Raw genomic sequence first — 103,986 nt, forward strand, 5'->3', positions numbered from 1 at the left:
AAGGTTTTCCTTTGATTTTCTTTTAATGTTTTGTATTACATTTTAAATATGAGAATAAATGCTGACAAATGGAATATATTTTTTGGCGGTTACAACAGATTTACAAATGCATTTCAAAGGGTTCTGGGAAAATCTCTTTAGTTGGCAACAAAAGACTTTGAGGATTTTCGTAAATTTTCTGCCTTGGCTGACACAACTTCGATTATATTCATATATATATATCGAATTCATTTTTATTTTTGGCAAACATAATGGCAAACTACGAGTACGTCTAGTATTTATTTTTTTTTTTTTTTTTTATTGATCTTAGCTTCACCTACAAATTATATGTATAGAATATAATCTGCAATATATAGGTATATCTGTATATATATATATATTTTCATTAAGTATATTTCTTTAATATTTAAAACTCTTTGTAACATTTAATAAAGTTAAACATTGATTGCTCTTGCGTTGTGACAATAAGTTACTATATAATATAATCATATAATCAATCTGTCAGTATGTATACATATAGTTCATTTCTATAAATATATCTTTTACATCCTTGCTTTCGCCATCATAATCATAAATTTCCGCCATCTTCGGTTCAATTTTCTCCTCCTCCTCCTCCTCCATTATCGCCTCCTCTCTTCTTGATTATCTCTTCACTATGTTTAATAATAAAAAAATTCTCTAGTTTTGGTTTTTTCTTTTCTTTTTTTTTTTTTTTTTTGTTTTTCCTTCGTCGTCCAGCGACATTTTCTGAGGTCAAAATATAGAGGAAAGGTATTTAAGTTGCTTGGATTTTTTAAGATCTCTCTCTCCCCCTTTTGGTTTTGCATTAATATCGGGCATTTCATTTTCCTGGAGTGCTAAGAAGGCGCAAACTCGTTTCCGGTTTTCAGTTTCCGGTTCGAACGGAGGAACACGAATAGTAATTTAAGTATTCGAGTATTTTGTTATGTACATTCTAAATTTTATTATGACAAGGATATACCCTATGTACGCATGTATATGTGTGTGTGTAATCTATACTATATAAGCAATAACAACATCGAGACTTATATAAAAGAAAACTCCATCGACTTGAGAGCGTGCTTATCTCTTCAATTTCAAAATCCATTTTTAGTTTCGGTTAACTTTTAGTTAAGCTAAGCAATTTTTTTTAAGGGAATATGAAAGCATATCAAGGCATATATAATAAGTTGTATTTTTCGTTTAACAATGTTATTAATAAAATAAATAACTGCCATTAAATGATAAATTTAATGGAAAAAAATAAATAGTGGGAGAAAATTAAGTGCAGTGCCTAAAAGTATGCCATGACTTAACAAGACATCATTGAATACTCTTAGACAGCCTTTCGGGTGAGATTCCGTCCTGGCACCTTGGACTATTGAATTGCTTGTTGTTAACCCACAAAAGCGAAATAAAATTGAAGAAATTCTCAAATTCCCACATTTGTTCGTTATGCATGTTATATTTATATTTTGTTTTAATTGGGTTTCTTGCATTTCGGGTTTGGCTACTCGAACTAAGGGCTGGCTGACCTGCTGGGCTGGGCAAGCAGCTAGCCCAGTTCAAAAATAGTTGATTTCCATTTTGTTTTATTGCTATTTTTGGCGATAAATCGTTTGCTCTTAGCCTAAGGTTTTCATTATCATTTTCCTTTTCATTTTTAAATATTTTTTCCACTAAAGTTTAATGTTGGGTTTTCTCGCTTAGGTACATGGTACATTTGTCAACTCTCTCTTGAATTTTGATTGCACTCATCGATTGCTGAGCCAATCGAGGGTAAATGTTAAATGGCGAAACAAGCTAGATCAAAAAGCACCTGAGGATTACCATTTTCTAATTGAGTTGGCTTCGGTTCTATATAGTTAAGTAGTCTGTGGGATTGTATCTTAGTATGTTTCCTTGGTGGTTTTCATCTTCAATGCGCGGTGGTTCACAAATCTACACAACATTCAAAAAATGAGGAGTAACTAGTTCCTAAGTAAATATAATAGTTTGTTATGTTTAAGTCGCCTTTTTTCTCCACTTCTCTTTCGTTTCGCTAGTTATTCACTAATTTATCAATTCCTGAATATACAATATATTGATTTAATTTCATGTTTCATTATAGATTGATTATATAGAGTTGTATTTTGTTACTGTTAAATCGATTGATGTTGGAACCTGTTGGGGGGAGAAGAAGGTTAATATTGTCATTAGAATTTGAGGTTTTTAAGATTATATATGTGAAAGGAGTTATAAATTTGGAAAGTTAAAGAACTAAAGTTGTGTTTTAAACTGTCAAAAAATGCTTTACTTTCATAATTTTATGCATTTCCTTTGTTACTCCCAGCAAATGATAGTTTCAAGTCCTTGAATCCTTGAACTTGTTAAGTCTAAAATCTTGGAAGCAACTTTCCTGCACATATTAATCGCTTATAATTTGCAGCCATCTGTTAGGAGACCACCCAGACGCAGGACACTTGGTAATTTCAGGCCATTAATTTTGCCCTACATGATTATAGTGCTTAGCTAGAGGACAAACTAATGTTTGCCCACATTTTGCCAACCAAATGGCCGACGGCAGTCAGCTAAACGCAGTTCAGTTGGCATTCGCAATTGCATTTTGATTTTCTATAATTAGTTTCCGGGCACCGACTGAGTGGGTTGCAATCCAATGCAAACTAACACGCGTTTCAATTAAGAGCAACTCCCAAACCCCCCTTGCTGCTGCTGCTGCTGGCCACCCACATTAAATTAGCTTTATTGAGCTGCTGAGTGGGCGTGGCTAGTCGGTTGTCCAGTGGACAAGCCATTAAAAACACTACCCATCTCCTTGGTCATGGCATTGGCATTGGCATTGTCATTGGCATTGATGCAGCTGTTGCAGCAGAATATTACTCACACGCCACGTTGCCCCCGCCACAGGAGGATGCTGTTGCTGTTGCGTGGCAAGGAGTTGGAGGTTCAGGGTGCTATGGCAAACAGCCTTGCCTCGCCTCGCCTTGCCTTGCCTCGTCCTTGGCCCCCATTTATGCACACCACCCAACCATCACCCAACCACCACCCACTTGCCACGTCCTTGAGAGGCAAAGCTGCATTTCATTATGTATGTGCGGTGTGTTTTTTATGTGTAGCTAGCTGCCCGGCAGTGGGATTATTAAAAATGCACACAGCCCATTGACAAATGTCAAAAATAAAATATAAAAAGCGAAAGCGAAACTATGCCAGAATTTAGGTTTCACTCGGGCACTTTGTACCCCTGCAATTAACACGGACCCACTTCAGAAAGGGTTTTCGAATAATTTGTGCCGTAAATTACACCGAATTATGGTGGGAATTGCAGAGAAAGCGATTTTGTTTTCATTTTTACTGGTTGCTTAAGGAACTTAAGGAAAAATACTCGACTTACGAGCAGAGTTAAGGTTTTAATTTTGTTTAGCTTAAATTTATTAAATTTTTAATTCCAGCTGATTAAATAAGCAACGTTAATAAAACTATATGTTGGGGCCAAGCAGTCAGAGATAAAGATCGATGAGCAGAGGTAGGCTTAGAAGCAGCATTTTTTAGAAATTAATGAAGAGAGAACTCTTTTTTGGAAACCTAAAATATTTAGTATATATATTAATTAAAATTTTATAATTTAATTAGATATATGAGAAAAGGAATAATAGATGGATAACTATAATCAAGTGTCAAGGCTCTCAGATGCCTATTATTCGGTTAACCAACTTGAAAACGAAAAGGCTAGCAGCAGAAAACGACGTCTATAATGTTTTATAGAGCCATCTGTTGGCAGAACCAGAAACTAAGGCATGCATATCAACTGACTGCCCATGTAAAGCCTCTTAAACTTAACTTCTTACTAAATTGTGAAATAATCTTACAATTTGGGACATTTTTGGCAGATCGCTGGTTAAATATGAAAAAGGTATATTTGTTAAATTAAAGAAAAAATTTAGAAAATTGTAGTTATTATCCATAAGGTAGAAGAGAGAAAAAATGGGGGAAAAGTTTGGAAAATATCTCTTAAATTAGTTCCCTTCGTTTAATCACATACTACAGGTAAGAGTTCTAAGACTAATATATAGTTTATGTAATCAATTTCTCACTTAATATAAGATTGATTTGAGCAAGTAAGACTATCATATACCCATTACTTAGTTAATAGTTTTCAAAACGAAAAAGCTAGCAGCAGAAAACGACGTCTATAATGTTTTATAGAGCCATCTGTTGGCAGAACCAGAAACTAAGGCATGCATAGCAACTGACTGTCCATGTAAAGCCTCCTAAACTTAACTTCTTACTAAATTGTGAAATAATCTTACAATTTGAGACATTTTTGGCAGATCGCTGGTTAAATATGAAAAAAGGTATATTTGTCAAATTAAAGAAAAAATGTAGAAAATTGCAGTTATTATCTATAAGGTAGAAAAGAGATATAAAAATGGGGAAAATAGTTTGAAAAGTATTCTTAAATTAGTTTCCTTTGTTTGATCACATACTATAGGTAAGAGTTCTATGACTAATATATATTTTATGTAATAAGCTTCTCACTTAATATAAGGCAAGAAAGATTGCTTTAAGCAAGTGAGACTATCAGATACCCATTACATAGTTAATCGTTTTCATTACAAGGAATCTAGCAGCAGAAAAGGATATAATGTTTTATAGAACCATCTGTTGGCAGAACCAGAAACTAAGGCATGCATAGCAACTGACTGCCCATGTAAAGCCTCCTAAACTTAACATCTTACTAAATTGTGAAATAATCTTACAATTTGAGACAGTTTTGGCAGATCGCTTGGTTATAAATGAAAAAGGGTATATTTCTAAAATTTAAGTTAAAGTTAATATTAAGGGCGGTACAGTCATTCTCTTTTTGTAGGCCTAAGAAGAGGCTGAGATGGCATCTCTTTAGAGCCTGCTTGCTTTCTCTCAGTTTTCTAGCTCTTATAGATCTAGCTCTTATGGCTTCCATGATCACGACGCGTATTCGGAAAGTAGGACTAACCATTAGACGTGGATAAATCTATTAACTCTGATCAAGAAAATAGACAACTGATAAAATCGGAAGACCCTTCCTTATGCCCACGGCAAACCTTTCAACAAATACAATATACCCTCTCCAGTCCAGTATAGAGTAGGGGGTATTAAATTAGGTGCAAATAAGGAATAAACTGAACACAAAGCGAGGTAGAGTTCAGCGGAATACCACTTACTTTCGGTAATTGTTCCTTTTTTCGACCATTTGGGTATTATCTTTGCGTCGAGGAAGGGTTTCGAGTGTTGCGCTATCTTTGTTTTCCTTTGTCCTTCTTTTTAACACTCCAATTAAATATTATTTGCAATTATCCTTGCACAGGGTTGAGGGGGTTGTCCATTTTTAAGTCGTAATTGTAGGCGATGTGGGGGGGTGTTGGGCGGTGGGCGGTTTGGGGGACACGTGGGCAACATGGCACAGGTGTTAACCGAAATTGCTGGCAATCAAAATGGTCGTGATGCGTTTTTCTCTGTTTTCTGTTTTCCGCTTTTCCTCTTTTTCTACCAATTCTTTTCATCTTAAACTCCCCATCGCCATCTCTCTCTCTCTCTCTCTCTCTCTCACTCTCTATCTCTCTCTCTTTGTTTAACTGCAGTTTTTCATTTTCGAAGTTTTTTATTTTCTTTTTTTCTTATGAGTTTGTGTGTCTGTGTTTGTATGTGCGTTTTTCCTTTTTCCCCACCGACCATTCTTTGCCATTTTCCGTGTGATTTTTTTTCGTGTGGTTTTGCGGTTTATTTGTTTGCTTTATGCGGCAGCCGCGAAAAGCAATTTCCCGGCGGAAAATCGGGGCAAAGAATTGAAGGTTTTTGCGCGGGGTTGAGTTGGGGAAAACACGAAATGTTAATAAAGGTCCAGTTGCAGTTCGAGTGGCGGAGTAGCCAGGCGATTGTTTGCATTGCCCAGTGTCCACCCAATCCATTTGTCCATCTGTCGATCTGTCCAGCCATCATACTTCTCTCATCCCAGAAATCCCATCCATCCATCTATCCATCCATCCATCCAGCCGTCCGTCCATCCCCCAGATGTCCTGCGTATCCTTTTGGCCGCTTATGTCTGCACCGGCACATTGCTATCGGCCTCCTGCAGAACTGGCGCTGTCCACACGCCGCTGCCGCTGCGCGTCTTCCGCTGCTGAACGATACCGTCCATGATGTCCAGCTGCAAGTTGTGAACGCTGCCGCGATGGTCGGTCAAAGGCGGTCCGGCAATGACGCTGCCACGGCGACTGCCACTGTAAAAAAAACAAGGATTGATATTTAATAAATTTGTTAAGATATGAAATTATATTCTACCTTAGACTCTCATTATGAACCTTAACCGCGTTTCATTACCTTTTTTTGTTTTTGAATTTTCTTTTTACTTTCATTTACCTCATCTTCAGGTGCCTAGACTAGAACAACAACAAAGGTATGCGAAACCATTTGACATTTCAGCTTGGTCTGTTTCAATTTTTACTTTACTGCCCGTCCAATCCCCACATCCATGTGCACCGATAGTAAGTGGTTGATGGGTCTGCGGTTATCACTTTAGCATAAATTATACGCCCCGTTGCCGCGCTACTCTGCCTTGTACCCTCGTACCTCTGTCCCTGGCCACCGCTCATCTCTAGCCGCCGACTTGGGATCGTAAAGTGCGTTGGGCGTTTAATGGACACGCGACTCGAGGGAAATCGAAGGAGGAGGTAACAGGGAGCTGGCCTAGCCAGGCTGGTTGGGATGCAATTTAAATGACCACCACGGGCACACAGAGCTTGGACAAAGTCAGGAGCAAAAGCAATGTGGATGTGGTCAGAATGCCACTAGATTTTTGGACATGGAAAGTCGACGAAAAATACTCTAAGTACAGGAAATAAAATCTACAAAAAATTCTTCTCTTTCTAATGAGAAATAAATATTTGGAAAATAAAAATAAAGAAAGCTAATTTTTGGATATTATTTTTATATAAAGATTTACTTAATGCTTCCCTTTTTCAAGAATATTTTCACATTTACAATGTGTATTTCCTATCAAAAAGTTTTTACTTTCCATTGCTAAAAAAATCATCCTCAAATGAGCCCCAAAAAGTGCGCTACAAAATTTTCTGCATGCCTGAGATTTTATTGCATTTTGGCATTGATTGCTAGACTCATTATTTGGCCTCATCATATGGCAATGACCGGTCACAGTTTATGACAATCTCATTATGCCTCTGGCTATTCTCTGTGCCACAAACCCAGCCACGCCCACTTCCGTTGCCGCCTCCTTAACCATTAGGGTATCAAAATGTTGCTGTCGCAGCACAAAAGCTTGGAAACAGCCGGCGGCGCAATTCAATTAGGCCCAGTCCGGTACATAGAGTCGCAGATAGGAAAAGGGCAAGAACTAGTCTGAGTTAGAGGGATAGATGCACTGGGAGAAAGTAGAGAAAGTAAAGATCTGTACTAAAATTTACATAATTTTAGCAGGTCTACCATTACAGCTTTCTCTCAGTGTAATGATTAACAAAAGGTCCTGCGGTTGCGTGTCCAGCTGGGCGAAACCTCCGCACTTCCGCCAACTCTGATGGCTATTGTTGAATGGCAAATGGTGAATGAGGAGAGGCAGGACGAATGTTCTTACCTGAAGGATACGCCGGAAATGGACTCGCGGCGATTACGTCCGAATAGCGTTGGCGGCACCGCCGAGATGGTCACCACCGAGTGACGACGTCCGCCAGCCGAGGGATTGGCCTTCTGGGAGAGCGTGGCCAAAAACTCAACCTCCTTGGGACTAAGTCCTCCGGTCTCGCCGCCCACCTCCGACAATCGTCGCACCTGACTGGCGGTGATGCCCTCGGTGATTTGGAGCGAGGGCAGGGAATGCTTGCGCCTCTGCTGCATGTCGGGGAAGGGGCACAGCAGGTAGGGATTCACCGGTGAATCCGGCTCGGAGTCATCGCTGTTCGAGCGTCGTGTCCCAGCAGCAGTTGGATCACAGCCACCGGCCGCCCCCTCAAGGTCGTCGCCATCCTCGGCGGTGTGCGACTCCTCCACCACGATCAGCGGCTCCTGGGTGCTCAAGTTGAAGACGGGCGTGAACGAGGAGCGACGCATCCTGGCTGTCCTGGCTTCCTGGTTGATTCTGCAAAATGTTAAGAAAGTAAAATATTAATTTTAATTATTTTTATATATTTTTTTTAAGAACTTTCTAAAAAAAACTTTCTTAAACTCTGAAAATCTAGTCGAAAAATCTGAAAAATTTAAATTTAATATTTAAGAGCCAAGCTGGCTCGTATTTTTGTTTGAGTGCAGCTTAAGAGCGGACAAGTGCTGTTGACATTTTGCGGTCACTGTGCACAGGCGGCAGGCAACTTTCCAGCAATCAAATTCGGTTAGCAAAAATTTAAATCAACTGCGAAAGTTTGCCGCAGCTGAGCTTGATTTTTGTGGCCCAACTTTTGTGTTTACTTTGATTGTTGGATTTGGATTGTTGTCCCAGGAGTTGTTGTTGTTATTTTGTTGTTGTTGTAAATTCGATGCTAAAGAAGTGAAAAAAAGAGAAGAGAGATGAAACAGAAAATAATGAAAACATTGAAAAGTGTCAGATAAACATTGAATCAATTTGTCGCCCCATAAAGCTCAACTGGATTATTGAAATATTCATGGCCCTCCCCTCTCCGCCGCCGCTGCCTCTCCAGTAGTTATGAATTGTGGCTGTGGGTATTACGTTTGACATTAAAATAATAAGAGAAACACGCAGATGATCAGTGGAAATCAGCTTGTTTTTCAATATCTGCAATCTCTTTTGGTGTTTCGCTTTTAATTAAATAATAACAAGCTTTTGCAATCGTTGCCAAATTGCTTAAGCTGCCAGGGACATTGAGAGTAATGCCTTAATAATGGTTGTATCAATGTAAGACAAGGGGAAAGGTGTTATCACTCATTTTTATTACTAACTGGATATCTCTTTTGCCTGATATTGGTTCAGCATAAGTCAAGAAAGGGTTTGTATGAATAATATTTAAACTATATCCAACTTAAAGGTAGGAAAAATATGTCTCCTCACTGGAACACCACGTCCGGCATGCCTTTTCGGCTAATAACTTGGAATTGACCATCCGCTCAACTCATGCCGACTTCTGGAGAGCTTCAGGGCCCCTCATTTTCTGTCATAAAAAACCGATGGTTTAAATATAATTTCACAAGAAACCATAATGAAGTACTCTTTAAGAAATACCTTAGATTTTGTATTGAAAACTAGACTTAATTTTGTTAAATAAAAAAATAATTTTAAGAAATATTTGAGGTAAAGCAAAAAATATTCCTAAATAAATATAAAAACCGTAGTTAGCAGCTCAAGTTAAAGATATTTCTTACAATTTTAACAAATATCAGGCTGTCAAAAAAGTCTTGGGGTATAAAATTGGTTACAATAATGCGATTCAAGTCAAATATGCGCCGTTGTGTTCGATGACGCGTTCCCAACGAGATGCCAACTTCATAATGCTGCCCCTCTCATAGAAGCTCGCTTCCCCATTGGCAGACAACTCGGATCTTCGACCACCTCTACACCAGAACGAAAACGTTGATGCCATCGTTGTGCGGTGGAAATGGAAACTGTATCGGGACCATAAACTGCACAAACATTATTGGCGGCTTGAGATGCATTTTTGCCTTTATCGTAGTAGTACTGTAAAATATGCCGTATTTTCTCTTTATTTTGCTCCATGATTGCGAGGCTAAAACTAACAAACGACTTAAAAGAAAAGACAATCAATCAAATCAATCAATTAGTGCGTGAAATGAGCTTTCCAAAAAGGTATAGTATGACCTGATGCGACGAATTAAACAAGAACTGCGCCCCTTTCAGCGCCAACTAGCGAAAATACCGAAAGACTTTTTTGACAACCTAATAAGAGTATTCTGCTTCTTATAAAAGAAAATATAAAAGTTAATACTGTGAAACCACAACCTAAAGATTGTTTACCAAATGAGAAACCAAACTTAACTTTGGTAACTAACTTTCCACCTGAAACTCGGCATATAAACTCGTACATATACTCAACCATTTTTGAATCTTTTAAAGTCCATAAATTACAATTATTTATTTACGAAATGCAACTATCTAGTTAGCTGGACTCATGGAATTAGCGGAAAGCCTATTAAAATAAAGCCCATAAAAGTGGTTTGACATTAAAGGACGCCCGTGAAATGCCCGGAAAAGTTGCAATTTTGTGGCACAAAAGGCACTTGACAGGCCCTATATTGGTAATTAAGGGACACTGTATCAAAGCGAAATATATGCCATAAAGTATGGCTACCTTGTATTTTTAACGCAAATCCGAAGCCCAATACATTGTTCACCTTTATACTCGCCCCATTCGGGCCTTAATTAGCCTTTGTGCATTATAATTGCGCTGCAGTGCCGTGGAAATTGCGGGGGCCGTCCAGGACAAAGCGAAAATATCCCCAGAGTGCCAAAGGGAGAGTGGGGTGAGTGGCAGCATGGCTCTGCCTGCCAAATCCCAAAACGAAACGACAAAAAAATATGTACTCAGCGGGGAAAAAAAGCCCAAAAAAAACGAAAACGAAAACGAAAATGTCTCAATTAATTGAATTGAATTCAAAATGGAGGCTGCTGCCAGGGTGGGCTGGAAAAATCATAAAATATATATAAAGAAAAACCCTTTCTAGGTCGCAAAACAATGGGGGGAAATGAAGGGGAGGAGCAGAGTGAGGAAGTTTGCAAAGAAAATACCTTTTTAGCCCAGAGGGAGGAACATTGCGCATACGCCGCTTGGGCCAAAGCCGATGCGAAATGTGCCGAAAATGTAAATGAAATTGTTATTAAGCATTAGGAGGCCCATCAGAATCATCAGAATCACAAAAGGCAAAATGAATCCTATCCGTGTGTGGGCAACAAGACGCCAGCTTAATTCCAGGACTCAAGGACCAGAGATGAGAGCCGCCTCGCTCTTTGCAAGTTAAAAATTGCCTGCGGTTGCGTTTTTTTTTATCTCACAACTCATGGTGATGAAAGTGCTTTAAAGCTGGCCTAATTTATCAAGTTAAGTAAGCAGAGGAATAGGGATTTTTTTAGCTATTTAGCAAAGGGAAGGTGGAAAAGATTCTGTCTTTGAATAAAATAAATAAAAGTTAAAGGAGAATAAAATAAGCAAAATTTATATATTTTATAAACATTTTTGATCTTTTATGTATATTTAAAATTTGTTTATTAATTCTTTGTTAACTAAAAAATTAATGCAACTCTTAAAATAAAAGCAGGAACTTCATAAAAATTTTTAAACAATTTCTTTCTACTTTTCCAGAAAGTAAAGTTGGTTCATTAAGTTTTATAGAATGGTTAGAATATTTTTAAAAAATTTTAAAAATAATTATAAAATTAATTCTATATAAAAAGTAATAAAAAGTAAAGAATGGCTATTCTTCTGAATATTCTGTATATTTATATTTAAATATTAACCTTATGTCAAGGCTTAACAAGCCATAAAACAAATTTAGCTGCGAGCTTAATGCCTTAACTGCTAATGCTCCCAGCCCTATGTTAGCTCTTAGTTTTTCCTAAATGTTAGGCTTAGATAAATTAATAAATAAAATAAATAATAGACCATGATAGATCGCTTATAATATTCATAATTTATCATATCTAAATAAGTATTAAATATAAATAGTAAGCAAGATCTTTGTTTCTGTTCCAGACAGTTTAGCTAATCCTTATAATAATATATAATGCTTAAAATATTTAAAATAAAATTAAATTAAAATTAACAAAATCATAAATATATAATCTATTCATATAATTTATAACGTGATATAGCATTAAAAATAATTTTAATAACTAATAAAAGCTAAAAAATATTAAAATAATAAGCAAAATCTTTCAACTTTTCAACCAGGAAGCTAAGTTAGAACTTTTAGTAAGAAATATTCTTGTACTTGGTGGCCCATGTAGCCTTTGCTTTTTGAACTATTGATTATTTTGACTTTGACATTTCAAATGTCATTGTCAATGTTTTAGATATTTAGTAGAAGCTTTGAGGTTTACGCAATGGTTAAGTTTTCGCTTGAAGAAAATTGATACTTTCAAATCGAAGCGTTTTAAAACGCAAATCTTCCATGGGCCATCCTACATAATGGCTAAAATATGTTTATAAAATGAAAACGAATAACTTAATATATAATCTGTTAACTTAAATATTTTATAAGTAAACATTATATATTAAATAAAAGATAGTAAAATATTCGATTACAGCTTCATGAATAATAACAGCTAAGAAGCTATAGTTCGATTTTCAGGTTAACATGGTCAGTAATTTCAACAATATATAATGACTATATATAAACCATCTGTTTTTTTTTTTAAACAGTTGATATTTATTCAGAATTAACAGGTAAACTGCTACCTATATGGCAGCTTTAGCAGGTTTTAAATATAGTTGATAACAAAGTATTGGTATAAAGGTTACAATACAAATGCAATATTTCTATTCATTAACAGCTTAAATTACATTAAATTACAGCTAAGAAATGGGGACAATCCGGGCTCTCTGCTGCCAAAGACGTATACTTGATTTTGGGCACACAGAAAATTAGTTTTTTGGCCATATTACAGCCAAAAATGGTCCAAATGAGAAATGTAATACCTCGTAGGGCTCGTAACTTGATTTCCATGATTCCCAATTGGTTTGCATTCAAATCTGGGAAACTTCATTTTTGGCCCATTTTTGAAAATTTTGATGATGGTACCCCTTATCAAAAATGCGAAAATTGGGCCCAAATTGACTTTCCCAAAATCGAAAATCGAGTGATAGGGGTTGTTAGTATTGGTCGTTAGCGGCACGAAACAGTCGTTCTTTTGGCTGTGCCTCTTGTTTTGACCGAGCTAGAGATTAAAAACCGCAACCAATATTAAATTTTGATTTTTTAGCCATGAAATCAGCACTTGCAGCAAAAGAGCAGTACACCACTGTAAAAAGTGGGTATAGGGGCTTAAAGTGTTGGTTGTGAGCTGCATAAAACAGTCACTGCTTTAGCTGTGCGTCTTGTCTGAGCAAAGTTAGAGCTAAGCAACTGCAACAAAGTCGGGCTCTCTGCTACCAAAAGGCGTATACTTGATTTTGGGCACAAAAATTTCAGTTTTTTAGCCATAGAACAGCCAAAAACGGTCCAAATGAGGAATGTAATACCTCGTAGGGCTCGTAACTTGATTGCCATGATTCCCAATTGGTTTGCACTCAATTCTATTAAATTTCTTTTTTGGCCCATTTTTGAAAATTTTGATGATGGTACCCCTTATCAAAAATGCGAAAATTGGGCCAAAATTGACATTCCTAAAATCGAAAAACGGGTGATAGGGGTGGTAAGTGCTGATCGTTAGCAGCACAAAACAATCCTTCTTTTGGTTCTGCGTCTTGTTTTGGCTGAGCTAGAGCTAAAAAAAACCGCATAAAATATGGCATTTTGATTTTTTAGCCATTAAATCAGCACTCGCAGCAAAAGTGCAGAGCAATAATGTTAAAAGTAAGTATAGGGAAGTGAAAATTTGGTTGTTAGCTGCATAAAACTGTAACCGTTTTAGCCTTGCGTCTTGTTTTGGCAAAGTTAAAGCTAAGAGACTGCAACAAAAGCGGAATCTCTGCTGTCAGAAGACGTATACTTGATTTTGGGCGGAAAAAAATCAGTTTTTTGGCCATAGCACAGCCAAAAATGGTCCAAATGAGAAATGTAATACCTCGTAGGGCTCGTAACTTGATTGCCATGATTCCCAATTGGTTTGCATTCAAATCTGGGAAACTTCATTTTTGGCCCATTTTTGAAAATTTTGATGATGGTACCCCTTGTCAAAAATGCGAAATTTGGGTCAAAATTGACTTTCCCAAAATCGAAAAACGAGTGATAGGGGTGGTTAGTGTCGGTCGTTAGCAGCACAAAACAGTCGTTCTTTTGGCTGTGCGTCTTGTTTTGCCCGAGCTAGAGCTAAAAACCCGAAATAATATTGCAGATTTTTGTTAAAAATCGGTTTCCAGAGCTCGCACCAAAAAATCAGAAAAATAATGATAAAAGCAAGTACAGGGGTGTTAAGTTTCGGTAGTTAGCTGCACAAAACAGTCATTCTTTTGGCTATACGGCTTGTTTTGACGAAGTTAGGAGCTAAGAAAACAAAGCTGGTTGGCTGCAGCCAAAAGACGTAGTGTTGGTTTAAAGGTTACAAAACAAATACAATATTTCTATTCATTAACAGCTTAAATTACATTAAATTACATCAGACTTCGAAGGTGTTAAATATATCTTAATGGGAGATCGTGTGGTTGGTAACTTTTCAGTCTTCTCCTTCTTGGTCTCCAGACTAGCCTCTTCGCCAGGGAGTTAGGATGATTGCCAAGGCGTCTGAAGTAGCTTTCAGCATGCGTTCGACAAACATCGCCTATCATTGGGGTTTGTAGATCTCTTTCTATGTCTCTGCTTCTCATGTACCATGGGGCATTACAAATCGATCTGACAATCTTACTTTGCGCTACACGTATTTTGTTTAAGTTCGACTTAGACGCTACGCCGTAGACCTGTAGTGCATATTTCCAGATTAGACTGATAATCGATTTGTAAATTCTTACTTTGTTGAACAAAGAAAGCTTATTTCTTGCTGTGAGTAGTATATAAATATAACCAAATCAAACCATTTTAGTTCAATTTTACCCTATGCTTGCCCAACTTCTAGCTATGCCATCTTCAACGATAAGACTTAGGCTGACTGGACTGGCGCCAAAGAGCTGGCAAGAAAGGAAAAACTAGAAAAACACCCTCACACGTGTGAGTCTGACTTTGACCAATGCCAAAAATGCCAATAATGAGCCTCTATAAATAGCAAGCGACGACGATTTGCAGTGATTTGATTCGATTTGGCAACGAACTCAGAGAGGATAACCTTTGACCCTACTCTTTCCCTAATAAGCAGCACGTAATTAACAAAAGAGCTAACACACACACACACACACACACGTACGTATGCCTTTAAGCCTGGTAAACAACAAAAGGAATACACACACACACGCATACGGGAAAAAATGGCAAAGATTGCCTCATTTAAATTTCTCTTTTCGGCGCGCTCGCGATGAAAATGAAAATGAAAATTGACAGGCATCTCTCTCTCAGTGCCTCTCTTTCCGTCTCTTTCCCAGGGCCAGCGAGACGGATATAGGTTGTTAGGGGTTAAGGCTGCCAAAAATTCAAATCGCTTCTCCCTTTTCTCTTTTTTTTTTTATTATTTTTGGCCCTGCTAAGTACTCATCGTGTGAGCTGACAGATAGACCCGCCAGGGACTGATGATGAAAGTCCTGGGGAAAAGTCCGGTTGGAAATTGGTGAAAAGTTCTGCTGACTACAGGAACTACAATGGAACGGAAGGCAAGGCAATCGAGTGGCTCAATTATGATATATACCACCCACTACCCACTCTCTCTCTCTCTCTCTCTCTCTCTCTCTCTCTCTCTCTCTCTCTCTCTCTCTCTGTCTCCCTCCTTTTCGAATTGATTCGAGGGGCAGCAAGGTCATGCGAGAGGGGACTGCTCGTTCAGGAACTTTAATGCGATTAGAAAAGTTGAGGGCGGGCGTTTTATTGCTGCTCTGGAAAATCACTAATTAGGGGATGGAAAAAACCAAAGACGGCAATCCAAAGCTAAAGCTATAAAAAAGTAAAATAAATTTTAGTTTAAGGCAACAAAAAAAAGGATAAATATTTGATTTAAAAATATTATTTAGTATAAAAAAAAGGTATAAAAGTCCTCTGACTTGCTACCTAATTAGTTTTGACACATTTTAACTTTACTAAAAAGCGTAAAAAATACTTTTTAATAACCACACTAAGCCCTGTCAAAGGCACAGAAACGAGGTAAATTTCATAAAACACAAATCGCGTTGGTCTGATTTACTTCGAGCGCTGTGCTGGCCCTGAGGGAGACCAGAGGAAACGAATTTAAATATCGGATTTATTATGTATTTAAATAACATTAAAAATACGCACAAAGCACAACAGGCCTGCGAATAAAAAGAAAAACAGAGGAACACAGAGACCAATTCCAATGCGAATTCCCCGCGAGACCTTCGACATTTTTGCGCGGCTTCTGTTCGATTTTGGTTTTTCTTTTTGGTTTTATTTTTGGGTGCTGAGCTCGGGGGGTGGGGGCAGAAGCAGATCAATTTGAGTAGCACTCAAACATTTAAATTTGATTTATCGCTGGAAAGACGACAGGGCTCTCTCGCACTGCCAACGCAATCAACTTCAAAATGGTTTAATTAGAACGGAACAGACTAGAGCCGAATTGAGCCCAAATCGTGACCCTTGAATGCGACACCCTGTGGACCCCAAAAACAGAACAGAACAGAGGGCAGAATAGATAGGCGATACGGTCAATCAGACACGAACACCCAAATCAGAACCCCCCAAATCAGAACCCCCCAAATCGGAACCCCCCAAATCAGAACCCCCCAAATCCCCCAGGCGATAAAGCTGTTTCCCACTAACTTTTTGCACTGTAAGAAAAGTAAGAAAAATATTTCAATTTGGAAGAGCTATTAAGATTGTTATGTTTAAGAAGTTTTTGGTTTTTATCAATTTTCAGATTTTAAGTGACTTTTCTGAGAGATTTTTAAAGATTTTTTTAAGAGTTAAGTTTTTCCTTCTGGCAGTACTGTCATCTGTCTGCCATTTCTTCATGGAAAGAGCCCAATTCCATACAGGAATCATGCGATTTAACGCTCTTTGATTATTTTTTGTGGGATTAAGTAAAGCCTGTAGCCTTTCAAGATAACATAACACGCCTGATTCGTGGAATACAGGCAGAAATGCTGGAAAAAGTGAAGCAATATTGAACCTTCCGAACAGAGCCGCGGACAGCATTTACATGAAGTTGTTTTTAAAACGTAAATGGCAAAGGCCAATTTATAGAATCCAATTGAAATTTTAGTTCTATGATAATATTTTGAGTGCTTTATACGATTTGAAAAAACTACGCTTAAAAAATCAGCCTATATATTAGGTTGTCAAAAAAGTCTTGCGGTATTTTCGCTAGATGGCGCTGAAAGGGCGTAGTTCTTGTTTTATTCGTCGCATCAGGTCATACTATACCTTTTTGGAAAGCTCATTTCACGCACTAACACGTGTTTGATTGATTGTCTTTTCTTTTAAGTCGTTCGTGACTTATGGCGTCGCAATCATGGAGCAAAATAGAGAGAAAATAGGGAATATTTTACAGTACTACTACGATAAAGGCAAACATGCATCTCAAGCCGCCAATAAAATGTCTGCAGTTTATGGACCCAATACAGTTTCCATTTCCACCGCACAACGATGGTATCAACGTTTCCGTTCTGGTGTAGAGTTGGTCGAAGATCCTAGTTTCTTGCCAATAGGGAAGGGAGCTTCTATGAGAGGGGCATTATGAAGTTGGCATCTCGTTGGGAACGCCTCATCGAACAAAACGGCGCATATTTGACTTGAATCGCATTAATGTAACCAATTTTATACCGCAAGACTTTTTGGACAACCTAATATTTTGTGGCTTAATAACTTCATATTACCAAAGATTAAAAAATATAAATAAAATCTTGGATAATAAAAAATTTGAGTAAAAAACACTTTCTCACATTGTAATATATTTTAAGGAATTTTTTGGAATTTTTAAAAAAAGTTCCCAGTTTTGAAACGAACATAAAATCAAAATTTTATCAGAAAACCCCAAAACTCCCCTCTAAGTACATCACCCACTGAAACTTCCAACTTAAATGCTTTTTTTTCAGTGCAGCCACCCCCAAGTTTTGTCTATGTTTACATGGCTGGCTGTTTAAGTCCGTCTGCAAAAAGCGTGTTTCAATTTAAATTTATTTTTATTACATTTAAGCGGATTTCCGAAGGACCAAAGCGACCGAGCGAATGAAAAAAAAAATAAAAAATAATTACTGTGACAAATATTTACGAATTGCAGGATTTAAGAACTAAATTTAGATTAAATATAAAAAAGTTTTCCATTTAAATGTTAAAAATTAAAATTTGTAATAAAAAAAACAGAAAGTAAACTTGATGGAAATTTATTTTGAATGCCATTTGCTGATGATAATAGTCTGGCAATAATTTAGTTTTTTTTCTATAAAAAGGAAAACCCACAAAAGCTGAAATTATTATGCAAAATTAATTCGCTTACAAAGACCCAACAACAGGTTGTACAAATATTATTAAATGCATTTGTTCAGCCGTTCAGATATCGTCATTTGGCAATGCATTCAAAAATGTTTTCACCATTCGAATAAATAATAAATATTCCATTGGGCAATTATTCCAAGTCACTTGGCCACATCAATGCCAAAGGAGATAGCATTTTGGCAAGCATTTTGGCCAGCATTTTGGCCAGAAAAGTAAATATATTTATAGAGTTGACATATTCCTATTTATAGTAATATATATATATAGTTTCTGGCAAATCAAAACGATAAATGGACATATTGTTGTCCTTGATTGAGATGAATGGCCGAAAGACTTTCGGCTACCAAAAAAGGTAAATAAATGACCAAGAATGTCAACAAGAAAAATGTTTGGCTATGGCCAATATAAACAAGGCTATGAATTTCTCTCGCTGGCAGTAAATCCAAATCGAATGACATGGCCTGAGTTCAATGGTCAATGGTTCAGAGGTCAACCAGCACCTTGGAAAAACAGTTGCCATTCATTTGTTTTCAATTTAGAATGTTTGACTTGTTGCGTTGTTGGAATTTCCCTTTGGAAGCACTTGACAAAAATCTAAGAAAATTATTGCCATTCTGATCTTTAGAAAAACCTAAAAAGTAGGCAACTCCGCTTTGTTTTTCACCTTCAACTTCCATGGAATAAATCTCCTCTCTCTCTCTTCCATGGAAATAATAAATTGAGCTCTTCAAATTTCATATCTTCATCTAACGCAGACCCAGAAAACAATTTGCTGACCTAACACAAAAAGGGGTTTGAGTGGGTGTACAAATTCCTTGGCAGTGACATTGGGGATTGGACCTGCGTCAAGGCAAAGCGGAAGTGGCAACTTCATAAGACGTTTTTCCCATTTTCCGCCCTTTGTCCTGCTAATAAATGAAGGCGCAATGATTTTGCGTGATTGTCGGCACGTGATGGCAGTGCAAATGACTCCTAAAGTGTATATATGTGTGTGTGTGTGTGTTTGTGTGAAAATCATAAATGTGGAATGAAAATTCCCAGCCAAACGTCTCTCTAAAAGCCAAAGCTTTTCCTTCATATTTTTCTTGCTTCTCCTCTTGGCTGCGAGGTGCGAATGAGGCGAAAATGTGCTCGGGCCGACATTTTATTGATTTCAATTGCAGGCGGCAACAGGCAACAAAATGTCAAATGTTTTCTCAAATAAAATCAAGCAGGGAGTTCAAGTTGGCTTATATCTTAGGAGAGGGTATATAAAAAGTTTGTTTCCTTTTTCAAGTCAATGAGATCAACATCGCTGCCTCATCTTAAGGCAACTTAGAAACTTTTTTACTTTTCCAAAAACCCAAAAAAACTGCATTCGTCTAAAGTTTAACCACCTAAAAATCCCCTAAAAAACAAACTAAAAAGAAAGAAAACTTAAAGAATATTTTCCCTAAATGTATACCCTAACCAAAAAAGCAGGGTATCTAGTAGTTTATAGCTTTCTAAACTTTATAAATAATACCCAGAAATTGAATCACTCAGAGTTGCCGACATCAATTTGATACCCATCAGCAGGCGAGTATTTTGCGGCATTAAGAGGACGACTTCTGGCTGACGAGCGGAAGTGCAGGACCTTAAAAGGGTCAAAATGGGATCCTGGCCACTTCCGGGCAGGAAGCAGAGCTTATGGCGGCATGATTGAACCGCACACCCAACGAACCAACAAGAAACGAAGTAACTGGGACTGAGTATTTAATCATGGATTAGACGAAAAGTTTTTTGGCCTCCGCAGGACTCTCTTGTAATGAGTTCTGAGCCCAGGACTCTCGAGGCTTTACAACGCAGGCTTGACAGGCAGGAGACAGAAGGGACAAAAACACAAAACAAGTTTTTGAGTGGCGAAAGTTTTTCGTTTATCTCGCGCTCGTTTTCCCAATGCCTGCAGTTGGTTTGCCGCCTTCAATTATTATCCCGAAATTGGAAAACTGCAGAGACGAGTGTGTCAGCAGACGGATTTTTCTTTGTTTAATTTATATGCCACCACCCCCTTGTCAACCCTCTTTATACCCCCTGAAAACTATTTCACATCAATTTCAATTAGTCAGTTTGCCAAATGGAAATTTAATTGGGTTTTTCTGTCAATGATTTGCCGTTTCAAGGGCAAACTTCAAGGCAAATAAGCAATAAAAAGTAAAGCTAGTAAAATATTAATATTTGATTAGAATTTAAGTAGATTAAATTAAGGTGTTGGTTGTGGATTTCAGCCGCATATTCCCTTCGCTTCATTAGATTTAAAATTATTTTTTGATGATGATTGCACTTATTAGATGGGAAGGTTCCCTTTTTTCAACTCATGCGTTACGCTTCTCGTTTTCATTTTCATTTCCATTTCACTTGCCATTGCTTTTTCTTTCTCCTTCTTTGGGGTTTTTCCTTCTTTGGGGTTTCTCCTTCTTTGAGGTTTCTCCTTCTTTGGGGTTTCTCCTTCTTACTTCTTTTTTTATGGCCCATTGTCAATTTAGAATTTGGCTTTGACATTGTCCTCATTTGAGTAAATCAAATGGTTGTCGTAAATGTCTGGCATCTTCTTTATGGCCCCCACATAAATCCTATTTTGTTTATCTTAATTCAGGCGAGGCGAGTTCCTTCTTTGCTCCCGCAAATCGATAAAGTTCTGCTTTATTTGAATTTTCCATTAATTCCAGCTCATCAAAACAAATTCTGCCCAGGGTTTTCCCGAACGTTATTGATTTTCTTTTTTTTCGGGAGAGGGGGGGTGAGTTACACATAGCCCGCGGGAGACTAATCCCAGTCCATATATATAATATATTGCTGTGTATATGGATATGCTCAAAGTGAATATTAATTTCAATTTGAATTGAAAAATTCAATTGAAAGTGCGGCATGGAGGTGGAAAAGTGTTTGCTCGGATCGCCTTTTATTCGGAGTGACTTTCAAGAGCCTTCCAATTCCATTTTCATCGTTCTCTCTTCTTCTTCATCTTCATTTTTATTTTTTATTTTGGCCTGCTTAGCACATTTTAATTTCGGCCGACACCCGACGAGCACCTTTTGAAAAACAGGAAATTGCTCAAATTGAATTCTGTGATTTCCATCCACTTGCCAGCGTCCTTTTCGAGTTTTTCCGCCTGCATCCTGTGGCACTCTCAAGTGCATTTTAATGGATTTTTAGTTTTCGGCAGCGAGATATATATATACTACATATATATATTTAAATGAAAATGTCTGCTTGGAAATGGTAGGAGAAGTTCAACCTCTTCGAGTCGTGTTTGTCAGCGCAGCTCTTACCTATTTTTAAAGATTTTTAAATGAGAAAAACTTCTAGAAATTAAAAATGAATGTATTAAATAAAGTTTTAAAGTAGTTCCTTTAAATAACGTTGCCCAAACTAACACTAAAAATGAATCACAAACAATCAAAGTCAAAGAAATCTGCAATAAAGAAGCAAATTAAATCAAAAACTTCTCCTTAAGCGCCGGCATTCCATTTAAATAAAGAAAGTTATCCTAGAAAGCTTCAACAGATGTGCAGGCCATTTCCATTCGGAGCATTTCAGTGGAGAACATCGACATCGGCGAACACGGCGTATACTTAATGGCCAATTGGTCTCGGGACCCAAATAAGTCGACTACATTTTCATGACTTGGCATGGCCTGACGCACAGAGTGCTTGCTGGTGTGTGTGTGTGTGTTAGGGATGAGCAGGCATACTCTCTTAAAGGCTTTCACCCCTTTTTCACCGCCCCTGCCTAAGCCTTTGAGGCTTCTACTCGTGGCCCATGGAACATCATCCATGTAAGGCGGCAGCGGGGTGGTTAAAGATTTTCCCAGAAGCTGTTGCTGCCGCTGCCGCTGCTGCAACGACACATCGTTATCCCTAATGCCTGATGGCTTGAATAAAAGCTTAATAAATATTGCGAGCGCCCAACTTTTTTTGGAGGACAAGCCATGACGAGGACATGGAGCGAGGACATCGCCTGCTCGTGGCTGTTTCTGTTGTCCTCGTCCGCCGACAACCCCAAAAACGAAATGAGCCTATACTCTACTAGCATTGAAGCTTTAAGTGTAGTCTTTAAATTAACAGAAATATTATTTAAAAATACAAACAAGAGAAGGGATAACAAGGTACTAGCTTCTTTGTACTTTGTAAACCAAAAAGATAGACAAATTTTTTGGCAAATCCCTCAACGAAATCATGCGACCCCTTAAAAGAGTACCACAAAATTTACGTTGCCTACCAGGTTGTCATGCGAGTGTATGTGTGTGTGTTTGAATGTGTATGTATTAACCAAGACAATTTTTTGTCATTTGTCTTAAAGCCACAAAAGGTAGAACGAGACAGAGAGAGAGAGATCCTTAGACTTTGCTTACTGACAACAACAAATTTAGCAGTCGGGGTGAATAACGGTAAAGCGAAACCGAAAGGAGATGTTGACTTTTAAAGCTTTTTTTTCTCTCTATATTCACAAAAGCTCAGATGCTGCAGAATTTATGGGAAAAATCTTAAGAATTTGTAAAGTTTTTAGTTTACTTTTTAGGGAATTTAAGTGGAAAGAGAAAGTCATTTCACAGGACTAAGTTTTGTGGAAATTTAAACGGTTTTTAGGCAAACTAAATTTGAATTACAATCAATGCTAAAGCTGAAGTTTTATATTGGAATTATTACAAATAAAAATCCCTCAGAAAATGAAAAAAAGTCACTTTTATTTTCATAAACTTCCCACGAAATCTTAAAATTATTAACTTTTAATACATTTCCAAGCCATAAAACCCAAAAGTTCGTATATTTTGTAGTCAAAGTATAGTTATTCTCCAGCTGCTTATTAAATTTTCCAACCATTTCCCAGGGAAACCTCTTCTGAGGTCTAGCGTAAACCAGAGAAGCACCTTCCTGCCGAAATTCGATAATTGCCGCTTTATGAAGCCATAAATTAGATAAGCGGAAGGTGGAAAATGCGATACCCACACACACACACACACTAACACACACACATGGCCACAAAATACAGGGGAGAAATACTCGTGGCCATGGGCGAAAAGTCAGGAGAAAGTTTTCACGGCGCTTCAAAGGCAAACAGCACCTGCTAATTGCTTGGAAAATGGAAATATGCCAAAAGGAAAATTCACGAAAATTTTATAATGCTTGCTAATTAATTTCTTCACTTGACGATGCGAAACACAAATGGAATCGGAATCAAATCGCTATATATATATAGATATATATATATAGTCATAAAGGTGTATAAAGAGCGTTGGAAACTTTTGTGGTGACAATATTTTGTGTCAATTTTCATATGCAAATCGAGTGGCAAAACAATTGGCAAACTTTGTCTAAGAAAAACAACAATAAAAAAGAAAAATGATAGAATGGCGTGGGTGGGGAAGGCTGTTGGTGGAAATCAGAGGGGCGAAAGGAAAAACGCAACGAAAGGGAAGAGCGGACGAGGAAAAATCAACAAGAATATAAATATGCAAATGAAAAGGCAACGCAGATGTTCAATCAACAGTTGACTGCCGTTCTCTATGGACTCGCCGCATAAGCAAACATACACCTATGGCCAAGAGTTTAGATCCACCAAAAAGGTAAAACATAAAAGTTTTTAATTATTATATTTAAATGGCATTTTAAGGGCCAAAAGAGGTTTAAGAAGTTTACACTAAGTAAGTTTTCTAATTTGTAAGCTGAAACTTTAGCTTTTCCAGGGAAAACTTTCACTTACTATGCTGCATAAATAATCAAACTTTTATAGTAAATAATTGTATACCCAACTGATTTAGCTAATTTCAACATTTAAAACTTTTTCACTGTTTATTTTTTTTTTTCCCGGCTCACATTTTTCCAGCCCTTGGGCTAGCGAGCTAAGAGAATGGCGAGTGCGGGAAAGGTGAAAGTGAAAAACTTTCTTTCATTTCACATTCCACTCGGCTTGTTATGGCTTACCTTCGCTGCTTTTTTCACAATTTGTACTTTTCAGCCTGCTGGGCAATCGGTTTATGCTGTTGACAGTTCAATTTTCCCAACAAAAACCAAAAACCAAAAAGAAATCTGCAAAAAAAACCAAAAAAAAAACCAAATGCAAAACTTTACTCAAATAATACAGAACTATGGCCAAGAACAGTCACCTTTCACATGGCCATATTTGTGGCTATAATCGAGAAAAAGAAAGTAGGGAGCAGTAGCTCAGACACTCCTTTAATCAAAGCCAAGGAAAAGCCGTGAAAATCAAGGACAAAAAAACGCAGGATCCATGTGGTTTTTCTCACAGGAAAAAGTAATTCATATGGGCTTTATGGCAGGGAATTATGACTTAAGAAAGCGACTTAAGTTTGTTGCCTTTTCTAGGTAAGAAAAAATACTAAAAATGGGAAAAGGAAAAACTTACAGTTTATATTTTGGAAATTTGAACTTTGCTCTTGCAGCTTAAGTAAAACTTTATAAAGAGAAACAGAGATTTTCGTCATTCTTAGCCACTTCTCGGAAATCACATGGGGCAATTAATTAAATCCTTAAACAACAACAACAACAACAACAGTAGCGGATTCCATGGAAAATCAATCTGCACAGCCTGTGCCGGGTCGGGCTTTAAATTACAAGATAATGTTTTTGCATTATAATTGAAGTTTGTAATTGCTGCGAGACACAAGTTGTCAAGGCAATCAACTTTATTACCCCGCAGCGCACATATGTAGCTGTCTCTTTCTGTCTGTCATGCAACGCCAACACCCATACCCCCCTCTTGCTTGAGTTTATGTTATTGTAGTTAAGTAATGCCCATGTGTGTGTATTTTGTGACATTTCACACAGCTTCAAGGCGCTTTTTTCATTATTTTTCGCTCATTTTACACGCAAACAAGAAGGAGAAGGGCAAAGTGGCAAGGGGGAAAAACTGTTGCCACATTAAAATGCACATAAAAATCATTAACCCAAAGACGCCTGACAACGAGCTGAGGCAGCCAGCCCAGTCAGGCAATTGTGTTAATGGTTCACCAACCCAGCCACGCCCACTTGGCTGGCCCCCCTTTAGCAGAGCTTCGGCTCGTGTTTATTTCGGCATTACAGTAAACTCAATAATTTTGCCTACTTAATGTACAGTTGTCCTTTGTCTGCCCATCAACAGGTAGGAGTCGTCCTTGCAGCGCTTGAAGGCACTTGGAAAAATGTTTTTCCTTAAGAATGTTTTCTACTTTTAAGATGGTCTTTGAGATATTTAATAAGATTATGCTCAAAAAATATACTTTTTTAATTTTTTGATAATATTAAAAGAAGAATTTGAAGAATTTCTGATAAAATATCAACCCAAAGTTATTAATATTTTCCAACAGAAAAAGTTTAGCAACTTTAAGAACTTTAAAGATTTCTTTAATTAAGGTTTTCCTTAAAGAATTACCCATAAAACATAACACCAAATTCAGTTTTTAACTACAAAAATTAAATAGAAAAAATAATTTGCATAAAAAGTTAAAAAACAAGTAAAATTTCGCTCAGTCCACTGTGGGTAATGTTGCTTTTTTTGGCATTCTCAAAATGAAATTACAGTCATTTGAGTTCCCCGAGTTTGCTTCTGTTTATATGTATGTATGTGTGTGTGTATGGAGAGTGGAGAATGGAGAGTGGAGAGTGAAGAAAATCAGAAAAAGGTTAATTTGCAATTATGTTTTATGTGTTTGCCTGGTCCTTGTGTTCATGTATGTGTGTGTCTGTGTCTGTGTATGAAAACACTTGAGGCCAGGTGTCCATTTTGGGTTTACCTGTCCGATTTGCCCTACCGTTTTGCCACGGCGGCGCCTTTCACTCTGCCAGTTTCTGCTTTGATAATTTCTAAAGCATACTTTTTGGGGCAGAAACAGAAAACGAAAATGAAAACGAAAGTAAAATGGTCAGGCAAGCGGAATGAGTCGATGGGGAAAAACCAAAACTTGGCGTCTGTTGTCTGCAATAAAATAAATTTCATTTAATATTATAGTTGCTGGCACTGTTTGTTGTTCGCCTGCTTATTGTTCTTCTTTATGTTGTATCTCAATTGTTGTTTAGACATTTTGGAAACATAAAAGTGAAGAAGTTGCCGGAAAGAAAAACTTTCAAATGACTCTTATATACCCTTTCGTAAGAAGTTCGGGTATGGAGAGATTTTTAATAATTTTATATTTTCTTAGAACCTTTTTTGTTATTGAAAAGTTTTCATAAAATTATCTTAAAAAAACAGAAGTTAACTTTAAAATATAATAAATCCTGACTCTTTGGTAAGTGTATCTATTGTTGACTTGAAAAATTTATCTGCATCTCGTTTTCTTTCACTTCAATTGTTTATCTTTTGGGATGAAAATGTTGTCTCCAGGACCCCCGAACATTCCATCACGTATCCGCCTTTGACTTTGAGATGCTCTCTGGCAATGAAATAAGTTGCGTGTCCTGCGAGGATGACATTTGTTTTAGTGTGGCCAACGAAATGAATTTGACACGCGTTAATTAAGTTGCCTACGGCCAGCGAGCTCAGCCCAACGACACAACGACATCAAAAACAGTTACAGTAAAATTCAGATAATTAGGGACGAATGATGGTAAGGCAGAAAGATGATGTATTAACAGAATAACATAGATTGTTAGACTAATTTTTATGTATTTATTTTTCGAATATTATTTTTAATTATTAAATTGGTTAATAAGTAATATCTTTAGAGAATATTTCTTACGAAACAACGAAAATTTGAAATTCAATTAATTATTAAAAATTAATTTCCCAAACTAGCCCACCTGAATTATTCATAAATCAATCATAATATTTAAGTAGTTTTAAATTAACTGAAAAAATGGAAAATTTAATAGAAATTTTGTCATATTTTAGTTTCATCTTTCGACTGAGAACTGTCGAGGGTTTGGGGGACAAGGTTGGAAATCAATTTGACGCAGCTGCCGCCGAAGAAGGGAAAAGCGGAGCTGTATGCAAATGAAATAAGCGAAAAGGCAAGTGAACCCTTTTTTAATTGCACACACGCAGGTCCTGGAATACCAAAAACAGGAAGAGAAATAACCAAAAAAAGAGCCTAGTCTCTCTCTCTCTCTCACTTTCGCTTTCTGTAGAAGAAAAAGGTATCCAGGGAACCGTGAAAAACCGCAAACTGGTGGCCCAAAAAACACAAAACTCAAAAACATTTTATGATGCCAAGCACACATACACAAAGGGGCATTTAAAACGTATTCAAAATGCAAGTTTAAAGACGCCCCAAAGTATGCAAAGCACTGGCAAATAACATAAAATACGAAATACGGCTGCGGCCGCACAAAGTATTTCCCATAAAAAGCGCCGAAAAAGAAAAGCCACTGAAAACTCAACCACAAAAGGCACCCAGGATATAATCGCACACCCCCCCACGCACCCTCACACACACACACACACTCTTTGAGATCTGGCTGTCTGTCTGGTTTACAGACCCTCGAATGCAAATTAGCTTCCTTCCTTCGCGCGCTGGAAAAAACCCTTTGCCATATATGCAAATGTGCCGCAAACTGGCTTACATTTCACATTGCTCATACGCACCGGAGGCTGCCATGAGAACTAAGCCACAACAAGGACGGCAAACTACAAAAAAAAAAATGTATGCAAAATGTAGACCTCCAACGGGGGACGCTAAGGGTTTAATGAGTGTTTTTTATTAATTCATGTGTAAAAATCAGGTCGAAATAAAACAGTTTGAATATAAAACGGAAAAGTGTGTGCGATGCGAAAAGTTTTATACGAGTTTTCCGAAGGGATATGAACAGAGTGATATATGGGAAACTTTTATGCCAAAGCTGGGAAAATGGGAGCGACATTAATAGCTGGGCCGTAACACTCGGGAAAAGTCCTTTTGGCTAAGCCATGTTGAGTGGGGGAGATGTTATTTGGCTTAGAAATTCATTCGAACTGAGGAAATGTTTGTAGAAATTTGACATTTCTTTGAGCTGTAAATGTTATTGTCTTTATTTCATTCGATTTTTATTTAATTAATATCTATCTCTGTCAAAAAAAAATGATTTTAAAATTGTTCTTTTCAAGGAATTTCTCACCTAAAATGTAAAAATATTTTTCCAACATTTTCCTTAACAATTCCCACACAAAACTGCAACTTTGCCAACTTTTGCTTTCAAAATAACAACATATAAATCGAACATTTCGCTGGAGTTAACAGAAAAACCTTCGGACAAAGCATTTTTCCTGCAGGAAATTCCAATGGAATAACGCAAATATTGCACAATATTTTGTCCATAAAAAATGCAATGCCACGACATTTTCCCTTTGAGCCAAAATTTGGAAAGTTCTCCGGAGTCGAAGAGTACAGGCGATGCCCTTCATTAACAATAAGAAAAAGAACTGCAAGAGTGGGAGGAACTTCGCTTGTCGATTTATGTTGAAATCGGAACCCATAAAGACACGCCCAATTAGCCTTTAAAGTTTTGCGCCATAAAGCAAATAATAAATCCCATAAAAATGGCAAAAACGAGAAGAAGAAAAAACGAAGAAACGAAGAAACGAAGATGAAGATGAGAACTTTTGCTTGGGCAGCGAAGAAAAGAAAAGCGAAGAAGAGCAGTTTTAAAGCAGGAAGAAGATGGTAAGAAAACTGGCAGTAGATAAAGTTCGTTGCTGAGTAGCGGCAACCAATTAGGCCAAAACAACACACAACCCACCCACCCCCCGCCGCGCCCCCCTTCGATATTCCCCATCCAAAAATCTCCATTTTAGGGAGCAGAGACCGACCAGCCACCCACATTTCCCAGTGAAGTTTATGCATATTAAACAGTTATCCAAGCGGAATGGAAGAGCTGCCTGCCGGGAAATCTGGCTGGTGGTTGCTGATGGAAAAGCAGCAAGAGCAGGAAAAAGGGCGGAAAAGTCGGCGAGAGAGTGTGTGTAACAGGAAATGAGAGCCATGTGAGCGGAAATTCCACATTACAAATTATGCAAATCACATGCGCTTTGATTATTTCACATTTTATTTTCATTTCATCTTAACCTTCGACCTTAACCAACCTGTTCGCTTTTGGCCAACATTTAGTCGACCAAAATTCAATTTCCATTGTCTATTGTTTCCTTGGCAAGTTTGTGGGCGATGCACGCACACGCATTGATTGCAAATGCCAAATGTTGGTTTAAATTAAGAATCTAACTTGAATTTTATAAGAAGTATTGAGGAGTTCTTACGAATCAAATGATTTTCCATTCCATATTTAAAGACAACCAATATTAATCATTATAAAAAAATCCCTTTTTATCTCTTTAATTTTATGGATTAAATTAGTCAAGTTAAGTTCTTAAAATAAATCAAGTTAATGCTGGCCTTTAAAGCCATTCGCTTCATTAAAAGCCCAAATACTTTGGCTAAAAATAAACACGAAGCGATGGTAAATGAAACGAAACGACGGCACAAATTTAATTCCGTCATATGGATACCTCTTACTCGTAAGGGAAGAGGGTATAATAGATTGGCTAAAAAGGAATGTAACTTTCTTTAGCCATAACTATCTTGGAAAGTCAAAAAACTTGGTTAGATGGCTAAGATATAAATTTGCAAATTAAAATAGTAATTAAACAAGCTAATAGGTATCTGATAGTCTACTATTATAGAGTTCCCTCTTATTTTGAAATCGGAACGTGCCTCGTTTGACATTGGTTTCGATTTACATTTGGTTTCACGTTGCCCTTTTTTATGGCCAAGATTTGGATTCATTCCTTTGTCGTAAAGTGCGTGAGGTTCTCTCGTTTTATTGAACCCAATTTTGGCTTCTTTTTATATATATGTATATGTATATACACACACACACACACAAACACACACATATATGAACATATATCAGAGGGATAGAATATTAACCTTGGCTGGTTTTAGGCTGGATTTTTGTAAGATTTTTGTTAGATTTTTGTTAGATTTTTGTTAGATTTTTGTGCAGATTTTTTGCCAATATTTCATTATGGCCTCTGCGGCTTTTCGACAACAGCAATTTCGCTTAATTTATTCGAATATTTATGAGCATTCACAATTTTACTAAAATCCCTGTCATCGCATATTTTATTTTTTTTCGATTTTCGCTCATGAATTTTTTCCGCATCGGATGGCAAATATCATTTACATGCTTCTGAGCTCATTTTGTTTTCACATATTTTTCCATAGATTGCGTATACGCCAAAGGGGGCCAAGGTCAAGGACAAGAATCCATCTACTTGCCTCGAAGGTCTTACACACACTCTGCATTAGCAGCTTTGGGTATGTATGAGCAAAGGGACAGAGGATTTCGATAGGGTTGATTGGGCCTTGAATAAATCTATAGGCTCTATAATCCAAAGAGGATTTGCTATGGCTTTCTGCTGGATATCGAAAAGAAAACATTGGCGGTGGTTAAAGCATTTTTGGAAATATAAAAAGCTAACTACTTTCTGTAATTTTTAAATATTTTGTTTTCGAATAACTCTCCTTTTTCGTTTACATGCCAGCAACCATTTTTCGAAGTTATAAATCTGAAAACTTTGACTCTCCTTTTATTACCAAAAGAAAGTTCTTGAAAGACAAACTCCCTGTAAACTCGCTGGGTCATTACTCAAATTAACCCTTTTGCTAATTGCCAAATAAATTTTAAAGTGAAGTGTTGGCTAAAATGAACAGCTTAAAGGGTTGACACCCCAACTTCGAATTATCCAACTGGCTGGCCATTTAATCATCTTCAATGGTCGCTTCTGATGCGATTAGCAGAGGAGTTCCATTCCAGTCTTCTTTGGGTTGTCAAAATGGTTGGCACTGTCATTCGGAGCAAAACTAGATTCGTTGTCAGGTTTTGTTGCTTAAGCGATTTTCACTGTCCGAAAACGAAATGGGGGTGTGGTGACAAAAGTCTGGGGAGGTATTGAAAGATGAGCGGGAGGGTGGTGGTAAATTCACTGGGAAAAATTGCAACAACTGCGTTGACAGCAGCATTCCGAAGCTGAGATTTTCTATGGAGGCCGCTGCCAGTTCTTGTTTTCATCGCTCCTTTTCTTTTGCTGTTCCTGTTGCAACAAATCCCTACCTACCACCCACTCCCCCTCCTGCTACACTACCATTTCGCCCCAGTTTTTCTTATTTTCCTTTCCCTTGCGCAACTGTCATATTAAATACTTTTTCGAAATTGCAATTTAACTTTTATAGTAAGACAGGAAGGCGACAGAAGGCGCTGCTGGTGGGTGGGTGTAGCGGAAAGCCCTGCGAAAAACAAACACCCGGCCAAGAAAAGGAGTAAGCTCTGTTAGATAGTTACAGTGGGTAATCGTTGATGAGGGATATGGAGAATAAGATTTCATTAGGTCAACTATATTTTTAGTAAATTTTCAAGACTTTTTTAAACTAATTTTTCTATATTTTAAAATGGATTTTTCTTAAAATATTATCAGAAAATCTTTCTCATCCAAAACCTACATAAATTCCCTCATTTAATCTCTCTATAGAAGCTTCTGTTATAGCCAAGCCCCACTGTATGTCCAGTAACTTTTCTCTTGAGCAAACAAATAGTCCACCAAGTCCCCGAGTGAACAAATCTACTGGCAAATGGCGTTCAAAGCATTCGCAGCTTATCAATGGCGAACGGGTGAATTGAGGGGAGAAAGTATGTATGGAGCGATGAAGAAAGGACGGGAGAAAGGGCGAAAAAGGATATACAGAACGGATTGCTCTAACAATATAAAAAATAACTCAACAGTTGGCAGCAGTTGGCAACCGGATGTGTGGCATGTGTGCGATGCGATAGTTTATTGAAAAGTTTCCTCCACCACATTCAACCTATTTATTTTCCTCCTTTCTCTAGCCACCTCCCTCTAGCCACCCTCCTCTTGCCACCCCCCTTCTTGCCAACCATTTTCAAGCTAAAATTAAAACTTTCCCCATCGAAAAGCGGGCGAAGGAACCGGAAGGATTGTGTCGCAAAATAGTTTTCATTTTTCGTTTTACGCTCTGCTGGATTTTCCTCTAAAAGAGAGTAAAAACACACACCAAAAAAAGAAAACCAAGAAATGAACAGAAAACACGAAGAAAGATACCCTTGAAAACGTGGTAAAGGGAAAACAAATTACTTAAGAAGTAAAAAGCGAACCGAAAGCTTGTAGCTGTAGCACCGAAAATAGATAGCAAAGACAGCTAACAAGGTTTTACCGGCAGGAAAATCCGAACGCTGGATCCAAGGAAATTCAATATGGGAAATTCGTTGGCAATCGAAGGAAACCAATGGCAAGAAAAGTCCAATTGAGACACAACTTTACGGTCGATCCGAGAGAAAATTAACCTCCGTTAGGAGTCGAAAGCGGAAATTCAACGAAACTTGAGGAAATTAACTGGGAAAATAATAGAACTAAGCTATGGAGGAGTGAAAGATCTTTCAGCAGAAGGGGAAATTCATTGCTTTCATGAAATATTATTGAAGGGAAATGCATAATTAAATCAGTTTTAAGCACATTTTTTCCTTACACTTCTCTTATAAATCAAATAGGCTTAAGTTTTGTGTAGCAAAAATTTGCAGAAAACGAAATATTTGTGTTACGAAAATTTCGTATGATTATTGTGGAGAAACTTAAATAAATGTTTGTGCTCCCCTCCGTCGGTCCGCACGCCATCATAGACCGTTTTGTCCTGCTGAGCGAGATATAATGAGTTTTTTAATAAAAACTGACGCTGTATATAGCAGGTTATAATGCCCGCCCACTAAGACCGCCTTCTATACACCTCCCCGTCCACTTCCACATTCATCAACACTCCCACCGCCCCCCGCCCCATTCAAAATTCAAATATACGGCGTCACCTTTCATTTGAAAAGATGGCAACAAGGGTAACTGAAAAATATGGTAGAAAAGGACGTCGTAGCAAGCAGAGAAAGTGGGACAATAGAGAAAGCAAAAGAAAGTAACAAAAAATAAGCCAGAAAAAGGTTTGCTCAACTCAAAGTAATTGAAGCGAGACTTTTTGACTGGTCGCTCTGCAACCAAATATACAGAAACTGTACGAAAACAGTGCGTTTCATGGCTATAATATCAAAATATTATATTCAATAATATGTTTTAAGGTTTAAAAAGCAGATAGATTTGTTTTTAAGAGATTTTTAGAGCACTAGTTAAAGGAATTTTAAAGAAAAACCCATTCTAAAGATAGACTAAACAGTTTAAGAACCACATTAACAAAGCTGCCGAAAAGTAGGCAATGGTATTTAACAAAACCAAAAGTTCATCAATCTTTTTTCATAGCATACTATTTTGGGCTTCATAATGATTTTCAAGGATATTCATCTTTTGCATATAAACACCTCTTTCATGGCGCGCACTGTACGTAATTATTTGAAGATATCTATATAGGGATATGGTTATGTATATTTTGCGTTATTGCGTAGCTGACCGAGTCAGTTACCTGGGCATTTGTTGACCTTTTGCTGAATTTTAAACGCCATTCGCCCCAGGTGCGAATGTCGTGACTTGAATTCCCGGCCTTTTCTACCATTTTCCTTTTCCCAGTTTGCTTTCTTTTTTGTTATTCCCTTCTGCTGCGGTTGACCCCGCCAAAGAAACGGGGGGGGAGGGGGGACGCGGAGGTCAACAGCCGCTAGGCCTAGCAATCAAAAAATAAGAAAAAATACAAAAAGAAAGCAAAGGCCAAGAAGGGAAATTACTTGGCGAATCGTGGAGAAATTTACATTTTATTTATTGATTAAATTTTACCTGCCCAAACAATCAGCCAGCTGAATTTATTACAATTTATTTCACCGCAACGTTAGTCCAAACCAGAGGCTTAAAAACTTAATTAAACGCCATTTCTGTGTGATATATTATATGGAATGTATGAGCAATATATATGCAGAATGTGACCCTTAGCCATTGGACTAATTAATTTAAAAAGCTCTTCTCCCAGCGTTCCATCGTTCATTATGTTTAATCAAACGTTGGGAAAGATATATATATATATTCCCAAACAATGGGAAATAAGTGTGAATTAAATATGTTTCATTTAATAATACAGAAATTATTCAAGCTATTCAAATAAATAAATTGCTGTTTGTTGAAGTTTTCTGTTAATTTGTGGTAAAAGAAAAAGAAGGGGAAAGCCTTGTTGGATTTTTATTTTTAACCAGAAACCGCTTTAAAACTCAAAACTTTTATGGTAAATAAATATTTTGGCTTACAAAATCCTTTAAAATGTAAAGATATTTCCTTCCAAACAGCTTTTTGTAAGATTTTTACCTGAAATAAAAACAAAGAACAGAGTTAAATGGGAAATTATTTATTAAAATTTTATATAAATTTTAGGGCAAGTATTTTTTATATCATAAAAATTCAAAAAGAAAACCTCTCCCCTTTCGCCTTGAGACTAATTAATTGAAACAGCTATTTTTAACCAAAGATTTTCCTGGAAAATGATTAATAAAACGTTGGCGCATAAATTACGCAGTTCTCTGAAATAAAATGAAAAATATCCATGCATAAAACATTGTCCATCAATTGGAAGTGTATCGCATTACGGGGCATGTAAATGGGGATGAGGACCCTCGACTTCCTCTTTCTAAGCGGCAGGAAGTGAGCGAAAGATGAAGGTGGAAAAGGAAAGGCAGCCAGGATAAGCTTTGGCCTTCGAGTTCGTTGCCTTTGATGTCGCCCAAAATGGTTGAAAATGCATATTAAATGTGTGGACTAAGTGGGTTCATTCGACAATTAGCTAATAGGTAGACAAATATCAAACTATACAGGTTGGATAGCTTGAGAACTTAAGACTAAGAGAAGTAAGACTCTATGAAAGAGCAAGGAAAGTTTCCTTAAAATAAATAAAACAAAGCTGAGTAGTTTTTAAATAATGAAAAACTTTAAGCTTAAGCTTAAAATTAGCAAGTTGGATAAGATTTTTAAAGAAAGTAAAAAGAAACAACTTAAAGAATAATTTAACATTTAGGAAACAAAAGTAACAGCTGCAAATAATAATTTAAGCTGAAGTTTGTCCTTAAATTGTTTTTCCTTCTTTTCCCCCTTTTTCGTTTACGTTTATATATGAATTGTTGTTGCTGTTGTTATGCTTCCTTAATTTTCAACTTCAAAGTTTCCATTTCGCATTTTTATATGCATGCGTTAAGAGCCGAATGTTAAGGGGTATCTAGGGGTTACTAAGCACTGTTGCTGTTTTTATGACAATAAATTAAGGTATGGGAAGGGTGTTTAAGTTGTAAGAACTAGTTCTTGTCAAAGGGGTTTAGTTTGTCCCAGAAAGGCAAATAAAAATATTTTAAAAACTTACAAAAAGGTAAAATCCTGAAGAAATGGTTAGAGTTAGTTTTTGATTTTTTTGACTTTTCATTTATTAAGCTGACTTGTTGATTGAAGGAAAAGTTACAGCCAACTGATTTATTAAATATTTTTCAAATAATAAAATTAAAACAAATAATAAGAACATAAATAGGAAAGCCTCTTTGTATCTGATTTGGATTTTATAAGAAGCAGGAACTAGATTTTCTCAGATTGGTTTCTTTTTAGCTTACATTTTAAGGTTTAAAATTCTTTACTTAAATTTGTAAAACTTTTCTTTATTTTTTAATGCTTGTATATTTTAGTTCTAAGACTTGGGTAATGATTTTAAAATATGCAATATTTATATTAGAAAATAAAATATTTTTTAAGAAATTTCTTTATTTTTATTGATTATTCTTAACAATCCTAAAAGATCAAAAGAAAATCTGGGCTCTTCCTACTTAACTTCTCCACCTGCTTAGACAGTCTATCTCAATTTCCTCTTTTGATTTCCATTTAATGGGAATTTCCCAGCACATAAGTGTGTGTTTTTGTTTTAGAAATCTTGCTGGTTTTTTTTTTTGTATTTCCTCAAGAGGTTGAGCAAGCAGTTGCAGTCGGCTGGTGCTGAATGAATGAACAATAACGTAACGAGACTTGAGCAAGTTGCGTTAAGCAAATTAGAAAGGAAATTCGCTTTCGTACACACATGCACGCGCTTTTCACCAAGTTTTCCAAATGTGAAGGTGGGGCGTTGGGCCTGCCTGTTGATGGGCGTGGCCGGATAAAGGAGGCTGGCCAGGATGAAGTTTTGTTTTGTTTTGTTTTGTTTTTTGGGGAAGGGAGGAAGAAGGCCGTGTCGGTTGCTCTGGCTATTTCATTCTTGAAGTGCGCACTTCACTCGAGTAATTTGCCACGACACGCGCACTCACAAACACACACTTGTGCACTCACCCACACGCACGCACGCACGCACAGCTGGCAGCCATTTTAACACACACACACACACACACGCACACACGCACATGTGCTGACATTTAGATTGAAAAACGAGCCAAAAAGCAAAGGCAACATATAATCGAAAAATGCTTCGCCAAGGGGAAATGATACAAAGCAATGTTTTCATGTATCAGTCGCCAGGGGGCGTTACAGGTGTGTATTTGTGTTTACAGTTGTGGTCAAAATAATAGCAGTGGTAAAGAATTATTTGAAGGATTATAAATTCATTTTTAATCATTTTTTAACTTTATAAACAGTTTTTTTTAGTATAAATAATATTTTGTTTTTATATTTTTTTTTATTACAAAATTTTTTTTTTTAACAAAGGTTAAGTAAAAGAAATCGAAATATTAAATAAATTTATAAATTTTTAAATTTTTAAATTTTTAAGTACTATTTTTCTGACCTCCAATGTATACCTGTCTGTATGTGTGTGTGTGGCGTCTGTGCGTGTGGCAAGTGAAGTGAAGTGAAGCGTATGCTAAATTTTTATTGAAGTGCATACAAACAAACATGCCCGAAGGCAGTTCACTCAGCCGGAGGGAAAACTGTTGACACTGCCCCCGTAGACTTTCCCACCCCCACCCCCCCCTCTCCTTATACTCTTCGCCATCCCACCCTCTCCCCTCTCCCTGGCCCAAGTTCGAAGCTTGTCGCTGGTAATTTTCCTGTGTAACAACAACAAAAGCGGCAGCAGATAAAGGAGAAGTGGCAGCCAAAGTAGATAAAGCCGCTGGAGTCGAAGCCACCTTAAATACAATTTAAAACCGTAGCCAGAATGCACTGGGAGAAAAGGTTAAGGGTTTGGGGGAAAACTAGCATATTTTAGTTGATGTAGAAAGTTAAAAATTGAAGAGATTAATAGTAAAGGTTAATATAGGCTGGCCCACGGAAGATTTGCGTCTTAAAGTCGCTATAAAAATATCAATATTTAACAATTTTCTTAAACCGCAAACCTTCTACTAAGTATCTGACAGATTGACAATGGCATTCGATATGTTAAAGTCAAAATGATCGATAGTTAAGAAAGAAAACGCTACATGAGTCACCCTGTAGTAGTAAAATAATATCTAAATTTTAATGAAGACAAATATTTATATTAATATTAAGTTCATTCGTAAACTAACTAACTAATGAACTAAAAATACTAAAATCATTATAAAAGTTTACTTAAATTTAAGACATTTTTATCTAAAAACCAAAACTAAAACTTATAAATTTTACGCTTATTTAACAGAGTATATATATATCAAAAAACAATCCCAAAAAAAACCACATAAATATTGAATATTTCCTATAAAAAAACACATTTTCAAAGCTAATATCAATCAAAGACCTGAATTTAACATTTAAAACTCATATAAACTCTTAGTTACCAAGACTTTGATTCCAAAAACCAGAACAGTTAGACAAAGTAAATCATTTTTAAGCGAAAACCGGAACAGACAGCGATAGAGAAACTTAACTGATTAAGTTGTCCAACGTAATATCATTTTTTTAATTAAGTAAGTACTTGGAGATACCCAGGCATTTGCCATAAAAAGTGGGCACGAATTGTTTTCCAAATCAGTTTCAAGTGCCAACGCATTGCGAACGAAATAGCAATCAAAAATGAAATTTACCACGATTATTTTATTCGCACTTGCGGCATTCGTCTTGCCAACATTCGCCACCAATGACTACCTTTGGGGCACCATTGGGGACAATGACTACAAGCTGGCCAAGGATACCGTTTCGAAGGCATTCTTCGTTGGCCTTGTACAGACCAAGAAATACGTTTTCAAGCAGTCGGTAAGTGGTATTTACTATCTTTACTATTTACTATATACCATTTAATATTTATTTTATAATATTTATTATTAATTAGGACAATCTGAATGCTCTAACTATTACGGCCATTAAGATCACCGACAAGAAGAAGAGCCATGGCGCAACGGCTGTCCTTTCAAGCGGAGGTCCTGGCTCCAAGGGAGCCACTATTAAGTTCACTTCTGAAAGAGGCTATGGCATCAAGGATGTCGTCGAAATCTGGGGCCGTTGAAAATACATTTCCCAAACTGTGACTTTCTACAAACAATAATGAGATCCGATAAAAAGCAAAAGAAATTTGTGTGTGTGTGTTTTTTTTTTAAATGTGGCAAATTAGTGGCTAAAAAAAACTCAAAAATATATTCTTCTTAATGCGATATAAAGATCAGCAGGAAGTGACGTAAAAAGTGCTAGTTTGTTACCACTTTTCCTGATTAAATTCCCAAAATAAAAAAGCCATGATATTTATTTATAAAAAATAATTCAAGATCTTTCGCTTCAGATCAGATTGTGCCCATGAATGGTCTTCACATGCCTCAAGAACTGTCCTTAAAACGTGAGCTAGCACTTTCCAAAAATAAAATCACAGACCAAAATTGCATTTAATGAGATTGTGAAAAATTGATATTTACTAGAATTTGTCGCCGTGTGGACGGAGTTTCCATTGGCGCGGAAAGTAAAGCCGAACAAATCGAGAACACCAACGGTGATAACAACAAAGGCGATAAAATATATGTATAGGGAAAGTGAGTGGGAATCGCAGACTAAATACGCTTTAAAGGCTGCTTAGAGAGATAACAACGAATGAAAACAAACAAATCATAGTGAATAGTGAGCTATAAATATATAGTAATTGGGTTTTCAACTTAAACATGTTTCTTATCATAAGTGATAGGCGATACCTATGAGTTGATCAAAAGGTGACCTGAAAGTACAATTATAGATTATAAAGTAACATACCCCTAGCAGTTTTTAATTTAATTCTTTATTAATTACTTTTTTTTTTAGAGATAGAACATGTTTCCTGTTTGGCTTTGTTTTTGATAGGTTGGAAAAAGGTGACCCCAGAACAAATTTATGGAGCCAACAAATATCTCAATTTTGGAAAGGTATGCCTTTAGCAGTTTGTGATTGAGTTTTTAAGAATGTTTATTAGATTTCCTTAAAGATAAAACCCTTGATATCTTGACTTTGGTTTCCTTATTCTTTTAAGAATAAGCATTCCTTCCATATTCCTTTAGCAATATTACGCAAGTTTAACCAATAAATCAAAAACTAGATCATGATATTAAAATAAAAGTTTGTAATTGAATTTTTTGTAGTATTTATTACATTATTTTTTATGATAAAAAGTACATAAGTTTGAATTTATATTTCTTTGATAACATGCAAGAAAAGATGACCCCATACTATAATGATAAAACCAATAAAACTAGCAATAATCTCACAAATGTAAAATGACTTTTTGTAATGACTTTTTTAAATAATTTTTATATAATTTTTTGTAATGATAAAAAGTGTTCAAGTTTTGATTTTCTATGTTTTTGATAAATTGCTAGAAAAGGTACCAAAACTACATTGATAGAGTTATAAGATTTCAAATGTAAAATCCAAAGCCTTAAGGAGTATGTAGGAGTATGTTGATTTTTGAGTAATCTGCATCACATTTCTTTAGTTACAAAATATGAAAACTTTTTGACTGTGTTGTTGATAAATTGCCGAAAAGGTGGCCTAAAACTGCTTTAATAGAACCAAAAAATCGAATCATAAGTTCGCGAATGTAAAATCCAATTCCTTTAGCAGTATGTAGGAGTATGTTGATTTTCGAGTAATCTGCATGACTAAGTGATAAAATAAGAAAACTTTTTGGTTAGCTGTGCCAGAAAAGGTGACCCCAAACTACATTAATAGAACCAAAAAATCGAATCATATATTCGCGAATGTAAAATCCACTGCCTTTAGCAGTAAAAAGTAATTTTACGTTTGTGATCTTATAGCTAGTTTGATTGGTTTCGAGTAACAATGATTTTCAAGTAATATGCATTACATGTCTTTAGTGATAGAATATGAAAACTTTTCGGTTAGCTGTGCTTGCGATAAACTGCCAGAAAAGGTGACCCCCAAACTACATTAATAGAACCAAAAATTCGAATCATAAATTCGCGAATATAAAATCCAAAACCCTTAACAGTATGTAAGTACTACATGTTGTTTTTATACCCGTTACTCGTAGAGTAAAAGGGTATACTAGATTCGTTGAGAAGTATGTAACAGGTAGAAGGAAGTGTTTCCGACCCTATGAAGTATATATATTCTTGATCAGGATGAATAGCGAAGACGAATGAGCCATGTCCGTCTGTCTGTCCGTCTGTCCATATGCCCGTCTGTCCGAATGAACGCTGAGATCTCACGAAATATAAGACAAACAAAGTTGAAATTAATCATGAAGATTCTTGAGGTGCCGGGACAGCGCAAGTTTATTTCAACATCCTGCCACGCCCACTCTAACGCCCACAAATTGCGAAAAACTAAAATCGTTGAAATCTCGGAGCTAGAAAGTTAGGCTTAAGAATACGTATTTTACGAGTTTTCATCCGTCCATGCCCACTCTAACGCCCACAAACTGTGGCGTCTAAAATATTATTATGAATACCTTCGTTTGACCTTGAATAACTTATTTCTGTTAATATCTATTGATTTACCAAAGATTTTTCAAATCGGATCATTATTTCGCTATTTATGAAGAAATTTAGGTTATAAGGCCTCACATGGTTTATACATACTTCCTCCGACAATAGGTGGCGCTTTGGTAATGTTAACTAGCAAAATGAATATTTTAAAATTGTGTAAAACAGATACCTTTCTTTAGTAGGATACATTTCTTTAGTAATAATACATGAAACCTTTTTAAGCTGTGATTTTTTTAAAAAGTTTCAAAAAGGTGACCTCAAACTACAGTTATAAAGAAAACTGATAAGCCATTTATAACCGTATTGTAAGTGAGTTAACCCCATCAGTTTGTGATTTCATTTTGTACAAATTTAAACTACATTTTATGTCTAATTTTGGCATCATTTTTTAAAACTCCCCCAAAAAGCGGTTACCCCAAACTGCACTTCCCGAGAAACTCCACTTTAATCCTCTGCCTAAGATCACCTGAAAGGCATCTTTATTACAGTGGACTCGAGACGGTTGATTGTGTGGTGATTGGTAGGTGGTTTTGCCTCCTCCCACTCCAGCTTTCAGCCGACACTGATGACTACGTTGGCGACGACACAAAAGTTGAGTTCAAACACTCAATCATTTTTACACCCGACTATGCACACACACACACAGGCGCACACTCGCCAACACCAGCAAACATCTGTTGTGTACATACACACACACACACACACCCTGAGATGTGTTGACAGCACACAAACATACACACACACACATACACACTGACATACGAGTATACAGGTGCAGCGTAGCGTATTTGGCTATAAATAAGTTTTCAATATTTTTTCTTTACGCCACAGAAGAAAAAAAACGAAGAGGGGGCAGACATTTTGAATTTTCTATCACAATTTTTACTTCTTTTTTTTTGTAGATTTTTTGTTGTTGTTGTTGTTGTTGCTTGTGGCTGCCGCACGATAACTGAATTGCAATTGAATTTAATTATTTTTAGCGCAAACACACTGCTGGACAAAAAAAAGAAGAAAAATGCTGGCAACGCTTAGAAAATCCTGTGGGGGGGGGGGGAATTTAAAATGTTGTTCAGCTGCGCAACAAAGCGGAAATTTTGTGTAAGCCGTGTGTATCCCCCAAAAAAAAGAGGAATATATATAAAGGCAACTCAATCAATGTGCTCCAACGACTCAATTTCAAACTTAGGTGTGTCAACACTTTCGGAAAAAAGAAACAGCAGCCAGAGGAGGGGCAGAGGGAAGAGTGGGAGAGGGCAGCTTTATTTATTATTAAATATAAATAATGAAAAATCAATAGAAATTTATTTATACATATTCATCAATATGTATACGAATTGCGCCCAACCGAGGACATGGCCAACAAAATGAACAACAACCCAACAGCCCAACTGGCACACACAAAATTACAGCTAAGGACAGTCATGTAAGGGCTAGAAAATGTAAAATATATTTATATATTTTATGGGATAATGGAGTTTTACTGGTTTTAGAGAGATATTATGGTAAATCTCCCTCTAATTGGGGAGTTCCTTTAACTTCTTGGTATTTAAACTTCCATAAAATATTTTTTAAATATTTTAAGGTGGAAAAATATACTTTAAATTTGTAGTTTTTATAAATATTCTTTCACATTATTTATATTTTACTAAAAAAAAACATAGTTTTTAATAATGCTTGCTAAAATAATTTTAGCCAAACTGATTTTTATGGTTATAAGTTTGTAATTTTTCTCAGAATCTAAAAATCCTTTCTTAAAATATTTTTAAATTATTTTTTTCAACTCCTAAAACCAATTTTAAAGTAATCAAAATAAACCAAAATGCATGACTTAATATCTTAAATGCTTTAAAAAAAAATCATAACCTTTTTAACCATTTTGTTAGCCCTATTTTTGTGCCCTCAAACATACTCACAGGCCAAAGTTCATGAGACAGGGCAAAGGGGTCAGCAGCCACAGGCGCAGGGGCTTCTGTTCTGAGTGAGGGAATTAACTTTAGGATAAATTTGTCATGTTGTCGAACCAAAAAATAACTCAGAAAAAAAAACAGCCAGCAAGCGGGGTAAAAACATCGAAGGATAACTCAATTATTTATGATGTATGCATGTGCATGTAGCCATCCCTAACCGGATTAAAGGGCTCGGGCACCCAAAGGTGTTATGCCCGTGACTTTCCCGCTTACATCTACTTAAACGGGCTAAAGGTATTTTGGGCCAACATTCGCTTGGTTTTAAGCTTAGTCTTTAAATGCAAGTTGTCTTGAATTAGTTCGACTTTCTCAGTTTGTAAACTCTAAACTGCTCTATGCGATCAGAAAAGAAAAGGAGAAAGTATAAATTGAAAACAACACTCGTAGGTTTTATTAAGGGAATTTTAATGCTGGGCTTGTCTCATTTGGTTTCAAGTCCATTATAATTTTCATCTGGTTAATCCTTATCTTGGCTCTCTTTAATGTCGAACTCGACGCCAGTCTTTGGATCTCCGACAGTAGCCTTCTTCAGCTTCGTAGGTGTTACTGTTATTAGATCTGAAACTGAAACTGAAGAACGTAGAGAAGGAATCCGACGTATCATCTTCTGCCAACATCTCCAACACCACTAGCTTGGCCTGCATCTTGTCTGCTTTTAGAGCCACCTTATCGTTCTTCAACTTGTAAAGTTTAAGGTAATTCTTCTTCAGATCCCTCTCAAACTTTTTGATAGCTTCCAACTTCTTCTTCCGCTTCTCGGCCCTGGCTGGTCTTTCGACTTCCAGGGTCTTGGAAATATGCTGCCCCTTACTGTCAATATCGGAAATCTACTTCGGATACTTTTTGTCCAGTTCCTGCTTCTTGTCCTTGATTGCTTCCTCGGCTCTGGCTGGTCTACCGACTTCAAGGATCTTGGGAATATGCGGCCCCACTATGTCAATGTAGGAAATCTGCTTCTGATCTTGCACGACTTGCTCAAATATTATTCCCAAGCCCAGAATGGTAATTTAATCACCTTTTCTAGTCAACAAGAACCTGAGATTCCATCACCTTAATCAAATCCCCATAACTGGCAATGCAATCCGACAGATAACCGAAGGTAGAAACAAAGCCAACAAAAATCCAACAATAATCGGTTTCCCATGGGCTCGGACAAGGATATATCTTTTAAGTTGATTACTTACAAGGAGTCTCTTATGGGGGGTGGGCATTTACCAGCTGGATAAAAGAGATCTTTACAAATTGAACACTTTTCACCCGCTTTTCCAGCCAACCTACCCAACCTACCCATTCTTGCAACACTCTCAAGTGGCAATAAAGTAATAAGATTGCCAGCTAACCCGGTTTGCTTGTTGTTCTGCCAACGTGTATTTAAATTAATTGCATGAAATTAGAATTTTATTGGCAATCGTCATGGCAAAGGACAGAGATGCCTTCTGATTGCCTGGGTTATCCTGGGCGGGATTTACATTTTGTTGCCAAACTTCAATTCTTCGTGGTCCGCATCCGCATTGGCATCCGCACTCTAATTGAATGAATGAGAAATTCAATTTTCGTTGCATTATTCATGGCAATTTTTCGGCGGTAGCCGGCATAATTGCGGTCAATTGAATTTGCAAATTGGCAATTATAATTACAGCAAACAGCAACCAAAAACTGGAAAGCCAACTCAATGTGCCAGCTTAAGCAAAGGGGTATTCCAATAATAATTTCCAAATGAAAATTGCCATTTCAATTAACTGCTGGCTGCTCCACCAACATCGACATCAGGGACACAATGAGATTTGGACAGATAAACTTGCTAAATAAATAAACTCAAATTACTGGGCGAGTAAATTAAAGAATAATATTAACGGGGTGTTTGGATATTTTTAACCTTGAAAAAAGTTTGGTTTTTGTTGGGAAGAGTATTGTATGCCAGCAAGTTTAGTCATCTATTTTATTTGTATTTTTTATAGGAAATTTTTCATATTTTATGATTATATTTTTACCATTAAAACCAAACTTAACTACAAATTTCTTCTTATCTTATAATAATTTATTATCCATTTAAATCATATCCTTATGCATATCCTTTTGATTACCAAACTCCGCAATTACCGAGCTCTTTATCTTTACAGTTAATTAACTGCTAATACCTCAATTAGTTTTCCATTCTGCTGGCTATCCCATAATTAGTTGTTTTTCCCCCTTCCCCACCACCACCACCATCTCTTCCTGATTAAATGGAGTTGCATTTACATAACCATCCATCTCCTCCACTTATCGCCTAACACACGCACCGGACATCGGGCAATCCATCCATATTTCAGCAATTAAAATGCATTATCAACTCTGACAATTGTCTGTTGCCCCGAAATGTATGCTACAGAAATGCTCAATTATCCAAGTTAATTGACATCTGCCAAGAGTAGTGCTCAGTTATGGTTATTGAACATTTTATAGCCACAACACAGAGCAGAAAAATATGTAGCTGTTACATGTATCTGTTAGGCAAGTTGAGAATTTAGCTTATTTTCATAATTTCCATTCCTTTTTCCAGCTAAATTTCAATTTATTTTTCATTTTCAATATAATCTACATAGTTAACTGTCGTTTTTCTCAGTGCTCTTGTGGTTATTGATGACTGCATCGCCAAAATATTGAAATTCGACCAATGATGATGACGCTGCTGAAGATGATGACAATGATTTGTCGTCAAGCCACTCAAATGCAAAGCGTTTTTGGGGGTATTCCGATGGATGGATGGATGGCTGAAGGTCACAGGGCTAGGGGGATTTTGGGCAGACTGTGTGCCTCTTTGGGGCTTCATGTTTCATTTCATTTCGGTTTGTTACGCAATCAAAATGACTGACAGCTAAATATGCATATTCAATTAGAGAGCGAGGAGTTGAAAGGAAAAGGCAAACAGAGGCGGAGGTTAGGCTGTGTTGGTTTCCAAAAAGAGGGTGGAGAGCCTGCGGCGATTTAGGACCACACCCTTACCCACACACACACACATTGGCGCACAGAAATTCTCAGAGAATTTTGCCTTGAGATTCTTCTAATTGGAGAAAGGCCAGACAAAATTGCAGTTGCCTCAATTTCAGTGGTTTCTTTGCTGCTTTGCTGCTTTCCAGCTTAAATCAAAGAAGCCACAAAGTAAGTGAAATCCAAATGTTGTTTAGATAATAAATACAACTTTTACTCCAGCAACTTTTGGCATTTGAGTTGGTGATTTAAAAGTAATAAAATGCTAACATTTGCCCAGCAAATTTGCTTCCTAAGCAAATAAATGAGACAGACTCAGGCTGAAATCTTAGAATTAAATGTTGAAAATAAATTTAAAATTATATTTCCAAAGTTGATTTATGAGAAAATGCTGTACAAAAACAAAGTTGATCATCTCATTGGTAACTTCGCCTCTGCTCACTTCGTCGCTTTTCCCTTAAGAGTCCTGTTGAGGAGGCGGACAACTGGCAACCAAGTGCTGACGAGTGTCCTGGCCACGGTTAAAAGAAGAAGAAAGAAGCTGGCGAACAAAGGCGAAACGAGGTGCCCCTGGAAAAAAGCTTGGAGTGCGCACACTTTTCGTCACTTGTGGCACACGACTCAAGAGTGCAGATAGGCAGGTCAGAGGGCAGGGCGCGAATTCAGCTGAGTAGCAACTAGCTGGTGCTCAGTACTACAGTTCTTAGGAAACAAGGCCTAAAAGATGAAAATCATAGCACTAAAATAAACTTTTTCCTGGCTTTTAGACACTTAAGAACTGGTTTCTTTTTCCATGAAAATCTTTTAATAAAAATTGAAATTTTAACTTGAATTTTTAGGCAAAAAGAATCAGAATCTAAACCAGATAAACATATTTCTAATATATATAAATAATATTAAGTTCTTTATTTATGAAATTCACATTTTGTTGGTAGACAAAAACCTCAGCCAATAAGCAACTTGATATTCCCTTCCATAGACCCTTTATTTCTGTATGTATGTGTGCCTTAGTACATGTTGAATGGGTGGAAAAAGTAGGAGAAGCAATTCCTTAAATAGAAACATCCACCAAACGAGCGCAGCCTTAACCCTTGGCTGGCCAAATGGGTCATTAATTGACAGCCATCGAAGCTGGGAGATCCCTATGTGAATCTCCATAACTGAAGTGGCATTTACACTGCTCAGTGGGTTAAGGCTAGGGGGCCACCCACTGCCCACTGACCACCATCATATCCTTCAGCTTTCGTCACCTGTCAGGCTCCTCGGTCGTCGCTTTCGTTACTTTCCGAGGTTCCAAAGATCCGGGCTTCCAAGCTGACCACTTACTCCTGGGGGCCATGTGCGCTTTATGGCCTCGCATATACACACCACGCCCATAAATACTCCAGATGTGCGGGTCCCCAACGTCCCAGCGTTCCAACATCACCATCATCATCATCATAATCATCATCATCATCATAATCATCATCATCATAATCATCATTATTCCTCCTAAGCTGAATCTTTATTTCATTTCATTTTCAGCGCAATTTTTGTGCCGAGTTTGCGAATAATAGAAATCATAATGGAAACGCCAGCGGACAGGAAACGGAAACAGGACCACATCGCGGCCATCACACACACACACACACACTCACACACACACTAACACATTCGTGCACATCTGAATTATGTATATAATCGCCTGAAAATTGCAGTGAAATTCCCAGACAGCTGGCAAAATACAAAAGTAATATCCACGCCAAAATTAAACAGAAATATCATGAGCTTACTTTTCCATTCAATATTATTCGATATTTATTACTCTTTTATATAATGGCTAACAAATTAATTATAATTTAAGAAAATATCCATTCAATATATCCAAAAAAAAACACAAGTTAATGTTAAAAAGGCGTCGAGCCCTTTTGTTTCGACTCTTTAATCCCATTTTTCGCATTCCTCGAAGCTTAGAAGTGCTGGAAGTTTTAAAGCCTTAGTTTTCCGGCCACACCCAAGTTGGCCATCACACACACACACACACCCCCTAACCCGCAGTGCGTTGATTGTTTTGCCTGCATTGGGGATGCAGTGAAAATATTGTTGCCCGACTGCAATTTTTTGTTTGCTCTTTTCCCGTCTGCCTGTCGGCCGCTTCCTTTCACGTTGCCTTCCTGTTTTCCCATTTTTTTTTCCTCTTCCTCTTTTTTTTTTTTGTTTTTTGGTTCAACCTGGCCCCCCTTTTGACCCAAAAGAGGTATGTGCAGTCTATAAATCATCCGACCAGACCGCAGATGCTTCCACAAGGCACTCAATATATTTTGCCAATTTTTAGCTAGCCCTCCTCCCCCGCCCGGTGTAATGATCCCGGGGGCAATAAAAGCGAAGAGAAGTGCCAGTTTACCTGGGGGAGCAGCAGAAAAGTGAGTCCCCCCTTTCGGAATAGCTGAAGAGGGGAAAAGTTATATATATTCTAAAGCCACAAAAGTGGATGCATTGTTTCAACTTTCGAGCCATTAAGCCAAGTAAAGCGAACCAAATGTCTGTCCAATAAAATTGTAGTTCTTGTGGATTGCAATCACTGGGAATGTAGATCAAATGAACTTTACTTTATTTATAACTTCTATATATTATATATAAATCTAAACTGATTCATCTGAGTAATATTTTAGCTTTACTCGTAATATCAAAAAAAGAACTATAGAAGCTAGAAAGTTGGGATTAGGCATGCATATCTTTGATTCGAATATAAAAACTAGCTTAACAGGGTAATGCTAGTCACCATAACACTCCTTCTTGTTACGCAATAATAGTTTTTATAAACTTAGGCAATCGAAATGCCTTTTTCTGTTAAAACTTTATAATCCTATTATATGATTTTCCGAGTTTACTAAGCACCGCTAAGCTGTGCATAATTCTTTTTAATTCCAGTTTCTTTGAATTCGTTTTTTTTTTTCGCTTCTCTCAAAAGTTTTTGAACAAAAAATGGCAGAAACCGGAAGCCTAGTCATAAAATTCGTTTAGCTGGCAAGCAAAGGAGAAAGTGGATGGACAATGGGATGCAGTGGAAGGCAAAGGACCAGAAGGACGGTGGTTGCGGGGGTAGGGAGTAGGGAAGGGAGGCAATAGACTGACGGCAACCCGAGAGATTTTCAATGCACTTGACGGAACAAAAGCAAACTGCAAATTTCGGACCCATAAGGCAGGATGTTTCCGCCATTTTCCCTACGCTTTTTCCCAAAAAAAGCAGTCTCGTTTTAAGCGAGATAGCCGGGAATTTAATACTAAGCCTTAGACTTCATCCGTTTGTTCTTTTTTTTTTTTGAGAATTTTAAAATATACATTTATGAAGTCGCTAGAAACTTATACGGAAGATACTTCTTAAGAGATTTAATGAGTTTTTTTTTAAATAAAAATGTTTCTAGAAAAAATATTAAAACGCGCCCAGCACACCCTTTGGCCATGCGGCGTATACTTGATAAGTTGTAAGCACAAGTAGCATGTATCAAGCATACGCCGCATAGGCCCGCCGAGAGTTAAACATTGTGCAATTTCCCTCATGGAAATTGCTTTTCCCACCAGAGCGAGAGAGAGAGTGGAAGTGTGGGTGGGCAACTACACAACTAGAGCCAATCAATGCGCCTACCATAAGTATGCAATGTTCAATGAAAGTTTCGAGCAAACAAGTTGCAAGTTGATATTTGCAAAGCCTTGATTGTGGGCAGAACGAACCAGCCAGCCAGCCAGCCAGCCAGCCCCCTGGGGGCTGCAGGGGGTTAAAATCAATTTAGACCATTGTTTGTGGATGCAAAAAAAAGGAGGTGGTGGGAGGAGGAGAAAGAAGAGAAAACGAAAACAAACGCACTGAAAATGAATTGTAATAAGCTGATTATCTGCTGCACGCATGACAATAGATGGCTGAAAAAAAAATCAACTTTAAACTGTCAGTCGGACAATTTAATCCTTTGCTGTCCTCTTCTAACGCTTTAAGCGCCAACACAACCCCCCCCCCCCTCGTTTTTGGGGGCCAAACAAAGCAATTAAAAAATCACAATCACATAAAAGCTGATCCCATTGAGGGATGTGTCACGCCCCCAGCTTAACGAGTTGAAAAAAGGAGGCAGAAACTGGTTGCTGGTGTGGAATTTCGAGGTCGCAAATTATCAAGGTCCCAGCTTTGAGCTCACAGAAAGGACCTTTCATATAAGTACAGTGAGAGAAAGTTGGATAAGCTGATGAGGCATTCTGATAAAAATACCAATTACTTGAAGTTTAAAAAACCATTTTGGTTAAACTTTTGCTTATAATTTAAAAAAGATTAAAAATAACATCAAAAATTCAAGCAAACTTTGGTTTAGTCTTGTAGGCCATCTTTCTGCTTAAGTTAAGCATCCTTTAAACTTAAGAACACTTCGACTGAAGAAGAAAAAGTAGAAGTAGAACACTACTTGTTCACACTTCTTTGAGCACAAGTGAGAAAAGGGGAGCAAAAATACCAAATAAAATGAAAATTCAACAATAAACAAAAAAATAAACCTGCATAAATATATAAAATTATAAAACACTAAAAATGCTTCAATAATGAAGTAACAAATGAAAGATAAATTAATTTAACCCAAAAATGTGCCATATCTACGATCATTTTCTTAACCCATTTTTCCCCATTTTCTTTCTTAGTTAGTAGCCAATTTTTGGCCAGAAACAGAAATGCGGGCCTAGTTATTGCCTTTGTTGCTGCCACATCAAGCGTAAAATATTTGGGCAGCCGCACAAGGACTCTCACCAACACTCTGCCACACACACACGTCGTGTAATTAAAAAAGGGCCAGGCAAGCCCAAAAAAAAAAAAAGGAAAGTACCTACAGAGCGGCAAATTAAGCCCAAACTCCCATTTTCCTCAGCCTTCTCGACGGCTAATTGGTGTCGTTGCAGACAGACTTTTGTTTGAAGTTAAGCAAATAACTGCGGGCTGACCATTTATATACATATAGAGAAAAAAAAAAACATTTGTAAATGAAAACTAATGGCCACTTAAAGCCCATAAAAGAATCTGGCCAAAAACGAATTGGTATAAAAGGGAAAATTCAGGAAGTGTAGCAGGGCGGTTTGTTAAAGTTAGCCAGCCAGGGATTCCCATGAAAATCGTTCAAGGCGCAGCTACAAATCAAGTTTGGCCCCCAAATGTTCGCAACAAATCAAGTTTTAGGTTTTCCATCAAGGAGAAAGCCCAATGGAAATGTTACTGTAATGAGGCTGCCCGAAAAAGTAGGCTACAGATGGATTGCATTGCCTGCAGTTCCTCCTCGGTCTCCTTCAACTAATCGAATTAACTCCGCTAGCACTTTGGGCGCAAAACTATCAACAAATTTGAAAAATATAGACTTTGTGATACCTACTATTAGGCAGGAATATGAATCTGCAGGGCATTAAGATATTTTATTTAAATTTATTTCATTTTTATTCGTAAATGTTTCGTTTTTGTTTTCAAACTTCTTTATGGGAATTTATTAAGTTAAAATATTACACCCGTCATTATATTGTAGTCTCCCCATTTATTGCCACAACTACAGGGTAGCAAAAGTGGAACAGAATTGTGCACTTGGCAGTGGAAGTCGGGTAAATAGCGTAAACGAATCAGCTAAAAAATGTTCAAGGAGCAGTGCTCAACGGATGCACTTATGCAGCTCAGTCCACTTGAACATTGATTCCCCCCCCTCTCCTTGCCACGTCCCACCACCCAACAACACCGCTGGCAAAGGGCACTTCGGCAAGTGGCACCGTCTCTTCGGTCTCGCCATCCTGCTCGTTCTCCTTCGTTTAACAAGAAGGAGCCGCTCACTTTGCTGTCCGGCACTTTTATTTTTTGTAAATATTTTATTACCCATCCTGCTGCCACCGCTACAACTAGCTATTTTTTGCTTTTTATTTTTATTTTTTTTTTTGTATTTTTTTATTTTTTATTTTCAGTTTTGTGTTTGCCATGGGAGAAAAGTGTTTAATTGATGCTGCGCTGCTCTCGTTGTGCAATCCCTATGAAATATGCACACAGCTCGCCCAGAAATTCCCTTTGAGCTTTCCCACTCTCACTTTGTTTGTAGAAAAAGTACCAGAGATTAGACTGAGTGAAAATGAGTAAGGGGGCCAAGCTGGAGTAACAAACGAAATGGGATTACAAGATAGTAAATTGCTTGAATTTATTTCAATAGATTTTCAAGTTAGCCGAAAAGTATGCAACAATATACGAACTTTGAGTTCTTTTCCAAAAACAGTGAAACTCTTTTTAATAACTTATCATACGAAAGCAATTTGTATCTTAACAGTTTAGTAAAAAACATAACCACAAACCTTGATCAACGATTGCCAAAGTCAAGGTAACAATGTCTGGCATGCTGACGACTTAATTTGATGTCGAGTTGCGGAACTGCCGACTGATAACTGATTGCGATTCGATGTGACAGCCGTGAAAAGTGTGTGGGGGGGAAAGTGTGAACACTCTGGCGGACAGGCCGAGCCGCATTCGATGCAAATGAAGGGGCATGAATAAGTAAATGAACTATCTGCCATCCTGCCAGCACACCTATCACCTATGCAGATGAGCTAGACTAGCACACGCACACACAGCCATTTTTGCCGCCATTCAAACATAGATCTCATCTGCATCAAGTGCGTTGCGCAACAACAAAAGGCGGGTGGGGGAGGAGAAAAATGTTAAAAAAAAAAAAACGAAACATACAGAAAATCGTGCAAAGTGTCTGTAAACATTTATTTCAAAAATTTATGAATATTGCTCTCTCGCTCAGCAAAGGCAGCGGTGACAAACAACAATTCCTTTCGCCCTCCCCAACGTCGTATCTCTTTTGCCATTCGGCTTTGAAATTGTTCCAGGCAATGCCATTGTTTACCCGCTTTTCTCACTGTGTATGTGTGTGTGAGTGTGTTTGTGTGTGTGTGTTTGTGTGTCTGTGTGAGTTATTGTTTCGAGACATGATATTTTACTGTTTTGTTATGGAATTCAACAGGGTATATCCAGGGCCTGGCGTCGACATGCCATAGTCGAAAGGCACTTTAAGCACTTTTCGAATTAAGCTGACTTTGTCACTCGTATTTAAGTCACTCGCATTAAACGGAAACAGAAACAGAAATCCATCTCTCTAATGTATTAGTTTGTCATTTCATTAAAAGTTATCAAAGTTCTCTTACCATTTGCATTTGAGATTAAAAATAAGTTGAAGAAATTCTAAATAAATTGTAATCTTCAGAAAATAAACTAAAAAACATCAAAAAATCATATTAGCATTTTCAACAATAACCTCGTTAATTAAAAATAGAAAACTGTTTGGGAAAAGCCCATCGTTAGCAGCGGGAAAACAAAGTAAAATCATTTACTTAATGGCTACAAAGAAAAGAAACCAATCCAATTTGTTTAGAATGTCAAAAGTTGTTTAAGGCTTGGGTGGCTTTGGTTGGTTAGCATTTCGGTTGCTCGACACCAAATTGTTGTTTTCAACTATTCCAGTTTTTCGCATTTGTATCATTAGGAGGTTTTTCCGTTTTACCGTTTTCCCGCTCACGAGGAATCCGAATGTTGGGAAATAGTTTCCCCTTCGTTTTTCTTTGCCACTCCTTTCATGCTTCGCCCGTCGTCCCCATGTTTTTCCTTTTTCTTGTTGCGTAGCGCATTACAAATGACAGCCGCCTGTCACACACACACACACACATGTGCAGGGGTGGGTGGGGGTAGAGAAAGCCACACAGACAGGCGCACACGTGTAGCAGTCATTCTATACATACATACATGGCCATTAGTGATGTGTTGTTGTCGTTATCATGCACAAAAAAGTTGTCGTCTCTGCTTAACTTTACGCTGCCTTACTCCACTTTACTTGTAGGTCTTCCGAAGCCCCCTTAACACCCAGCTCTTCCGCCAGCCTTAACCCCACATTACCCAGTTTGCCACACTGGAAAGTAAGTACAGTAATATCATATTAATATTGACTTTTTTAACACTTTTTTTAAACTACTTTATTAATACATTTTCTTTACTTTTTCTTCACACAGAAATAACTTTTCATCTTCTTTTTAGTTTCACAAAATTTAGTTTATTTCACTTTTTAGCTTCACTAATTAACAAATAATAAAATCTTAAAAGCCGCAAACTTTATTTCGATCTAGAAATTCCATCCATTTCATTGTGAAAATTGTTTTCCACAGTGCTTTCCTCTTAGCCCTAACAAGTGCCTAGTCACAATTTTCGGTAGGAGAAATTTTAGTTGGTCAGCCAAGTGAATTACAAGCTCAGCCCTTAACCCTTGACTCGCACCTCGTTTCTCCAGGAGCCCCCCCAGCTTTCACATTCCTCGTGTTAGTTGTTATTTAATTATCATTTTTCATTGTTGTTTCGGGTGTGGAAAATGTTGTCATCGCACATGTTTGGAGAGCTTCGGGATTTGGGGAGGGTCATAGGTGAGACGACAAGGAGGAGGATGAGGTTGATCCATCTGGGGGACTTTTGTCTGCGAGTATTTTGGGAAATCTTTTGTGCTTTGGTGCCAGCCCGCCGCCCAGTATGCAAATGCAATTATAATTTCATATATCAAATAGACTACAGTGCGGTACATAATGCTAAAATCCAGGCTTTATAAAATTAGAAAGCAACATTTTTTGGGGGAGAAAATGCAAACAGAAATTGCTACATTTTTGGATTAATTATATTTTGATTTTGGGTGTGTAAATATTAGGTAAGTTGATATATTTTTTAGAATTTTTATTTAAAAAGAAATATATCTACGAATTAAGTTATTATGATGGTACTCTGATTTTTTAGTCTTAAGAAAATGTATTTTGTTTTTATGGTTTTCTGGCCATTTTTCCTCATCTTACAATTCCTTTTCATAGATTTTCTTTAGGCTGCTTTGCAATTTCCTTCTCATCTCATAATTTGCCTTCACTTTTTTCCTATTTTCAGTCATTTTTCAATTTCCTATTCTTTCAGAATTTTCCTTTAACATTCAGCTTTCTTTTCGTTTCTCCGATCGATTTTTCTTTCTTAATTTCTTGTCTTTGCAGGCCATTTTTCAATCACTTTTTGATACATTTTTTTTAGCGACATTTTCCTTCTATATTTGCTTTTCTTTATCTCTTTTCTTTTTCTCCTTTTAAGCCAATTGAGATTTTTCCTTTAATCAGAGCCAAGAAATATATCTCATTTCTGGTTTTCCACCTCACATATTATTATGCAAATAAGGCCAAGCAAGGGAAGTTTACTTAACCTTTTATTTCACATTTTTAGCCATGTTATTCAACAGAGTATCGAGTAAATAGACCCAAGAAAACAATAAAATGTCAACTACAATCAATTTTTGGACCAGGACACACCTTTCCTTTGGGGCTGGCGAAAGGGTTTGCCCCCCGCTCGAATTTCCCCCATTTCCTTGCGACTTGGCGAACATTTTAATGAGATTTTCGAATTCCAAAGAAATTCAAAACGTAGCTTATTCAACTTTTTCTATGTATATGTGTGAGCCACACTTTCTTTCTCTTTCTAAGTATGTGTCTCTCTGTGTGTGTGTGTGTGTGTGTGTTGGGGATATATCTTTTGGCTGGTTTGTGTATTTGTGGCAACAGGCAACAAGCCAAGTTAATTAGCAAAAAGCAGATAGCGTCACACAAAAAAGGAGCAACCAACTAAGGCCATCTTAAGGTCTGATTGAGCAGCAAGTGAAAGTGAGGTGGTGGATGGCAAGGATGGGTTAGCGGAAGGGGTTGAGTAGAGGGACCGAAGGCCAAACAAAAATGAGAGGTGGCTGAATTCTGCGGAGACCTCCACTTAAGTGCGGGTTTTTGATGTCGGCGCAAATTGCAAAGAAAATGATTTATTATCTGCAAAAGGCAATTAAGTAAAATTGCTTGAAAATTATTTGCTTCCCTTTCCCCTTTCCCCAAAAAAAAAACAAAGCCAAGACAGAAGCAAAACCAAAATAAACACAAATGACAGCCACCCCTTTTTGGGCCAAATTGAGCGAACTGGAAAACTGGATTAGTTAAAGTCTCTTAATTATTGTATTTGTGTGTAACTTTTTAAAAATATTCGAAAATTATTTAAAAATTATTATAAATTATAATTTAAAACAATTTCAAGACATATTCTGGGATAATAAATGACAAATATTAAATCCGAAAGCCTATTATATAAAATTGTTTTAAAACTTTTCTGAAAGTAATTTAATTTGTTGTAGTTTTTCCCAATTTGTTTTAATAACTATTTTTATGCATTACCAAACCAAGCTTACTAAGCAAAACTAAATTCCAATTAAGCGAAAACTTTTATTTTGTGATAAAACTATTTCACATTCGTTAAAAAGTTTACACATTGCCAGCTAAAGTTTCATTCAAAATAATAAATTCTCAAAAAAAGAGAGATTAAATATAAATTTCAAAATAAGGTAACTATTAAAATTGTAACAGAAATTAGAAATTTAACAACAAAAGAAGAGCAGAAGTTGAGACAATTTATTAAGCAGAAAATCTTGTTGGCCAGATTTGAGAGGACTTTAAAATGTCTTTGCATTTCAAATTGGTATCCCATCAAAAGGAACTCACCTTTCTCTACTACGGTCCTCTAATTCCAACGCTCAGCCAACATGATTTATAAGTCGAATTAGAAGGAGCCGCACGACGGGCTGGAGAACAAGAGCGAATTAATTACGAATTCAAGCCCGAAGAGGTAATTAATTCACTTCATTTTCTTCTGCCCTGCAAAGTTGCCTGAAAACCAAACCAAACTCAACTCGACTCGATTCAAGTCAACCATTTTGTTGACAGACAAACAAATGCTGGGCTAAATAAGCAAACATGTGCAGGCACCTACTAGGACATTCATGAATTCATTGCTTACATTACGCCAAGGATATTTCAAATATTTCTTTTCAGATTTCCACCAAAGCAACTTCTAATTGCTTACGAATTTATCACAATCTTCCGAAAAGAGTCTTTTGTAAATTGGAAAAGTATTTAATAAGTTCGGTAAATAAGTGTTATTTTTTAAGCCTCATAAAGATACCCTTTTTATATTATTCTTAAAGAATTGGCAATAAGCTACATTGGAAAATTTACTAAAATCAAAGTTTTTAAGCATAGTTATTAAGTTTTATAATTCTGAAGTTAATATTTCCCATCCTATAACTAACTTTAACTATTTATAAACCCATAGAAAACCAAACCTTTAAATCTAAAAAATTATTTATCATTAAAAATAAATAATTTTTTTAGTTTTTACTTTAATTAGATTGAAAATTATTATATATTTTATTTTAATACCAAGAGAGTGTACAAATTTTGACATTTTCCTGTCTCAAACCCTTTGAAAGCACATTTTTCGAATCCCAAAACCTTCGGCTTTTAGTTTTGGTAAACATAACCGCAACATGTAACTTGTTGTTGTGTTTCTAGGTCGGTATTTGTGCCTTACTGCTAAGGTATTGGCCATATTTACATTTGTCAAGCACTCCACTCACCTTTGACAACGGTGTTTTCTCTGTCTCTTAAGCTTTCTCCGCTAAATCCTTCTCCGATTCGGAACGCAAATGGGATTCAAATATTTGCCACACACACTTTCACTTCGGCTCGGTGGTTTCTTGATTTGAAAAACGGTATTCGAAACGCTGTTGGCTCACCTGCCAAAGCTATCTCTCTCTCTCTCTCTCTTTATATATATATATACGTATTTAATTTCTTAGCTTAGCACAATAACCAAAAAAAAATATATGTTCAGCACTTTCGAAAATCTTTCGAAAACCCGACAAGAGCAGTAACTTTGCGATATTGTTGATGTAGTGACCAGTGACTAGTGACTTTCGACTGTGATTTGAGCTGCAGAATTCAGAGGCTGTGGCTGAGAACCGAACCGCACGAGAGTCTGTTGACGAATGACTTTGAATGGCCGATTCGAATCCTTAACAGCGGCAGGACAACAAGTTGTTATGTCTTTAACAGCTCTGTTAACTGGCCTGTTGAATTGCCAAATGCTAACAGCGGCGAAAGCTCCGCCTAAGAAGAAAGTTTAGCTTATGCAAATTCAGGGAGTAAATCCTCGGTATACGCTAACAGATGGCGCTTTAGTGTTTTCCGATATCCAGAAGTCCTTTGAAAAGTTTGGCAATATATTCAAATATATATTTTAAATATATTTGAATAGTCTTATAGTAGAAAAAGGGTTTTTTAGCATTTTTATATTTAAAGTTTTTTGTTTAGAATTTTTGTTAATTCATTTAATGCACTTTTTGTACCAAATAAACATCATTTCTTTCGTCTTTGGGCACTAGTCAATAGTTTTAGAAGTAATTTTAGTTAATTAAATCCCAATTACTCCCTAAAAAACAACCAAAAATCTCCATTTAAAGAAAATGTTTTGCCCGAAAACTCTTATCTCAAATAATAAGGACAATACAATTATAATTTTTTTTTCAAATTTTATTTTGTTTTTTTGTCGTAAGAAAATTTCTTTTTATTCATCGGTCGACTTCCTGCGACTTCTCTAGCTAAAAAAACTGACTTCAACATCTTTCGTTCCTAACAGAAAAAGAATTACAGTCACGATCGGAATTGGATGGGGGTAAACGCAAAATTAAACACAAGGGACTATCAATTGATTTGTAATAATAGGACTAATTTGAATTTATCGTACAGTTGGAAGGTTTTCTTGTCTTACATACCAATCAATCAATCGGTCTTCTTATCCATTATCGCTCGATATTCCTTATAGTTCGAGGACTCATTTTCTCTAAGCTGCTCTTCCCTATCTCTCTTTCTTTACAAATGTGTCTTCAACAAACGAAGACAATTTCACAAAGGAATTTCTTTAGGTTTCATATTTGTTGGTTTGTTTTTTTTTTTGTTTTATATCTTTTTGTATTTGTGTGTTTGTGTTTGGAGTATGTGCAGTTGGGCATTTCAAAGTTCAAAATTCTAAAACAAATCTGTGGAAACGTTGGTTCGTTATTCGTTTAAAGACTAACAATCTCGTGATAGACGAAAAAAAAATGATAGTATCTCTAGAAATGATCGAACATGATGTACATAACTAATTAATTACGAAACTTTATGCTCTCTGCTCCCTACAGGATGAAAAAATGGGGTTTGCTTGTTGCTGCTCCGGCTGCCGCTGATGTTGCTGTTGTTGCCTCTGCCGTTATTGGTGTTGTTGTTGTTGGGATATGTGCAGTCTTGAGCAGATTAGATTTAATCATCACCAGCGGAACGCTTGACCTTGCGCTGCTTGGGACTCTGCTGGCTGACCGGCTTGGGGCTGGCCTGCTTGCCGGGCTTCGGCGAGGTCTTGGGCGTCTTGGACTTAGGCGGCGATTTCTGCAGCGCCCGCAGCGTCTCCTGTGGCACCCAATCGTAGTCAATGGTGCTGTCGTTGGCAGTTCCGGTCTCGATCACCTTCTTGGCGGCAGCACGCTTCCTCTTGCCAGAGCTGCCCAGCAGGTACTGCTGTCCGATAACCAGGAGCAAGACAACAATGCCGGCCAACAAAACGTACAGGAAGAAGGTCTCACCATCCAAACCCTCATCAACTTCCGAAATCAGAACGGTCTCGTTGAAGACAGCCTCGTTGTACTGAATACCATTGGCATCACGGTAGGCCAAGGCAATGTTCAGTCCGAAGGGACGGCCGGCAAATTGGTCCGAGGGCAAGAAGGTGTACGAAACGGTTGACTCGAATCCAGGCTTTACCTCACGGTTGTAGGCCACAGCTGAGAAGTTCTGGATGAAGTAGTTGAAGTCCATGGGATAGCGGAAAGAAGCCTCCACCGTCTCGATCACAAATTCCTCGGAACCCTTGTTGGTGAATCCAATCAGGAACTCGACGGGCTTGCCGCCGGGCAGATCCAGCTGCTGTCCAGGTGTGTACAAGGGTTTCGTGAAGAGCAGATAGGTGTCCGCATTTGGCGAACTGCTGCTGCCCGAGTCGCTATCCTCGTCCGCTTCCGCATCTTCGCCAGTTACCGCGCCCTCCTCACCGTCCACGTCCACCAGGTCGTCCTCCACAGCCTCAGCAGCATAGGCACCGAACTTGTTGGCTGTAAAAGAGAAAATAATGTTATAACATATGTGATTTGCTTCTTCATGTATACAGTACTAGACAAAATTAATGAAAATGCCGATTCTAGACATTTCCAATGTATAGTGATTTTTCTATGATAACCTTGACATTGGAAACCGATATATCATAGTATACAGCTATAGTACTATAGATATAAGACTTAGAAGAAACTTGGAATCTTGAAATGGAATGTGGAACCTTGGTATGGAGTAGCCATCCGCCAACAAGAGGTCATTTGTACTGCAAGTGTGGGATATAGCTAACCGATTTTTGTGAAACTTGTCAATATTTATGAATACCATATACAAAAATATTGTGTTGAATTTGAAGGTTGGATCTTGAAAAACAACCGAAATAATAGCCATTGAAGCCACGCAAAACCACGAGTAAGAGCGAGAGGGCGATAGCTCATGCCAACTCAACAGTTTTGATGGGCTGACGAAAATTTTGACCACTGAAGATGAATGAAAATCGCCGAAATATGATGATAACGATAGATTGAGGTTGATTGCAATGCCAAGTATAGTATATTCCACGTAGCAGATGCGGATGCGCCCGGCACAGTGCCACGTAGACGTTTGAAGTACCCCCGCCCACCGAACGATTGTTATTTATCGGTGGGGGCAACCAATTTTGCGAGCTACTTACGCGCCGAGAACGTGCAGATGACGATGGGCAGCACCATCAGCATTAGGAACATCAAATGCCTCATCTTGTTTGGTTATTTATTATCGTCTTCGGAATGGGCTGCAGTTGAATGCGCGGCTCACACACGGAAATTCGGCTGGGAAATTGGCTGGGGAAAACGCACGCACACACAACCTTCGCGATCGAGTGAAAATGAAAAAGTGACGAGCAGCGAAGAGTAGCGGCGAAAACACTAGCCGAAGAGGCACGAAGTGACACGAAGTCGGCACGACTTTCACTGTCAAATGTCTACGTGGTGCCACGTCTAGGGTTGCCAGGCAATCGCTTCTAAAGCACATAATCTCGAGATGATCGAATATTTAGGCCCCTGATACCCAGCCTATTTCAAAGCCATCAATAAAATTTGTACTAAAAGATTTTAAATACCACTGCATTATGTTTGAATTTACTAATAAAATTAAATGTTTACTTATTTTGTAAGTATTTCGACGCATCGACAACTCTGTCTGCCCGGGTAGTGTTACAAAAAGCAACAACTGTCAACAGTCGTGATTTGACATTTTATTATATTGGAGAACAAAAAACCTTAAGTAATATTTTTACCGCAAAAATAAAATTTGAATTAAGAGTTTTTATTAGTCAAAACTAATTGTGGTTCGTATTGAACCTAGTGGCATTTAACAGCACTATTTCTGTATATCGATATTTATCTATATTTAACTTAGCTGCTTGGAAGACTTGATATTTATCGGATTTGTTTACACATATACAGAAACAAATAAATACTATATTGTAAAAACATTAATTTTCCAAGAACTGTAAGATTTGAAAAATTGTACTTAAAAATAAATTGAAAAGGGTATTAATAAAACAATTGCAGTTTGAATGATGTGTAATTTAGTATTTAGTATTTTATGTCCATTATTTGATTTTTATGCTTCTTCCGAAATAAACAAAGATTAAACAAGAGAAAACTGTGCAGATTTTAAAATTTAATCTTTGATAATTTTAAGATATATGTATAGTATATTAAAGCATATATTATTATTAACGCACTAAGCTATTTTTATCTTCTTAATCAACTTCAAAATGTGAGACGACCTTATATGTTCATTTTTTTTTGCTGTTGTCTAGCCTTGGTACATTGGTTTATTAACTTCTGAAGAAACTTATTATATTTTTATAATTAAATTATAAGCACGAAGTCTATGTCTAGCTTTTTATAGCCAGTTTATTCGATATAGCCTAATCGATAGTTGACAGTGCCGATTATCGCACCTATCGCGTCATCCGAAACGCAGCCAACTTCACGTCGCCGCACCGATAACCGCTGAACTTCCTTTTTGCTTGCGGCTGTCAATTGAAGCGCAACTTGCACGTGAATTCTCTGCGAATTTAGCGATTTTAGCGACTAAATATGGACAAACCAGTTGTGTGGGCACGCGTCATGAAAGTTCTGGGTCGCACCGGCTCCCAGGGTCAGTGTACTCAGGTGAAAGTGGAGTTCCTCGGAGAGCAGAACCGTCAGATCATCCGTAACGTGAAGGGACCAGTCCGCGAAGGCGATATTCTGACCCTTTTGGAGTCTGAACGCGAAGCCAGGAGGCTGCGCTAATTGGCGACCACCTCGAGATGGTAAGACTTCCTGAAATAACTCCCATTAAATCCTTCTTGTAACTATCACATTGTTTTTCTACAGACCTTTACACACACACACACACTGTTTTCGCACGCGGCTTTTTCTGGGAGGAAAAGCGGAGGGAAATACAAAGATATCCGTGGGAGGCTGCTGCATATTCGTTATAAACAAATGAAAATACACACCTAATTCGCCAGAAATCAGCAAAAATGTGTTTTAAATAAATCTCGAGAGGATTGGAGCGCCTTTGTAACAAAAAGAAAAACCATTCAAAGCTGTGTTTTGGTTTCATTTATTGGACCTTATTTTTTGTTTTTGTGTTTTTGTTGAGTGCCTAGTGAAAATTGCCAAAAGCCAGTGGAATGTGGCTTTCAAGCCAATTTCTTTATCAATTAACAAAAATTGTTTGTTTCTTTAGAGATCAACAAAGATTTTGTTTGTAAAATTTCGTGTATAGGATGACTATAATTATTGTTCAAGCACATGGAGGGTTTTCTTTAAAATGGTTTAGTGTCATTGTGTCACTGGATTTCTATTAAAAACTAAACCTTTTTCGTTGATTGGAATTCATGAAAACATAAGTTATCAGTACAAAATAAGCAGTCTGCTTGCTATAAATTATATTCGTGTAAACACGAGGAAGATGTCATGGAATGAACAAATAGTTAGTTTATGTCAAAGTATTAAAAGGCAAAGATTTTGATCAATGCTCTTGACAAATTTGGTGTTTCCTACTAAAGAACGTGATTTTGTGAGGGCATTAATAAGTTTATTTGTATTAACTTACGTTTAGAAAACGTTTGCACAAATTACTTACAAGTTAGAACAAGTTGATACTCATGGCTTTAAATTTCACGAATGGTATCTTAATCTCCTCTTAAATTATTTTATATCGAAGGCATGTTTGCCTTAAAACCACATACTTTCTACACTAGATAATATAATATTTATTCATTCAAAGCTAACTTGCGCATATGATATCAATCAAACCTGAGCTGAGTATATAATGTTAGGCACAAGTTTACAATACAGACTTATAACTACATTAAGTATATATATTCTTAATCAGCATAGTCTTAGCCAGCTCTGCACATATAAAATGGTATTCCAGTTTTAAAGATATAATCTTATATCTGTTTATAGGTAGTAAATAAGTAGAAACAGACAAATACACCATACAAAATTATACATGGAAAAGATAAAAAACTAATAAAACTTAGTTGTCTTATCCTTTTTTCAGATACATTTTTTACAATTTCAATATAATTTCACTTTCACACTGTTATATACGAATCTGCCAAAATCAGAGTAATAAATTGGCATACATTCGGTAGTTTTTATGACTTTACAAAGTTTTTTACTCCATACGAAAAGGGTATAATAAGAATAATATAATTTTAATTGATGGGTATATCTCGTCTTAAATTTCTATTAATTATGGTCCAAATACACGGAAATTTTAAATTCCTGTATCATGTGATTAATAAACAAGGTATATTTTTCCATTTATCATTTAAAACTCAGTGGAAAACTGGTCAATCTTTCGACTTTGGCCAGTCCCAGGTAAATTCGCGCTTCTGCGTGTTCCGGCAGTTGGAGATCGGATTTAAAGGCATCCAGAGAGGATTCTGGTGGCGTAAACTTGGGTTGTAGCTGGCGAAGATGGAGCTCCAGATGTTTGACCTGATTTTGAAGCAGTTTAAGGGACTCCTCTATGAAATTCCGAGACTGTGTTAAACTATCTGGGATTTTATTTTCGTTGAGTTCTTGATTTAAGTGGAGGCACTCCATCTCAAAATCATTTACTTGTGTGGATATTTGCACTAGCTCATCAACTAGTTTCGAACTATAGAAGCCAATTAAATGAGATAAATTTCTGGCGGGGATTAGGCCACTTACATGCTGTCCCGAAGGGTTTGGTAAACATCATGGCACACAGAGAGCAGGGCAAAAGTGGCTGCTTGGTTGTTACTTCTATAAGTAAGCATATTAGTCATGTTTAACTTGATTTTATTAACTTTTTACCCTTTCACCAATCGGTATCGTTGACATAATTCCCACAAGCGGTTCGCTTGATTTGACAATTCAGGTGTCTTTGCCGCTCTCAGCGCTAGATAATTCCTGATGCTGGTGGCTAAGCGCTTTAATTCTGGCTCCAAAGTGGTTTTATAGTGCTCCACGCGATCTGGTGGCAATAACATTGTGGCAGTACATCAAAACTAAATTAGTTACCAAAACGTATGAAGCTCGATCAGCTGTTCGAATGCCTGAAATATTAATATGTTTCAGGCGGTAACTCGATTAATTTTAGCTGATATCGATTATTTTATTTGTTACTTTAAAGAATGTATAAATTTTCTAAAAAAAAAATTGGAGTGGCTTAAAATAACGGTACTATCCTATTTTACAAATAACTAGCAAAACGAAAGAACCGATAACGACAGCAAATATATGATCTTAGTGGAAGAGAAGAACGATATAATTAGTCGATATATGATAAATCCAAATGCTCTCGACCATCGATGAATTACCATTACTAAAAGTGCAAGTTTACGTTACATTTCAAACACGTTAAGCAAAAATACAGTATAGTAATGACTTTATTGTTTTATACTTATTTAAAGGAGTGTCTTGAAAATTGTTTTATTTCGATATATTTATTAGAAATGATTTATTACAATAAAAAAAAGTTGCTTATTATCGCATCAGATTCCTCAGGGTGACTACAAGAGTTCACTGCCGCCCATGAGCTGTCTGGGTATCTGGTAGTTGGAGTAGACCCCGGCAAATCGAATAACCCAGCCGACACCATCGTAGTTGACCGTCTTGTGGAAACGGACTACCACTTGGCTGCGATTACTCTTATAGAACTTCGGGTTGTCCTCGCCACAAAAGCGTCTCACTTCAAGATCCTCTCCATTTTCTCCGTCCTTCTCCAGGATCTGCAAATAGTCCGTGTGACAGGTGGTCTTGGAGCCTAGATTAAAGACTGAATGGAAAGGAAAGAAAAGGTTAGTGAATCTGGCTAGTAAGTGAATCGGTAAACTAACTAGTTAATGTTATTTCATTTTTATTATTCAAATGGTTTAATATTCTGTACCCACCTTCGAATGTGAGAAGTACTTTATTATTGCTCGGAACCTGGACGATCCACTGGCACTCGGAGTTATTCCTTACATTGTTTGGATAAAAGGGATTGGTGAAGATGCCTTCGGTGTTGTAGAACTGTCCACCGCATCCGGGTCCCTTATCAATCGGACTGGCCAGATAGGTGAGATCTAGCATGGTCAAATAAGTGCCGGTCTTCACGTTCAACCGAAGTTGATCCGAATAGCTGAACAGGCTTTTGCCGACATCTACAAAGCTGCAGTCGCGCTGCAACGACTTATTGTCCTTGTCGAAGACCTCCAAATTCTCCAAATTGCAATCCCAAGTACCGAAAACCAATTCGGTGTAATACAAGCTGAGGGTGTGATTGGGCGGTGCACGAATATTGATGATGCAATCGGTCGTCTGCGATATACGCACTCTTCCCTGCAGGCCATCAAAGTTCAACTCACTGTTGGAGTTCGCCGAGGCCTTAACCTGGAATCCGGCACGTTGCTCCAAACTCTTTGACTGATACTTCAGGTACGCCTCGTCGTTATTGGCGTAATAAATGTCCGGCTTTGCGTTGCCGCAGTATACGTGTTCCTGGGCATAGTCAAAGTGGTTGCGTCTGGACGTCTGCCCATTAAAGACCAACTCGCTGCCAAAGCCCTGTTCCACTAGCTGAGCGTCCTACATACGTGATAGTAGTTTTGAAGGTAATGTATTAAATTAAAAGAAATTATTATTAAAAGGAACGTAAAAGATTAACTAACCCATAGTGCATATTTATAAATATACATATACAGTAAAAATGATAATTACCTCACCGTTGTAGATCTTCAAGAAGTCCTCTACACAGCTGCCGTTAGCATCGGGTCCATGGAGATCAAAACTGACGAAAGTGACCTTTATCGGTGAATCGCTTTTGATTTTCCAGAAGCACGAAACTCCATTGGCGTAGTTACCGCCTGGCGTTCTTGGCGGAGAGTTAATAGTGACCTCCTTGGGTCCTCTGGTTCCTTCAGAGCTTAAAGTAATTATAGGACTACCGCAGAGTAGAGGAACAGCATTGATGGTCACCTCGAAACCGGAGTCATTAACCAAGTTATCAGTGACAAAACGCAGGAAGAGCGTATGCCTGGATGTGGTTATGGTGGGTGGCTGATCCTGGCCACAGAAACGCCCAATGATATCGGCAAAGGGTCCAGCGCCATCGCGCAACTCTACGTAATCCTTGAGGCAACCGTCCGACTTTTCCACATGGAAGTTACTGAACTGCAGTCTGATCTGCTGATCCACGTTCACCCGGAAAACGATATGACAGTCCAAATTGGGATCATAACCGTTGGTGTTATAGAATTTGCTAAATACATATCGCAGCGATCCATTCAGCGATATCTTTTCGTCACAATTTGGCATCACGCGGACCAGAGCACGGAATCCCCTAGAAGGATCCCGATCATCCGAGAAACTGTGTATGATGCCTCGCTCCTCTGGAATACTGATCACTGGCAGGTCCTCATTCATGCGACCGCAGAAACGACCCCGCCTCTGTCGCTCATCTGGAATCGATCCGGAGAACACTTCGACGCCATCGTAGGCACAATTGGAATGGGGCTCGAAGTCAAGGAGTTCGAACTTAATGGTAAATTTGTGACCCGCGGCGGCAGTTAGATTCCAATAGCAATCACTACCGGGAGGTAGGGTGTTATCCGTATGCTGCCTGGGTGATTCGACTACTGCATTTTGGGTGATAACACCACCGCAAAGGCGACTGCTATAGCGCAATGTAAAGCCCCGACCGGAGTAGCTGCTGTCTGTTTGGAACAGTAGATTAATGGATTCCTTGGCCCTGTATTCGTGGTTATGCTTCATGCCGCAGAGAATGGCCTGTTCGGGATCTTTGTCCTTATCCTTCGTGGTCACCGTAACATTGTCGAAGACACAAACCGATATCGGTGCCTGTTCCAGATCGAATTGTACAAAGCTGATTAAGACACCGCCCGTCGAAGGATTCCTGGGGACTATCGTCCAGTTGCATCGCAGATTTCTCTCATAGTTATCCGGATAACCTGGACTAGACAGCTCCTGATCTTCATCGTCGGCGTACAAAAGGCCACCGCAATTCCTCTCAAATCTAGCCAAAAAACCATCGCCAACCACATCGGCATCGGAACGGAAGATTAGGCGCAGATAAGGAGATGTGGTGTTTATCATCTCCGGTGGAACACGTCCGCAAATTCTCTTAATATCGGTCCAATTTCCAGCAGAATCATTGCGCTGTTGCACAAGCAGATAGTCCTTAGTGCATCCAGGACTGTCCTCGATGTAGAATCGATCTTGGAAAGTGATACCGATGTGATAGCCCTTTCCCGCCTCCACCTCCCAAATGCACTCCACATTGTTCTTGTATTGCTCATTAAATTCGATGGCCCTATACGGATACGTCAACTTGCCTCCGCATCCCGATCCGTATTTTATGGAAACATTGAAGGTAGCATTGGGAGAGAAGGTATCGGAGTGGTATTCCAGGAATAGACCACGCTCCACCACCATGTTCACAGCGGTCGGCTGGTTACAGAACATTCCCAGCGATGGTGAATTCTGATCGGGTCCATTGTAGATCTGCATAGAACAAAAATTATAATATTTTTATAATATTTTAGAAGCAAAGACTAAAAAGCTACTTACTTTAATATAGTGATGCATGCATGGGGATTCTGTAGATCCTGTAGCTGGAAGTGAAGTTGGTAGATAGACATCATACACCGACACCTCCAGTTGAATGTCTTGCAGCACCACGTCATCCTCGCCACTGCCATCTGAATAGGGTCCAATGGCCCAGGCACAGTCGATAGCACCCTGAACCGACTTCATTCCTGATGGCTGTTGCACCGTTGTATTGTCGCCCGGTTCCAGGATATAAACTCCGCCGCATGACTGCATACTGTAGCCCAAAACTAGATTGGTCAACATGTTGCGACTGGAGCCTGAAACCACCAGATCGATGGGGAAGGGCACCCGGATAGAGGGCAACGGTTTGCCCGAGACTTGGTAGCTACAGAGGATACGCTGCATCAACTGATCTTCCTGATCCACTCGGTTTATTTTAAGCGGCGAGAGGAGGGCGCAGAGATGACTATTCGCCATCATCGGAGAAGAGGTATTGTATTCCTTCACCTGAAAGGAGGTCATTAGGAAGGGAATCAAGATGTTACCATAGTTCTTCATATGCCAAAAAATAAAAATTAATTTGTTGATAAAATCACTTCACAGGTTCATTCGATAAAATGAATACAATTTTTCAGGATCACTTACCTGAATTAGGACTGTGCTATTAACGACTGGTTCTATTTTGTAGCTGCAGTGGATTAGATTGCTGATATTGAGGCGCTGGAACCGCATCTCCTTGGCCACATTTGGCTGGAAGTTTAATCGCTGGCAAGTACTGACGCCGAAGGCAGTGAATCGTAGCTTAATCCCGTGATTAGGTCCAATAGGTAATAGAAATGCATCGATGCCCATCGTATTGTCGGTAGACTCCACTTGCGCGGGCGGATTGCTGTGGTAGCGCCCCAGGACGGACTGCATCTTGAAATCGTTGGCCACGGTAAGGCGACCGCGGAATCCAAAAGTTACCGCTGGCCATTGCCCGGCAGTTCCGTTCCTCATCGAGCCCGTGTTAAAGTCAAGGATCTCCAGACGCACTCTCATACCCTTCGGTACTTCCACGTGCCAAACGCAGTGCATGGGATGAGGAACACCCACCGGATATCCAGGTGTCTGAAGAACGCCGACCGATCCGTAAATAGTCTGAGAGCAACGAGAACCCAGGGTGCTATACTTTAAGCGAAAGCCTACATTATCTTCCGGAATGCCGCCCCGAAAACGATACCGCAACACAATCTTATTGGTTTCGCTTATCAAGTGCTTCTCCGTTTTACCGCAGAGCATAAGTGAGTCCACAACTTTCTCCTCGCCATCTATTCCAAAGGCATCCATTTCCTCCATAAATAGATGATTTTGCTGAGAGCAGCTGCCGTTAGCCAACTCTGGTATATTGATATATTCAAATTCCATATCCATTGTGCTGCCCTTCTCCAGTTCGATGGTGTACACACATTCCTGTAGCTGTTTATCCGCCTCGTGAATAACCAGGAGATTGCGTGGCGGTGAGGCTATAACTCCCTCTGGACTATGGAATGACCCGCCGCAACGAGCTAGACTTAAAGTGGCATTGAAACCTATATGTGGCTCGGAGACGTCGGTGAAGTAGCGGATTCTCAACTGATTGCCGGTGGAGTAGATCGAGTTCGGTTTCCGTTTTCCGCAATAGCGACCGATCTCCGGTTTCAGCTCCGTACTACCATCGTTGATTAGTACGAATTCCTGTTCGCATTCTCGGGACTCCCCATTAGCTTCGACCAAATCGAACGTACCCTGGAAGTGCAGCATTATACGGTGCTCTGGCGGCGCTTCAACGACCCAAATGCATTCGGAGTGAGGATGCGGCAGGTGTGGATAGTAAGGTGTACTAATAATATGCTCATCTGAGGCGGTGGTCAGACGAATTTTGCCAGAGCAGGCATGACCCAGTTCCTCGAAGCGGAAGGACATCAAGAAACGCGGTGGGTTCGCAAAATGAAACTTCACATAAGCCTTATTCGATGTGGTGTTTAGTACTTCGTTTACGACATCCTCACAATATTTACCCCTACCCAAAAAGGGTGAGTCCTCGTCGTTGCCATTGCGTAGTATAAGATAGTTCCGGCAGTCACTCGATCCTCCATTTACGTTGTTTTGCAATTGAAAGTCGGGAAAATCGATCTTGATCCTTCGCCCCTGGCGCACCTTTATGGTCCACACACAATCTGAGTAAGGCCGGGGATTAAAGGCCATAACCTCAGTTATATTAACCTGTCCATTTGAGGTCGTTAGTTCTGATCCGCAAGCCGTTCGTACCACACTATTGAATCCCGTCTTGTTCACACTGACATCCGTGGTGAACTCTACCCTAAGATAGGGCTTTCCGTGGAACATCCTCGCAGTCGATTCCGTGGGCAGAGTACATAGTTTTTTCATTTCCGACCAATTCTGTAGATCATTACTGCTTAAGATCTTTACATAATCCGCTATGCACTCGTTTTCACCTCCAAATATCTCCAGATCGATTTGACTGAACATGATGACCGCATGTAAAGCCGGATTTGAGGGAACCAAGCTCCAAGCACACTGTATCCCCCTATCGTAGCCATTGGGATAACCGGGTGAGTGGAAACCGATAACTGGTCGATCAATGGTTATTAACTGGCGGCCACAAACACGCATCTGTTCCTCCGCCGTGCGATTTGAGCGCAGGGCCTCCTTGGACAACCGCTGCCAACTCAACCGGAAGGGACCTCGGTTACTCTCGAAGTAGACCACATTCGTGCTAGAACGGATGGGTTCGTCTGGATTCGTCACCTCGATGCGAGCTCCAATCTCCGAATAACCGTCGTAAAATCGCAAATGTGGCTGATCAATATCCTTTAGATGGAGCACTGATATTACCACCACGTAATCCTTGTCTACAGTTATCCGCCAGCTATATGGCTCTGAATCCAGGAACTTCGTTGGATAATGTGGCGACTCAATGTAGCCATCAGTGCCATTCACCTCGTTGTGGTGGTCTAAATATAATACAAATCATTAGCAAATCATTTTGCCGTTGCAAAGTCGAGTTAATATACTTACCGTAGTTGTAAGAAGCCATAAATCCCTCGCCCACAATGTCATCGTCGCTCTTAAACTTCATCCAGATGGAGGTGGATGAGGAAATAGTTCCAGGTAACTCATTGCCGCAATATACCCCGATGAGTTTTCCCCTTTCCGATTCCTCGCGCACCTCTAGATAGTCCCGATTACAGCCGTCCGACTTTTCTATGTCCATCGACTCCAGTGTAAGACTGAGAGAATTGCCTAGAGAGGCTGTCAGGTACCAGATACACTCAATATTTGGCGGATACGTGGACGGGTAAAACGGTGATGTGAATTTGCCGGAGATTGCGTTATAGATGCTGCCACAGGTCGAGTCCATGATCATGTAATTTGCCTCGAACTCTTCTACGATCTGCAGCGGCACAGCAACGGTCAGAACATTTCCAACAGAGATCACTGCTGGAGGTTGCGTGCGACAGTACTGGATACGTGGAGTTCCTTTTGCCTCCGTGCCTTCGTAGATCTTCACACCCACCGGCATACAGTCACCCTCTGTGGCATATTGGATGTCAACTTCATGGCGTAGCTTGAGATGCGTGGGCGTTAAGACGATATGTTTTTTGGGGTCTTGAGCCTGAAACACCCACAAACATGTCTCGTTCCGCGGTGCCTGACGGGTCAGTTGGACGTAATCCATCAGCGAGTCGTCAGTGATTATCTACAATGTGGTTAATGAAATATAAATTCCATATATGTTCTATAATATTGAAATAAACCCACCGTTTGGCCACAAGACTCGTGGAAGTGCATCTGAAATCCCTTCTTAGAGACGCTGTCATCACTGATGAATCGCACCACTGCCAAATTGCTGGTGGACGTCCACAAGCGATCTTCTTCCACTTCATCGTTGCAGATTTTGAACAGTCTCTGACCATCACTGTCGTCTTCAGCCACATCGAAGCCCTCCAAATAATCAAATCCACAATCATAGCCAGTCTCCAGTTCAACATCGTGTAGCTCAAAAACGATCTGGTGGTATGGTGACACTTCCAACTGCCACTCGCAATTACTATTGGCGGGATATTTCAACGGGTAGTTAGGTGATTGGATCACTCCATTTCGGGCTGAAATTTTGCCACCACAAGCTGTGGGAAATAAAGACAAAGACCAAATGTTAAAGATCTTAAGGAAAGAGTTCTACCTTGCCATTATTATCCAAATCTTTCCACTTAATCAAAACCAATATACATATCCAAAAATATAATTACCTGCTTTCACAGTTCGATAGGTGGCCTCAAAGCCTTGTCCATTGCTTGAAGCGTCCGAGCTGAAACGGACGTGCATCCTGTGGCCGGAACTGGTGAAAACCAACTTTTGCGTTGATCCACAATGTCGTTCATGGATCTCCACATGATCTTTATGGTTGGACACCTAAAACCATTGAAAAAGTATTACAAATCGTTAGAAACCAATCAGCAAGCACCCAGCTCACCGACAAGGCATCCTTAGTACAATTGGGGCTCTCCTGAAGATCCATATCGTTGATCGTAAGCTCTATGACGCTATCCTGCTGGACTGTGATTAGCCAGTAGCATTCCACGTCGTTGGGATACATTTTCGGATAGTTCGGCGAATGGAAGGACCCACTTTCGCCACGTAGTTCCTCAAAGCAGCCATCAATACGGTAGTCCAGTTGAAAGTTCACAGTGCTGGCATTGTGGAGGACGGTTAATACTGTTCCACTAATATTCAGTGGCCCTGTGGTGATTATGTTCTTAATATTACTGCCATCTACGATGTACAAGCCACTGGGAATGGGGGAACTTATTATGTGCTCCTCGTGTCGCTCCCAATGGGATACTTCCAGGCGAATATGATTGCCCTTGGGCGCACGAATTGTCCAGCTGCAATTGATGGGTATTGTTTCCCAGAAGGGTTCCATGTAGTTAAGACTCTCAATGGTTCCAGAGGTGGCTGTTAGGTTTCTCACGCAATCTGCCTTATATGAAATTTTAAATCCACGGAAGGCATTGGACGAATCGGTTTGGAAAACGATAGTGGCTATGCTAGTCTCCAGCTTGATGAGTTTATTCTTTACATCCCCGTTGTTGCATAACATTTTATCTGGATTTTGATTGGATTGTTTAATTCCCGAGTAGATCTTCACACTGTCGTAATAGCAGTCACTTAAACTTTCCAGTTCCATATCCTCGATTATCAGCAAGATGCCCGATCCGGGATGCACATTAATCCGCCACTCGCAATATGCCATGTGTGGATACGTCATCGGGTACCTGGGCGAAGAGATGGCGCCGGTATTAGACCGAAGAATACCACCGCATCCAATGGCAAAGACTCGCCAGCGCAGCCGGAAGCCACGACCATTAATCGCGGCATCCGAGTGGAAGTGGAGCCTCATCTCGTTAGAAAAGCTTGGTATCCGCGTGGGTATGTTCTGGCCACAGAAGCTTCCTATAAGCGGAGAATCTATACTGCCACCATTCCTTATTTCCAAATAATCCGCCGAACAGTTCGACGATTGTTCCATATCAAAGATCTCTATCTGAATCTCTAACTGTTGACCAACGGATCCGGTCACCCGCCATACGCAATCCAAGTTGGTTAAATATTTGGCAGGATAGCCCGGAGAGGTTAACTCACCGCTAGAAGCGTGAATCAAGCCACCGCAATTGGCGCGATCCTCAAAAGTGTAAGTCAAATCAAAGCCGCCGTCCGAGTCGCTGTAGTCGGAGACAAACTTTAGGACAATCTGTCTCGAGTAGCTGATTAGATCCTCCGGAACACTCCTGCCACAGTATTTGGCCAGAGGCATGACATCCTTATCGCCCACCTGGGCTCGCAGGCTGTCATAGATCTCCAAATAGTCAAACAAGCACTCCGGAGAATGTTCCAAACTGAAGCTGTTCCAATGCAGGCGGATTGCTTTGTTGGGTGGTGCCATTATCACCCAATAGCATTCGGCTTCTGCGTTATAAGAGCCATACGCATCCACAGGCAGCCGGATGTGGTCGCCAGACCGAGTGTGCACTCCGCCACATTTCTCGCTGTCCGCAGGCAGTGCTCTGTAGCTGAACTTGAAGCCACGTCCCTCGCTATCCTTATCAGTGGTGAGGTGGAGCTGCAGGTAGTTGGTCTTACTGACAAAGTCCTCTGCTGGCTGATTCTTGGCACAGTAGGGTCCTAGAATCTGGCGGTTTACTCCATCGTTGATCTGCGGACAGTAGAAAATGTTATGAGAATGAATGTTTCCAAAACTAAATGGCTCATCCTAACATCTGGGATATGAATCGAATGAAACTCACTCTCAAATTGGTGGACAAACAGCTCTTATCATCTTCGTCCTCGTCGATATCTTTGCTAGTCAGCTGAAAATCGATCCTATTCAGACTGATCACCAAATTTTCGGCCGTTTTAATCGTATAAGTGCATAGCCGATCAGTTCTGGTTAGATTGGGATACCCTGGCGAGGTAATTACGCCCTGGTCACTGTCAAAAACAAAGTCACAGGCCAATCGGTAGTTTAGCTGGAAGCTACCCGCAAGGGCATAAAACTTGATCTTGACGCGATTAAACATTGAGGTGTAAGCCGGAGGATTGGCACGTGCCGCATCCGATCCGCAGATCTTTTCCTGTAGTATAGAACTACCCTCATCCGTAACATCCAGCACTTCGATACAGTCCTGTGACTCCAGCTTCAGACTCGTAAACTGAATGGCTATCTGCTCGCCCACGGCCAATTGGATGTCATATTCGCAAGAAACACCTCCAGATTCAGTATTGGCCGATGATGACTCAGAAATGGTACCCTCTCTGGCAGTATAGACTCCACCGCAGCCTGGTACACGCTCCTCCACAGAGTAGTGCAGCTGGAAGCCCGTATCGCTGCCATCTGCATCTGAATGAAAGTGTATCTCCGCCATGTGAGTGGGCAAAAGCAGTGGCGCGGGTGCCCCGCTGGTGCAGAACTTTGCTAGTTCCCGTGCTGAAATGATGTCTTTGATCTGAAATAGAATTAACAGGATGAAATCGTATATAACAAGCAGTGACCAGAAAGTGTTTCATTGATCGCTCACCTTAACGTAATCAAAATTGCAACTATCGTGCTGCTCCAGTTGGAGGCTAAAGAAAGTCAGCTTAATGCGTTTGCTGGTGGGAGCCACTAGTTGCCACCGGCAGTCTCGATTCTTAGGGTAATTACCCGGTGATCCCGGCGAGGCGAGTGTGCCATGGGTCTCAAAATCCAAACGGCCGCCACACTGCGGCGGCATTGAATTCCACGAGAGATCGAAACCCTCCTTAGCCGTCGAGTTGTCGGATCGGAACCAAAGATATAGTTGATTTCCAGATGAAACGATATTTCCTCCATGGGGCAAATGGTTTCCACAGAAGCGTCCAATTATCTGGGCAGCTGCTGATCGACCATCGTTAATCTGTAGCCAATCGAAACGACATTCCGTCGAGTCCTCCACATCAAAAGAGTTGAATGTTACATTGACTACCAGGGATTCGTTGGTTCTGATTACCCAGGCGCACTGGGAATTGTGGTCGTATCCGACTCCATCTGTGGGATACCTTAATCTGCCACTTGGGGCACTCAGCAGGCCGTTGCAACTGCTGAATCGCGTCTCGCATAGACGTCCCCTATAGCCCGGCAAACACTGGCAGATAAAACCATTTACGCCAGCGGTTGTCGGAAGGCAGCGTCCACCATTCTTGCACGGATGCAGATCGCAAGGACTTGGCATTGGCTCACATATCGGCTTACGGAATCCAGCGGGACATAGACAGGTAAAGTTTGAGGGTCCGGCGTCCAAGCAAATGCCATCGTTCTGTTCAAAGATACAAAAATTTCAAACCAAATGAACTAACACGACAGGTTATAGTTACTCACCAGACAGGGATTTCCAAGGCAATTCGAAGTGGTCCCATTGACGCAGCCATTTGGACCATATCCTGTTCCGACCATGCCAGCCGGACATCTGCAGGATATAGTTCCTGATATCAAGAAGCAGCTGGCTGAGGGATAGCAAGCATTGTTGCCCACCGGACACTGTATGGGAGCTTGTCCGGTCGGATTATTGAAGTCCTGGGCAGCTCTCTCACACTGCCGTCCATCGCCAGTCCAGCCAATTGGACACTCACCGCAATGATACGATCCGTAGGTATTTATGCAATCCACCTTGGGATTAAGACTGCAGCCACCATTATTAGTTTGGCATTCGTCCAGATCTCGGCAGTTTATTCCATTCCCAGTCAAGCCGGCGGCACAGGGACCGCAGGTGAAACTTCCCGGCAGATTAATACAGTGGGTTGAACATGGCTTATGGGCCGCCGAATCACTGCACTCGTCCACATCCTCGCCACAAACGGGAGTCAGCCCATTGGTCTTCCAACCTGGTTCACAGACGCAACGATAGCCGGCATCATCTGCACTTGGAATGCAGGATCCGTGGCCACACATTTCCCAGGCACTAGACTGCGAGCAATCGGCCTTACGCTGGGTGCAGTGCATTCCATACCAACCCGGCTGACACAAGCAACTATACGTTCCAAACTGATTCTGGCATTGTCCTCCGTTCTGGCAACCCAGATCGGTTCCTTCGAACAGGGCGCACTCGTTGACGTCCACATCGCACTTGGTGCCCTACAAAAAAAAAAAGGAGTAATGTCGTTTATTTAAGAAATAAATAAATTCGTGAATAATTATTTTTAATATTTTTATATACTTAGTACAAGTTTCTCTCTAGTAGGCACCTTCTGGAATTTTTTACCACTTCAGACGCCCCCTAATACTCCCCCATTTTTCTGGATTATCATAGATAAACGTTCAAATGTACGCATACACAGATACCCACCTCGAAGGACGGCCGGCATTGGCATCGGAATCCGTTGAAAGTGTTGTAGCAGGTGCCTCCGTTCTCGCAGGGTCCACTTGCACAGTTGTTGGTGTCCAACTGCGTCTTCATTCGGCTAACCCGGTTCTCCACCAACCTCAGTCGTGTCTGGAAACGCCGCATCAGAGCCATCGACATGCGAGTCCTGTTCCAAGAAAAAGTGAATTATTAAGGATATGACTAAGAAGTAGGTCAAATGTATTTTTGAAAACAAATCCCTTAAACAATCTGTCTGAGGATACGTTAATCAGGATTATCTATAAAGCTTCGCTCAACGATCAGAAATTTTTACCAGATTTCTTGGCTAAACTTGACTATCATATTAAAGGATAAGCATATCAGTCTGTATCCCAATAAACTACTATATTCTCAGAGTTTTAAATAGGTTTATAGCCTCATTATGCTTACCTGTTCTGTTGCTGTCGCAGCTTTAAACTCAAACCGTTGGCACCGAAAGCCTTTCTCTTGAAATCAGCCAGTTGATCTGCCAATTCCCGCACATCCACGAAGTCCTCGGCGGTGTTCCATTCATCCTTGGCACCACCGGGTCGCTTCTTGGAGCCACTGTTGGCCATTAACAGATCCATTACATCGTACTCCTCATTAATCAAAAGCCGCGAAGTTCCGCTCAGTCGAAAACTGATGTTACGATTGGCGCCCGACTCAAAAATCAAATTACCATCTTTACTTATAATTTTTGGCCTAAAAATGGTCGGTATTATATATAGAAAATCTAAGACAAAGATTTAAGCTATTTCAAATCCTTACGAATTGACAAAGCCTTCGGCCGAAGGCCATATATCCATGATAAAAAATATCGCCAAGCACAAGAGGAGTCTGCTCCTGGCAGATCCGTTCATTTTGTCACTTCAGTTTAGTAAGACACTAAAAAAAAAATTGTAAATCATTGGAAACACAAAAAAAAAAAGTAAGATCCGATCCGCTGGAATATCAACTGCCGACTGTGCTGCTCCCGGAGATCTTTACACGTAAAATCAACTCATTGCGGAGCGATGGGCGTTTTCCAAAAAAAACGCCCATTAAACCCGTCCGTTCCCATCAAATAGATAACCATGCTAGCTTTAAAATCGTACACACATATATATATTTTTTTTTTTTTGAGCAGATTTCTCAGCCGATTTGGATTTGCTCTCGGTGCTGGCTTAGTGCGCTAATAATATCTATTACAATAGCACATAAATTAGATCGTTTAGCTTAGGGTTATATCTTCTCAAAATGTAAAAACTACCAAGGAGTTATCCTCTTTCCTATTGCAGATTTTCTTTACAATTACACAATTACAGGTGTTTCTTCTTGGTGTGTGTTATGTTATGTTGTTGTTGTTGTTGTTGTGTTTCAATAACATATATATATATAGAACAGACTGTGTGTGAAATGGGGGTGTGCCCAAAAGGTGTTTGACTTAAGTACAGGCTGTGCTCTACATAGATTCTTGCTCTCCGTGCCAGGAGCTGTGGTGTAAAGTCTAGATAAGTTTGCAGTGTAGGTTAAAAATGCACAAGAAATGTTCGATAACCAAATGACTTAACATTTGCTCTCAGGAACTATAGATCTGAAGTTAATATGCAACAGATCAGAGATCCTTAAATTCAAGAATGTTAAAATTCATCAGAACTAAAGTTTATAGTAATGTACAATCCATTCAGTTTTCAAGTTTCTGAATCATTAAAATGTTTTACAATTAGTCCTTATTAATTTAGACGAGTTTGAGTTGGTTTTAGAAAGCTTTCCTAAGTGATTAAGGTTTTGTGACATTGTTTTTAATCTTTCTACATTTTAGATAAGAAATAAATCCATTTTGATCATTAAGTGTGTGCTTGGTGGTTGTTCAGTTTTGGTTGGTTAGTAGTTGGGTGGTTATGATCCATTACGATCGCAGTTTTGGTTTTTGGTGGTGTTGTCAGTGAGTGGGGATCCAAGGAGAGCTTCATTGGCTAGGTCTGCTGTTGCTTTTATATCTTACACCTAAGGCTTGCCATACAATTCTTTGTGTTTTTCATATTTTTTGGCCATGGAAATATATAGGAAATATTCAAGGGCTTGATGGTTGCTTTGCCTGCCTCTACATAAGATATATACTTCTTTATATATAGGCTTTAATATTTAAGTGTATATATAACGTAAGTGTGTATAATAAGAATCACAAAGATGAAATGACTTGCGTTTAGAGTCCGAATTTAAATTAATAACAAAGCTGGGCGCATAAAAGATCCGGATCTCTGTGCTGTGAGCATTGTTCACAAGAAACTATGGTAATAATAATAAAAATTATATTAATTACAATATATGGGTGCCAGGACACGCGCTACACGATAAATAAATATTAAAAATATACACTCTCGACAGTTGAACTTTCTCCTTAGGTTGGGTTTTTTTTTCTTTCGATTACTAATCATCGTCCTCCAGCTCCTCCTATCCATTTGCCTGAATGAATTTCCTCTTCAGTTGGCGGGCGTGGTGACTGCCTTTGGTCGCCGTATGTGTTCCGATTTGTGATAAAGGAATTTATAGCTTGATTTTTGCTTTTCCGTATGCTCCACAAAGGAATCTGCAGTTTAAGTAAGTGTTAATTTTTATGTTAAAACTTTGAATTGAATTATTTACCGAAGGAGATATAGCCCAGGTTGTCTGTATCCAGCACATTGAAGAGCGCCTGAGCCTTCTGCTCGTTTATCTTGCCGCCAGCGTGTCTCATTAATCGCACAAAGCTTTCCCTGTCGATTTCCTGACTAGATTCGCTATAGAGCTATGGAATAGGAAACATATTATATTAAGTAAATTTCTATTTTAATAGATGGTAAGTATATTACATTAATCAGGGCACGCAGGAAGGTCAAAAGATCGGAATTCTTCAATTTGCAGAAGAGGGAGCACAGCAGGAAGCTTTTCAAACTCACGGAGCCCATTCGCCGCTAAATGAAAAGAAATAGACGATGCCGATTAGAAAGAGAAAGGCAGATACATAAATAAAATCAAACCAATTCGATTAGAAACTACTAACGTGATCGAGCAGGGCAAACAGCTTGTGCAGATTGGTGTTCTTGAGATCCACCTGGAGCAGTTCAGCAAACGTACTGATGTCCAGCCTGTCTGTGTTGGACAGCCTGAGAAAGCCCCTGCACAGCTCAGCATCCCGCTGGCTCTCGATCAGGCCCAACTTCTCGATGGTTCGCTCGATTTCCACAATATCGCCAGGGAAGGGAATCTTCATGTCGCGGGCACGGCTCATCACGATAACATCCTCAAAGGAATAGTCCGAGGTTGGTACTCCCAATGCCCTAAAAAGTAGGTTATTTATAAGAAATCCAAATTATCCTGTGATCTTACAATAATCTTCATTGATAGTGTAAATAAAGTTCTTAAACAAATAGTTCTTATGTTCACTGTAAACTACAATATGGCTGCTATAAATAAAACGGCCAAAGGAAATGCCCCATTTAAGTTTTACGAAATATATATTTGTACATATATTGGCGAAAATTTCCATTTCCGAGAATCCAATAGACTGTTGCCCCACTTACTTCGCCATCACCTCGCGCACATTGTTGGCATACAGATTGGCATCGGCCACTTCGTCCGCCGACGGCGTGTAGACGGGCAGATATTCAATTTCACAGCGGTTATAAAACTGCGTCATCGTCAGCCATAGAAGACGTAATCTAAATGAAATATCAAATCAATATTACATTATTATAATAAGATATCATAATATTAGTTATGGAATAGTGTTGATGTCTTTATGATATTAATCGTAGAGTAAGGATTAAGATTTTATAAGAAAATGATTTTAGCATCGTGGCTTTCCACATAAATTCTTCTACTCAGGGATATCTTTTCTTGGGATTCATCGGAATGTAATTTGCTAACTTTATCATAAACATAACACTGTTGAACTGCAAGATCTTGCCAAAATTAGACAAATTCCTTAGTCTTAAGATAACTCACACTCCAGGTCCATCCCAGGTCCATGTGAAGGTGTCATACTTATTCGGATACTTGAGAAGCACCGGCTGGACGGGCACGCCTGGATAGAAAGCGCCCGGCTTAAACTTGATCAGGGCCGTGCGATTGGTACAGGTGCCCTCGGCGAAGATGACCACCTGTGGCCAGTCTTCGGTAGACCGGGCACGGTCAACAATGTCCCGAATGGTGTTCTGACGGGAGTTGGGATCCTCGCGCTGCACATAAATGGGCTGGGCATAGTTTATGATGCGTCCGAGCAATGGAATATCCGCCGTCTCCCGCTTGGCCACTATCGAGGGCGGGCCACTGGCCACGACCAGGATGGAGTCCACGTAGGAGGAGTGCGGTGCCACTACTAGAATCGGTGCCTCCTTAGCTGTAGCCGCTCGACCCTTCATGGTCACATAGTGAAACGATCCGAAGGTATACACCATGCGCATGCCACAGGCCGTCATGTATTGCATTTGTCTGAAAGGTGTGAAAAAAAACAAGTTAATTAGTCAGAGATTCAGGTGAGCTTGTAATGTATATTATTGACTCACTTCCGCCAACCGGTAAGGGGTTTTTCCTTGAGATCATCCAGCGTCATGCCATAGAGTCCAATGCAGGCGAACATCCATGCGGAGATCAGGGAGAGGACGCAGCCCACAACGCGAATGGGCAGCAATAGCACTGTCAGAACATAGACCTGTAAAAGAAAAACCTGGATTAGAATTCGGGTTTGGAATACCTAATTAGAAATGAAAGTACTAAAATTCCGAAGCAATTTGTTTTTGTATGTTAATCTAACATGAGGGAAAGCAAAATTCTACTACCCTGACCATCGAATACCCTTTACTTTATTAACCATTTTTATAATAAGTGTACGTTGCTAAAAAATGCTCTATCTGTTGCAGATGTTAAGCAATTTTAACGTAAATTCGTATTATTATTAAAAGCGCCATCTGTGTGTCGGAAAACGTACTCAATTTAAAGAGCTTGGATTACTGAAAAACTTGAAACGCAGTCTTAATGATCTTTATTTGATTTGGCCAACAGGTCATAGAAATATATATATCTTAAAAGTATCTTCCGTCAGCTGCCAAAGCCGTCTAGAGTTCACTTTTAAGACCGACTATATTTACTATATACCACTGCCAGCGTGGCTAGAGATACGAGATTCGTCTTGGCATGTCACCAGCTAACCCTGGACAAGGTATACACACGTAGATTCCATTGCTGCAAGTCCTACAGGACCAAGGATAGCCAGGCGGCCATCAGACAGAATCCTCCGATGGTGGCATATGGCTGCATCCAATTCTCGCCCGTCAAGGCGCGATAGTACATGGAACCACTGAAGAATAGGGTGCCCGTGATCATTAGGGTTCCGCTAAAGATGGGATAGTGGGCCAGGGGCATGGCCATCAGGGCGAAGGAGTGCAAAAAATGGATGCGATTGGCAACATCGGCATATGCCTGCGAGTCCAGTTGCTCCCTGACATTATCTAAATCCCGCAGTATATACTTGCAATAGGCACCCATAAAGATGGCCGATGCTCCGCTAATCCCGGCCAGCCTCACGAAATGGTAATGGCATCCAGCTAAGCAGTACAGTGAGCTATGTGAACGCACAAAAGAATGCGCTGATGGATGCAGCACCACGATGCAGTCATCCACTGGAATTTTCTTTGGATGCAACCTAATGCTCTCCAGAAAGGCATTAACCGACGAGATGATCTTCTGGAGGAATGGACTGTCCATAATGATATAGTCCAGGTTATCGGTCATCGCTATTGTGTAATTATTCTTGCCCAAATTTTGCCTGCTCTGCCTGCCACAATAATTTTGACACAATGCCAAAAATGTAATGATGTACAGTAGAACTTCAATAACACAAATCACTATCTGCTAGAGCTGCAAAAGCATCGTTGTCGACTGCAATCGATTTTTAAGTACTTTTCAGTTGAAAAACTCGATACTAAAGACTTTTCATTTGCTGACATTAAAAACAAAGAACACACAAAAATGATAAAGTTCTTCGATTAAATGGAAAAGTTTCATAATTTTGGTAAAAAAAAAAAAGTAATAAATTTGTAGTAGCCATAATTTATAGAAGGAAATGCAAAGAATAGAAAATACAACTTTTACTATCGTTGATTAAATAGATTCCGATTAGATTACTTCTTATAAAAAACCAGACAGATATGAAAATAAATACTTTTCTTTCAATTCCAAACTTAAGTTTGTGAAGTATAATATAAATAATAAATAATAAACATTTTATTAATCTCCCAGTGCATTAGCACTCAATCGAAATGCCATATCACAAATAAAACCAATCATCGGATAAGAGGCCAATCACATGGTTAAATATTCGCATTAATTCGCATTGCTTATTGGTTTGGCTTATTGGATTATATTTAGTATACTATATGGAACCCACAAATCAATGGTTCCCCAAACATTTCCATGTTTACATTCGCCAACTGCCCATAAGCAGGCTTTAATGTTGATAAGGGATTATAGCTGTTGCTTATCAGTCAAGTGGAGGCCCGCCGTATACCGCACTGAACTTTGCATGTCGATCCGGCCCTCTTCACAAAATCGATTCCCAGAAACAGCATGGAAATAGCCCGGAAAGACCAACCACTGTCTGGAGGGTATTTTTGGTGAAATAATCATGGATTACAGTTTAATTTTGAACATTTCCAGCATTCCAAAGATCACTCAATTTTCTTATCTCCATGTTATGTTTTATAAAACAACTTGAAAATTAAAGAATTTGAATTGTTAACGATTAAAGTCGTCATTTAATATCAGTCAAATTATTCTCATTATTACAACTTTTAGTTTTAATTGTATTACCCAACAAGATCATCATATTCAAGTTTCATTTTCATACGAATTGTTTGGGCCGCAAGTCACATATACTATATATAAAGATATGGCTAAAATTAGTGCATGCCAACTGAATGGGAAGTAGCCGCAATGTCAGGGCCATTAAAGTGCCTTGAACTTTGGTCGGAAGCGAAATAAAAGCGAAACGGGTTTTTGTGTTTTGTGCACGCAATGAATAAATACCCCCCATTCCTCCCAAAAAACCCCACTTTTTCGCCAGCTCTCAGGCTTTATAATATTATTCATATTATTTCAGTGGGTCAATGGCTCAATGAGTGCCCTGCTTCCTCTTTCCACAATTGATCTCAGACTCTCAACTTAGCTATTTATATATATATAATGTACGAGGTGTGTTCAAAAAGTAAGGTGACTCTTCAAATTTCGCGAATTTCAAATTTTTCGATTATCGAAACCTTTTAGAAGTTATACGAGGTGTGTTCAAAAAGTAAGGTGACTTTTCAAATTTCAAATTTTTCAAATTTTTCGATTATCTTCAGTTTTGGGAACAAGAAAAAGTCACATGGGGCCAAATCCGGTGAATATGGTGGCTGAGGCATTATTGTGGTGTTGTTTTTGGCCAAAAAATCCAAATCCTTTGATCCATATTTTTCGATAGCAAAAAATCGCCGAGCTCGCAAAATAACTTGTAACTTTACGCCTCTCACAACCAAACAAAAGAGGATGTTCCATTGAAACTTGGTACAGATGTTAGGGAAGAGTGTACCAATATAACAAAACAAAAAAATCGATAATCGAAAAATTTGAAATTCGCGAAATTTGAAGAGTCACCTTACTTTTTGAACACACCTCGTATATATTGCAGTTATCAGTTTTGTTTTTGGATTTGCAACAATTATCATTTATTTTTCAAGACTTTGAAACTTGACTCAGCGATAGCGCCATTTGGGTGCGTCACTGAGATCGGTTATAGTATGACTTCTACTGATTATATAGTATTTGTTTACCTCGCTTGATTATTAAGGCATATGGGCTAATGGGTATACACGAGAATATTGTTTTAAAAATACAAATTAAGTGCTTCTGTATTCTATATTGTATTTAAAAGCATTTTTACGTGATCTATTGCCGAGGAAAGGCAATTGCTCGTTTGCCAAATCAATCATTCTAGGAAAAAGGTTCTAGTCATTTTACAACCAAATCTCTATTTATTAATAGAATCTAGAATATGTGCAACCAAAATCCGTTAAACACGCCATAAACGGGAATTTTAGTGAATCAGCCAAACAATTAATCAAAAGTGAATGAAAGGGTATAAGGTTTGACTTTTAATTCGATTTAAATATCTAATTTCATTGATTTCAAAGAGTGTCAAAATGATAAAGAAAATGATTTATTAGGGGTTAGACACCTTGTTAAATATATATAAACTCTAATAATATACCTTAATGCTGAAAGAATTGTGTTTGACTGGTAAGTTCCAAATATTAACCTGATTACAAAACTGACGTCTTTAACTTTTTCTCTGTGTATCTATTAACAGAAATTAGACCATTTCCCGGGCAAATCTGCACTGATCCGTAAACAAGCTGAAACACTTGTATTTGCTTTTGTTTATTATTGTGTTATTGCCGCTCGCAGCAATTAGTGCTAAGTGCAAATAGCGAGCTTTACCAAAATATGGTAATTACGGAAAAGGTGGGTCATCCAAAAAGGGATATGTATATGTACATATATATTTGTATGTATGTATGTATAACAGGTGGCAAACTCTCCCATTAGTCCACGTGCAAGAAAGTAGAACCGTTTTGCTGATTACCTGATTATCCGGCGCTTTAAATGCAATAAAAAAACCTGACGTTGCAACACAAGGCAAAGATAATATATATATATATGTATAACGGAAGGTGGGGTGATATATATTTGGGGGGTTTCACGGTGGTATGTATGGAATCTGAGCCTTCTTATGTGACAAAAGCAGGAACGGTTTAAAAAAATAAATGAAAAAGTGCAAAGAAATCATAAGACTGACCTAAAGATACCCGGTAATCTAATTAAAACAAAACTATTTGACTTTTAATCCCAGATTTGGACTACAAAAATGTTAATTTATTTGTTGTGCGTCGTTGGTAGTTATTATAAGAATTTACATTGTATTTAGGATTAAGTCAGTCTGTTCAAGAACTATGTCAATAATTTCAGCCAGGGTGTAGTATTATAATAATAGCGAAAATGTGACATTTCCGCTAATAAGTGTTTCAAAATGCAATTTATTTGGTGAAAATCAGAAAGGATAGGGTAAAATGACAGTGATATAAGAACTCGATACAAAAGATTTTGTTTTTTTTATTATAAATGTAATATATGAGCAAAAAAGATTGTTCTTGCATAGTAATTTATAAAATGAAGTCATTGTAAGACCGTTTTTGTATTGTCCTTATGAAGATTGACTGATAAATCTTCGGGTCACTGGCATTTTAAAACGTTTGCATCTGTAGGAACCCCTAAATCTTTTTATACCAACGGTTTTCCTTTATAATCTCGTATATTTTTTATATTTTTATCTTTAAGGTTTTTTCGTAGGATTGCAAGATACATCTTAAAGAATTATCTTGCAGATCTTTTTATTTAGCCCCTATATCGTTTTATCCCAATATACCCTTCCATCTCTCTTAAGCACCCATTAAAAAAGGCCAATGACAAGAAAGAAAACGGGAATAAAGCGGAACAAGACACCCAGCAACGTGGTGAGTGCGAGCGAGAGGCAGAAACATTTCTGCCAACACCAACAACAACTATAACAACAATAACGGCACACATGCCAAAGAACCGGCGTCGCAGCAGCATTAGCAGCAACAAAAACAAAAATAATAATAACAACAACAATCCTTGTGGGGCGTAACAACAACAAAGAGAACAAGAAAATCATACGATTCTCGCTGCCGCCAGCAAAAAAAACGTTGACGTAGGCAGAGACGTCGACGTCGGCAGATAAAATAAAATGAGAAGGAAAAAGCAGTATAAAAAAGGAGGAAGAACAGCAAAAACAATAACAATGCGAAAAAGAACAAGAATATTGAACCAATGTAACGGCAAATGCATGTCAAGTGCAATACGAAGGAGAGAGATGGGCGAGAGAAAGCTCTCTCTTTCTCTTCGGCTCACACTCTCTCCACTGGAGATCGCCAGGGGCGGATGAGGGGTAAAATTAAGCAGAATGATAGTTTGTTTTCTTAATTTTCATGAGATTTTTAAGGAGGAAATCCTTTAATAATATTTTATGGTTATTTAACTGTTACAATGGTGTGATACAATCAAAATCCCCCTTTGGATGCGCACCTGGAGATCGCACATGTGCCTGATTTGCATGAATGGAAGAGAGAGATGACGAGAGGGCGAAGAAACAGTAGCGGAGGAAAAGGAGCAGCAGGGGAGACTCACCTTGGCCACCTCAATGTGACTCTCGATTTCGATGCGATGGACGAACGGATTTATGTAGTTGTACCCCTTGGATGCCCACGTATCCTCCTCAGAATCGCGTTTCGACAGGCTGGCGGCCACTCCCACATCGCCGACGCCGCCTACCACCCCCGCCGGCGGCACTTCCTCACTGCCCGATGGCTTAATTGTCGACGTTGTCATTGCCCCTATTATTTGATTCACTTCTTTCTTTCCTTTTTTCTTTATAACTTTTGATATCACACCACGCACTCCCGCACCGCAGTTAAAAAAAATCAAAATAATAATAAAAATAAATAATAATAATAACTATTGTGTGTGGTCTTCACTGGGCCCGACTAGTTTTCAAACCGCTGCTTTCCGAGTGGATTTCGTTTTTGAATTCATATAAACCGTAAACTAAAATAATCCCATAGTTTATTGGATTCTCTCACAACAACAAACTGCGTTTTGCAAACTCTCTGCTCGCACTGCGCCATTTCGCAACACTTCTGACGCGGCGTTGTGCAGTACTGCTTGGTCAACCGATAAATACTGTAAAAATACCAAAGCACATACTGTTTTCTTTTTTTGCTGATCGGGCAACTTTAGTTTACAAAAAATCGCTTTTTAAAGTTATAATATTCCTAAATTGTATTTATAGTTTAAAAATGTATATTCTGATATGATGCTTAAAAAGTATAAAAAATATTGTGTTCCTTAAATATCTACATAAAATGTTAGACTGAAACGCTTATCGCTTAAATATGGTTTCCTTAGATTACATATAAGATAGATTTATATTTATGTCAATATTACTATTTTACTATAGAATAAAATATCTATAAAAACAAAATAAATAAGTTAGACAACGTGAAAAACTCTTATAAGCCATCATAAATTTTTTTCAAAACGTTCTGGCAACGCTGACGAAGTAGGCGCCAAAATTGTAAGTTCAAAATTCCAGCGCTCCTTTGACCGTTTGACCGATTCCATTTCACGTGCTTTCCAGACACAGCATCGCGCCACCCAATCGTTTTATGGCACGAGTCGGTCTAATCTAAATCTTAATCTGTGGCAGCAGACCCATAGTTCACGGCCCGCCGTCTCATGTTTTGGGAACGTGTTTTATTTTGCCAAACAAAAATTTAACTTTACGATCTTCATCGAAAACGTTTCCAAGGCAGACACCTAGTTAGCGAACATATCGAACATATATATACAAACGTCTAGGCTATAGCTTTATCAGCGATTGAGAAACGCCGACCGATCCAACCAGTTTTATTCCGTCGCGTCTTATAGTTAGTTTTTCGAGATAAAACGGGTTTTTTCGGCGATGTGATGATCACCTGCAATCTCATTTCATTTTTTTTTATTTCGAGAGCGACGAGGCGCCATCAACTGTTATACGCTTGCGCCGATGACCTTGGTGAAGTTTATTCGCCGCCCTTTACCCCGTGACCTTGCCCAACTCGATTCCGTTTGCACGAAAGCGAAAGGAGTGTCGCATTTCAGGGGAAAGTTTTAGTAGTACAATACATAGTAGTACATATATTTATACGTAAAGTTGTAGTTCTTCTGGTTGACCGAGCCCCCCTTTTCCACCGCCCACCGCATAATCAGCCAACCGCTTCCAAGGCCGAAATAGCAATTTTTAATGACTGGCTGTGTTTATTAATTGACTTTTTATACATATATTTTAGTTATGCGATTTTTATTCAACCAAATCGTTGGAATTCGTATTGTTATACACAATTAGTTATAAAAATAGATAAAGCCATACTATTTACTCTTAAATTCCCTAATAAATGAGACGCTTTTGTTAAAATTTAATAACTATTATAAAATTATATACATTATATTTATTATGTATATTAACTTATTACGTGTTATGTTTACATATATCTTAAAGTGCTATATATTTTTATCTTTAATAAAAGTATTTTTGTTTGTTTTATTTGTTTATGTTCTTATCTAAAAATTAGATTAACTTATTTGTTTTACGCTTTGTATACAAAATTAGTTTTTGTTTCGACCTTGAATTGTATATGCTTTTAAGAGTTTACTTTTTAAAGGTTTCTATATGTTATGTGTAGATATTAATATTATTAATTTAGTGTTAAATGTTTCCTAGCTTGGGCAGTTTATTTGTTTTTCCTTTTTACTGCCCAAAATTTTGTATCTTTTCTTGATTTTTAATGATTCATACTATTTATAAAATGCAGAGTAAAAGTGTTTTTAATCTAAAAATAGTCCTTATGTGAATACATATTTTATTATTATTTAAGTGCGTATTATTTATGCTTTAGTCTTTATTTATTTAAATCTTATAACACAAACATGTGCGTTTATTACTTTGTATATTTTTTTTTATTATATTACTATTTTTCAGTGATTTTCACTCTGGACGATTTTGAACTTTTTTATGGGTTTTTTGTCGCTAATTTTGTTTTTATCTTTTTGCTCGGTTAATATGTGTTTTTTTTTTGCCTGAATTTCTGTCAGATGAATTTTCCGGATTTTGGCCAAGCGTCACGTGAAGTTATTTACAGTTGCCAAAAACGTATTATAATTAATGACTTTTGTTTATAAACGAAGGCCGGCGATTTTCACAAATTTTCCACGCGGTTTCGTTGGCTGCAATGACCCCTTCATGTGTGAGCAAGATTGCCAATGAGTGGAAGAGAGAAAGATAGTGTGGGCGACGTCATCATCATTGACGTCACAGCCTACATCGACAGCGAAAGAGCTAATATCATACGATTAAATGCTGTAAAAAATCGATTATTTTGTATATACAACAAATGCGATGAGCAAGCGCACACGGGCAAACCCCCAAATACAACCACATAAACACCCACACATACAAGCAGGGCTTTTTTAGTGTGTGTAAGTGTATATGTGCCATGGGGCGAGCCCCCAAAACTGGATTCCCAGAAGCATACGACAACAACAAAAAGACCAGAGAAGACAACGAAGGTATAACAGTTGAAGGTGACACCGGAGACCCTGGCGGTAGGACATGTTCATATAACAGTTCTGTAATCCCAACATTGGCTGACGAAATCGGTGGAGTTCAAGGCGTGGCTGGGCGGCTGGTTAAACCCTATCCCTTTCCCAAAAACCCAACTGGAACCAGTTGATTTTTTCATCTGGTACCTTGGCAAAGGGGTTTTAATCCAAAGAACCTGTTATAAACTTCAGAAGCTTTGTAAATGGAATTTTTCTAGAAAAGAGCTCTAGCTTAAAAAAGGAATATATTATTTAGATATCAGAGCGACATGTAATTGGATATTCATTTTGTTTTATTAGTAGTAAAAGGAACCATAAAATTAATGTATTATATATGATGAAATCGTCTTTTATGACGAAATAAAATCGCAAATAATTTCAATCGTATTTCCCTCTGCGAATAATACATTCGAATGTAAATATGTAAGTAAATACATAACATCTACATTTACATATACGCTAGTATAAAAGATTTTTACGACTTTTGTAAATTATATTATAAAACTAAGTCCATCAAAATACCTGCGAGTCTTAAAAATAAATATAACAATAAAAAATACGAGTTCTTTATAACTTTACTAATTAAACTTAAAGTTAACAAGTAAAGTTTAAGAACTCTACTCTCCTTAGCTAAATATTTGGAAGTTTAAATATATATTTCCTTTCTTTGATATTTGTTATTCACCTAACACAATTCAAACGATTTTTTACCACTAATACTACTTTTCTCTGTATCATTTTGATCATTCACAAACAAAGTTTGGGTGCACTTGAAATGATATTTCTCTGCTCAGCTGTCATCATTGCTCATTTTCAAATCGCTGACTCATCGTGTTAATGCACCAATTGTGTGCGGTTATCGTATATATAGAAAATGATATATTTGATGTTTGTATACATATATATACTATATATATAGACTCTACAGTAAAAACTAGTTTGGTTTCCAGAAAATCTGTAAAAATTATTATTTATATTCAAAAGGAAATATCTTTTTGAGAATTTCGAAAGTTTTAAGTGCTTTCATCAGAAATATAAGTTTGCTTTATTGGGAATATCATATATTTGAAAGATCCCCATTGAATAACGAGCACTGTAGTGTTCTACTTGATGAAATGGACTGACACGCCTCTCTTGGAGCCCCCTCCGAGTCAAGTGACTTGGCCCCTCTTTCCACCCCTTAGCACCTCTTCAACCCCCACCGTTCACTATTTCGCATTTCACCAAAGCAATTTCCGCAACTGCAGATAAGAAAAAGAACCACTCCTTGTCTCGTTTGCCATTATTATAATCAAGTTTAATTCATATGTACAAAAGCACCTTTAAAGAGATTGCTATGAACTTGACAGGCAGTTTGCAAGGTTCTTATCAAGTATGTGTAAATGATCTATAAATCCTGATCTTATGGATGGAAGTTTTTCAATAAAAAAAATGCAGGTTTTTGAATAATATATATATATATATTTATATATATATATATATATATTGAGTGTATCTCCCACTTCGGTTTCGAATGTAATATTCATAGTTAAATATTATTTAAGTTTTTATTATAGTTCCGATGGTGGAGCCTACAATGCTAATCACATTTGATTTATAATATCCTGTGGGTTTCTAGGTCTTTTAAAGTACACCCCACTTTGGTTTCAATTATAGTATTCCTTTCTTTTTTTATGTTAGTACCTGTTATATTAATCACATTTGATTTATTATATCCTATAGGGCTTATAAATCTTTTAGAGTATCCCCAGTTTCGGCTTTCAATAAAGTATCAATTTTATTTTTCGATTGTCGACTGTGTGTTCCTGAGTAACGGAACGTGTAACCGAGCCAGATAAACAATTAATCATTTCTGTCGCACCAGCCAACACAAACGCACACACAATCATGTAGACACACCTACGAATATACTGTACATGCACACATTTATAAGTCTTAAAGAGAAGGGGGAGCGTCTTTTTATAATAAACTTCTTGAAATCGTCAAAAAGCCACTGAATTTTTAATGCACTTTGCACTTTGTGATTTTTGGGTTTTATTTTTGGAGCTTTATTACGCCAAACTGGCGTAAACAACTAATGGATTTTGTTATTGTGGCGAAATAATTTCGCAAGACACGTGCAGCACCTTGTGTGGGAGGGAGATGGCGGAACATAAACGGAAAGAGGCAGAGGGAGTTGTAGTTGTAGTTGCTTTGCCCCCAGACGTCATCGTACTCTCGTCCCCTCTCTTTCCATCAGAGGGCGCGTGAGTGAATGGAATATGTTCACAGCAGGGTACAAAATATTAGTAAGCCTTGGTTTCTTACCGCATATGGTTAAGGAGTTATAAAAACTAAATGTCAAAAAAGATTTTTAATTTATCTATTAAAACTAGACGGACTTAAAAATCATGGAACCACCTGACTTTCAGCTACTAGCATATTTCCCTCGACTGTTTGTGTCTGGTCTTGTATAACAGTTATGAGGCCACATGCCAGCACACACGTTTGCAGACATGCCCACTTACAAATATATCTACATCCATATGTATAAAATGTGTGTATGTACATACATATGTACATACATATATTTACATTCGTGAATATACTGAAACTGGTAGTTGAAAACACTTTAGTTGCCGTTGCCGCAATTGCGGACGAGCCTCTTCGCAAAATGTGAAATAAAACGCAAGGTAAAAACAACTATTCTGCAATGTATCGATTAAAATGCAATTGTTTATGAAATCTAGTTTCAAAAATATGAAAAACCTATGGGCAACAACAAAATTCCAATGAATGGAGAACGGAAAAACGAAAGAGAGAGAGAGAGCGGGAGAGAGAAGAGGAAAAACTTTAAATTGGGCGGCACATACCCATACAAGCTAACTGGATGGTTCTCGGTGTAAGGGGGTGGGACGGGGAAGACGAGCCCCACGGCACTGAAATAAAATTCATATGTATGTATGCATATGTACATGCGTATGTACATACATACATATGTATTGTATGTATGTATGTATTTGAGGATGTTGACGCGTCGGCAGAACTTGACAATTCCAAGAAGCGGTAACAGTAGTCTGAAAGAAGGGGGAGAGATGGAGTGGCGACCAACAGCTAAGCAAACTTGCCCTCTCATTTCTGGGTAAAGCCAGCAAGCTCTCTATTTCTCTCTTGTTTCAGCTGGAGTGGCACTGTTATACTAATACATAAGCGGTACTGAGAGAGGGAGAGCTTAAAGAGAGTGGGAGCTCGGGTAGTAGGCGAAGGGGGCTGTTAGGGGGTTCAAGGAACGAAGCCAACACGCAGGCAGCAAAAATAACATAGTGTAGAGGCTTTTAAATGCGCTATAATAATTAAATTTGGAAAAATATTTATTAAGACATAATTTTAGTAAACTTAATTCAGCTCACAGATTTTAGGGCTTCCTATCGTCTGTATAAAAATCAAAAAATCTCCTAGACTAGATTCATAGTCTACTAAAATATTTATGGTACATTTTGTTATAGCAATTAAATGTAATCCAAATATTAATTCATTAACATTTTTGCTTTTTAATATACATAAGTAGAAGAAAAATTATATAAATGAAAAAAATATTATTTAAACAAAATAAATATATTGTAAATAACATTTTTAATAATTTAAGTATGGTATAAGATCACACAAAGACTGATCAGTACAAGATTCCGTTACACCCGACAATGTGTAGGGTATCAATATCAACCAAATTGCTGACGACGACAAAAGGCGGCTCTCTCATAAGCGGAAGCAAAAGAGAGATTCGCCGCCTGGCCCTTGCAGTTCCGCGTTTATGCGATGAAAAGAACAAGATTTAAGAACACGATTGTACGTTCAAATTTCTAATACGATCATTGTGTATCTATTAAATATAATATTATACTTAAAGGAAAGCTCGTTAAAGTTGCAAGAAATCTGATTTCTTATAATATTTATAAAATGAAATAATATAAAATGCTTATATCGTGATCAAAGTAAGGAAAGTATACAAATGTAAAGGAAATTATATTTGATAATTCGATGTTGTGTACAATACGGATGACTGTTTACGCATAAACGCGCGCTCGTCTCTACATCGTCACTCGCTCACTCTCTATTTCGCTGGCCCTCTATATCCCATTTGTAGACCCCAAATATTGCCGTACATATATGCGCCATATCTCCAACCATTCCGCCCCAAAACCGATTTTCAGTTTTTGACCTTCAAGGTTCCTTCACGACGCGCAAACGGGAGAGAGCGCAACGTCGCCGCCGCAGTCGTCGTCGACGAGGGCTGCGCAGCAGCAGCGACAGCGAAAAGTGAGCAAAAGTCGGCGAGTGAATTTAATTCCGTAAAAAACGTTTCGAGCGTTTGGACGCGTGCAGCGGACGAAAATAAAACACGGAGAGAGAGCGTGTGTAAAAACTCAAAGACTCAAAAGACTCGGCAATAGAGCAGCCCCAAAAAAAAAAATAAGAAAAACAGCAAGAATTCACTGAAAATTATTGCAGAAAAGAAAGAAATTGCCAAAAAGAAAGAAAAACATCGCGACTGTGTAAATATACAATTGTAACATTTTTTTTGCCGTGTGAGTGTAAGCTAAGCGAACGAAAAAAAAACTTAGAATGGATCGGGAGCTGAACGGGGCGATGAGAAACGTGTCTATTAATGGCGCCCAACTGAATGGTCACAATAACGGTGGCATTGGCGGTCAAGATGAAACGGACCGCGTGGGCGTGGCGCAAGGAGGCGGGGCGGTACTGAGTGCAACAGCAGCGGCAGCCACAACGACGACAGCTACAAAATCAGCATCAGCAGCAGCTACAAATGTCGCCAAAGCGACAGCCACAACAAATTCAACTCACAGCCCGCAGCAAATTGCACTCTTGTCCGCTGCAGAGAAAAGTAAGATGGTGTACGAGTTATGTCAGCAGCTGCTTTTAACGGACGAACAGGTCCAGGAGCTGTGCTATCGCATCCTGCACGAACTGCGACGCGGTCTGGCCAAGGATACGCACCCGAAGGCGAATGTCAAGTGCTTTGTAACGTACGTCCAGGACCTGCCCAATGGCAATGAGCGCGGCAAGTTCCTGGCCTTGGACTTGGGTGGCACCAACTTCCGGGTGCTGCTTATTCATTTGCAGGAGAACAACGATTTCCAAATGGAGTCCCGCATCTATGCCATACCGCAGCACATTATGATTGGCTCGGGCACCCAGCTGTTCGATCATATTGCCGAATGCCTGTCCAACTTTATGTCGGAGCACAATGTCTACAAGGAGCGACTGCCACTCGGTTTCACCTTCTCATTTCCCCTACGTCAATTGGGCCTGACCAAGGGTCTGTTGGAGACCTGGACCAAGGGCTTCAATTGCGCCGGCGTGGTCAACGAGGATGTCGTTCAGCTGCTGAAGGACGCTATCGCCCGGCGCGGTGATGTCCAGATCGATGTTTGCGCCATTCTCAACGACACCACCGGAACCCTGATGAGCTGCGCCTGGAAGAATCACAACTGCAAGATCGGTCTGATTGTGGGTACCGGTGCAAATGCCTGCTACATGGAGCGCGTAGAAGAGGCGGAACTGTTCGATGCCGAGGATCCGCGCAAGAAGCACGTCCTTATCAATACGGAATGGGGAGCCTTCGGCGACAATGGCGCCTTGGACTTTGTGCGCACCGAATTCGATCGGGACATCGATGTGCACAGTATTAATCCGGGCAAGCAGACTTTTGAGAAGATGATATCCGGCATGTACATGGGCGAGCTTGTGCGTTTGGTGCTGGTTAAAATGACCCAGGCGGGCATTCTGTTCAACGGACAGGACTCGGAAGTTCTGAACACCCGAGGCCTATTCTTCACCAAGTATGTGAGCGAAATCGAGGCGGATGAGCCCGGAAACTTTACCAATTGCCGCCTGGTGCTGGAAGAACTGGGATTGACCAATGCCACCGATGGTGATTGCGCCAATGTGCGATACATCTGCGAGTGCGTCTCGAAAAGGGCAGCTCACTTGGTGTCCGCCGGCATTGCCACTCTGATCAACAAAATGGACGAGCCAACGGTGACGGTGGGCGTTGATGGCAGTGTGTATCGCTTCCATCCCAAGTTCCATAATCTGATGGTGGAGAAGATCTCGCAGCTGATCAAGCCGGGCATCACCTTCGACCTGATGTTATCCGAGGACGGTTCTGGTCGTGGAGCGGCCCTGGTGGCGGCCGTCGCCTGTCGTGAGGACATAATAAAAAGCAAGAAGTAGGCGTGGCGGCGAGATAAGCAGGAGCAGGAGCCGGAGCAGTTGCCAGTAGGCGATAGGAGCCAGGAGGAACCAGGAGAGTCGCTGGAGCAGCTGAAGCAGTCCTAAGAGAAAAAGCAACACACACATACACACACACACACTAAAGAGCAGAGCGAAAAACACCTAGTAAAAGGCCGCGGTGGCGTATGCGTAATAATTACAGTGGAGCCTCGCTAACTCACAAAGGCCCTGCAACAAAACAAACAAAAATAAAGAAGCTGCCACAAAGAAAAGTAATTGGAAAGCCTCCTCCTCCCCAAAAAAAAAAAAAACAAAACAAAACAAATTACATGCACAGGGCATCTGCGAGTTAGTGCGGCTTGACTTTAGTATTTTAATTAGGCAAAAACCAGGTTTTTAACAAGAAACTTAACAGAAAACCCCACTAAGAGACAGAAGATCTGTGGCATTCTATCTCTTTCTCTCCTAGTTAAAGCAAAAAACAAAAGAACGAGATAACTAAAAAAAAACACTATGGATCGATTTTCGATTTTTGTTGAAGATTTGTTATGCTATTATATAGATATATATATATATATATTTATATATATATATTTACAAAAAACATAATATACACACACGAAAAACATAATGTTTGCGTATATATAGTACAATTTGTGAAACGAATTTCTTTTCGATTTCGATTGAGACAAGAAATGGTTTTTTTTTTTTTTTTTGGTAATCCCTCCCCTGAATAACCCGCCTCCCCAAGCCCCCCAAGATAACGGAGATACTTAAGAGCAAGCGAGAGATGAAACTGTTATACTACTGTGCTACAAGCATTCTAGCATATCCTGCAGGAGAACGGAAAGAGAAACTGTAAAACCGCGCACATTGTTAAAGCAAAAACGAAAAAAGCAACAAAAAACAAGCCGCTAACGAAGAGACAGACAAAAAGAGAGAGAGATAGAAAGAGAGATGGAGAAAGAGAGGAATACTAGGTAATGCTACGGTGTCCTTTCTGTAATTGTAAATGTTTATATAGAACCTATTACGAAGCGTTATATGATAATACTGCATACATATATATTTACATATATATATACATATATAAATATGATATATTTAGCCACTATATTACTAATTTTTTTTTTGTAATGTATTGCTTGTCTTTGTTTAGTGAATTTGTTTGTTGTTAACACTTAAGCAGGTAAAAACTAAAAAAAAAAAAAAACTGTTTTTTTTTTTCCTTTTGATATAGAAACGCACTTTGTGAGCTATTATTTATGTAATTGTACATTTGACCTAGTTTAGTGTTTAGTTCTTATCTTAGTTTCTAAATGTCGTCGAAGAAGCCCGCAATACAACCAATATATATCCCCACCCCAATCCACCCAACCCACAGAGCCCTTAATTATATTTAATTATTGTTTACGAACAACAACAACAACAATGGAGGAAATGCGAGAACCGAAAGGCAAATAAGCGAAATGAAAAGCAAATAAAATTTGTTCTTAATTCATACACAAGTAATTGTTATTTATTTTCAATATCTTATGATTTGATATTATTTGGTTATCAATATGATTTGGTTTTGATTTCTCATCATTTTTGCAGCTGCTGGCCGGCATGCTCAGGCTCAGGCAACAACAACAACAACAAACTTTAAAAATTCGCAATCATGGCAAAAAACGAAGACACATTTTTTTGGTCTAATAATAAGAGCAGGGGAAGCCTAAGAAATATGTTATAAAGAATATAGGAAGAACGAACCAGTGTTTCTATTTTTCAACAAATAAACAAACAAACAAAAAGAAAAGATTGTAAAATAAACTTAGCCCATGTTAAAAGATTAAAAACAAAGAACTTTCGTTATCAAAAAGCGATTTAAACATAAACTACTAAAAAAAAAAAAAAACCAAAACTAAACACACAAATCGAAGGCTTGGAGAAGATGAAGATGAATTTAGTAAATGATATAAACAAATGGAATGTTTGTGGACAGTGAAACAAAATAAAAACGATTGAACCAAACAAGAAAGAAAATCAAATGGCAAACAAAATATATGCGTGAAACGTGTTCTTTTGGGTCTGTCTAATATTTTGTGGTATGTATTTGTTTTGCCGCTGCAATTTGAATTATTTCTGTTGCTGCAAACTAAAATTATACATCATCAGAGGCAATAACAATCAGTCAGCACTTTGCTAGCTCAATTTTGTTATTTATATTACTCGACCATATGGTACCCTACGATCATATGGGCATATAGCTTCTGGCAGCTGGTTTGTTTCGGCATTATAATAATATGTATAAATTGAAGACTGAAAGAAACCACTTTTATTAATAGATATCATCCATTATTCTCCTCAGTTCACAATCTTATTTGCCCAGCTGGGTACTTAAATACATTTTTAAAAGGTTTTTTAAAAATATTTTTTCTGTAATCTATACTCCATTCTGAACTGAGTTTTAACCAAAACGATGAGGGTATAAAACTGCCTTAGATAATCGACAAAGTATAATTAAAAAATGTTATAAAGTTGTCTCTAATTTGACTTTTTATAATATAACATTTAATTTTAGTAAGGTTTTCCCTTCTTTATATTACAGGGCATTTCCACTGTCGCAATCAGCCGCCGCTCTTGGGTCTTACGTAGTCTTTCGCTGCTTTTGTAGTCCATTTTAAATTGAATCATTTGCAGTCGAGTTTTCGTTTGACGCATTTGAATTACAAGTGCTGGACGGCGAGGCAGACAAAAGGCTTGATTGAGCCATTGATCGTGGAAGTGGTGGGGGGGGGGGAGCAGGGCTGATCGTTCGATAATCGCCAAAGTCTCTCTCTATGTCTCTATAATAGTTGATTGGAATCGAATGTGAATGAAGGGGCAGGCAGTGGTGGCTGGGGAAAAAGTAGGTACTTATACCTACGCTGGACTTGAGTTCCGCGAAAGTTGTTTATAGAATTTCAAATGAAAACGATTCTCGTGAAACCGCGAAAGACGAAACGGGATGGCAATAAACAGTGCAATCTCAGCCAAGTCGCGATCACGTTTTACTGCGGCACAAACCCAATTTAAATATCTCGAATGCAAATTTCAATTTACAAATGCTGAAAGCAATTCCAGCTTGCCTTATTGGCGTCGGGAATCCCAAATTGGTGATACCCTTTGGGTATTAACCAGATCGAAAGTGAGATGTCTCCATGTCTATACTACGATCCATTATAACATTAATTTGATATTGAAAGTTATCAATGAAGGGTGAGAACCCCTATTTATTTTTAGCCTTTCAGCGAATCGCTTTTAGTTCCAGAGCTTTGAATGCACTTGAAATCGCATTGCACTTGCCTTAACCCTCCCCAACAACCCCACTTAGCTCCAATTAACACCTGATGCCCTTGATTGTTGCTCGACACCTCATCTCACACCCCGCTCTCAACCAACTATTCTTATCTGCCACCACTTGTGGCTTATCAGGGGCTCACGCCCTCTCCAATGCAATCGCCGTGCAACGTCAGTGATAAGGGTGTGACTTTTCTGGAAACCCCGATTAACCGCCCACCACCCACCAATCAGTTTTCGTTTTAATTTCACTTGATTGTGGCTTTTCAGGAAAAGAAACTTCTCGCGAACACCGCTGCGTATGCGCAATTTGATATCATGCGATAATGGAAGATGGCCTGACTTCAAATTACAAATACTTTTCGGTTTCAACAAAATCTTTGCAACATGATCATATTCTATGATATCAATAGCAGTTTTCTATATACTTATATTAAGTCTTCTGCCCACAAAGCTCTTTCATTCCACAAGTAAATAATATATAGCCAGAAGTTAAATAATTTATCAAATTATCGCTTATACGTCACCGTGCCAGCGAATCAGGTGGGCGTTGACCACGCCCCAGCGCAGAACAGCGACCGCCTTCTACGTCAGTTGAAAGAAGATTTATCATTGGACGATTGGCGAGACAACGAAATTCTTTTCAACATTTTCAAGAGCCCTGACAGCTGTTTTGTTGTTGTCGCAAATTTTCGCGTTAATTTTGCGGCAATTTTACAAAATATGCTTTGTATTTTCGGTGCGCCCAGTCAGAAAAAATAGAAATATCGAAAAGATTGTTTTTTCGCTGAGATAGTTTCAATGTGCTGTTAGCCAGAGAATCGAAAACCAAATACGCAATAATAAAAAAGATATATGTATGTAGAAAAAAAAAGGGGGCCAGCCAGAGCAAGAGAGGTTGCAGAACTTTTGACGTCTGACAAAAATTTGCTCACTTGATCTGTTAGCTATCTGCTTCTCTTTTCCGCATTCTCTGTCTCGATCTCGCAACGTTTAGAGTATTGCGTTTGTTGTTATGCAAATCTAGCTAAAAAGCATTTCAAGCGACAGCAAAATGCAATTTTCGAAAGTGCGAAATGGAAATGCAAAAAACGAAATGCGAAGAAAAAGGCAACAATCATGTGAGTGTCAAGCAACAACAGTTGCCTCTCGCCTGTATATAATAATCACATTCAATATTTATACTCACAATGTTCTGAGTTTGTTTTACCCATTTCTCATATTTTTTTATACTTTGTTTTTCACAATTTACAGGAGAACGATTGGCTGACAGTCTACTAAGCACAGTGCTCTCGTAAATTATTTGCCTTCATTACGAACACTTGTCATATGAAAAAAAATACATAAATTGGTAGATAAATAAATAATAAAATATAGCATTTATGATAAATGTTGGAATTTGTGGGAATACAATACTCATTTACAAAGCAAAACTGTGCAGTGTGGCCTTACATCTTGAAGAATTTACGACAGAAAGTTGCTAGCATGGTCACACTTTATCATACTATGAAAGTAGGCTCAAAAATTTATATTACAATAATTTCTTTCACTTTTTGTAACGTTTTAAGTAACACTTTTTAATATTCATTAAAGAATTGTTTATCTTTTTTATTTAATTTTGTAACAATATTTAGCCAAAGACTTGTCATTGTTTGTTACATTTAGTTCAAACTTTCACTTGCGGATACGGAATGCAAACATAAATCGAAATCTTAAAGCTGTTCGGTAGACTTAAACCAGTTTAGATGAATGCAGTTCGCATATAATCATGGCAGCCACGTCAAATGACAGGAAGGAGCAACGTCAAACGAAATGTTTGGGGTGGAAAAAGGGGGTACGCGCTTTTCCAGGAACCAAATGCCCAGTGCTGAATTTACAGCCTAATCCATTCTCTAAAGTTAGGGATTTTGAAATGGTACTAATACATAATAATAGCCAACTTGGTGATGGAAAGATGGGCTAACATCTTAGTTTGATTAACACAAAATCGCTAATAAAAAGGTGTTGTAACTTTTCTTCATAAATAGTCGTGTCCCTAACTATTTAATAACCGCGAATTCAAATCGAGATAAACCTTAGATCAAATTCCAGTTCTATTTCTGGTTTGACATTCTTTGACATTCTCTTTCTTTTCCCCAATCCAAAAAAAAAAACTTAGAAAACGGGCCATATCTCAGATATCAAATCTTATCGTTCGGCAGCGTGATAAAACCTTTGATTTCTCACTCGGTAGCTTTGACTTGACAATTGCAATATTCTACGATTGCCCAGATATGGCGTATAGAGATTGCCAGCTAATCACTTGATGCGAGTGTATTTCGAGAGTCAAGATCTTGAAAGAGTTATATCTATATATTATATATATTTAAAATATATAGTATTACTCAAACAACAAAGTCAAATTCCCCACTGGGTTGGACATTTTTGCCACCACCAACATTCGAAAGCCACAATCAACAATCATCCACAGATGGTTGCCGTCATTTCCTTTGGCGATCTTGTTTTATTGCCGTTGTTTTCAGCGAATAATTGGGGTTATTAGTTTATAACTCTTTTGTTTTTCAGCGCCACGAAAAACAATTTGGTTTGCCTAATTGAAGCTGCTTTTTTTTTTCGGTTTTCGCCTGGTGAATACTTTCGAGTGCCCGGTGATCGTGTGCCTTGCTGGGAACTTCGAGTAATTAATTTTCCGCTAAATTGCTTTAATTACATTTCAATTTAAGCTGGCAAAAATCAACTAAAAATACAAATAATTGTCAGACGACAAAAAGCCCAGAAAGAATGAGTAATTAAAATAACAGGGAAAGTACAGGGAATATATATAGTACTTAGTATGCGATGAAAGCAATTGAGTGATATAATACGGCTAATTAAGATCAAGATTATATGGGATACGATGATACCCATTGTCACAAAGTTATTTTTGCATTACGTAAAACCGAAGAGTGCAATAAACTCTAAAAATATGGTCGTAAACCTTAATTATTACCAAGGTAATTATTATTATTTTTAAAGCAAGTTTTTAAAACATCGTTAATTAACAAAAAAAACTGTGTTTAGCCATAACACTCAAAGTCATTGATATTAGTCTTGCATAACCAAAAGCAATATTAACTTAAAACAAAAACCGTAAGTCATCATAATAAATAATATGGGTAAGCTGAGCTAATTAGAAATAAATCCTAGACTATAGCTAGGCTCTAAGCTGCTTTAATAATCTCGAATTACAAACAATAATTACTGAGAATTTGTTTATGAAAAGGCAAAAGCTGTCTTGGGATCCGTAATTAGAGCGAACGATCGCATCCAGAATTCAAGGGAATCAGAGCGGTCAAGTTTATTTAGACGCCATAGTGTGGCAGTGCCCGAGGCCAAAAACCGGTACAGTTGCCTCCGGCGAGAACTTACGATGGTCATGGCCACTCAATTGATGATGTAAGTGAATGATTGAATGAAAGTGCGACGACTCGGACCGTCTCTAATCGCTAAACGAGCCCAAATGCAAACCAATTGAGCTCGGCTGGTCCCCCGGCGGAACGAACCGCCAGAAACTGCCTCCAGGGCGGTACGGGTACTACGTACGTTTATATTCGTCTCAATTAATTGGACAAACCGACTCTAGACTCTAGAGGAACTTGCTGGCCATACAAATTTATTTGATCCAGACACTTGAGTCAATTTGCAGACAGACAGAAAGTAACACGAGACTTTGTTTAGCAGCAAAATGATCTATTAATCAGAGAAATTGACGATGCGGCTGATTGAAAGGCATCGTTTGGGGAATTGAGATCGATGTTAGTTGTATTTTGAGTACAAACTAATGGGGAGACACTTTGTTATATAATATTTCGTTTGATTTCTAGTATAGAATCTGATGTCTGAAGTTTCCTTTAATATGTAAGATAACCTAAGGTTAAAGCTTTTGTAGGATCCTAACTCTTTGATTCCAACTAACTGACAAACTATCTTTATGGTATGATAATTTGGGATTTGGTTAACTTAAAGATTCAGGGGTAATAGATATAGATAAAGTTCATTAACCTCCGGTTAGGATTTTCATTAGTGAGTATAACTGAAATCTGATAAGATTTTGAAAAACAGGCATGACTAACACTGTCAATGAATCATTCCTCAATGCTAATGATCCCGAAATTAAATACTAACTACTGAAGTACTTAAAGAGTAATTTTCTGCTAACCTCTGGTTA

The 103,986-nt window shown here is 38.4% G+C and overlaps 10 protein-coding genes across 10 annotated transcripts; 4 read left to right on the forward strand and 6 right to left on the reverse strand.

Annotated features, from left to right (window-relative positions):
- Nucleotides 1-5,676: 5,676 nt before the first annotated feature.
- Nucleotides 5,677-57,787, reverse strand: LOC108103140. Its single transcript, XM_017208512.2, has 3 exons — nt 57,376-57,787; nt 7,625-8,125; nt 5,677-6,257 (listed from the first exon to the last, which is right to left on the reverse strand). Exons 2-3 carry the CDS (start codon nt 8,095-8,097, stop codon nt 6,074-6,076), a joined length of 657 nt encoding a protein of 218 aa, XP_017064001.1. The 5' UTR covers nt 8,098-8,125; nt 57,376-57,787; the 3' UTR covers nt 5,677-6,073.
- LOC108103141 lies at nt 38,011-38,549 on the forward strand. Its single transcript, XM_017208513.2, has 2 exons — nt 38,011-38,238; nt 38,315-38,549. The coding sequence occupies exons 1-2, from the start codon at nt 38,059-38,061 to the stop codon at nt 38,486-38,488; spliced, it is 354 nt and encodes a 117-aa protein (XP_017064002.1). The 5' UTR covers nt 38,011-38,058; the 3' UTR covers nt 38,489-38,549.
- A 522-nt stretch (nt 57,788-58,309) lies between the features above and the next one.
- LOC108103139 (translocon-associated protein subunit alpha) lies at nt 58,310-60,825 on the reverse strand. Its single transcript, XM_017208511.2, has 2 exons — nt 60,615-60,825; nt 58,310-59,943 (listed from the first exon to the last, which is right to left on the reverse strand). Exons 1-2 carry the CDS (start codon nt 60,676-60,678, stop codon nt 59,099-59,101), a joined length of 909 nt encoding a protein of 302 aa, XP_017064000.1. The 5' UTR covers nt 60,679-60,825; the 3' UTR covers nt 58,310-59,098.
- A 1,118-nt stretch (nt 60,826-61,943) lies between these two features.
- On the forward strand, nt 61,944-62,521 carry LOC108103183 (40S ribosomal protein S28). Its single transcript, XM_017208569.2, has 2 exons — nt 61,944-62,249; nt 62,314-62,521. Exon 1 carries the CDS (start codon nt 62,032-62,034, stop codon nt 62,227-62,229), a length of 198 nt encoding a protein of 65 aa, XP_017064058.1. The 5' UTR covers nt 61,944-62,031; the 3' UTR covers nt 62,230-62,249; nt 62,314-62,521.
- Nucleotides 62,522-63,000: 479 nt separating this feature from the next.
- Nucleotides 63,001-64,509, reverse strand: LOC108103182. Its single transcript, XM_017208568.1, has 3 exons — nt 64,279-64,509; nt 64,153-64,227; nt 63,001-64,099 (listed from the first exon to the last, which is right to left on the reverse strand). The coding sequence occupies exons 1-3, from the start codon at nt 64,452-64,454 to the stop codon at nt 63,763-63,765; spliced, it is 588 nt and encodes a 195-aa protein (XP_017064057.1). The 5' UTR covers nt 64,455-64,509; the 3' UTR covers nt 63,001-63,762.
- Nucleotides 64,510-64,813: 304 nt separating this feature from the next.
- Nucleotides 64,814-77,922, reverse strand: LOC108103148 (cubilin homolog). Its single transcript, XM_017208521.2, has 15 exons — nt 77,724-77,922; nt 77,364-77,657; nt 76,917-77,100; nt 75,953-76,705; nt 75,135-75,890; nt 74,364-75,062; nt 72,533-74,272; nt 72,309-72,471; nt 71,821-72,185; nt 71,077-71,758; nt 68,662-71,012; nt 68,035-68,523; nt 66,166-67,968; nt 65,358-66,033; nt 64,814-65,242 (listed from the first exon to the last, which is right to left on the reverse strand). The coding sequence occupies exons 1-15, from the start codon at nt 77,813-77,815 to the stop codon at nt 64,977-64,979; spliced, it is 11,313 nt and encodes a 3,770-aa protein (XP_017064010.1). The 5' UTR covers nt 77,816-77,922; the 3' UTR covers nt 64,814-64,976.
- A 109-nt stretch (nt 77,923-78,031) lies between these two features.
- Nucleotides 78,032-87,714, reverse strand: LOC108103149 (lysophosphatidylcholine acyltransferase). The gene is made up of 8 exons (XM_017208522.2): nt 87,216-87,714; nt 81,482-81,627; nt 80,922-81,407; nt 80,498-80,635; nt 79,978-80,254; nt 79,787-79,888; nt 79,581-79,722; nt 78,032-79,524 (listed from the first exon to the last, which is right to left on the reverse strand). The coding sequence occupies exons 1-8, from the start codon at nt 87,414-87,416 to the stop codon at nt 79,418-79,420; spliced, it is 1,599 nt and encodes a 532-aa protein (XP_017064011.1). The 5' UTR covers nt 87,417-87,714; the 3' UTR covers nt 78,032-79,417.
- On the reverse strand, nt 82,011-82,832 carry LOC108103150 (transmembrane protein 256). Its single transcript, XM_017208524.1, has one exon. It carries the CDS (start codon nt 82,704-82,706, stop codon nt 82,167-82,169), a length of 540 nt encoding a protein of 179 aa, XP_017064013.1. The 5' UTR covers nt 82,707-82,832; the 3' UTR covers nt 82,011-82,166.
- On the forward strand, nt 85,421-87,209 carry LOC108103151 (peroxisomal membrane protein PEX14-like). The gene is made up of 2 exons (XM_017208525.1): nt 85,421-85,472; nt 86,452-87,209. The coding sequence occupies exons 1-2, from the start codon at nt 85,455-85,457 to the stop codon at nt 86,674-86,676; spliced, it is 243 nt and encodes an 80-aa protein (XP_017064014.1). The 5' UTR covers nt 85,421-85,454; the 3' UTR covers nt 86,677-87,209.
- Nucleotides 87,715-94,444: 6,730 nt separating the features above from the next.
- Nucleotides 94,445-97,961, forward strand: LOC108103160 (hexokinase type 2). Its single transcript, XM_017208542.2, has one exon. It carries the CDS (start codon nt 94,827-94,829, stop codon nt 96,456-96,458), a length of 1,632 nt encoding a protein of 543 aa, XP_017064031.1. The 5' UTR covers nt 94,445-94,826; the 3' UTR covers nt 96,459-97,961.
- The last annotated feature ends 6,025 nt before the right edge of the window (nt 97,962-103,986 follow it).

The sequence above is a fragment of the Drosophila eugracilis genome, unplaced genomic scaffold, assembly GCF_018153835.1.
Source record: "Drosophila eugracilis isolate 14026-0451.02 unplaced genomic scaffold, ASM1815383v1 contig_649, whole genome shotgun sequence".
NCBI classification, from domain to species: domain Eukaryota; kingdom Metazoa; phylum Arthropoda; class Insecta; order Diptera; family Drosophilidae; genus Drosophila; species Drosophila eugracilis.

Excerpts from the sequence above, each read along its gene's own strand:
- LOC108103139 (XM_017208511.2), bottom strand. The coding sequence starts at position 60,678 with ATGAGGCATTTGATGTTCCTAATGCTGATGGTGCTGCCCATCGTCATC. Across the intron at positions 59,944-60,614 it reads CATCTGCACGTTCTCGGCGC|CCAACAAGTTCGGTGCCTAT; the intron begins GTAAGTAGCTCG and ends TCTCTTTTACAG.
- LOC108103141 (XM_017208513.2), top strand. The coding sequence starts at position 38,059 with ATGAAATTTACCACGATTATTTTATTCGCACTTGCGGCATTCGTCTTG. Across the intron at positions 38,239-38,314 it reads AATACGTTTTCAAGCAGTCG|GACAATCTGAATGCTCTAAC; the intron begins GTAAGTGGTATT and ends ATTATTAATTAG.
- LOC108103148 (XM_017208521.2), bottom strand. The coding sequence starts at position 77,815 with ATGAACGGATCTGCCAGGAGCAGACTCCTCTTGTGCTTGGCGATATTT. Across the intron at positions 75,063-75,134 it reads GCAATTTTGATTACGTTAAG|ATCAAAGACATCATTTCAGC; the intron begins GTGAGCGATCAA and ends ATTCTATTTCAG. Across the intron at positions 68,524-68,661 it reads ATAGCACAGTCCTAATTCAG|GTGAAGGAATACAATACCTC; the intron begins GTAAGTGATCCT and ends ACCTCCTTTCAG.
- LOC108103160 (XM_017208542.2), top strand. The coding sequence starts at position 94,827 with ATGGATCGGGAGCTGAACGGGGCGATGAGAAACGTGTCTATTAATGGC.
- LOC108103149 (XM_017208522.2), bottom strand. The coding sequence starts at position 87,416 with ATGACAACGTCGACAATTAAGCCATCGGGCAGTGAGGAAGTGCCGCCG. Across the intron at positions 81,628-87,215 it reads GTCACATTGAGGTGGCCAAG|GTCTATGTTCTGACAGTGCT; the intron begins GTGAGTCTCCCC and ends TTTCTTTTACAG. Across the intron at positions 79,525-79,580 it reads CCTGGGCTATATCTCCTTCG|ATTCCTTTGTGGAGCATACG; the intron begins GTAAATAATTCA and ends CTTAAACTGCAG.
- LOC108103150 (XM_017208524.1), bottom strand. The coding sequence starts at position 82,706 with ATGACCGATAACCTGGACTATATCATTATGGACAGTCCATTCCTCCAG.
- LOC108103183 (XM_017208569.2), top strand. The coding sequence starts at position 62,032 with ATGGACAAACCAGTTGTGTGGGCACGCGTCATGAAAGTTCTGGGTCGC.
- LOC108103140 (XM_017208512.2), bottom strand. The coding sequence starts at position 8,097 with ATGCGTCGCTCCTCGTTCACGCCCGTCTTCAACTTGAGCACCCAGGAG. Across the intron at positions 6,258-7,624 it reads ATTTCCGGCGTATCCTTCAG|TGGCAGTCGCCGTGGCAGCG; the intron begins GTAAGAACATTC and ends TTTTTTTTACAG.
- LOC108103182 (XM_017208568.1), bottom strand. The coding sequence starts at position 64,454 with ATGTTATTGCCACCAGATCGCGTGGAGCACTATAAAACCACTTTGGAG. Across the intron at positions 64,228-64,278 it reads CGATACCGATTGGTGAAAGG|AAGTAACAACCAAGCAGCCA; the intron begins GTAAAAAGTTAA and ends GCTTACTTATAG. Across the intron at positions 64,100-64,152 it reads CAAACCCTTCGGGACAGCAT|TTCGAAACTAGTTGATGAGC; the intron begins GTAAGTGGCCTA and ends TGGCTTCTATAG.